The sequence below is a fragment of the Paramormyrops kingsleyae genome, chromosome 23, assembly GCF_048594095.1.
Source record: "Paramormyrops kingsleyae isolate MSU_618 chromosome 23, PKINGS_0.4, whole genome shotgun sequence".
NCBI classification, from domain to species: Eukaryota; Metazoa; Chordata; class Actinopteri; order Osteoglossiformes; family Mormyridae; genus Paramormyrops; species Paramormyrops kingsleyae.
This window is the reverse complement of record NC_132819.1, coordinates 17429871-17557116: the sequence shown is the minus strand read 5'-3', so window position 1 is coordinate 17557116 and position 127246 is coordinate 17429871. Positions and strand designations below refer to the sequence as shown.

The 127246-nt window shown below is 45.9% G+C and overlaps 3 protein-coding genes across 15 annotated transcripts; 1 reads left to right on the top strand and 2 right to left on the bottom strand.

Moving 5' to 3' along the window:
• Positions 1 to 57343: 57343 nt before the first annotated feature.
• On the bottom strand, positions 57344 to 73884 carry LOC111852245 (transcription termination factor 1, mitochondrial). 8 transcript variants are annotated; one of them, XM_072705623.1, is made up of 5 exons: positions 73796 to 73865; positions 61764 to 61970; positions 60742 to 60843; positions 59668 to 59762; positions 57344 to 58556 (listed from the first exon to the last, which is right to left on the bottom strand). In XM_072705623.1, the coding sequence occupies exon 5, from the start codon at positions 58526 to 58528 to the stop codon at positions 57413 to 57415; it is 1116 nt and encodes a 371-aa protein (XP_072561724.1). In that variant the 5' UTR covers positions 58529 to 58556; positions 59668 to 59762; positions 60742 to 60843; positions 61764 to 61970; positions 73796 to 73865; the 3' UTR covers positions 57344 to 57412. The 8 variants fall into 8 exon arrangements, with proteins under 8 accessions (XP_072561724.1, XP_072561723.1, XP_072561726.1 ...); XM_072705622.1 differs by lacking the exon at positions 60742 to 60843; XM_072705625.1 differs by lacking the exon at positions 60742 to 60843 and having other exon boundaries at positions 57344 to 58493.
• On the top strand, positions 62510 to 121329 carry akap9 (A kinase (PRKA) anchor protein 9). Of its 6 annotated transcripts, none has more exons than XM_072705618.1 (50): positions 62510 to 62650; positions 73859 to 74086; positions 77358 to 77402; positions 77950 to 78009; positions 78628 to 78798; positions 79597 to 79752; positions 79903 to 80100; positions 80183 to 82558; positions 84450 to 84648; positions 85277 to 85499; positions 88631 to 88691; positions 89122 to 89373; positions 89936 to 90157; positions 90621 to 90797; positions 92124 to 92240; positions 92579 to 92703; positions 93769 to 93983; positions 95112 to 95344; positions 98505 to 98667; positions 102863 to 103075; positions 103621 to 103659; positions 105562 to 105794; positions 105977 to 106096; positions 106849 to 107025; positions 107240 to 107344; positions 107528 to 107680; positions 107913 to 107999; positions 108272 to 109297; positions 109492 to 109638; positions 110028 to 110072; positions 110214 to 110345; positions 110490 to 110534; positions 111379 to 112011; positions 112103 to 112163; positions 112465 to 112601; positions 113070 to 113261; positions 113858 to 114028; positions 114171 to 114330; positions 114685 to 114871; positions 114964 to 115114; positions 115210 to 115821; positions 117794 to 118008; positions 118283 to 118391; positions 118626 to 118805; positions 118890 to 119090; positions 119380 to 119612; positions 119703 to 119797; positions 119887 to 119992; positions 120092 to 120222; positions 120795 to 121329. In XM_072705618.1, the coding sequence occupies exons 1-50, from the start codon at positions 62603 to 62605 to the stop codon at positions 120833 to 120835; spliced, it is 11406 nt and encodes a 3801-aa protein (XP_072561719.1). In that variant the 5' UTR covers positions 62510 to 62602; the 3' UTR covers positions 120836 to 121329. The 6 variants fall into 6 exon arrangements, with proteins under 6 accessions (XP_072561719.1, XP_072561718.1, XP_072561717.1 ...); XM_072705617.1 differs by having other exon boundaries at positions 113849 to 114028; positions 117797 to 118008; XM_072705616.1 differs by having other exon boundaries at positions 113849 to 114028.
• Positions 121330 to 121623: 294 nt separating this feature from the next.
• cyp51 (cytochrome P450, family 51) lies at positions 121624 to 126606 on the bottom strand. Its single transcript, XM_023811992.2, has 10 exons — positions 126174 to 126606; positions 125882 to 125980; positions 125544 to 125720; positions 125201 to 125327; positions 124710 to 124884; positions 124382 to 124501; positions 123593 to 123788; positions 123303 to 123398; positions 122466 to 122634; positions 121624 to 122375 (listed from the first exon to the last, which is right to left on the bottom strand). The coding sequence occupies exons 1-10, from the start codon at positions 126339 to 126341 to the stop codon at positions 122191 to 122193; spliced, it is 1512 nt and encodes a 503-aa protein (XP_023667760.1). The 5' UTR covers positions 126342 to 126606; the 3' UTR covers positions 121624 to 122190.
• Positions 126607 to 127246: the final 640 nt, after the last annotated feature.

Below are 127246 nucleotides of genomic sequence, written 5' to 3'. Positions count from 1 at the left end.
GCGGGTACCTGCTGCGGCCCCGAGCCCAAGCAACCTGCCAGGGTGACTAGGTGGCAGGTCACACCTTTGGGGGATGTGGGTTAGATCCCAGTACAGACCCCACCCTTAACCCTGGCTTCGAAACTTATTTCCTAACATTGGCTTAATTTCCACAGGCTGTGCAATAAACAAACACGAAGCTGTGTTACATCATTCAGTCTTTTTGCAGATGGAAATGCACATAAAATATGTATTTGTGCTGTTACATTAATCGATTACCACGTGTATCGCTTTTAAAGGTGAATGCGTACTTGCGTACCAGTTATGTCAATCCCTGTTCATAATGCATTATACAGGCTTATACTGACCATTATAATGCACTATGAATTATGATGCTTTAGGTAAAGTGTTATAATGAATATTGGGGGCAGCGTGTGTCTCAGTGGGCTAAGCCTGTGTACCTGTAATCGACAGTTCAAACCCAGTCTGTGCAAGGCCTTTAACCCCCAGCTCCCCCACGGGGATCAATAAAGTATTAATTAATTAATTATCAATTAATTAAAATTATTAGCTACTCATACAAACCACACCTCCACCACTACCCATCCATCCACTTATCCTGGTTTGGGTCCCAGTGCACTGGAGCCTATCCCTCGCAGCACAGGGTGCGAGGGGGGGCTACACCCTGGATGAGATGCCAGTACATCGCAAACACATACACGCAACCTACTCATTACCACATTTAATTGCTGTATATTTAAATCCACCACAGTAAACTGCCCTATAAGCAGCCCTCCTGCACTGTAACCTTACTCCAGCAGAATTCCAACCAAGTGCCAGACATCTTGTTTTGACATTCAAAGACTTTGCAACTAATGGGAAGGTAATCAGGAAAAATATCCCCTTTGTTCGTGTAACTACTGTTTGTCCCTGAACCCTTTTTCATTTGAAGGTGGGTCTTTTTCTTGCATTTAGATTTATTTATTTTTGAATGGCTCTGTTAGGTGTTTGCCTGTCATGTAGGTACAGACAGGCCCACCATATCAGGAAGGGCCCTATAGAAAAAAAAGTCATTATTAAGGGACAGATGTTTGGCAGGTCAATGTAAACAGCCCCCTATTTACATGCCCGCAAAGTATGTTATCTGGCTGTTACTTAGGCAGCAGGTGGGTAATTTTGATAATAAAACACCAGCTATGAGTTTTCAAAAATACCATATGCCATAGCCTTGCTGTATGCTTCACGCACATTAAAAAAAATCTTCCTTATACATTCTGTTACCCCCTCGTTTCTTTATAATCAAACTAACAGGGATGCCCATCTTTACCTAATACGGCCTTTGTTCATTCAGAAATATGCACGCCATTTTTAATTTAATGGTTCCCTAGAAAAAAATGTATACATTACACATGTAACCCACATTTTTGTGAAAAAAAATGTTCAGCTCAGCTCAACTACTCAACCACCAATAGGGATGAGTGAGTCAACAACTAACAACAGGGATGACTGAGTCAACACCCGACAACCAACAACAGGGATGAGTGAGCCATTAGGACCTAGAATGAATGGCATTCTGGTCCTGGGTGAGAGTCGCTCCCCCTTCACCTCTCAGAGGTGAATCTTCAGTCCTCAGCCAGTGGGGCCTCTAAACCAGACCCACGGGCCCCAGCCTCTGGTCGAGGCAGCTTTCTTCAAACTCCCCCTTCAGTCCGTCTCACCCCGCAAACTTTGCTCCCAGTAATGACACAGGATTCAGCCCCAGCAAGCTCCTTCTGTCAGTGGGAGCCGGCTTTTCTTAAACAGGCGTCAATCATAGGGATCAGGAGCTCGGGGGGGCTCTTGTTGTCCCGCACTGGCCTTTTCATGTGGCAGACGCCTCCGTCCGCAACGAGAAATGTAGTGCTGTGCTTTTCAATGGATCCGCCGTGGGGAGCTCTCAGTGGGAACATAATTACACTGCAGCCATATGGTCTCATTTATATTCTATTACAGGTTAAGCTAATAACAACCAGAAATATGCTAAATACTTAGCAGACCAGTAAGGGAGCCCCCCCCCCCCCCTCCCCAACCACCCCCATGAATTAATCGCTAATTTCCATCAGCTTCTCTATAGCTGTGAGTTCCACACACCATGAAATATAATAAATCATTTACATATTCAGTCCTTTTTTCCTGCATGGGCATTGCCCTACTTTTTCATTTTCATTTCTTTCATTTTTTTTTTCGATTCATGGGCAAATCTCGAAGAGCTGCTTCATCGTCTTCTTGTTAACTGTAGGAAAATTTTAGAGAAAATCAGGCCTTTTGTTCACCATTCGTTCTTCTCACTTCAGCCAAGCCTAGAATCACCCGTCTTTTGAAGCTGTAATTATCTTCTGTGATGTTTGGAATTCGAACGGAGAGGCAAGTGCCCATTTCTATAATGGTTTGATAGTTTGCCCTGCTGTGCAACACCGGAAACATTTCCAGCAGCTAAAAGCAGATCAAGCGTAGTGCCTCCTGCAGACTTCACTAACCTCAGGTTGTCTTTAGCTGTAGTGCATTTTAATTGAAACCCCAAATTTAGGATTTAGAGTTTTCTTTTCTTTGCCTTCATTGCTTGCTTTAACAGATTGCATGTTCACAGCTAGCTCTCAGAGATGTCACCCATTTAAAAAACTATTAAGATTTGACTTAACAAGTAGATACAGGCACTCCTGAGATGACTGACTATGTCCTATTCTGTCATGGACTTGAACGCTGCCCCTTTCAAGGATTCAAGAATTTTATACAGAAAACAAAACAGAATTTTCTCTAGAATTTTACATTGTTCATTCCAATATCTGTTTGCTAGAGTTTCTAGATTGCCTTAGACTGGCCTTGTACTGTAGTACAAATCTTTGTCTATACACATGACACTGATTATTAAACACCTAATACCTGGTACAAAAACAGAAAGACTTGTCTTTCTATTTGTTCAAGGCTGATCAACGATAAATAAACACCCGACAGAATTTTCTCGCTTAGAGCTCCTTGTTGAGTCATGAGTATTCATAGTAACCAGCTGGTCAATCCACATGATCTGACCTGACCTGAATTCTGCCTTACATGGTTTTACCCTCAATGTCCATTACCCTTAGATTCGCCATGCATGATCTGACTTTCACATGTACTTCCTTCAATTTGAAGCCTAGTTAGGCTCTTTCAATTAACTATGTGTAATATGATATATGAAACTGTCCTGCAGTCAAGAAATGGCACAGAGGAAACATACTGTTCCCATTAAGAAATCTCATGGCTGCATACTTTCATTGACTTTGCTCGGCAACATCAACTGTGTGCGTAATTTTGCGAATAATTGAATATGATACGTGTTTTCCTGTCTCTCCCCCCAAGTCTGCCTCATCCAAAGCAAATATCTTCAGGGAAGATGATCCGGTAATACCAGTTTATCTTATCTGCTGAATTTCCTCTCTTGACATATTGCACTTGTTTACGTAAATGGTTAACTTTGATTTGCTGGGCCAGAATTCCAGGAAGACCGCATCACATGTCACTCGAACCAATTTCCCTGCCCCACACCCACTCATTATAATCACAGTGAGTCAGGATGTAGTAATTGAGACATTTAAGTGCTGATTTAGTTCTATAATGAAAATTTTGCTTAATTAATTGACCCATGCTTCTGTACTTGTTGGTCTGGTAAATGCTGCTCCAGTGAAGATACAGTACCTCAGTAAAGTTGCCAGGAAATCCCTTAGAGAGGAGTCAGACAGAGTGGCGGCCGAAGACATCTTAACTGGGAGGTTGTCAGTTCATATCCAGAGGTAGAACTGCTTGAGTACATTAGAACAAGGTGCTAAACTTCAGTTCCTTCAGTAAAATATAATGGGTGACTTATTTTGTCCACCTCTGAATGCACAATTCAGTTTGATTTCAGTTTGATCTCAGTGCCTTTACTTGATGATTGTAATTAACTGTAAGGTCATTTTGATGCTTTGTACAGACCAGTGTGTGCTTGGGTCAGGGGGGCTTTGCTTTCTGTTTTGAGACCCTCAGCCAGTTCTTTCCCGCTGCTAAACATCTGAACCAGGACCCCTGCCTGTTGTCCTCCGCCTGCCTGAGGGGTGAGCCGCTCTCCTGGATCGTGTTGTGGCGGAGCTGTGAGGACGAGGCATGTCACATCTGTTCCTGCTGGGCCCTGGAGCCGGTGCTCATTTAGCCGGAGAGGAGCGAGGGAGCAACAGCGAGGTCGCCCAGTATAGCTGCTCACTTCGGCTCGTTTGCTGCAGATTAGTCTAAATGTTGTCTCCATGTGGAAAAATATCCTTTAGGATGCTGTTTTTGGGTATTACTTTGTTTGTAGCTTATTTCTTAAGAACAGTGTCACCACAATGTTAATGCAAGACTAAGACTAAAGCTCGTGGGAAATGTTCTGAAGGCAAAATAAAAAATAATTGTTTCAGAAAGATATCCAATCAGATTGTAGAGGAGGTGGGGTCCAAGACTTCTGATTGGTCAGTCCCTCTTCCTTTAGTCTCTTGGACCCACCTCCTCTAGAATCTGATTGGTTATCTCCCTGAACCAATAATTTTTCATTTATATGTAAATAAAACTCCCATGAGCAAGACTAAATACCTATGAGTGTAGCTAACCCCTTGTTTTCTCCATGTCTTTACACTTCTGGTGTTGGTACCATCAGGACTGTTGACGCCGTCTAGGCACATAATCGAGGAAGGATTCTAATTTCTCTGAAATGGACCCAAGCAATGATTCTGGGCAGCAATCTATCAGTAGGTGATTCATTAGTAGGGCTGTATGATATATCATCACGATTACATGCCGCATGTGCAATAATCACCAAGGTTTTAGGTGACGGGCGTAAACATTTGTCCAGACACTGGCTTTTTGGCGCTATAAAGATGTTCACTGACACCCACAGATTGGTAAGCAGATTAGTAGTATGTCTAAAATATTAATGAGAGGTGCATTTCCACACCCAAAGGTTAGTAATGTGTATAAATTTGGTGTATCCTTATGTTTCCTTAATAAATAATAAATGTATCGGAATTTAAATTGTAAAAAGTACCGCTACACTACCAATGTCTTTTTTTTTTACCTCGTTTATATACAATACCTCCTCTTTCAAAGCGTGTTGTGGCTGCTGAGCTGTCCTTCTCTTCACCGCCACTTCAGTGCTTGTCACTTATACCAAAACAGTAGTATGTGACGTGCTCCAAAACGCCAAATTCATGCAGATTACTAAATTTGGCGTCACAATACGCCTCTCATAAATATTTTAGGCGTACTACTAATCTGCTTACTCAATCATGGGTGCAAGTATAAGCCTAAACATCCAGACAAACGCCCATCATCTACAAGCCAGGTGTTTTGCGCATCCACATATGATCACGATCATATCACACCGTGATATTGTGCTGCTGTAAGCGATTTGGAGAAAACTGTGACTAAAATTCACTTCAAATGTGAATACTTTAAGACTTTCTTCTTGGTTTGGAAACAATTTTTAGAAATCCAGTAATTCAAAAGTAATTGCTCAGCATGAGTTATGCGGTCTATACATATAAAATATGAAACACAATGTAAGAAACCTTCTGGATCACTGCAAATATTGTTCTCTCTTTCCACCTCCGCTTTGCCCTTCATATTAATCTTTGGACTTGGCAGTTCACAACACGCCCCCCCCCCCCACCCCCGGTTCTGCCCTGTCTGTCATCAGATTATTTTCAAACTCCAAGTGACACATGACTGTGAAGAAAGACTTGTTCCTCTAGTCCTCAAATCTCCCACAGTATGGATCCAACAACTAGCCAAGGTGACCTGACTGGATCACAACCCCAACCCCCCTGCCCCCCAGTACAAAGTCGGGTATATGCAGCCATGATTTTATATAGATATTGCTAACACTTTTACAGGGGTGTCATGGTGGCTCGGTGAGCAGCGCTGTGACCTTAAAGTCCCAGGCCTTTCCTGCTCTCTTTGGTGCTTGCATGTTCCCCTTGTGCTGGGGGGGGGGGGGGTTCTTTGGTTGGGTGGGTGTGCGTCAGTTCCTATAAATTTGCTTCATTACATGTGTGTATTATGATAGGGTGCCATTGCATGTTGGGTCTTCCCTGTGTTTCCTGGGGTGGGCCTAGGCTTGCTGTGACCCTGTACTGAATTAAAGATGGATGAATTGCATGGATTGTTTATATGGTTGGCTGAGCTGTTGGGGAGGCAACTGGGTCAATTGTCCTGGGCCCTGGGTCAAGGGGAGCAAAAAGGGCCCTCTAACCTTTAAGTAATCTTCCGGAATAATTTGTCAAAAATACATATTTGTGAAAACTTCATGTAGTATTTATGAATTACATAAAAGCTTGTTCATTTTTATCTTCTTAATTTTCCCTCCCTATAATGCAAAAAAAAATGTTAGTTCCGCTGTTTCATGCTATTTCCTGCTGTTTCATGCTAGTCAAAGTCATGCTATTTCCAAATACAATGCCTTACAACAGCAGCAATGTATTTTGTATTCAAGCAGATTTTTGTTAGATATACCTGAGACATTAGAGAGGAGATAAATCTGGTTTAACAATTCACAGATCTCCAGCAGACCCAGAAAGACGCAGTGAACTGCCGGTCAGATGGGAGAATTGGCAGCCCACTAAATATTTGTGAATTATTTATATATATGATTTACATATAAATAATGTATGATGAACCTGTTTGAGGGCAATTATAAGGAACTTTTTATTAAAAATGGAGGACTGAAGTAAAGAAATAATGAATTATATCGTGATAATTATTAATATCACTTGAACTAAAAAAATCATAATAAAATAATTTACCATATTGCCCTGCCCTAGGCTGATATTTGATTTACACACAATAGTTACACACAATTGACTGTCTGTCAGTAGATATTGCAGCCTTAATAAGATATGGATAAACACTCACCTTCGATACAATAGGAAACAGTCTTTTCTAGGAATTTTTGCTACACCAGTCCTGTGTATAAGACCAGCCATAAAGTGCTTTTATACATCCAAACTTTTACAAACTCTAAACTGCTTAATATTTCTTTAACGATTAGCATCAACTTAGAAAATTTGGTTATAAACAGACTAGACGACCAATCACAATATCCCCCAAGAAGCCCCACCCAATGTGCAGTCAATGGAAAACACATATAAAGTGTATAAGTAACCTGGCATTACACATATCACATTATTGCCAAAAGACTGGAGGTAGTTATTTTGTAATCAGAAGTGCTATTAAAGCCCTAGGGGGGTAGTTTGGGAGATTCTGGAGGCCTCATAGTTGTTGACTGGAATTGTGCTGGAGCTCATTGATCACTGGTCATTTCAGTGGGTGGGCCTGAATCCAGTGATCACAACTGCACTGAAGTCTCTGCAATATCGCTCTTGGGGCTCTGATTTGATCCCCTGTATCACTGCTACCTGTGTACTTACCAAAATTTATATCCATTGGCAAGTGCCAGAATATGAAGATTCTTTTAGACAGCATTAGTTTAGAGTGACATTATTTCGTTACCTTTTACTACTGGAGTCTAACAATATATTTATTTTTTCTCTGTTTGCCCTGTAGCATTTATAATGTACAACAAGATATACCCACATTTTTTTACTTTAACTTAAAAATATGCCCGAATGACAACATCTACATGCTTCTTAATCAACCACTAATGAATTTCAAATATAAAAATCAAAGTTAGTAAACATGTTGAGTAGGTATCAAGACAACTGCATCCGTTTCTGCATAATGTTATCTAAGAACATGCATTAATGCATTTGACATGCATTAAATCCTAATCAAAAGCCATCTTATCTCAGGAGTGGAAACTTATCCATGAGATATTATCTGCAGACCTGTCACGGCTTTGCAATTCTACACCGCCTTTGAGAATTCGAGGGCCAGATGAGATGTTTTCAGGACGTGAGTTATGGTTATGATATAATCTGGCAGGGTTTACAGGGAAGACTTGGAACAAGAATAGAGGAGATGTAGGAAGTTCTGCATGATTGAGGGTCTCCGTGGTGGTGGAACCTTTTGTGTCAGCCACGTCCTGAGTTAAATTTGCTTCAGTGCACCATATGAGATTAATAGACACCATAACATCAAACGTTTCATACTGCTGCCATGACTTTGCAGTCATTGGACATATTTATACCATGTAGTTTTTATTAACTGTTAAGATGTAGAGCCATTAGTTCAGCATGTAAACACAGAACAGTTATGTTTGCTAAATTAAGTCTTAACGATAAAATAAATACATTTACATTTCTTTTATTGCCTCGAGTATTTATTTTTATAGAGACTTATATAGGTTTTATTTAGGGTTTTCATTTCCTGATTCTCAACTATTTATACAAGTACGCTGTAAAAAAAAATCACTTTGTCTGAAAAAGGTTGCTAGATAAGTTTAAACCACAAAAACCTTAGGGTGTATCCATCAATAAATGTGAAGGTATTACAGTACTTGAATACACATGCAGTGCATGTTTTAAATAGCTCAGTTAGTAATTCTTGACTGCTTGCTTGGTGTGGGCTGGTAAACCACATTCTGCAGCGAAAAACAGCTCCTAGATAAATAAGAGAGATCAAATATACATATCCGATAAAAAAAAAAACATATTCAAAACTCCATTTAATTATCGTTTGTTAATTGGTAATCATGAATATACTATTGGACGATGTATTTACGAGCTACAAAAGAAATAAATTACCTACAAGTAAGGTTTGAATTATCTTGTTTTCTCTCGTGTCACCCTGAACTCTTGTATTTATTTGTTTTGGCATATTTCACCTGGAACTAAACGTGTTTGCTTTTGGAGCCTTACTTGAAGAGGTGACAGGTACCTTGGAACAGTCAGCTTCTTCTTCTGTATCTGTTAAAGGGCACTTCTTTTGTTTACGATACTGTTTTTTTTTTTTTTTTTTGATGTTGCGTGACTCTTTTGCTTGGGTTTCAATTCCTTTACCAGTGTGAGCCGATTACACATTGGTTGTCTTGGGCACTGTGTCAAAAATAGATTATATCATTATTACATCCCCTGGAAAGTTGCTCTCTTTTCTCATTTTAGTCAGAAACCAATTAAATGGGAATGTGTAGCTGGAATTCTCAACATGCGAGATCTGTAGCCCCATAGTGTGGAGTGTCCTTCTGTGTAATGCAGTACTGGTAGCCGTCGCACACTGACATGAATGGCTTCAAAGTTCCTTTTTCTTATAAGTAAATGCATTAAAATTAGAACTAGTCTACAGATAGCATGTGAGGTCTGGAGTGACCAAGATTCTTACACCCGATGCTGACTTTAGAGAGATCATTAGTTTTGGAATAAAGCAGGGGAAGTGAAGTACTGCATTAAATCCCATCCAGAGTGGATGGATGGATGGATAAAAGTAGGAGAGTTTACAGGTGAAGCCATCTGGCTTGCAAAATGGTGTCTAGTTATGACCAATTGTAAACTACAGTGTTTAACTTCCACCCCGTTACTGATTTCCCATTGGCTGGTGATTACCAAAGCTTTGGAATTCATACAAATTTCCTAACGAGGCAATAAATTCCCAAGCATTTGGCTGAAGTTCTATAGTAGATGCACATGATATTTGCGGGAAGAGGAAGTTAACATAAAATCTAACCATGATGCTGTTTGTATTAACTACAGAATCTGTTTAGCATCCCTGCCTGAAATCTTATTGCAAAGACTTCAAAAGCCAAAATGTCTTTTATCTGCCGTAGCTGACACACAACTGGATGTGAATACCATGTCACAGGGAATGCTGCATTTAGAAAGGAGATTTAAATGCTTGTTAGCACTTCTTGATTCAATATGACAAATAATCGGACTTAAGTGACACAGCTTTTCCTGCCGTGTTCATTCTGATAGGTCAGTTTGCCATGTGAGGAAAAATTCACTGCTATACCTTTTAAAGCCAGGATTTTGGGAAGCTGATTGGGCAATGCCAGGTTCACAGCTGATTACAGACTGTTGGAGCGGCTTGCAATGATCGACCATCATGTGCTTTTAATTTGAAGTTTACAATAATCACGCTTCCTTCCTTCCTCCTCCTGTTATTAGTCAATTTGTCAAAAAGTGATTATTCAGCATCACGACATCGTCTGTTATCCGTTTTGCCAATTATACTCTTGCTGCATGTGTGTTTGATTAAAAGGGTCCCATGAGGATCCGGCCAGTTCCTTTACATTTTTGTCATCCCAAAATTTTGTCTTCTTTAGCCGTTTTATCACCATGGCGATGAAAGACCCAACAGCTGCAGGCGAGTGCAGGGGGTAACTCCCCGTGACAGGGGCTGAGGACAACATGCAGAACTGCCTGCATTTTTATTTGCAGGAGATACGTGTAATTGGTGTCATTTCCTAAATTAAAAGTGATGAAATATCATTGAAATAGACTTATCATAACGATTTCATGATGTTTTTGAGTAGCGTGTCATTACACAATAATGGATTGTGGTAGTTTATGGTGGCTGTCATGACAACCAGCAACAACTGTTATGGCTGATTTTCGCTCTACGACTAGAGGCCGTTTCTGACACCAGGTTGACCTCCAAATGGCCTAGAGATCTATCCCTCCATCCATCCATCCATCTATCATTCACCTAACCGAAGCAGGGTCACAGGCTGCATCTATAATGATGCACTATATGGAAAAAAGTATTGGGCCACCTGGCTGTTATACCTACAGGAACTTTCATGACATCCCATTCTAAATCCATACATATCAATATGGAGCTGATGCCCCCTTTGTAGCTATAACAGCTGCCGCTCTTCTGGGAAGGATTTCCACAAGATTTTGGAGTGTGTCTGTGGGAATTTTTGGCTATTCATACAGAAGAACATTTTCAAGGTCAGGCACTGATGTTGGATGTGAAGGCCTGGCTCACAATCTTCATTCTAGTTCATCCCAAAGGTGTTCAGTGGGGTTGAGGTCAGGGCTCTGTGTGGGCCAGTCAAGTTCTTCCACACCAAACTCACCAAACCATGCCTCTGTGGACCTTGTTGTGTGCACTGTTCCCAAATAGTTGGAAGCATAGAATTGCCCAAAATGTCTTGGTAAGCTGAAGCATTAAAAGTTCCCTTTCCAGGAACTAAGGGGCCTTGCCCAGTCCCTGAAAAACAATCCCATACCATTATCCCTCCTCCACCAAATTTTACAGTTGGCAAAATGCAGGTAGGCAAGTAACATTTCCCTGGCATCCATCAAACCCAGACTCGTCCATCAGACTGCCAGACAGAGAAGTGTGATTTGTCACTCCACAGAACACGTTTCCACTACTCCAGAGTTCAGTGGCACCGCGCTTTACACCACTCCATCCGACACTTGGCATTGAGCTGGGTGATGTGAGGCTTGTCTGCAGCTGTTTGGCCATGGAGGCCCATTCCATGAAGCTTCCGGCACTCGTTTTTTTGTGTGTGCTGGGGTTAATGCAAGAGGAAGTTTGGATCTCTGCAATTATTGAGTCAACAGAATGTTGGCGTCCCCCTTCGGTTGCTTTACATGGTCTGCCACTGGTGGCTGAGTTTCTGTTGTTCCTAAATATTTCCATTTTGCAATAATACCACTTACAGCCGACTGTGGAATATCTAACAGGGAAGAAATTTTACAAACTGACACATGGCAAAGGTAGCATCCTATGACAGCACCATGCCTGAATTCACTGAGCTGGTCAGAATGACCCAATCTTTCAACAAATGTTTGTAAACCTGACTGCATGGTTAGGTGCTTCATTTTACACACCTGTGGCAATGGGTCTGAATGAAACACCTGAATTCAATGATTAAGAGGAGTATCCCAGTACTTTTGTCCATATAGTGCAGCTTACCTGTGACTTTCCTAGAGATCCAAACACATATGAGATTTGAAACATGTAGCAGGAAGGAGTGCTGAAATGAAAATGTGGCAGACGAGAGAATTCAGGCAAAAGATACTGGAGCTTGTAGGCAATATACTGGTGTGTATGGGAAAGCAGCCCTAGAAATGAAATGGACAGCTGTACTTTGTGGGAGGTGCTGGTTGGGGGTGGGTGGGGGGGTTCGGGTAGGCTTTATTGTGTCCCATGTTCACATTATCCAGGAAAAATCACACCTCTACTGGCAGCGGGAGGTAAAGCACCCCACAGAAGGGTCACGTTAACCCCCCCTTCACAAATGGGACAACCTGTTAAAGACGCCTGTTTGACCTCTTAAATATCCTTATGTGTAATCAGAGACTCACTGCCTGCTGACCATTTGAGGGGAGGCAGGCACAATGCGTGTCTCCGTGAAGGGGGGCATTGCACCAGCCACATGCTTGCACAAACACTTCAGCGTCCTGATTGGACGCTTCTCCCATGCACCTTTCCTCTAACATACTTCCTGTGACATCATAATTGTGGCCCATGATTGAATAGAATTCATTTTCACAAATACTCAGCATGTATGTTCCGTGTTTGTGTTGCATTTGTGCCTGCCCTGAATTTGTACCTAAAATTAAAAAGCTGATTTGACACACTTTTAAAAATGACTGATTGGAAAGAAGTCCTTCTGCTGTTTGGCAATTTGTTTATAATCAGTCATAAACAACATTAAGGAGTGGTCCTGCTTAGGGCTTATCTAATCTGAACTCACAAGATGTAATACGTGTGAAACATCAGTATACATTTTTTCTGACTGAATATACAGTGATTTATATTTTATAAGTATCTGAGTTTATGTTATGAGAGCAAGTCTATGTAATCACTTCTGTATTTGTGAACCACTGAGGAATTTTCTCATAAAAATCTCATGATAAAAGAAAATGGGTTTTTCAAACGCTGTTAAATTGTTTAAAGCTCTTTTTAGTCGTAATTTTCTCTCACTGAAATCGAACTTTTCAAAGTTATCCAGGTGTTATTTTCACTGTAGTAACTCGAGTACAACTCACAATCACATCAAAATCATCTTAATGTGCCACAAATTAAATCAGCGAGACGGGATGTATTAACTTTATTTCTGCGATGTGTTTACTGCTTTTGATTTCCCAGTATTTAATTTGCGGTAGTGTTCTCATTAGTCTATTGCACAAGGCAGCATGAATATTAATGACTCTACTGTGTTACCCTGTTTATATATCTTGGCAAACTGGGGGCTCGAGTCAACAATGGCCTCAGGTCAGTCGATGGCTCTGCCTGCTGCCAGGATGCACCATCTGTTGTCTGTCTTGTCCCTGACTGCGTAAATTATTCCGCAGCCTCCGCGGTGTGGGAGGCTGGAGGTGAAAATGAGCGAAAGCCATCGGGCGAGAGTGTAGATAAACAGTAGCATCTCCCGATAACACTCCCAGCCATCGGAGAGCTCCTGTTCATTATCGTTAGTGCAGGTTCTCGGTTTGAGTACTTCATTCTTCTGGTATCTGCTCTTTAGAAGAGGGATACTGCCCAATTTCACAGAGCTGAACATTCTCCACAATGCATATGATGTATCCAACAGTAGCTTACAAGTAGCCATGTTTTAACCAGTTAAAATCAGATAAATAGCCACAATAACATAACAACAGTCAAAAATAATGTTAATCTAAAATCTAATGCATTGTAAGATCTAGTTCTTTCTAGGTTACACTAGAAATTACAGCTTTAAATCATATTCAGAGTTAAGGGTAAAACTGTCCGTTCTGTGATCCTTTTCTGGTTTTTTTGTTGTCTCAGTGTAAGAATCTAATGTTTTCTTTTACAAAGAAGTCAAGAAGTTCTGAAAAACCCACATGCAGATACAGCACACAGACACACACACACACAGACACACGCACACACACACAGACAAACACACACACATATACACACACACACACACACAAGTTTATATTCAAATCTTTGTGGGGACTCTCTATTCATTTTTTTGGGAAAAACCCTAATCCCATCAGTTATAACCTTAACCCCTACTCAGTCCTAACCCTAACCCATAACAAACCAAACAAAATACAAGACTTTTGGTGTTTTCGGTTTTTTGATTGCAATTACAGTTTGATACAGTTGAGTTTTCCCTTTTAGGGACTGAAAAAATGATCCCCCAATGTCAAAATAACAGGTTTTTTATTTTGTCCCCACAATGTAATATATAAACACCCCCCCCCACACACACACACACACACACACACAGATGCATGAGGGAACAGCTCAATTCGGATCTCCATACCAGATACCTTTCTGCCTCACACAGAGCATCCTAGCTAACATGTCTCTGCTGTTAAAGAAGCAATGTCACAGTGACAAGTTGTGTTGTGCTTTGATGCACATTACTACACTGTACATAAAAAAATCTAAATTATTTATTGTAAGACCAAAGAGTGTAGGTGTCCCAGGCCAGGGTGGTAAGAGATATGGTATACTTTATTTAATGGTATACTTTATTGGTTCCTAGAGGGAAAATTACATACAGCAGGTCTGGGTACACACAGCATATTTATGAACAGTACTACAGTTCTACAAAAATACTTCCAATAAAGATGATTGATTCCCATTTATTTATAATGAATCCCTATGGGTAAATTTTCTTTACGCCTCCCTCAACTTACTCTTTGTAGAGTAAGCTGTCCGCGAAGGGCAGCCACCTGTACTGGCACCCAGGGAGTTGGGGGTTAAGGGTCTTGCTCAAGGAGCCACAGACATGCTGAGGCTGGGTTTGAACCAGTGACCTTTAGATTACAGGCACACGGCTTGGCCCACTGAGCCACACACATATTGTATAAACTATAAACATTACGGGATTTACAATAATAAACATGATATAAATGAATCAAATACAGAGCTAGCTAGATAGAACACATGAGTGATGTAATACAGACAGCACGAACTGCACAAAAAACAGACACAGCTAAATGACAAATGAGGAGTTCTTAGGAGGCTAATACCCCCTTACTGTCCACCCTCTCTATTTAAAAAAATAACTCCCACTAACATTTTTTTCCTGTGCACTGCTTTTTCCTAAGGTTTTTTTAAAATATAAAACGTGCTTAGCGCTAAATTGATCTTGATGACAGTTGTTGATTTTAGGTCTAGCTTATAGATCGAAGAACAGTCATGGACGACAAAGCACTGGTTGTAAGTCATTCTGGAAAACAGCGTCTGCTAAATTGTTTGTCCATTTATGCACCACTGACTGCCCAATTGCAGCCATCAGGAAATAGCGCCGACCTGCTGGCGGGAGGCACAATGGCACCAAGTTAGTTCTCCTACTGTATGTTTCGCACCCATACCTCTGATTTCCATTGCTCCTCGCTGTTTCCTAAAACTCATCTCGCCTCCCGGGCCCAAAAAGAGTCCCTGTTCCTTCCTCCAATCCCTGACATGTGTGGTTCTGATCACCAGCCTATAAATAAAATGACTTTAATTATAGCAAAGTCTTCATCGATCCAAACTGCTCTCCCTGACTGCAGTATTAAAAAGCTCCAGGCTATTTTTCTTTAAGCGAGACAATATTCTGCAAATTTTCTAAAAAAAGACGGATGCCACAACACTAGCCCTGCAATTCCTGGCTGCCTATAAATTATGCAGAGATGTGTCTCAGAGCTGTCTTACAGCTGGCGTCTGACTTCTGCTGGGCTCATTCGGCTGGGCTTGAGTCGTGTTCCCAGTTGTCTTCATGTTGTCAGTAATACCAGGATAAGAATCTGGCCAGCGTTCTGTGCAGACACACTCCTGGATTTATCAGGCAGTAGAAAAACTCTGTTGAAGCTCCAATACTCTCTAGAGCACTATAAATATAAAATGCAATGAATATCTCTATTTATGAGATTTTCATTTTTCTTTTTTACTTTTGTTGAGACTATTGGATTTCACCCATAGGTTGAGATCTTTTTTTGCTTTGAGATATTTCAGTATTAATAAGAATGCATACTTTCATTATTTTATACTTTTTGAATTATGCTAACATATTATCATTAATTAATTAAAATTCAGTACATTGTTAGAAGGGAGGTTCAGAAAGACCCTGGTATGGCATCGCAGGGGTAACAGTTGCCATTAGCATCGTTTACACACAAAATCATTTCCTACCCCTGTCTCATATGTGTTTTGCAGCTACTTTTATGTAGCTAAATGCCTTTGTTTGCTTATTTAAGAGCCAAACAATAAGAAAGTGCGCTACCATTTGTGTGTTCCATTGCAAAAACACATGGGCATTGCCATTGTTCTACTCCTGCTGTGTCAGATGTTACAGGAAGCTGGAGGAGTTGATCTTTTCATCAACAATGTGTTATGAGATCCTAAACTTTTCTGGAGGTGCACAGGCTTTGTGTTCCTGCCCCAAACCATCCAGTATGATCCTTCATTATCTCTAAAGCATTATTTTATTTTCTGCTCCTTCATAATGCATTCATAAAACATTCATAAGCAGGGTGCAAGTACACATAATGACAACACTGTATGATAACAAGCGTTATAGTCGTAATGCTGTTAAGTAGGTTAGGATGTTTCGGTGTACTTACATGCTGCTTTGAGTGTTTATGAATGCATTATAAAGTACACTGAACGTGTCATGATTGCATTATAAAGTGCACTGAATGTGTCATGATTGCATTATAAAGTACACTGAACGTGTCATGATTGCATTATAAAGTGCACTGAACGTGTCATGATTGCATTATAAAGTGCACTGAACGTGTCATGATTGCATTATAAAGTGCACTGAACGTGTCATGATTGCATTATAAAGTGCACTGAACGTGTCATGATTGCATTATAAAGTGCACTGAACGTGTCATGATTGCATTATAAAGTGCACTGAACGTGTCATGATTGCATTATAAAGTGCACTGAATGTGTCATGATTGCATTATAAAGTGCACTGAACGTGTCATGATTGCATTATAAAGTGCACTGAATGTGTCATGATTGCATTATAAAGTGCACTGAACGTGTCATGATTGCATTATGAAGGTGCAGTTAATGTAAAGCATTACCAATTATTGACTACAGTTACCCAGAAATACTGCATTTCACCTGCCTTACTCGGCTGAAGTATTTTTTGCACATCTGCCCTCGTCACCTCACAGGATGAAAACAGGTGAATCCCCCTTCTGCAGATTGGGGCCCATCGCGGGCATAACAGAGCGAGCCGGCGTTGGTACGGCGACAGTGCGGCTCCGGGTGCAGCAGCCCGGTGATGTTTTGTGCCGCGTCGCCCATTAATGTGCTGACGATGAGTAGAGGCGCGGTGAAGCTTAGCGATGCTGTTTTTCACTAATTATCTCCGGCTGTACTGCCACACGAAGCACTGTGGTGGATGTCTATCAAGCTTCCCCTTCAGTGTCTGAACCTGTCTATGAAAAACAGCTGCCGTTTACCCAATGGCATAACAGAGAATTTGATATTCGGGGGGGGCGCACAACTTCATTATTGAAACGTAATGTTCAGTTTTTTTTGGAAGGATGAATGACGGCAAATTAAATTTGGGGGGCACACGTTCCCCATCCCCCCTAGTTCCTACACCCCCCCCCCCATTTACCATCAGAAGGCTTCTGCATCAGAAGGCTTCTGCATCATGACTGATAAACACCTCGGCACCCAGCATCAGACATCTGCAAGATGTTGATTTCTGGGCTAAATCTAAGTCGTTGAAAATTGGGCTGTGTTTAGTTTATCTGATTTGGTCCAAATTTAGCCTCAGATGTAAGTCTCTTTCAGACCACATATAGTACATCTAGCGCAGCCATGAGTCAGATTACGTTGCAGCAAGTGGGGAATATCAAAATGAAAACGTGCATTGTGTTGTATATACACGGTGGTCATACGTCCAGATTTCAGGGGGACAGTCCACTTTCCCAGCCTATGTCCATCTTTTGACCTTTGGTCCTGTTTTGACATCAGCTGCACGCAACAGCGTCCAACACCTATAAATAATGATAATGATAATGTGTTAATAATAGCAATGTTAATATCATGTGTCCTGTAAGTTCTGTTGCATTGACATTCACGTCTTTGCAACCACCAGAAATAGATGAGCTTTTCACCTTCCACTTTTCAACAAAATCTCTTTAGATGTAACTCATACAGTCATGGCCGAAATTATCGGCACCCCTGGAATTTTTCCAGAAAATGCACCATTTCTCCCAGAAAATTGTTGCAATTAGAAATGTTTTGTTATACACATGTTTATTTCCTTTATGTGCAGTGGAATTTCACACGGAATTCCAAAAATGGGCCGGACAAAATTATTGGCACCTTTTCAATATTGTGGGTAAAACGTTTTATTTCAAGCATATTATGCTCATTTGAACTCACCTGTGGCAGGAAACAGGTGCTGGCAATATTGCAATCACACCTTAAGCCAGTTAACATGGAGAAAAGTTGGCTCAACCTTTCTTTTGTGTGTCTGTGTGTGCCACACTAAGCATGGAGAACAGAAAGAAGAGCAGAGAATTGTCTGAAAATTGTGGAAAAATATCAACAATCTCTGGGCTACAAGTCCATCTCCAGAGATGTTCCTTTGTCCACTGTGCGCAACATAATCAAGAAGTTCACAACACATGGCACTGCAGCTAATCTCCCTGGACGTGGACGGAAGAGAAAAATTGATAAAAGACTGCAATGAAGGATAGTCCTAATGGTAGATAAACAACCCCAATCAACTTCTAAACAAATTCAAGCTGTTCTGCAGACTCAGGGTGCAACAGTGTCAGCTTGAACTATCCGTCGACATCTGAATGAAATGGCAGGAGACCCAGGAGAACCCCACTGCTGACACAGAAATATGAAAAAGCCAGACTGGAGATTGCCAAAATGTACTTGAGGAAGCCAAAATCCTTCTGGGAGGACGTCTTGTGGACAGATGAGACCATGATAGAGCTTTTTGGTAAAGCTCATCATTCTACTGTTTACAGAAAACGGAATGAGGCCTGCAAAGAAAAGAACACGGTACCTACAGTTAAACATGGTGGACGTTCTAAGATGTTTTGGGGATGTTTTGCCGCCTCTGGCACTGGATGCCTTGACTGTGTGAAAGGCATCATGAGATCTGAAGACTATATTTTGGGGCACAATGTAGGGCTCAGTGTTAGAAACCTGGGTCTGCGTCAGAGGTCATGGGTGTTCCAGCAGGACAATGACCCCAAACATACCTCTAAAAGCACCCAGAAATGGTTGAAGACAAAGTGCTGGAAAGTTCTGAAGTGGCGAGTAATGAGTCCAGATCTAAATCCGATTGAACACTTATGGAGAGATCTCAAAATTGCTGTTGGGAGAAGGCACCCTTCAAATCTGAGAGACCTTGAGCAGTTTACAAAAGAAGAGTGGTCGAAAATTCCAGTTGAGAGGTGTAACATGCTTGTTGATGGTTATAGGAAGCGATTGATTTCAGTAATTTTTTCCAAAGGGCGTGCAACCGAATATTAAGTTGAGGGTGCCAATTTTGTCCGGCCCAGTTTTTGTGTTTTGTGTGAAATTATGTCAAATTTGTCAGTTTTTTTGTGTTGTTCCAATGCACATAAAGGAAATAAACATGTGTATACCAAAACATTTGTAGTTGTAACAATTTTCTGAGAGAAATGGTGCATTTTCTGGAAAAATTCCAGGGGTGCCGATAATTTCGGCCAGGTATATTTGTCGGGCAGATGAATGTGTGCTATCAGGACTGCCTTTTCAATGTTGTTTCAAGTAGTTTTTGCTGGATTGGATGTATTTATGAAAGGAAAAGCTTGCATATGTACCGTATTCACACACCAAGCACCATATGTCCTTTAACTACATCGTATTTACTCATTGAGTAAATTACTAAGACATACTGTATTCATAGCAGTATTCTTTTTAAAGATGGCAACCTGCACCGATAACACTCTGCATGCATGGCAAACACGCAGCCCTACATGAGGTCTACCTGTCCAGGTGTGATGTCAGCTATTTCTGCCTCTCCACTGGAGGAACAGCACACCTTTCAGTCATCTCCAACATGCCAGAAGATCAAAAGGTGTCCTTTCACCGTCGGCATAGCTCCGCCCCCCCCCTCCGCTGGAGGTGCGTGGGTAGTGTGGTCAGGATAGGTGCAGGTTGCTGGCATTTACAAAGATAGCTGCTGTGACATTTCTATACACTTTGATGTTAATAATCCTTCACAAGCCCAGAAAGCTGTCTGTTATTTATTTATTTTTGGACAAAGACAGCAATAGGACCTCTCTGTGTCTTTCTGCATGTGGCGGTAAAGACCTTCCGATTGGACCATGGCCCAGCAGTCAGGCATAAGACGGGACAGATCCGAGTGAAATATCTGATCCTGTGATAGGATTGGCTGAGTGAGTCAAATCTGTGTCACTCTGCTGCCGAGATCTACATAAAATTACACAGCTGGGTGACTTGATCTAATACATAATACATGTATTTACATGTTTACCACGTTCTGATTTTCTTATCCACACTGTTTTGTGTATTTGCACTCAATTGCCAGGGATTAGGTACACCTGCTTATCAATATGAACAGTGAACTATGTGGCTGTAGCTGAATACATACAGCAAACAGACAGGGTCTACAGGTTCACTTACAGTTTGCCTAAGCATTAGAGTCTTCTGTGTGATGCATCATCTAACTGATTTTGAATGTGGTGTGATTGTGATTTTGAATCTGGTGTGATTGGTGTGATTATGATATTGAATATGGTGTGATTGTTGGTGCCAGACGTGGTCTAGAGTCTACAGAGAATGGTGCACTAAATAAAAAACATCCAGCTGCCGCCCACTGGGCAAAAACACCTTGTTAATGAGAGGAGAGTCAGAGGAGAACAGCCAGCCTTGTTACACTAGCAGGAAGCCCACAAGTGCAAAAATAAAAATGGTGTACTGAAAGGCTTCTTCGAATGTGCAACTTTTCTACCGTTGAAACAGTATTGAAAGAGAAAGTGGTTCCAACCCAGTACTAGCTAGGTGTCCCTAATAAAGAGAATCCTACCTGGTACTAGCTAGGTGTATCTAATCAAGTGGGTCTTATCCAGTACTAGCTAGGTGTCCCTAATAAAGAGAATCCTACCTGGTACTAGCTAGGTGTATCTAATCAAGTGGTTCCAACCCAGTACTAGCTAGGTGTCCCTAATAAAGAGAATCCTACCTGGTACTAGCTAGGTGTATCTAATCAAGTGGGTCTTATCCAGTGCTAGGTAGGTGTCCCTAATAAAGAGAATCCTACCTGGTACTAGCTAGGTGTATCTAATCAAGTGGGTCTTATCCAGTGCTAGGTAGGTGTCCCTAATAAAGAGAATCCTACCTGGTACTAGCTCAGTTTACCTAATAAAGAGGGTCCTTCCTGGTACTAGTAAGGGACACCTAAATAAAGTTTCTACTTAGAGTAAAACTGAGTGATTGTGCCCCAACAAACAGTTGACAAATACAATTTATTTCACTCACAAAAAAAGAGATCTGTGCAGAATTTGTTCCATTCTGTTTCAATGGGGATAGAGATTTTTTTTTTGAGGTTTTAGTAAATTTGGTTTTGAATGATTATAACACTGAAATGTGGCACAGTATTTCTTAGAAATGAAACGCTTAAAACACTTTAAAAATATTCTTTACATGCTTTGGCCTGACTACAGTAAACCCAACTGCAACACATTTACAGTTTGTAACATTTTTTTTATCCATAACAGAATGATATATTAAATTGTACATGAAGTTCCTTGTGTGATCACCACAGAACTGGGTCTCATTTTAAATGTGGTTGTATGTATTTGACCACATTATAAAACATCGACACCTGCTTCGTTTTTAGGACGGTAATGAAGTTACAAGATTCTCATGTTGCCGCAGCCATTATACCTGTCACTGATCGGCTGTTATGGAAATGCGAGCTCTGATTGTAGAGGAGGATTCTCGTAAGATGACCCCGAGTTGTGCCTTCATTGCTCTCTGACTTTCTCCTTCAGGGAAAACTGGAGGAAAACATACCCTTTGCCAGCTCCCGCTCTCTCATGGGGTGAAAGGTCTGTGTGTCACAGAGCTTGCAGTCAATGGATTGCTCTCCCTCACGCAGCATTAACCTGTCAGCCTTGTCACTCGCTCCGGCGGTTTGTGCCCTTTCATGTCCAGTTGCACGTTAAGCCCTTGTATCCCAGAATCCCCTTGTGATTGGAGGCCATGGGCCGTGCTTAAGCTTTCTATGGCTGGCTGTATGAGCTCGAGATGTACTTGTTGAATTGTGGCACCGACAGTGAGTTCATATTGATGCTTTCTCACCCATTTTCCATACTATGTATCCGGTGAAGGGTCCCGATGAGTCAATAGTGTTTCCTAGGAAGCAAAGCAAAGGCAGAAACATCCTGGACGGGATGCCAGTCTATCAGGGTGCAAACTCTCATGCAAACTCTCATGCTCAAACTAATGGTGATTTAAAGATGCCTGCTCACCTTTTTAAAGAAGAAACCAGAGTACCTCGGGGATGCCCAAAAAAACAGAAAACACATGTACATGCCACACTCACAGAGCTGGGAGCAGGAATTTAACCCCCAAGTCTGGACCTTCAAGGTAACTGAGGCCCATTCATTGTACTGTTCAGCACTGATGAGCATATGGAGTCTTTAGGTGACCTTTGAGTGCCAGAAAGTTCAGGTTCAGAAAGTGAAAATCCAGACCAAGGTTTTGTTTCTCCAAACCAGTTGAGTACTCTGTGACTATGACTCTTTATATTCAACTGGTTGTTTGGAAAAAAACCTTGGTCTGGATTTTTACTTTCTGGACCTGAACTTTCCACCTCTGGTGTTATGCCATCCTGGAACAGCATGGAAATTCTTTTCAGGTTAGCGAACAGGTGGTGCTTTGAGGGACACGAACAGCCCCCGCTCCCCCAAAGTTATGTTTACGAAGAGCTCAGCAGCCGATAATAAAGACAAATGGGCATTTCGCAGACAGGTAATCACACGATGAAAGCCGCCCGTCACTCGACACCCGCACAGCTTTAGCTCCCTCGGCGTCGGGGCTTGTCTAAAGCCCCACCATGCCGTGCCCCGGGTCCACTACATTCATTCTGGCTCGTGGGGAGCAGCTGTTGGCATCCGCTCCGGCTTGGGTTACAGGGTATCATTACCGGGGGGTGGGAGGGGCAAGGAGGTCCGTTGACCTCGCTGCCCTAACTGTAGCTGCCGTCCTCGTCTGTTATTTTTTGACCCTTAATGTCTGAGTTAGCATGGACCCCATGATGACCGTCAGAGCCAGTATGCCATGTCTCCTACCCCATCCATGAGTCTGTGATTACCAAGCCCCAGGGAATCCAGACCCGCATGTCCTCATGAATTCATGGTACTATTTTAACCGCACGAGAGTTCGCCGGACGCATTCAGAATGTGTAATTTTCATTTGGAATAGGCACTGCCCTGTCATTTAGTATCATTCTCTAATCATAGGTTAGCATTTGTTTTAATCTGTTACATTGGTTTTCAAAAATATTGAATTTGAGTACTTATCGTGTTCCGGAAATGCCGCGGAAGTGTGTCGCGGGAATAGGCATCCGCTACTAGAGTTTATAAAACAGAGGTTACCAAAAACAGTCATTTTCAGTCATAAAAGCTGAACGTGAATTCGGATCGCTTTCCAACTTGCATCATGACAACCACGGCTTAGGCCGGAGCGGCCACCCCCAAAAACACACAAAGACATTCCTCAGTTATATTTCAAAGGTATAAGGGGGGGGGGGGGCATTTCCTGGAGTTCTGAAGAGCCAGTGAACCGATGAATCAGGAGGACCTTCTGCGTAAAGCACGCCGTGCCTGGAGTGACGTCGTCTGCTCCGTGTGTCTGCGGTGACGGCTCTCCGGGTTTGCCTCACGCCCGAAACAGAAAAAAAAAAACAAATTAAATTAGTAGCGACAGCCTGCCAGCTCTTCGCACGCATCACAAGGGAGACGCGGATCCTCCCCATTACTCCAGAGAGGGAAAAGGAGAAACGTGAGATTTCCTTCACTGACTGTCACTTTCACAAAGGTAATCGGAAGTGATGGCTTTTGGTGCGCTGCCTTTTGATGTGTGCTTTGGATAAGTAATCACACTTAAAATATGCATTGATTGTCCCGCGGTGTATGATCTAACTTGCTATTGAACCCCTAAATATCCCCTGTCTGTCTCCATCCTCCGGAGAAGGCATCTGCTGAAGAGATCACTCTTCAGGCTTCTGTCTGAATTGTGCTCTCAGTAGGAAGAGGGCTTTGCCAGAATTAGCAGGCAGTGGCTTGTAGAAACAGTGACATCCTTTGCTGCTCTCAACCAAACTGGCGTTTGGGGCTGAAGTAAGAAGCCTGCAGTTTTTCCATTTTTTCCCAGCTTGCAAGAATTTTGTAAAAACATGAATTTATCTCGATGGCATCACATCCATGGGGTCCCATTCTTTGTGCTTCTTGTTATCTACCCCAGGCTCCTGGTGGCTCTGTACTGGATTAGATGGATGGATGGACGGATGGATGGTTGTCAAAAGATCCTGGCTGCACGTCTGCTTGCATCTACACTCTGGACTCACATTAAAGTAGCCATGATGGATGGATGTATGAATGGATGGATGGTTGGATGATTTTTTTATAATTGCTCATTATGTCGATTTATATGCTTCTTCCTCAGCGGAGATGGTGGCTTTGGGTTTTCAGCAGCCCGGCTCTTGCACCTTTCCCATAGGCCCGCGCGCTGAGCTCTGATCTCCAGGACAGCGACTCCCCTTGGGCATTGGTCATTGTCCTTGCTGTCATCACATGACACTGGAGACCCTCGATGACATGCCTCTTCAGTGCCGGAGGTGAGCGTCACGTTTTGGAAAGACGTTTACTTCAGTGGGGATCCATGTTAGTTGCCTCACAATTTGTTTAGGCAGGTAATAAAATTAGGATTTTCTGGTTTTCAGGCTTACAGATGAGAACTTGCGGAGCAGGTGGATTTTACTCTTGACAAACATCCCATACAGAAAGTGGCTCTAGATGAAACTATTGTGCTATGGTGCTGAATCTGCTCTCCGGCTGGTCTCTCAGTGGGGAAGGAGACAGCAGCTGGTTGGATATCACTGCCTCCCAATGCTGCAATCGAAGGCTTCTGTGTTGAGTGATGTGGATTGTCTTTGCAGGAAATCGTGGCCAGGAGAAGTACTTCTCTCAGTTGCTCATTGCTCATTGCTGATGAGGTGGAGATTGCAGGGAAGTGGGCCAGTCACCCCAGCCGCTGATCCCGATGGAGATCACACTTAAGCCAGGCGAATGCTTGGTGCGCGCCAACCTGTCAGCGACATGTTTGGAGGAGAACGGAAGGAAGAAACAAGAGCAGATGAGTGATGATGCGTTTGTACTGGTGATGACACACGCATAAGTCTGTAGAAAGTTTAAATCATAAATACTGGGCACCACACATCTTGCTTGCTAGGGTGACCAGATTATCCATGTTAGGGAGGACGCCTTGAGGCAGAACAGGATTTGTAAAGTTCCATTTTAATGAAAAGGACCTGGATTTCACTTAAGCACTGAGGTCTTGTTGTGTGCTTGCTGTGTACTGTTTCACTAATGTTCATGTGAAACAGCTGGATGAGCCTTTCAATGAGTGAAACATTCCAGTCAAAGCAGAAGAAGAACTAAACTATTTAGCCAAGCACTGAAGTAAAACCTGAAGTAGCTGAGAGCGTAATATGCGTGACGGTAGAGTGGAGCCCATCGAGTGCTATCCCACTGGAAATTATTCACGTTAATCAAATTTACACTCAGATTTCATTAATCTCAGACAAAGCAATATCCTGCTGCTTCAATGCCTGTTGTTTTTCATCCATCCATCCATCCAACCACATCATTCAATCCATAAGGATCAGCTCATTGCTGAGATTTTGCTGAGCACACCCCCCCCCACTCCACACACAGCAGCAGAAAATACATTTTTTCAATTCATTTATATTAAAAACATTTCACTAGCTCAGGGAGACTGGCAGGTAATTAGCTAGCTCACGAGTGTTTCACAAGAGAGTAGTGAAACATTAAAATCAGTGTTAGTAACTGTAATGTCACAGAATGCAACCAGAGGTATTTCTCCAGATTTTTTTTACTAGCTCTTTTGCGCCCCCTAGTCAAGCGACGCCCTAAGCAATCGCCTGTGTTGCCAAAAGGGCGGGCCGGCCCTTTGTCTTGCAAGGCCGATATCTGCTGATGACACCTTTTGAAAGGCAGAGGCTGCAGTGTTAGAATGTGACGCATAAATTATCGCTGCAGGCTTCCTTTGGTGGAGGTAATTTGACTTTGATCTGCAATATTGAAACAGGTCGCCTAATCTCCAGAGAGATTAGAAAGGCAGCGTTCGGAATCCTGGGTTACAAATTACCCAGTGCTGGATTAAATCGTGAGACGGATGACATTGTTAACAAATGACACGCTGCAATGATGTTGTTGTGTCTCAGTTAAAATAACCTGATAAAAGTATGCAGAATAATAATCTATGTCCCGTGACTGTTAACTTATCCGATAGTTTCCCATGAATTGTAGGATGACCTCAAGTGACCTGCAAAGGAATGGGAAACATTACAGTAAGTGCAGGTGTGAAGTGCACTGCTAAGACAGTGTGTATCAGGTTCCTAGAAGCAGGACTGAAGTCCCATAAAGCAAGGAAGAAGCCCTTCATCAGTGAGAAGCAGGGAAGAGTCAGACTGGGATTTGCAAATAATATATATTATTCACAGACACACACCCATAAATTTAGAAATGAGTGAAACAAAATGTTGTGCTGTGGTCTCTTAATTTTTTCCACGGCTGTATTTGATTTTCACTTTTCCCAGTTTCCTAGAATGTTAAGACTTTTCATATGTTGGCATTTATTTCAGTTGTATTTGTCATCGGCTGGTGTTTCCTACGTCAATAACCAAGACACGTACAATAACGGCCAAACATTAGTTCTGGAAAACACCACAAAGAAAATATTTTCCAAGTTTTACATCATTTTACACTTAGAACCCTGTAGCCCAGCATTTCACATTTTCCAGACTAATCCAAAGTTTATTTTCTTCCAGCTACATTTTTGGTTTCAAGTATGAAGTCAATATTTTGCATAACTGTCATCTTAAATTATTTATCCTCCAGCTTCAAGACATTTGATCATTGCACCACCTGCTGCCCAAGGACTTTGATAAATAAATATATTTTGGGCTATAAAAACCTGTCATAGGCAGTTAACACAGCCTTTTATATTTTGAACCTCCTCAGCAAAGCCACTACAGTTTTGGTATTTTGCCCTTTCAAAGCGGTTTGTGTTGTATGACCAGTCAAATGTCTAAATGTGTTTTTTCACAGTTTGTTTACTTCCTGGACAGCCCTGATGGGGGCGCCACATTGCACCTCACTTATTGATATTACTGCCAAATTTTAGAGCCAAATCAAATCACTATTTTCCTTGGCGGAACAGCATCTTCGCCTAATCAGCTGCACTGCCGGTAAAAAGACAAACTTAAAATTTTAAAACACTTATTCTATGAATCTGCTGGAATGGCAGATCTATCTGTATATAAATGCCTTTATTTTATTATTTAATGGTTGCTCAATGCAAATTCAGAGCAGGTTTTTAGCCCTTATCCCATCCATCCATCCATCCCCATTCTATACCTACTTGTCCTATGCAGGGATGCAGGGAGTCCAGTGTCTATTCTGGAGGCTATGGATGCAAGGCAGGGAACAACCCAGAGCACGCTCACACACCAGCACTCACACACCAGCACTCACACACCAGTCACTCACACACCAGCACTCACACACCAGTCACTCACACACCAGCGCTCACACACCAGCGCTCACACACCAGCACTCACACACCAGCGCTCACACACCAGCGCTCACACACCAGCACTCACACACCAGCACTCACACACCATTCACTCCCACATGCACACCAACAGGCAATTTAGTAACCCCAATTAGCCTCATCATGTTTTTGGACTGTGGGGGAAACCATAGTACCTAGAGGAACGTGCTGTGCAGCTGTGCTGGCTCTGCCCTTAGCCATTCCACTGAAACCACATAGATAAAACACCGACCCTTAGAAATGGCGATGGACTCCTTACAAATTATGATGCAGGCAGTTTCTGCAATTCCTAGAAAGACAGACCAAACCAAAAAACAGCTCGTTTAGTTACAATTAAAGTAAAATAAAAGTGTAAAATAAAAAGTTTTGGCTCCTGTGCAACAATACAGCTTGTTCCTGGCAGAGTTTGCGAGATTATTACGCAATAACATGTGATGAAAACCACAAGAGAATAACCTGTGACTGGTTTAGACCACAGCGCATCACGCAGGGCAAATGCCACGGAAGACATCCTTCATCGGTGTGACGCGCTGAACCTGACAGACGCCAGATGTGTTACAGATGTGCAGGTGAATGAGCGTCATAAAATCATACTTTAGCAATTCTGGAGAGCGCATAGCTGATGGGCGCCCTGATGTGGTGTGGCGCTGCCCCACTGGCCGCTTTTAATGAGACCTCAGGGCACTTGGAAAAGGGGACATTTTTATTACACTACCCAAACTGTATATGCTATATTTGTCTTTCACGCTCACGGGCATCATGGGTATTTTTCTACATGTAATTATAATAATTTACATAATAATTGGTCGGTCATAGTAATTTTGAGTGTTACTTTAGCAGACTCATTCGTTTAACCCTTTATTTTCTGGTATTTGAAGACCTTAAAAACTTAACCCTTAAGTGGCTAGGTTTTTCCTTAAACTGTAGTTTGAATACTTTTTTGATTGCATTCACAGGTTTTTTATAAAATTGAGGTTATCCAAATGATAACCTGAAAAATGTCCCCAAAAGTAAGGACGTTTCAGGTTTTATCACACTTAGGGGACATTTTGATCCCCAAATGTGATCTATGCAAACTCACACACACATATATGCACATATATGTACGTGTGTATTACTACCAATAAGCTTGATTACAAGTATTTGAATTACTTGCCTGCTTTTGCACTTGTGTAAACCTATTTTAGCCTTGCTACAACTTCAAGGAAACATGGCATTTTCTGTGCTTTGTCGTCATTCTTGTACTTAAAAAAAATCCCAATAAACAAGTTTCCTGGCCACAATGATGAACAGCTTTATGTAGGACGTCCGAAGTGCTGCTCATTTGTTCACCAAGCCAGATTTGTTGGCTTGCTTGTCTTACCCAGAATGATACACAACCACCAGCAGTAGGTTGCACAATCCCCTCTTTCCCCATATGGACAACCAATTTCCTAACTACTAATTAGTTCTGCTATAGTACATGGAGTCCTATTCCTTAAGCAGGAACAGAAACTCAATGAATAGATTCAATGAGCGGTTTCTTTTTTTTACTGTTAAAACACTTAAACATAAACATGTAAGTTTCTGAAAGACTAAGCTGCATTTCCACTATGTTTTGCTGTAACGAATAAGCATTTTTTTTCTGAAGATTTACAATATGCCTGGCAAAACTGTATACCCTTAGCTTAAAATTGTGCTATTCCAGGCCCAGATGGTCTGAGCCGGTACAGCCGCTCTGTAAGACTGCCATCAGTTAGCATCTCACCTCTCTGTTTGGGTTACAAACCACTGGGGAGGGCATTTCGTCGCAGGAAGGAGAGCACCAGACATTCCAGGAACTGCTGCTCCAAATGTGACAGATATAGTAGCGCAAACAGGCACTCTCTTGATATCAGTAAGATGGGACATGGGACACATAGGCGTGGACGCTACTAGAGATTTTAGACCCAATGAAAGCATCTTATTGGAACCCCAGCGCAGATCAGTCCAGTTATGTTCCAAATTTTTATTGGGTCCCTGTCACTCAGGGGCCCTTGAAATTGTCCTAACTTCCCCCCTTTGTGGCGCCCCTGTGTCCAGGCCCCCAGTCGAACACCGGCAGCGTTCAGTGGATTAGGGCACCACGTCCCCCCGGTGATAAACGACACGGTAATCGGTGGCAGGGGGACTTGGGGGAGGGGCAGCCCCAGGCAGCGGCGTGAACATCTCTACACTCTGCGGTTCTTCTTGTCCCTCCGTATCGCCCGCTGGAGCTGCCCTGCGGGGCCCCCATCTCCCAACTCAAGGGCAGACAGGAGGGCCGTGGCTGAACTGAAACTCTAATACCATTGGTGGTCAGATTGATGGTTCAAAATACCTACCGACCAGATCAACTGAGAACAAAGACTAACAGCTACAAATGAAGTCACTCTTTTTGTTTACACTGTAAAAAGTATGAGCTTCTATTATTACAGTACCAGCAGCACAGTGATGTAATTTTAAGTAATACAGTAATACATAACGACATTATGCACATATTCAAATTGCCACAGAGATATTCATTCCAAACTGAGAAATGATTATTGCTTGGCTGTTCCCTTCTCTGGCTGTAAATGTGTTTGCTGTAGCTGGCGTAGACCGGAGCCCGTGCTGGTAGGTTAGGCCTTTTTCCGTGCCACCCCGCTGTGTTGCTGGTCGGCATGTTCTCCGAGAAAGATAATTAAGCAATCATCTCTCCATGGGTGGCACTGGCCTCCAAATCTATAATTCATGGCCCCCAGCAATTCCACATGCGGGGGAGCTTTAGAGGGAATGTGGAGCAGCGACTCAGCTAGAAATGTGGCCTAAAAAACATTCCTGATAAACTCCGACTGTATGTTACCGTTACGGTTGGTTTTAGGAAGTCTTAGGCTGATATGGCTTCGCTCTCCAGCTATGACTGCTGCAGTGTGACAGGCTATGGAAGACAATGCACATCATTCAGCAATGCCAACTTTAAATTTTAGATGGCACTCGAACCCCAGCCCACAGCCTTAGTGTCATCATTTCATTCTTATAATTTTCTCAGTGTCCTGAAATCCATTTTCATGGATGCATGTAGCAGCGTGTGTTATGTTATAAATGTCTGATGTATATCTTATCTTGTCTATGGCTACATTTTTAATGATTTATGTGGTGGGCACCTATTGGAAGTGTTACCCTAATTACCATGGTAGAAACTGAGTTGATAGCCAGGCAGTTTGTTAGAATCACATGTGTATGGATTTTGGAAAAATTATTTCTCTCTGCCCTCGTTATCCCAATCCACATACGCAGTGGGAAGATGGATGGATGGATGGATGGATACCAGACATCTCAGTTTAGTGCTCAGTCTTAATGAATCTCAGGAATGTATGGACTTTTTAATTTTCTGTGTGCTCTTGGTGTCTGTGTGGTGACCACAGTCATGGGGGGGTGGGAGGCGGTGGATTTGTGAGGATGGAGGGATGGGGGTGGTTGGGGCGGGGGGGGGGGGGGGGCTGCTTTGGAGAGCTTCCCAGAGGGGGGAGCTCATGAATATTGAAGGGCTTGTCTGTCAGAATGAGCTCTCTCCCAGAGACACACTCCCCAGAATTCCAGGGGTCTTCACAGCGCCGTCTGATGTGCGCCTGAGGAGGACAGCCCTACAGACGGCCGCTCCTCCACAAGGGTTTGGCGGGCCGGGCCTTTCAGCATGCCTGCTCGCTCACAATGGGGGGAGGCCTTTCTTCTGCCCCTCCAGATCATCGCTACTGCCACCTGCACCCCACTGCAAAGCCCTAATGATGTGAGGGCTGACAAAAGCATCAGGGCAGGCGGGGGGAGTGGGGGGGGACAGCTCCCGATCTTTGTTAACTGCTCCAGTCATAAATTCCGAAATCCAGAGACACAACGAAAAGTGCTGGTCATGATGACTTCACTCCTGCTAGGAATTCTTAAGGTTCCAAATTCCAGAGTGTGGCTAGAATCTAACAAAACCTGCCGTGTCGTTTTCATTTAAGAGTCATATATGGTCACATATTTATTTGCTACCTCCAGTTTGTACATCTGTGTATCTTTTTAATCATCCTTTAATCTTCCATGTGAGATGCAGAAGGCCAGATTCTGGATTGACCACAGGCACGGATCATCCCAAGTTCTCACGCGGGGGTGAGAGATGATTATGATTTTTTCCTCCACTTCGAGTGTGCTCACAGCATCACGCACCTTGAGCTTGCATTTTAGACAATGAATGTTAACATCGCAGCTAAGGCTTACTAGCTATCCACTGATAGATGCTGATAGACTTGCTGTTCTCTATCCTGGCACAGTTGTAGCTCAAGAATTGCTCATCAGACTGTAGAGGAGTGAATCCAAGAAACTGAAGGAGGCAGGACCAACCAATCAAGTATCTTGGTCCCGCCTCCTCTAGTTCTTTGGACCCACCTCCTCTGCAATCCAATTGGTTATCTCTCTGAACCAATCATTTTTCGTTCTGCCCTCAGAACATTTTGCGTAGGCAAAACTCCCTCAAGCTCAAGAATTTGGTGGTGAGGAATCCTGGTGAAGTCGTAGTGAATATGCAATTATCGAGCTGGGAAATTGTTCTCGAATTGAATTAGCAGCACATTCAGTCCGCATGGCAACATCATCCAGGCACTTGGGCCAGGAAAGTTTGTGAGGGTTTCTGTTACAGCTTTAAATCTGCTCAAATGAGTGAGCACCACTCAGTAAAAAAGGAGCATCATAAAGAACATAAATCCACGGTAACAGAGTTCTAGCTAAGCTACCCTAGTCTGCCCTAGATGTTCCCTTGGGCTATTAATTACACCTAGCCAGAGAGCACCCCATAGGTCATCTTCAGCTTGTGTCAGGTACTTTCATCATCACATCTCCTCTGTTTCTCTGCCTTACTTGCTAGACGGTGCAGTGTCCCTACAGCTAGTTCCATTTCACCTTGGGTTGACCCCAGGTTACCGATAACACATAGGAGTCATCTCCACCACTGCAGCAACCAAAATCACAAAGACCTCCAACAACCTCTACTGGCCAAACCACTTTCACGCACCTTCTACTTGGTCAGCAAAGCCTTCCAGGGAGGATCTCGGGATGTTGTGAGCAGACTGAGGAGCTCCTTTTAAGGCTTCAAGATCGGTCCCCACTTCGCAGCATTGTTTACACCTGCAATTTGTCACCAAGAGACAGTTGTTTTGTGTAACTGGAGATGCGACGGTTTTTAATAAAACTGCCAGTGAACTGTCAAATTAAAATTATCTTTGAAATGTGCCATCCAGTGCAAGCGTAGATTTGTTGGTGAGATAGATGGTAGTCAAGAAGTGTCCTTTTCTGGAGATGTTACATATTGGCCAACGTGTGGCTGTGTTCCCCAGCCAGAGTCCTGCACACTAGTAGAGCTCACCAGGAGTTTAATATCACCAAATTTCTGTAGAATCTAAAGGACTTCTAAGAGTCTAAACATGAACTTCAAGTGAACTGTGAATATGCTAGGCTTACATTGTTTATCAGTAATGGATGCTTCCTTTGATCTTCTGCCTACCTTCTTGGTCCATTCTGAGAAGGAGCTATTTGTCCAAGTCCAACGTTTGCATTATGGCGCCTATCCCAGGCAGCATAGAGCACAAGGCTGGGGTACACCCAGGATGGGACGCCAGGCTTTGCAGGGCACACACACATGCACACAATTCAGCTAGTCTATGTCTGTGAACTGCAGGATGAACCCAGAGCACCCAGAGGGCATCCTTGCGACGGAAGGAGAGCAGGCAAACTCCACCGAAAGTCACAGTGGACCTCAGTTTCAAACCCCAACCCTGCAGGCAAGAGGTGATAGTGCAACCAGGCCACCATGCTGTCCGTCATATAATCAATTAAAAACTATTTCACCATTCTTAATCTTTACGTTAAGTTAAAATCTGTCCCATCACTTAACTACATTCTCCAGGAAAGTACATTCCCTCTAAAACACCCCTGCAAAACCCTTTGGAAACCGATCGCACAGCAACAGAGAACCACACTGCCTCCCCCCCCCCTTTAACTCTCAGTGTGGCAGCAAATGTTATGGTGTTGCCCAGATGCCGTGCTCCTTAAACAAATGAAACTGTTTACCTTGGATTAAAATCAATATTCCACTGCATGCAGGGGACAGACTCCATGCGAGATTAATATCAGATTTTGCTTATGAAAAACTAGACATGACAGCGAAAGGGCAGTTGAGGACGGACTATAAGTATTTTCTTCCTTACATTTGTTTAAAGGCTGTTGTTTTTGGGGGTATTGGATTGAAAAAGTGACTGCTGAAGGAACAGCCCACTTCTGAATGAAATATGCACATTGTTTTAGTGTTGGATTTGACTTAAACAGACGTAACATATACATTAAGTTGATGTAGGGTAATCAGCAGCTACGATATGGCAGAAATGATTAATAGGGAGGCTGGGAAGGACATGGGCGCATGTGAATTCAGTCGAAATTGCATTCGGGGAATTTCACGCCGGAGCCTCATGAATCTTTAAACAAACCTAGTGTGGGTGAATATGCACCAACAGCAACATACAACAAGCACTAACAAGTCGAGCCAAATTCATAGGAGACCAACTGCCTGTGCCCCTCGCTTCACGGAGGTACAGCAGCACATTCATTTATTATAAATTCATATACATCACGCTGGGCCATGTCTTTAAAACAGGCCTGGAACTCAATTTTGCAGGAGCACGTGTGAATATTTGTGTGAAACCAGAGATTCCCTCTCTTCGTCGAACAGATTTTGCTACGGCAAATCTGAACGTGTTATGTAGTTTTATGAATATTTATTTGTGTGTCCGGTTACACCGTTATATATGCATACAGCAGCTTGTCCAACTTGTAGTTTGGGCAGATGGTCTATGGTCTGTGTTTCTCTGTTGCAGCACGGGTGCCTGTAAATGTTGGCTGAAAGATATTTTTTTGTTTGTTTTAACATGATAACAATACTGTCCGTCACAAAACAAAGAAAAACTGCCATATCATTTGTGATTTTCCAAGCAGAACATATGGACTGATAATTATTATTTGCTAATATTCAACGGAACAGGCTGAGCGATTGTACATTTTGGTGAATTCACTGGTTTGTCATTCAAAGCAGTTCCACCGTAGCGAGAACAGCCTAGATATGCCTAGGACACATGGCGTATCAGGAAAAGTCCCTCAAGAGAAAGGTGAGGCCAAAATATGTGACCAGCAGGTATTAGACTCCTAGGCAAGGTCTGTGGTCCAATCCACCTGTATTACAGGGAAATTTTAAGAATCTGCCAAATGACGATATTATATACCAAGCCAGTATAGTCAGAGATACATAGATTTCAATGGTATGTCATTGTAAGGCTTTGTCTTGGGGTGGGGGGGGGGATGGAAGTAAGCAAGAGCGACTTTGATTACAGTCGCGAGTGGAGACAAGTACAAGGAGAATTAGTCCCAGCAGCAGGGAAACAGGAAAGCATTGTGTGTGGAGTGGGGGGGGGATTATGGTGTGGGGCACCATCCCGCCGGACAGGAGCCCAGACCAGTGAGCGGGAGCTAAGGGGGGAGCAGCAGGGTGGGAGAGGGGTCATGAAATTTATATGTGAAGGTACACAGGTGGGGCTCCCCCCCGACGCGCTCAGTGAAGCGACAGAGTCCGGCTGAGTGACGGCTGATGAGCAGATCGGGCAGAAGAGGAAGTCAGAAAGAGGAACATTCTTCATTAATTTTACTGTATGAATATTCCATAAGCAGAGGACTAGTAGAACTGAATTATAATGCAGATGGGGAATATTAAAACATATGGTAGTAAATTTCACACACGGATAAAAGTGCCCTCAACAAAATCAGCTGCAGGGGTTGTGAATCCTCTCTACTGTCTGTAGAAATAGTTTTATTGTTACCCATGAAGTCTGTTTGTTTATTTGCAGGCAGAGAAGAGCCCCCCTCCCCCCTGCTGTCCCTGTGGTCTCCTCCGGTCCGACTTACGGTATAAAGACAAGCTGTTTGATGAACCTCTGACTCCCAGCAGCCTTTGCTGTATGCATGTAGGTTTACGTGGAAGCCGTCCAAGGTGTAGCAGGCTTATGCTTCCTGGCACAGACCTCAGATCACTGTGACCCCACCTGGATCTGTAGATAGTTGTTCCTTGTTATAGGATTTTAACTCAAAGTTACAGTAATATTTCTCCAGCCTTTATAGCACACAGAAACACCTCCTAACACAGTATCATTCACCCTCTGCACGCTTTCTCTGAGGTATTATGTGCGCAAACACACCGTGGGCTGTATGCCGGAACCGGGTCGGGTTTAGCGGGTCGGGTTCGCGGGCGAGCCCAGGGTCAACAAAGCGCTTGGCAGGAGCGCGAGGGGCCACTCCAAGGGACCGCCGCCTTTCCCCTCCGCCGGCTCTGCCTTCTGTTCTGTTGGGCCCGATCCAGCAGAGTCGCTGGACCTCCTCCAGCCGGGACGGTCGCCGCCGTGGCCCGGTCCCCAAGCCGGCGCCGAAGGCACGGCACCGTTTGGAACGCGGACGCGGGAAAGACGTTGAGTTGCTTTGGGACCGTCAGAGTCGGCGGCGGCACCGGCGTAACAGAAGGCGCTACGTTGCTCTCCGCCTCCCAGGTGTCCCTGTTTATGGAATGGCCCCCGTTTCAGAGGTGTCATTTAAATCACCTGCGAGGATGGGAGGAGGCTGGGCCGCTACAACCCGAAGAAGAGAGTTCAAACAAAGGAGGAAGAGAGGCAAACCAAACTCTCACTGGGTTAAAAAAAAAAAAAGAAAAGAAAACGGGTCAAAAGCTGCAGCAGATGGTAACAAAGATTGTGTGGCAGGGCACCAACCGCAAGGACAACTTTGCATCTCTCCCCCCCCCCTACCATGTCACCTCCCACCCCAGCCCCATCCGTCTGTCTCCCCCGCCCCTCGAACCCCCCCTCCATGCCGGTCGGGATCGACGTTGCCCGCAGTCTCTGCACCTCGCCGTCGGCAGCGTTGTTGGGGGCCTCGGTGCTGATGCGCGGCTGCTGATGCGCGGCTGCTGATGCGCGCGCCAGTGGGAGTAATGCAACATGTATAATTGGACCCCGAGCGCAGGATTCGGCTGTCAGGCAGCTGTCAGGGAAACCCACCGCGCCCCGGAGAGTAACACTAACCGCTGCGCACACGGCACATGCCCATCTCACCTTCACAAACCGCTCCTGCTTGTTCTCCACACCCAGACGTCAATATCAAAGGCTTCTTAGGGTGGATTATTTTTAGATTTCTTACGTTTAATATGAGTGCTTATGTTTCACTGCTATTCCTTTGGCAGTTAGTGAGTAATGGCTCTTATTTGTTAATAGTACAAGGGGAGTTTTTTCATATCTGAAACACTCAGGAATTCATAAATTGCACCACCTTCACACAACTCGCTTACTACTCCATGTCCTGGTGGTTCTGAGTATGCAGGTAAGCAAGGTAAAGGTAGAAATATGGCTAGATGGATGAAGAATTAATGAGCACAGTACTATATGGTACTGCACCTCTGACTTCAGCTCAGCGAGCCGGTGTTTCCCGGTGTTTCCCGGGGTGGATGTCTGGAGCTGTAACCACAGCGCCCCGTCGGATCTGTCCATCACGCAGGCAGGGAGAGAGATGGAACCAGACCCCTAACGCTCATTTTTGTGATAACACTGGCCTGTGTAGTGGGATTTTTTTTTTCCTGTTTGTGTAGGTTTGCTGTTTTATTTTTAATCTGATCTTGCATCAGCCACAGATCTTCTGAGGCTGCGGCAAGGCGTAGGTGACCAAAAAAAAAACAGAAGCTATCTGTCAGTTTTGTCTGTTTTTCTTTGGAAACTCGTGTTTCGGGCAAAGGATCTATCAGCATCTATCGTCCAGATCTTTCCCAGTAAACACTGGAAGGTAAAAAGTCCAGGGACATCTTGTGCTTGACATGGGGTCCTTTTCCGCTTTGCTTTCTCCTGTAGATTCTGACATGAGCTCAGCTCTACATGTAGTGGTTGTACAGGAAAAGCAAACATTTTCACTCTCAGTAATGAGATTATTTAATGATGTGTGATTTGTTGAACAGGGTACTGAAATAAATTCAGTTCTTTCAAAATCTGTCCCAGTCGTACAGATTACACTGTGCTCAACTGTGCAATTGTTTTGTTTGTTTTTTTGTAGAAAGGAGAGGCCTCACTTGGGGTGTTTTGTAGAAAGGAGAGGCCGGCCTCGCCTGGGGGGTGTGTGGTCTTTTGTGGTTCACTTGTTTGTTTCTTTTTTTTTATAAACCAAGGGTTTTGTATTTTCTTTAGTTTTATCTTTGGACTTTTTAGTTGAAGGAGTGACAGTCAGCATCCTCATCCTGCACCTCCGTGCCAGGATGAAGGCCTCAATTCACGTTGATCTTCTTTTAAAGTCCCAGCTCATGGTAGCTCAGTAAACATGCGACATGGCGTGTCATGTGACCCTGTGACCCAGCAATTCTTTACAAAGCCTTGGCATTTCTCCTTAATGGAGCTGCTGTTACCTGTAATTGTTGGCACTATACAGCATATGGGAGATTGTCTCAGATTCTCTGTCACTCACCCAGGCTTTTTTCGACACATTGCATACTGTATGACCTCTGGCTTCGCAGGCCTCTGCCCCGAGTTCCTTCAGCACACACCAAAGATCTTTGCTGGCTCAAGTTTTCAAAGCCATTAAATTCATTTACAAATAAATCTCTGCTGATGTACGCTGTTATTTTCAGGCAGTCATTAAACTGAAGCTTTATTTCCTGCTTAAAATATCAATGTAAATTCCTCGGTTTTGTGGGTTAACCAAGTACTGAATATTTTTCATTTCTCAACAATGATTATGTTTTTAAACCCCTGTTTATGGTGTTTTATCTTATACATTTATAAGATGGATCGCTGCAATTTGGTCAGTAATGTTTACGTAATGCCAAAAATAAAAATCACAGGACATCTAAACTTCCTCATATACATTATCTGCCTAATTTAAATTCCCTATCTAATCCACTCTGCATACAGACATTTTGCTTCCTCCCAGTAAAATCTCTGGGCCAGAGTCCTATTTTACAAACCCAGTACGTACAGCGGGAGTGATTCTGGAGCCCTGAGGCCAGTAGGATTGCCTGAGGTTAATCTCACACTTGCAATTCGCCAGGTTCTCATCTGGCAGCCTCCAGCCCCCTGAAAATATCGCATTCATGACTTCATCCCCAGGCCGACCACAGCCGATCTTCCCTCCGCGGGTAATTGCAAGCACATGCAACCCTTGCAACAAAATCAGAACCGGGAGTCATCTTTACATACTAAAATATCTACCTTCATAAAATATTTACTATTTAAGAGGAGGTATAAGCATTTTTATCAAATCTATTATAGGTATGTTAACAGCTTGTCATTGAGGATAGATTCAAATGCTTGTCTAAATTTTCAGTATCCGACTTGTCTGCTTTTTAATGGAACTGGAAGTTATAATGGTTACAGACCATAAACAGCCACCACGGTTCACAAAGACTGTCAACCACAATCTCATTTTTGGTCACACAAAGACCTTTTGTTGGTTCTAAACAAGAATCTGAATATGATTCATTAAAACGCTGCATTCTCTACCCTCATCTCCCTTTTCTGTGGATAAATCACTGGCCAATGAACACAGGTCCATGTTTTCGCGTCTGTCTTCTGCGTGGGATGTGGCCCCCGTGTCTGGGGTACAGCCCAAAGCCGCCGGTACTCAGACCGATTCAGGCGATTCCCTTCCTCGTCATGGTGAATAGTAAGCAGTTTTTTCCCCCTGTCTTTTTCCAGTATCTCTAGCGGCATCAGGTTTATACCACAGCACAATCAGGGACATTAATTACAATGTACTTGGAGTAAATGTCTAAGAATCTCACGCTGCCTGAGGGGGCTAAACTATATTTACCGGCACACATGGGAGGCCGAGTTTTCATTACAATGAGGAAGCTGTAATCAGAGCCTGGGCTTTTCCCTCCACCTTTACACAGTTAAGCTTTTTAACCATTGTCATAAAATAACTATTATGAGTTGCAAGCGCACTTAAATTTTTTTCGGGCTCTTAATTATATCCATAGAATTTTGCGCTTGCAACCTCCCCCAGTAAACAGCGTTTACTGTCTTTTATGTGGGGGGGGGGGGAGGCAGTGGTGAAGCTATCCTGGGGCACCACATACATGGACGTTAAGAGGATTCACATTCTTTTTCCTGGGTTCTTATTGCTGTATCCATGAGCAACTGCTCTGGCTTCCCTCTGGTCAGAGGCAGACAGGAGGCTCTACTGACACGTCAGCAGCACCGTACATTGCCACAGAAGAGCCGCGGCCCACAATGCCGTGGGCTGGGCTGACAGGAGCGCTCTAATTGCCACGTCCCAGAGGCTTCCAACATAACTGCTCCAGGTGTTCACTGATTGGCCGGGGTGCTAGAGTTTGAGACATCTGCTGTCCATGCTCTGCTGTGTGGCTTCTGTGCACATAAAGCCAGGTATTTGAAAAGCACACTTTTAGTACCAGCGGTTTAAAATGTAATAAAATATTTCCTCATTCTGAATTTGCTTTTAAGTAACATAAAACGAGAAAAACCACATTATCCATCCATTGATTTACTTTGTTTGCTTATCCCGTAGGGTTATGGGGTCCGGAGCCTAGGTAATGACCCAGGATGGGGCACCATCCCATCACAGGGATAAGCAACAATTTATCAATCCATTTTACATGACTGGTTATCCAGTGTAGGGTTAAGGCGAGCCTGGAGTCGATCCCAGTAAAGGCAGAGGGCACCTTGAATGGGATGCTGGTCCATCACAGGGCACGAGGCAGGGGCCACCCTGGACTGGATGCCAGTTTATTATAGGACATGAGGCAGGGGGGCACCCTGGATGGGATGCCAGTGTGCCACTGGGCATGAGGCATGGGGCGCCTTGGATGGTGTTAAAGGGGACATAATACGTTCAGGCCTGTATTATAAAAATCACTTAAGACTTAAACGGTTACAGATATCGAACCAAAATGCTCTTGGCATCCTGACTGATGACTATCTCACCATGCCAGTGAAGTGTAACTTTGTTTTTCCACAACAGTGAATGTGCGAGATTAAAAAATTCGGTGCGCTGTAGGCTCAGATTCCGCCCAAAAAGACACACGGGGAGGGTAAAGAGAGCCGCACAACTCGGCAGCGTCGTCACCCGCAGAAGTGCAGTGAGCCCGGTGAGAGCAGTCAGCACGCTGTGGCCCGCAGAGGTAGCCCCTGGATCTGTCTGCTTTCACAGAGGTTGTCTCAGACTGTGCCCCTTGACAGAGGTGGGGCCACAGGGGCACTGCCTCCTTTCAAAGCTGATTGGACCCCTGAGTGCCCTCTTCCTGTCAATCAATAATTAAAAACATATCATTGGCTAAGGTTGACCCCTTTGTCTGAATTATGGCCCCTCATATGTCCCCCCCAACCAAAAAAATCCTATAATCATGTGTTACCTGTTATGTCGACTTTGTGGGCACCGTTTTTTCAGTCCCCAATGAAGGGAAACTCAGTTTTATAAAAAATCTGTGACTGCAGTCAAAAAAGTTAAAATGTCAGAAGTCTTGTATTTTGTTTGGTTACTTATGGTTAGGGTTAGGGCTGGGTAGGGGTTAAGGTTGTCATTGTTGGGATTTGGGTTTGGTCCACAGTTATTAATGGACGGTCCCCACAAAGATATGAATACAGACCTGGGTGTGTGTGTGTGTGTGTGTGCTAGGTCTTTTTGGGCACCCTAAGTTTGTGCCCACAAAGATAGCCACTCCTAAAAACTAAATGTTGGGAGAGCGTTCTCTCAGAATTAGCAATAAGCTAAAATGGTTTTCAGTCCACATCTGTTTTGAGTTTCGTTGGAACGGGGTTAGTAAACTTCAATGGCACAAAGACAGATCTGTGAATGTGCGCATGTGTTTATGCATGTATGGCAGCCTGTGTGTGTCTTCTCACTCCAAGGTGGCTTATTAAATGTTAATATCTCTGCGAGCGACCCCGTTTAAAGTTCTGACGGGGCTGCGATCAAAAGGGACTAGCGGCCGGTGACCTTTAGACCTCAAACAAGCGCTTTAAGCGCGGTGACGCTGAAGCGGCCGACGTCGCCCACGCCACAGGGATCCCGGTGTCAGTAGAACGCATCCGGTGATGGTGCCACACGCTAATTTGGCAGAAAATCATAAAGTGAAGCAGTGAAGCAGTGAAGTGCACAGCACCTGTAACGCTGAGCGACGCCCAAGGCGTTCACTGTGGATGTGACGTCCTTTCCCGCCACGCGCTGAAATTAAACGGGATCTTATTGATGACCGCTGCAGGAGAGGTGGAGCAGGGCTGTTTCACAGGAACCTTCCTATGTTCTATAAATATGAATTGTACCTAGAACCTCCCCTGCACCTGGGGAGCTTTGGGATTTAGCAGTGAGCGTCCCATCACCCTCTCCTCATTAACGGCGAACCGCGTCCCCTTCAACTCGCACGGCCCCCCAACACTGACAGTCTGAAAGCGTTCGACAGAGGGAGGAAGAGGCGGAGAGGGCTGAGCAGAGAAACGGCGGGGGGGGGGGGGGAGACAGAAAACTTGCCATGTCTCTGAAGGAGTCGCGTGTTTGTAATTGGCCCTCTTTAATTGCTGCCAAATGTTTTCGAAAGGCACGTCGCCGTTTTGCGCTGCGGAAGGCTTCCTGCATACTGATGAGAGCCAATTAATCGGCGGCGTGCTCGCCGAACGCCGGCGCTGTGATCCCCGCACTGCAGGCCCGCGCTAACGAGGTAACACAACGCCCCTCACACCGAGGCAGCATGGCACAGACTCACCAGCCCCCCCCCCTAGTAAAAACACCATTGTGATGTCACTGTATGAATACAAAATAAGCTGGAATTGTTATGAAGTTGGACAGTTACAGAGTCCTATGCTCACCCCCCCCCCCCCCATCCCCTAGCCCCCCATTTATGGTCGTAGTGCTGTGCTCCATCCCCTTCCTGCGGTTTTGCTGCAAGCACGCATATATTAGCATCTTATTTCTGATCCCCTATTTTCATTCCAAGATTACTTAGAGATTTCATTTAGATCCTCAGTTTAAAATGAGACTCTGTTACAGTTGCTCATGGTCATGCACTGTCACATAGCACTTACGTTCCCTTACAGTCTAAGCTAAAATGACATGAAAATAACATCAGAGAAATCAGACAAGTACAAATCATCACGAAACACAAGGACCACGTTCTCCCTCTTTAGAGTCAGTATCCGTGGCTTGGAAAAGCCTTTCTCTGTCATTTGCCCTTTTATGAATAGAGGTTGTTAGAAATATAAAAACCGGCCATGCATTTCTCTTCGTAACAATCTTTAAAATATGGATTTTCAGGTCTTATACGTGGATTTTTTTTTTTTTCCATTTTTCTGCATGGGTATTGAGGATGTTTTCAGCAGTAGCCTGGAGATAAACAAAGACACAGAGATGTTTTAATCCAATAAGCAAGATGTGAGAATGACACATTGCCTCAGTTGTGAGCATACACGTTACTGCTGCACCTGGGGTACTATTTATAAGGTTGCACTTTTTAATAAATAAAATAAGTCAGGCAGATGCAAGAAGGAGCTGCTTAGTTCCAGGTTTCACACTGGTCTGGTACATGAAAAGAAAAGGCGTTATTTTATTGATAGAAAATCCATTATCTTCTCTGGCGTGTTATACGGGAACCGCCAGCGACTGACAGAAGACTTTTGAAAGGGCTCCATTATCTCTTTTCAAATTCCAGATTTAACCACCCATCCCAATTTCCAGGTCTGCTTCGCTGACAGCCATGAATTTCCCGATCATGTGATCTGCAGGGAAGAGCCCAGACATCCCTGGCATGTGCCTGAGGTTCGGCGAAGTTTCTTTCAACCTGTAACTCCTTCCTGTCCTCTTGATATCCTGCAAAACTACTATAAATATGGTTTACTGTGCGCATATGGCAAACACGTGGCACCACTAAAAAGGCCTCGTGTAGAGGAACTTCTCCTGGTGACACCGTGAAGACGTAGAGCCATTAGGACCAACGAAGCAGATGGATGAAGAGACAAACAATTGTTGCCAAGAGACTTTTGGTTCACGTCCATCTCCTGTGAGGGCTCCAGCCTCCACGGTTTTCCTGTTTATCCCGTACACTTTCACAACACACGTCTAGGGATTACCGTTTTTAATGAGCTATTCAGCAGGCAACGATCACATCTGATCTTTCTGAACCTCTGAAGGTTGTAAGAAAATCCAGCTGGAATTTATTAACAATATAAATAATTGAATTTAATACATATTCTTCACCGTCGTTCATTGACATCCGTCACAGATGGCTCACATATTAATTCCTGTTGATGTTTTGGCAACTCATAACTACGCAGTTTTTCAATAAGCCTTTGTTTCTTTGTGAACACATCTTGTTGTCCTTACAATCAAATAAAAAACAAAGCTTTAAATGACTAAGTTGTGGTGTATTTCCAGTTAACTTTTACTTTGACGTACATCCACACCTGCCTGACATTCTCTGTTTGTTTACTTTAGAGTATAATGCTTCTTATTAGTTATGACTGTATCTGTTTATGGAAAATCAGCTTCTAAACACTGGCAATGTGTCATTTACACCCCATTCGTCTCCGATGCTCAACATGTTGATTTGTGACTCATTTAGAAAATAGTCTTTCCTTCTCAAAACCGACCATGAAGAACTTTTGGTCGTCCCAAAGCACTGCTCCTCCAGAAACAAACGATGGAGTTTGTTGCTTAGACGGTCCCGATAAGTAACAACCATCAACATACCATGCCTTCCAGAGGCCAGCCCTCTCCATTCTGTGCTCTGTCATCCCCTGCAGATCCATGGAGATGATTATTTTGAAGGCCCTGATAGGTAACAACCGTCTGCATGTCATCACTTCCAGAGACTGGCCCTTTCCATCCTGTGTTCTGTCATCACTTACAGACCCACTGCTGTGGTTTACTTAAAATGGTTTCACCTGTCATGTCCAGCCTGATTAGTGAGGGGAATGTCCTCTGTTGGGTTGCTGGTAAAGAAAAACGTTCTGTTCTCAGGAACACGGTGCACCTTCGGGAGCTCTGGGCAAGGTTTGTCACTCAAAAGTACTACGTCAGATAAGCATCACATTACAGTCATTAATAATTCAGCTCTCAGTCACATAAAGACAAGACTGTTAAGTGGTGCGACTGACATAACCACCTCATTACAATTTCTCATCCCCTTTTCCACCTTTAAAACTGTGAGGGTTATTAGTTCACAACTTCTGAGTGAGTGCGATTTTGCCCAGAAATCCAAACAGATGTTTGACCATTACCCCTTATGGGTCCTGTTCAGCATGTTCTCTCTATATCTATGTTCCTGCTGCCGTTAAGTGGACTGGTGTGTGCTTGATTGTGTTCCCTATGATGGACTGGCATTCCATCTCCTCATGGGAGTTTTACTTACACAAAAATATTCTGTGTGCAGAAGGAAAAATGATTGCTTCAGAGAGATGACCAATCAGATTGTAGAGGAGGCGGGACCAACCAATCAGATGTCTTGGACCCACCTCCTCTACAATCTGATTGGTTACCAAGGGTATCCCTTGCCTTGTATTCTGTGTTTATTGGAATAGGTCCCATCCTTATTGCAAGCCCACTACAGATATGTGGTCATTGAACAAAAAAAGTGTGAGGGATCCGCGTGGAACACTAACAGAACAGAAATGAGTGTGAAACAGCTTAACACGGCAAGCGGAGAAGCCAGCAGGGCTGGGTAGACTTTGGAAGACAGACTGCTTATGCTCCACGTCCAAGTTAGGAAAGTTTGACTCCCTGTATCTGGCAGTATTCACCAGAGGATTTATCTTGTTTGCTGGCCCGGCGCAGTGCCGCCTGCCGCCCAGCGCAGGGAAATAGCGCCTCGTCATCACGAGGTTTATGACAGAAGATAATGAAGGATTACAAAATGATTCAGCCCTTCTGTATGAAGGGGATCTGCTGTGGCAAAACTCTGGGAATAAAAGAAAGAAAGTGAAATAAAATGAGTCATAATTGGCCTTTAAATCCAAAATGTCCCCCTTCCTACCACACAGTATCACTGGATATATGCTATACTCTTATTCGTTGTTGCTTTTTACAAGTTATTCTTTTACTAAGGATTGAAAATGCATGCACAGGCTGAGGCAAATTATTACAGGGAAGTGAAGTTTCAATTGCTAAGTGAGACACTGAAGTTATACAGTCATGGAAAATTGAAGACCTTCATTATAGAAAGGAACAAATATTCACACGCACAGATCATTTAATGAAATTTTGTCGTATTAAAATGTTCTATTTTGTCCATTTTTACCTGACTTTGAATGGCCAGTTAATCCTACTATTGGTCTCCCTCAACACTTAACACATGAAACTCTTTCTTTCTTAATTATTCATTTATTTTCACCATAAAACACCGCAAACCACAGGATCACGAATGGCAGGAGATGCCCTGGACCAGATGCTGTAAGGAAACAAAAGTAACATCAGCTTAAAAAATCATTTCTTAAATTCACTTTATCTTTTACTGGAAAATTACTTCTTAGAGTTCAGTTTTTGATTAAGAAAATACATCATTTCATCCATCCATCGGTCCATCCATCCATCCATCGGTCCATCACCATTTTTTCCAGCAAAGGCCATGCTCAGAGCCATTTCAGATGTTGTAAAACTCGTTGCCCCAATCCTGCCCCAAAACCTGGTGGTTTTCAGTTATGCATTCAGAGGACAGCTGAGGTTGACATGAATCATTAATCAGGTTCCCCACTCAGTTCCTGGTTTGGTTGGTCACCATTAATGAGAGTCTACTTCACTTGGGAGAGGTTCAAATGCCGAGCATCCCCAACACCCTCAGCTCCTAGAAGAACTCGAGAAGGTCTCAGCAACCCCAAAGTGCTACCTCCACAAGGGAGGGTCGACGTAGCAGAACATCCAGGTTGCACGTGTGTGTATATCCTGGTCTGATTCTCAGACAAATATCGCCATTGATAAAGCGTGGATGTAAATTAATGGTGTTTATAAAATTAATTCAAGAAAAAGGAATAATATTTGCACTGAAGCAATAGTTTTATATAAGAGGATTCAACTTTCACTTTTTCCCTCCTAACAAAAAACACATTTGTTTTTATAAACTTCTAAACCTGTTTGTGTTTAGAATTAGTTGCATTTCCTGTCTCACACTGCAGTGTGTATCTACTGCACATTGCCATTTTTTGTGATCTCTCCAGAATGTCCCCTCGCCTGTCTCTCCGGAATGTCCCCTCGCCTGTCTCTCCGGAATGTCCCCTCGCCTGTCTCTCAGGAATGTCCCCTCGCCTGTCTCTCCGGAATGTCCCCTCGCCTGTCTCTCTGGAATGTCCCCTCGCCTGTCTCTCCGGAATGTCCCCTCGCCTGTCTCTCAGGAATGTCCCCTCGCCTGTCTCTCCGGAATGTCCCCTCGCCTGTCACTTCTTATGTTCCCAGTAATTTCACTCCATCATAATCAAGCAATTTCCCAAATATTTTCTCCGGAATTTTTCTAGGCTGAAAATTATCTCTAATATGAGCCCTTTTTTTTGGAGAACAAATCCTGCTTAACCATGGCTTACTGTCTTTTTAATACTTTTTTCTTTAATGTTGCTTTGCTGTTTTTGAAAATAAAAAAAAAACTATTTATTTCAATATGTAATTGTCAGCCAGACTGTGAAATTTATTTTCAAGGCAATTAAAAAGCTTAATTTTTAATTCCAGGATGAACAAACGATCATATTATTGGTGGATATACAAATCAAGTAGTAGAATCTGTTGGATTCTTTGAAGAATTCAACCAACTGTTGAATAAATATGTTAAATAACATACTTTTTTAAATAGCTAGTTACAGTATATACATTGATAGGTATATACCTATACTCTTTGACTCTGACTAGGAAAAGAGGTTGGAAGATTAGCCATTATTACAGAGTATAATAGACCCATGGTTTAAATTTCCCAAAGAGATTAACCCTTAATATCTTAATATTAACTCAAAGGTTAAACAGGTTAGAGAGGCTAATATTATTCATAAGATAAGTCTTTGTCCAGTGTAGTTTGAATTACCATAAACTCTGCTTGGTTTTAGACATTTTTGTCACGGATCATGAGAATATACAAAGTTGTTGGCAGACAAATGAGAGCATTTTGATGAAAATGAATAGCTTCGGGATATTAGCCCGGCTGTAGTAGTATGTAGGGTTTGGCTCAGCAGTGATGAGGTGTATCCTTTGCACTGAGAGTAAATATCCCTGGCTGCAGATCCGGCCGTGCCTCTTACACGCAGATGGTTTGTACCGGTGGTGACAGGCGACCCTGTGGGAGCGGGTGGGATGCATGTGTGCTGCATATACAGCTCTGCGGCAGCCGGGCCGGCGACGGGGGAGGGGCTGTCAGCGGGGATTCCCCCCCCCAGCTCACAGGTCATCGTTGGAGTCATGGCATCACGCTATGCAGAGGACAGGGCCACCTCTGGGCTGTGGGTCCATCTCACCTGCTCTTGTACTGTTGGAGATTTGGCACCAAACACAATCCCCCCCCCCCCCCCCCAATAGGCACACAGACTCATGTCCACAAATATTGCAACTGCCCCACCCATCTTGTCAAAATCAGCCACAAAATGATGTTTATGTATGCCTGCCGATTTAGCAGTCTGTTTCCCAAGGGAAAAAAACCTACTGTGCATACATATGGCCGCATGTCAAATGTTCCTACTTAATGTGCTGTATAATTGCAGAGCCTTTCCTTAATTATGTTATAATAGCTCGCAGGGCCCCAAGTACAGCTATGGGGCGTCTCCGAAAACAGGAAGGGGAAACACAAGAGAGGAAGGAAAAGAAGGTTGTAGACAGAGTGGGAATAAAAAACTATTTGGGGAGATTCGAGAGTCGGCTGACGACAGGAGTGAGCGAAGGGTTCGGTGACGGAAAAGGTTAGGGTCGGCCCTTAAGGGGACAATCAGTCGTTGTAAAGGGATCACCGCAAGCGACGCAAACTGCCATTTCTGCTTCTTTCTGATTCCATTTCCCATTGTAATTCTCAGACAGAAGCAGCCATGTTAAGCCGTGACAAGACGCCTCGTTGCATGATCTTCTCAGACTAATAAGGCAGGACATATGATTAGAACACTGTTGAAGCATAATTACATCTCTGAGCTGCATAATAATACGGACTGAATATAATCTATCAGACATATTGAGCATCTTTGATGTGTAGCTAATCTGTTAAACCGTTACTGTGATTTTGAGCCTAACGTGAGCAGGGTAGAAGGTATCATACAGCCAGGGCAGGATATAATCTTCTACACACTTACGAGCAAACACTTGCATTTAAACTATGAGCAATTTAGAGTCACCAACTCACCAGACCAACACATCTTTAAAGTATAGGAAGTAACATTGTCGCAACTGCAATTATTCAACAATGCACTCAGATGTCAATAACATCCATTCCTCCATATTCTATTGGGCATGTATGCAGCATGTTGACTGGCTTGAGTTGTACCGCCATCGTGCTGCATCTGGATGAGAGCAGCATGTCCAGAACATTCATGTTTTCCAAACACACCCTACATGTAATTCCTAATTGGCTGAGTAGCACTTCAGTTTCAAATTCCTCTTCTGTGGCTTCTCGTACTTCAAAGTAGCTAAATGTGGCTTTCTGTATAGACTGAAGAAGAACTTTAATTTGCTTCAATGGCTATTTAAGATCACTCTTTCCTAATGCTCATTCAAAACCAGTGAAATCAGCTGGAAGGCCTACAAACCACAGTTCCAAGGATTCCCTCACTGGTTTTTAACAAGCCAAGGGAGGTTTTTATTTAAAAAAAATAGCTGGCCGCCAACACCCATGGACCAACACCAAGATGCTACAAAAAATGCAGTAAGTGGGGCTGCGGTGAGGGATTTTGCAGTGAGAAAATAATCCCTTCATTCGAAGAACGTGGCTATGGCACTAACGGCCCTCATAGCAGCAGTGCACGGAACATGCTGGAAGCGATGAGGAGGACGCTTCGCACGACACCATCCAACACCATGTGGGCTTCTAGAAAAGCTCTCTCAACAGTGCTTTCCACCTTTGTTATGTAAAGAGTTCTTACTAACAGGACAATTAGGAACCGTAGCAGAGTTCTCTGGTTCTCTCCTGTATATCGTGATGATAAGTATGCAGCGCACTGGGCAGGTTGTAAAGCAGTGGGTTAAGTCTTTAGAGGAGCCTTGGTTAGTACAGTAACCTCAACACTATAAATGGGTACAAAAAAATCTGTTGGAGAAGTAATGTTATAAAGGCATAATATAATATAATCATATGCATGGCCTAATGCATCATATTCAGTTCACCTGAACAAAACCAGAAGCGGTTTGAGCCAACACAGCACTGTCAGATTTAATCTGTAGTCTTCCAAGGACCCCAACTGCTGAACCTACCTCAAGGCTCACAGTGAGCCTAGATGAGACTCACATCAGTACAGGCAGTTATGAAGGACGCCTATGACGAAGAGCGCCTGCTTTTCACTGCCGCTGATGAAGAGGCCTCTGTTGACCTGGCGACATGAATAAAGCCTGCTCTTCGCTGGTTTAGCTGAAGGGGTGATTTCTACAGACAGAAGATAAACATCTCTTCCATAAACCCAGATAACTGGAGAACAGGCCTATACTGGAAAAGCAGCATCTCACTCTCGCTGTTTCCCATTCTTTTATTTAGACGACAGAGAACAGAACAGCTGACAATAATTCACGCCCCAAGCTATCGTGCTGCTTACATTAATAGAAGGAGACTTAGAGAAAAAAAAACAAAATTCATACTGCATGAATTAAGTAGTATTTATACTGTATTTACCTTTAAAGATGAGTAATTTCCTGTAAAATAACACCACAGGTGTTCACATACGTCTTTCACTCGCATCTGAAGGGTCTTATGCAGCTTATACGTGTAACTGCAGTTTGCATTTTGGTCTCACGTCACATGTATGGTTCGTTTCTCTTGCCACACTGAGGTGACTCTAAATCACTCGACGCTGGCTGTCATTATCAGCGCGGTGACGTAAACCTCGCGGTTGTCCTGGCCGCTCATCCTCTAAAGCGCTTCCCCGTCAGTCATCGAGTTATTTTTTTGTACTATAAATGATCTCAGCGATGGGAGAAAATGCTTCTAGAACCCCTTCCAGTTATAACGACGGCCTTCTTGAGGAGCTCAGCCTCACTACGGCACATCAGCCTTTCAATATGCACATAATTTACTGTTTGCCCTGTTTAGCTTGAATTATTACTGAACTGTGATGCCGATGTGAACCCCAATTGCTCTCCGTAACGTTTATTATAAATGTGTGATACACTGCCTGGCCAAAAAAAGTCACCATTTGAATATAAATAAGTGAGCACTTATGAGCCAGTGATTGGATCATTATTACAGCTCAGCAATGTTATGCAGCAATAAAGTGAAGTCAGTACCTGAATCTACAGAACGGCCAGGTTATCCCATAAATAGATTTTTTCTTTCCTAATGGCATGGGCATATTCCAGGACGATAATGCCAAGATTCATAGTGCTTAAATCGTGAAAGAGTGGTTCAGGGAGCATGAGGATTCATTTTCACTCATTAACCGGCCACCATAGTGTCTTGACCTTAACCGCATTGAAAGTCTTTGAGATGTGCAGAAGAAGACTTTACGGAGTGGTACAACCAACCGATCATCAATACAAGATCCCAATGAGAAATGAATGCAACTCTGGCTGGGAAAACATATTGATAGGTTGCATAAGCACGTGGAAACAATGCATTGACGAATGTTCACCATAATCAAAGCTAAAGGCGGTGCAACGAAATATTAAAGTGTGCCACTTTTTTTTGGCCAGGCAGGGTATGCCCTTGAATTAAGCAGCAGACAAAGACACAAAATCCAAACACCATAAAAGAGGGAGCCCAAATTCAGAATGCTAAACACGCTGCATACATTGCATGCACACATTTGCAGGAATACTTACACCAAACACAGACACATACCTGTGCATGCATTTCTATAAATGCTTCAGTTCTGTAGCCAATCCCGTCCAGCCCCTCCCCCATCTTGTATCTTTTCCAATATCCAAAACCCTGCTGGGCACCTGCTAATTTTATATGATGAACCTCTGAACTCCATCCGTCTCACTCGGATCGAAAGAGAATGGCAGAGGAAACACCAGACACCCTTGAGGGAGCCTTTGATGGGAGACATCAGCTCCCCAAACCCATTATGCACTGTCTCACACCCCAGTCGGCAGGCTGCTGTCTTAATGGATTCAGGGCCGAGGAAAGGCATGGGGGGGGGAGGGGTGGGGGGACGAGACCAGGTATCTTTCTTGTGGGATAAACAACTTGGTGTTCCTCCACACACCTCCGCTCTTTGTGTCTCGCCATCCTGACTGGGAATGACATTCAGGTATCTCAGCAAATCTGTGGAGGGGGGGGCGTGCAAATGGCGTAGGATTATTTTCGACGGGAGCCCAGAGCCTAAACTGGAAAATTTCATTTCTGGTGGCAGGAGAGTTTCTCCTCCGACAGCATTGTTAAGAAGACGTCGCCGGCGAAGCTCGGCTCTTCAGCGGTAAATGTCACCAGGCCTGCATGAAAGGACCGTTTGTACGGAGAGGGAAGTGCGACACAGAGACACCGCTGCTGTCACCTGACTTCCTTGTCCTTCCTTTAATCCAGGGAGATCATTTTACACAGGAGATTGCAACCTAATGACCCGTGATGACAAATATTTGGTTCAAGGTAATTGAATTTTATGGTGTGTTACATTGTTATTTGACATCAATATAACAAACATGGTTTATCTATTTAGCCATTCGCACAAATACAGGTACATTGGGGTCACAGGACAGGGTCAACTAACATCAGGAACATCAGTGACATGCCTAAACAAAGACCAGAGACCCCTGTCACCGATGTGGGCTGCATCCCAATCCCTGGAAGTTATCCTGGGATCTGAGGGGGGGGACAAGGCAATTAACTTCTCATCTTTTCCTGGAACTGAGAGCATTTTTCTCTCAAATAAATTGCTGTGAGCTACATTGTGTCATGTGATCAATGCGTAATGAAATAACTCGTCCGATAGCAAAGCTGACAGGATGTGTCGCATGTAGGCTGTCATGCTGCCCATAGGCGTCAACAAAATGGACACCCCTCCTGCAGCGTACCTCCCCCAGGGACTGCAGCACACCAACACACAAGTCTTCCTCCGTTTGGGCAGACTCAAATCTGTCACGGCATCTGTGGACGCCCAAGAACAGAGGACATTTCATCATCACAGACCACAATGCATTGCAGTCCCTCCCTCAAACTACCCATCTGTTTTCTGTAACTGCTTGTCCTGTTCAGGATGGCAGGGGGTCCAGAGCCTAACCCAGAGGATACAGGCACAAGGCAGGGAAAAACCCAGGATGGGGCACCATCCCATTGCGGGGGTCACTCGCACCTATGGGCAATTTGGTAACTCCAACTCACCTCAGCATACAGTATATTTTGACTGTGGGGGGGTAACCCAGAGGAAACTCCACAACAACATGAGGAGGACATGCAAACTCCACACACATGAAGCCACAATGGAGATTCAACCCCAGCTCTTGGGGGGGGGGGAAGGGGCAACAATACTAACCACTGCACCACCATGCCGAACCTCCAACTATTACATCGGATTTAGATTTTATATTTTTTTTGGTGTATTGCGTTATACCACAAAATTCCAAACCACTCATTCACCAGATCCGGTGTGTTCAGCGCGTTAGTGTCTAACGGCCCTCAGTAGCTCTGGGTGGGTTGGGTGCGTTTTCTCTGGCAGCCTCTGAAAGTGAACAGTACCGTTTTTATTATTTTGTTTTGCAAGCACAATCAAGTACAAAAAACAGAAGAGAAAAACCCCACCCCTTCCATGTGTCACCTTGAAAAAACATAAAACACATTTAAACACTTGGTCTCTGCAAATATAAACATACTGGGGACCACATTCTAGTGAAGCTGTCTGACTTATGATTAAGATCCTAACTTCTCTAATGGATGAAGAACTGATAACTGACTGAGCCACATGTCCTTGGAAGGCACATTCGGAGAAGACCATAAAAGCAGAAGCATCTCTGTCTGTCAAAACCTGACCCCCGTCCCCTCCCCCCTTACTGCTGCTTAGCATACCTTCGCTTTAAATCACTTGTGAAAATCCACATTTTTAAATTTTATCCCTCGTATTGTGGAAAGTCACTGGCCCATCGGAGAGGCTATTCTGTGCTTTCACAAGGTGCTTATTCCTGACCAGCTCCCTTAACCTCTGAAATCCATTACACAGTGGAAGCCAGGCCTTTTAAAGAGAATGAATACAACAAATTAGCTTTTGAGCTTAGCCTCAGTGGGAAACACTGACTAAATATATGTGCAGGTTAGGATCTGTCCATATATAATTGACTGCCTATGTCTAAAAAATCTTGTTCCACTTGCATGAATTTAGGCTTCTTGAGTCTTGTGTCCAGGTGGATCACTATATTGCAAAGAAAATCCAGGTTTCAACCCTGGGTACAAGCAACCTGAGCCACAGAATAAGTACATCCCATAATTACAGAAAATGACAGTGGTTGGCATATAGTGCTTAGAGCCTATATGTATGTAACAGAATAGTAACATTTTTGTGAATAAGTCCAGGTACAGATCTAATAAGGACCCTATTTGGAGTGTTGATAGGAGAGCAGAAATGTGAGCTATGTTAATAAGCCATTTAGGGTTTAAAGGGCTCCACGATGAAAGTTTAATGAAATCAGCGTAAATTATCAGTGGCCTAATCCCTCTTTTTTAATATCATTTTCCACATTCAGCAATGTCATGTATTAATCCATCTGACTGAGGTCTTGGATGAGGTTACCCAGGAAATTACTTGGACATTACTGGGCAATTAATCACACCAAAAAATTTCATTTTAACTAAGAACTTGGACAAAACGTACCTTTTGAAGTGGGTAGGGGGGAATGTTCCCAGGATTACGTACAAATTCCACATATCATCACCCGAACTTGATGATAACCCCAGTGTCTTACCCCCGTTGTAAAGTTCTTCACGTTAATAATGTAGAGCTATCAGGAGAACTACAAGAAGGCAACTATCACATTAAGTCACACCGCAGGCTTAAATTCATTATAATATCATCTGTTCATAATACCGACGACAATCTCAAGCCCAACCAATCCATGAATACCTTGTAAAGAAAAAACAGCCAATATTTTTAACTTTCAAACCCACAGCAACCCCTGTAAATGGACATCTGTAACTAAAGTTTGACACCTAAGAACACTGAGAAGCAGATACTCCTGGCATCTTGATTATTTTGGTGATAGATGGTACAGAACAGAACAAAGACAGTTTTTATTCAGTTCCCTTCATATCCCTCTACACAGACGGACGGCTTAGCAAGGAAACACTTTGGATGGCAAGTTAGCATTAGCATTTTTAATGGCTATGCCCAGGGGTGTGGCTAGTAATTCTGTCCCCCCCCCCCCCCCAAACTGGTGTATACATTATTCTTTTTTTGTATTCAAGGGCCCCTGGAAAGTGTTGGGTTACCAATGCCCTTCAGATGCCCCTGGTTATGCCTCCTGCCACCCCACAATTACCCAATGCTCCTCTTCCCCTGAAAAAAAACCAGGTAGATTACCGATTTTCCTGGCACCCATTGTTACTGGCATTGGTGTTTCCTGCGGGCTCTCAGATGGGCATAGCGCTTTAAATGTAACATGGCACATGTCTGCCCTGTGCTGTACGCCATCATTGGGTCCAGTGGCAGGGTTCTGCATTCACAATAGCGTATGTCATCATCTAGATAGCAGTACATCAGCATCTCATCCTCACCTCCCCTACCGTCCAATTAGCAACAACTCTTCTTTTGCATTGATCTCAGCCTTTGAACAGAGGATTTGTTGGTTTGCAGAAAAAAAACTGAGGACCAATTATTCACCCCCCCCCCACACACACACACACACAATTAATAATAAATAAAATGAAAAGGAATGATAAGATGGCCAGGCAGGCAGGACATTTTTCTAGTCAACCTTTGAAGTAGTGATATTGACCTGACGATATAAAGCCTGTATTGATGGATGGAAGATGCATGGAAGAATACTTTCTGACAATCACCATGCAGCAGGAAAAGGTATTTATCAGAGGGTTAGGTGGCAGTTCCATGCAGCCATCTGCTAACTGCTTTTCCTGGTCGGGGCATCACAGGTTTATAATTCACATGAAAACATGGTGACGCTGGAAGTCGGGCATAAATGCAGTAGTAAAATCAGAGGATCCAAACCAGAGGCCTGAGGCAACACCTGAGTGACATCAGGAGGAAGTGGACAGTAGGGACAGGAAGTAGACATCCTTCAGCGGTCCTATCAAAGTCCTGCTATTCGCTAATCAGCCAAGAAGAAGGGGCATGACTCACGCCGAGCCGCGACCCGAAGCTGGAAGGGATTTAACCTAAATCCCTATGTGTGTAATGCCTATTGTTTTATCAAATATTGGATTAGTGTCTGAATGCAATATTTTTTCCTATTAAATTATCCTCTTTAAAATTTCAGGTAAGGACAAAAAGACTAATACACACAAAGTGTTTATGTTCCCATGCACTGCAAGACACTGAATAACACTGGTCTCTGAGCTGCATGCACACTTTGATGTATCCCAAACTGGCAGGCAAAGCATTTAGTCTCATTCCTTCAAATAGAGGCACTGCCAGGGAAAAAATGGAACAGAACAGTATTCTTTCATGGATTTAATTTCCAGTAAATCCTGTAAAATGTGAAAAATCACTTTTCTGTTTAAGGTGGGTGTAATAGACAGTACCCACTTTCAGTGTCAGTTGAGTTTCAAGATCATCCGGTTTGTATAAGCTGCAGTGAAAGAAGCTACATTATTGTTTTTAATGCATTACAGGCCAAAAAACGTGGCAGATTCTCAAGTGGGCACTGTAAAGATTAAATCCCAGACCTGAAAAATCTACGGCCTGAAAGGAGAGTTTAACAGTTTCCAAATATAGTCCGGATACTAAATGACTTGTAAAATCTACACCATATAAAACAAAGCAGGAGATATTTCAGCTGTTCTGCTAGATTTTCTGATCTGGATGAGCTGTTCCAGATGTCTGAGAAAGAGAGTTAAGGCAGCAGCCTATAAAACTTTGGGGTGAGATTTTCCCTCACTAACTCAGTCTGTAAGAATACGTGACCACTTATCGCTTGGGAAACTGCTCCCTTTCAAACACTGTAAACACTACCCTAGTGACCCAAGACTGATCCCAGGGTTCTCAAGTGCATTACTCTAGCAAGGACCACCTTATGTGAGCAAGACAGAATCGTCATGACGAGCTGGGTAAGTCGGTCGTGTGATCTCTGCTGCCACCTTCTGGTTACTCATGACAAATGCATTTTGAAAACAACTAAAAAGCTTATACATATTTTTGGAAAGTCAATCCATATCGTTATCCTTTATTTTAAAGAGAAGAAAAGTATTTAAAATAAAAATCGCGTTTTAAACTACATATCAGTCCTTATTAGCTCTGTACTGTACACAAAAAAGTTAAAGACCTCATTCCTTCAATAGTTGGAGAGTGCAATATATTTATTTAAAAAACTTAGAGATACACTATAAAAACCAATTTTATATTACCTATTGCCCAGAAAGGCGTAATAACTTAGCATCAAATCGGCGTTGACTGGAGTCTAAAATACCAATGCCATTCTTCTCAAAATCATAGGCTATCTCCTGTAGTTCTTTTAAGCGTCTCTTGAGATTGTCAATACTAAATTCCAACACCTTGGGCTTTTGTACTATCTGTTTGATATTTACACCTCCATCCTGCAGACAGTCTATTTTATTCCTCAGGTTCACCCAAGAAATGTACAGCACCGGAGGGTATTTGATGATCAGAGTTTTGACTTCGTCTTGGCTGCAGCCCTGGGAGAGCAGCTTCTGCTGTATGTCCCTGAAGTTGTTCAGGAGATACTCGTTGGAGAGGTCGAGGACCTCCGCACCTTGGCCTTGCAGCAGCTCCAGCAGCTTCGAGCTGCTCAGGCCGAGAGTCTCCTGCAGGAAGTTGACGTTGCCTTTGATGCGCTTGGTGCTTCGGATGAGGACGTACGAGTTCCTAGAGATGATAGCCCTGACAAACTGGTCCGGATCCTTCCCCCCCAAGCTCAGGCACACGTCCCTCAGCAGCTCCACCATCTGCTGGTTGAGCTCCAGGCTGTTGGAGAAGGTACGTGGAGCTGTGGTCAGCAAGCGGTACAGGTCTTTGGAGCTGAGTCCCAGAGAGCCAAGGAAGACGATGTTCTTCTTCAGGTTGCCGTTGTCACTGGAGCGGAAGAAGGATTCGGGAGAGCGGGCCAGGATGTTCACGATCTCGCCATCACTCTTGAAGACCCTCCTCCAAAGCTCCCAGCGCTGCTCCAGGTGATCCCCAGAACGTGTGATGGCCCGTGGGAAGCGGGAGATGATGCTGGCCACCATCTCGCGACTCGCGCCCTTACTCTGCAAGAAGTGCGTCAGCCCGTGCTCATTGGTGACAGACCTCTTCAGGACACCGGGCTGCCGCCGACGAACCATCCTCACATCTACCCCTAGGATTGTCAGGTTCTCCAACAAGGACTCATTCTCATGTCCTGGTCCCTGCGCCTCACTCTTAGCGGGCGTGCTGTGCAGTGCAGTGAGATGGGATGTCACACAGGTCCGCTTGCAAAATATCGGCCTTCTGGTAATATGCAGAAGAGTCAAGATACAAGTCATGATCTTTAAATGAAAATGGTCCCTAAATCTGTAGGGGGAAAAAAAAAATTAATTGCATAGTGATACATTGTTCTTGCATGAGACTGATTAAAAATGTAAGCACCACTGGTGAAAGGGTGGATCTTAACCATATTATAAGCAGAGATATGGAATATGGACGGATGGAATGGAGGGGGACTGAAACGTAACCTGGGTGGCATAGTACACAAGGCCAGGGAGAAATGCTACTCCTTTGTGGGACACACTATGGGAAATTTAGAGATGCCCAATAGTCTAACTACATGTCTTTGGAATTTGGGAGAAAACTTGAGTACCCGGAGTAAACCTATAAATCACAGACATAACATACAAACATGAAAAAAACAGAACGGGGGCAGGATTTAAAGCTCAACCTGGCAGGTTCAGGGCAATCGAACTACCCAGTGAACCATGGTGATGCACCCTGACACTTACGCAACTAGATTTAGAAATGCCGGATAGCACAGCTGATTGTCTGTGAACTGCAGGAGGAACATGTGGAGAACGTGCAGATTCCATACGCACAGCTAATCTTGGGGTTTGAACCCGCTGAGTCACCATGCCATCCTGTGAGATGTTCCACAAAGCAAGACTGCTGAGTTTTCTGGGGTAACTTAAGATTTAAGTCATGATTGTCCAATAAGAGTTTAGGTAAAGACCATTCGGACCGGACAATCATGACTTCTAGCTTAAGTTAAGCCAGCTAACTGAGAAATATTGCTTTGTGGAACGCCCCTCTGGAAATTCTGATAGCGTTTACTCCGGTGCCCCTTGGATATTTACGAAGAAATTAGACTGCATTTGATTTGTCAAAGGAAAATAAATGGTAAGTATGCCCGCATCAGAAGGAGGAACGAATCTATCTTGACTTTAGGCACCTTAACGCTTTGCTCGAATTAGGCTTTAAAGAGTAAACATTACTAGCCGAGTTCGCATGCACTGATTCCCGTTCAGAATTCCGTACCTACGCTTAGTTCTTTGTGCAAAAAATAACAATCAATAAAAACAAGCAAATGACTTTGATGAAGCACGATTACATCGAACCGTCTGCAGTATTCCACGTGACATTTCTGTAATGTTATTTAATATAAATCGGCGTTTCTTTAGAATTTCCCACTTACCATTATGTTCTGTTTCATTTCAGTTACCATCGACGCAATTTGCCTGTCCGCGTTTCTGCATGTCGCCCCCTGCCGTCTGGAGGTGTTTCTTCTGTCTGAAGATGAAACGCCAGTTATTGACCTGTTCAGCAGTCTAAGTGAAAATAGCTGCCTTTTTTATATTGATTTGAATTTATCTATTCGAATCTGTTATATCCAGCGTTTATAAAGTGCCACTGATCTCTTGGGATTCAACTAAAAGAAGTTACATCGTCTGTGAAAAGGCGTATAACGTGACAAGTTTTTTTAAAATATAGTACTTCACATTATATCGCTAGATGGAGCCGTGTGCCTATATATGCACTCCATATACGTATACTGTGCTATTTAGCTCGGTGTGTTATTTAGAAGCCAGAAATTAGAAGTTCCCCTATTCTGCTCCAGGAAGTCTATTTCAGTATTGTTTGTCATGGTGTATATTACTTAATATTTTTGTTGGTTGTTGCTATTTTGTGATATACTCTATATTTAATGCCACCTAAAGGGAACCCTTCAAGCACGATGCAGTGTCTATGACCAATGCAGCTACTCCATAATACCTTTCACAAAAAAATTACAGACAAGTCAAGATAACTCCATCCATTGATTTTCTGTATACCTTGTTTGAACTCATGATACGATGTGAATTTATATGCATGGAGTCAGCTGGTCACTGCATTCGATTTAGGAAGAACCTTGTTTCCCCCCTGTCCCATAGACAGCCTATAGATCATTGTATTCCCTCATGTATACGTAGTTAGTGGTACTGAAATGGTGCAATTTAAGTTATAAAGTTACGATAAAATGTCGGGGTTTTCAGACTCTGATTTCATTGCTATGTATTGAAACAATATTTGCCCTCTGTATTACAAAGATAATACATCATATGACTAATATAATTGACTTGTACCATAATACCATTAAGACCACCATACGATTGCAGAGTTATAGATCTGTATCATAGTAACACCCAAGTGTGGCTCTTGGCAACGAGGCTGCTGTAATTAAATTAAAGCCTTCAGTGTCGCCCACTTAGTGTTCTCAACACAACAGCACCATTGTTTATTGATGTGCTTTTTCATCCCTTGGGCTCCAAGTGTCCAGCTGCCTTCATCGCTCTGCTGTCAGCCATCCATCCAAGCTGCACAGGCTTAAGGTCTGACCAAAAATAAATATCCACTGTTTGCTTATTCTTTTTTGAAAGGCATATCATTGTTCAGATGAATTGTGTGTGCAGTTTCATCAATTTCTGTTATTATTTGAAACATTAAAAAATATGAATTATTGAATACAATTCAATACAGTGAATTAAAAATAAAATAAAAGTACACAAACATAACACATGCATTCAATATGATTTTCAAATTCCATTAACAGAACAAATGCTTAAAAACCAACCATGCAGAAGATGTATTTCAGGGAAGAATAATGGACAGGATTATGTCAATATTTATCTGGAATGTGTATTGGTTTATCTACTTTCATATAAAATCCATCTATCCATCCATCTTCTAACATCTTTTAATCCTGGTTAGGGTTGCGGGTGGGGGGGGGGGGTGAATTGGACTGGCATTAACCCTCTATGGAGTGTCAGTCCTTCACAAGACACCTAATTTCATATTATTTAATATATAAATAATATATCTATCCCTAGCAGTTCACATATAATCAACAGATAATTTCCATTCTTGTGCAAAGGAACTTCTTTGATTTAATGTAGTATTGTATGAGTTCTTCGATTTGTAAGACCTATAGCTGTAATAGAGAAGTTCATTAATTTCAGAGGTTTCTGTTTGACTGGGGATTGTTCCTTCGCTTTGAAAGTCACTTTGTTAATGTTCTACAGAATATACAGCATTTTAAATAGCCCAGGTCTGTATTAAAAGAATAAGGCCCATGGCAGAACTTTGTTATAAATTCCACTATGAATACAGTTATCGAAGAAATTAGCAGTGGAACCTAATTTAAATGACAACAAAAGGCACAGATGTACCTCGAAGGAGCCCCTGTGCTGCTCTAGCTGACATAATACTCCTTGGCTATCAATTATTTAGGACCCAAACTTTCAGGAGGTTTACCGGTAGTTCTGCAGTCCAGAGCAGGGCCGTGTGTAAGAAGGGACTGTCCATCTTTGGATGGAAACTCGTAAAGATGTCAAAAAGACGATGGGTGGAACTCAAGATCTGCCAGACAATAAGCTGTACAGCACCAGTGATGAGAAGACACCGGCCACCATCTCCTGCCGGTATGTATACCGTCCACATCCTTCTTCCAAGAGCTCAAAACTGGTGAAAGAGAAAAATGTTACCTGGCTACTTAAGGCCATCACAAAGGTAAATGTTATGATTGTCTGTCAAGGGCAACGAAACACTGCATTTGTTAATCTACTTCAATAATTAACACGCACCCCACTTTAGAGTATGTCTAATCAATGCATTCATATCTTGATTTATAATTTACACTGTAAAATATTTGATTTAAAAACAGCTCTTTGATAATGATGCTGGATATCATAATCGTTTCCATTTTAAAACTAGCCACAAATACATTTTAATCGAAATGAAAACGAACGGTTGTAATTAACCGTCTTGCAACATGCATGGGAGCAGCGTTACGCCAGCGTGCCTTAACCTGCAAGGTCTCTGGAACTACATTACCCGAGGTGTGCGTGGGCGTGGTCCCGGGGTAGTATGACGTCATCACAACTAGTCCCGTGTTTACGTGGATAACATGGCGGCTGCGTCGCGGCTGTTGTAAGGAGTGCTCCACACGTTTTTGAACGGTGTGATGAATGGAGGCGCCAAATAAAACTTCTACCTGTTTGTGTATAGTAGATTTATTATAGCAATTTGTTTTTTTTCGTCGAGTCTGCGTATGAAGCCCTTCTCTTCATATATTCGGCCCAGGAACGACGGTTATGGAAGACGAGGAGAGACAGAAGAAATTGGAGGCCGGTAAAGCGAAGGTATGAATAGTTAATGACAGATGTTGCTGGTTGTTCGGGTACATGCCATGTCCCCTTGTAGGAGAGCTTTGTTTCGGTCACCGGCGCCCGGGAATCGGCTTGCAGCCGGCTGTCAGTGGCGCGGTAGCCCGGCTGTCTCGGCAGCGCCGTGTGTGACAGCCTGCTCGCCGTGCCCCCAATCGTATCAGCTGCTGGACGCTTTCAGAAAACATTTGTCGCAAATACCAGAACATCTCCACATTACTGGAGTTTAAAGCGCCGATTCGCCGGCCCGCAGAGCGCCATCGGGCCCGGGAGGTTTACAGACTGGCAGTTAAAGTATGTAGAGAGTCCTGCGGGACAGGATCTCCGAGACCTGCCCTTCTGCTTGAGCAAACAGAGGCCGGTCGCCGGGCAGACTGCAGGATCTACCTCTGACATGTCCGCACGCTCACTAATGCCTTTGCTATTGTAGCTTCTTCACCGTTTACGTTCTCCTTTTTAGTCATGAGTTTAGCACTTGAAGTGGGGGGAAAAAACAGCTGCCAGTACTCCCCGTTTCCAGTACTCTGGAAAAAACATACTCCATGTCCATACTGCGTGCTGGGGAGTACCGGCCCTCTTCAAGCACTGCGTCAGTTACATAAAACTGTTTTTACAAGAGACCCAAACGCCCACTCCATGCCTTCGCTGGTGGCTTTAGCGTGATCGCCCTTTTCAAGCTGGCTATCCTTGAAAAACAGAATTTTAGCACTTGTTTGTGCCGGATCCCAGGTGATTTGGTGTGCCTGGTAATGAACAAGTAGATATAGCCGCTAAGGAGGCACTCAGTTCAGACACAGAAGTTTTTAATACCAGCATCAGACCTCAAACTATGGCAAAGTGCATGATACAAATGCATAAATAACGAACTCTATGAAATAACCCTGTTGTTACAAATGGAGCACCAGTCAGTTTTAAGAACCACTGCGGCCAAATCATTTACTCCAGGTGTCACAAAGGACATAGCAGGCTCGGCACGTGTTTATACTTACTGGTGAGGAATCCACTTTGTACGCACATATCAATGCCCTCTGTCAGTCACATTTTTATGTATCATCACTTTTAAATGCTATTAGACAAATCTATCTCCCAGTCCAAGCTTTGTAGGATGTTTTTATTAAGGTTAAACCAGAGACAGGAGTTTTTAACTTAAGCCAAAGTGAAGCACTTTCTTTAGCATTGTATAAATTTTTGGATAATCTCGTTATTAGGGTCTGTGTGTTTGAAGGTTTTCCCTTCTCAGGTTTTTGTTTGTTTGTTTGTTTGTTTGTTTGTTGATGATTATAAAATTTTACACGTATGGTAGACTTTGCCACGAATATAACCATAGCTGCTTACATGGTGTGAAAACTCAATGACCTACCTGCATGCACTGAGTTACATGCAAGATGGTTTGTCCATCACCTCCTCTAGGTTGCATGCTGGATGTATTACACTCATTGTTGTTATTATTATTATTATATAGTTTTTTAATTCCCCTACTATCTTCTCACATCCATTACAGGCCCAAGATGCTGGTAATACAAACAGCAGCCCTGCAGTATCATTACGGAACAATGTTATCTGAGAGACTGCATTAAAAATAGATCAGACATTTAAGTAATATCTATAAAAATAACCCAGGAGCCACAAGGAGCCAAAGCCTTTCTAGTGGTAACACAGTGTTACTTTGAGGTGCACAGGGGACCCATTTGGGGACCCAACCTCCGTAAACTTGCCCCTAAATCACTTTACAAGCTTATGGTCTCATGCACTGAACCCTGCTTTGGAATCTGGGGATTTAAACACTGGAGTGCAAGGTGACTATATTTTAATTAGAAAGCTCTATGAGTATATTATATAAAGGCATTGTATTCTTTTAGAGGAATCTGAACATTATGGTCTGAGCAGTGCTCACAGACGGGGGACCCATTGGTGTTGGTATGTCTGTCTTGCAGTTGTCCTGAAATACAAAGTTAAATTGGTATGATACAAACAATAACCCCCCCGTCTTAGTTGTTTACGTGATCACACTAGTGATAGGGGGTCCTAAGCCATGGTTTGGTTTCATTTGGAGGTTCCTGTTGTGGGAAAGGCTGCAAACCTCTGGTTTTAACCAAAAGATTTTGCCACTGATCAGTGTGACGCCTAAATTCAGAGCTCACTTTTCCATGATTGATTTCGTTTTAAGTTCGTCTCCCTCCACATCCGTTTGTTTGTCCAGTTCATGTATGTAGGCAGATGTCTGTTCTGGTAAGCTTTTCATAAAGAGTTAGTTCATTCCCTCTTTGTCTTTTTGTGGGATAATTTTGTGTGTTTAAATGTGTTATTCTCACCAGGGTTTTGAATGAAAATTCTTATTGTTGTTATTAATGCTTAACCATTTACAACGTGTTATGAATATGCAAATAAAGCAGGCAATTTTAGCCAAGTGGAGTACTGAATTTTCATAATTTTCATTATCTTTGTTCCTTAGAGAACTGAATCACCACACTCCCCAGGGAAAATTGATTTATTTGCTTATTAGCTGAACAGTGGACTTTCGTATTTTTGTTCAGTATTTTATTCCTAAGAATTTCTTATTTTGGGTGGTCAAGGTTTAATTGATGTATTCCCTACCTTTCTCTGCTGAATGCAATCTTTTTTTCTTCTTTTTTTTTTTTATAAACCCGGCAGTGGTTTTGTCTTAATCGTAACTCTGCAAAGAAGGAGTGTTTTAAAGACTATGTATCAGTCACTTTCTTATCGCAGATTAATGCAACACTCGTCCTTTTTAAGAATAAGAATAAGAATCTGAATCTTTATTCGCCAAGTAAAGTACACAGGACTGGATGCATCGCTTATCCTTTCTGAAAATGCACCACTGTTCTGTGACCTTTTTTTTTTAATTATCTTTTTAGTCTCAGTTTTCCTGATTTTTGCATTATGAGAGCTGGCTGAGCTTTAAACAATTGTTGCCGATTGCGCTAAGAGACGTCAGCTACCTGCCAAGGGCAGGGAACAGGAAATTGACCCAGAATTACATTTCAAAACAGTGTGCGCCAATCATGAGGTGTGTTTTCATATTAGACATATGTGTGTCTCTTCTTGATTCATTTGGTAGGCTAATGTGTGGAAATATGCATGAATACTGTGAATCACCCTCTTCCATTTGCTGTTTTTTTCCCTCTTGTCACCCACTCGTCTGTCTGTCCTTCGGTCCATCCATCCATCCATCCTCAGTAACTGCTCTAAACTGTGTAGGAAGTGTGAAGAATGATACTGCTCAGATAGGATGACTATGTTTTAGGACACACGCACACACACACACACACACACACACACACACACCCTGGGGCTGTGAGCCAGCCCCTGAGCTGCAGTATTTTATTCACAATTATATGATATCGTATATCTATTGTGTGATTGTCTATACAATGTGATGGACACTGATTTTAAACTTGAGGGACATTTTTTTTGGACCTCCACTTGGGGAACCTTTTATAAAAAGTCGGTGAATGTAATGCAAAAAGTAAAATAACCAACAAATTTTGTATTTACTTTGGTTACTTATGGTTAAGGTTAGGGTGAATATTTAGGTTGTCTGTTGGTATTAGGGTTATGCCCATAGAAATGAATGGACAGTCCCCTGTGTGTCTGTGTCTGTGTGTGTCTGTGTCTGTGTGTGTGTGTGTGTGTGTGTGTGTGTGTGTGTGTGTGTGTGTGTGTGTGTGCGCACCCTGCTGCAGTATTAGTATGTTGTTCAGAATGTAACCCAGTCTTGTTGCCTGAGCTGTCCCCCCATGACTTATCAGAATAAGCAACTGGAAGTTATGCACTATATGGACAAAAGAATTAGGACACACCTCTTAATCACTGAATTCAGGTGTTTCATTCAGACCCATTGCCACAGGTGTGTAAAATCCAGCACATAGCCGTGCAGTCAGGTTTACAAACATTTGTGAAGGAATGGGTCATTCTGACCAGCTCAGTGAATTCAAGCGTGGTGCTGTCACAGGATGCCACCGCCTTCAATAAGTCAGTTTCTGAAATTTCTTCCCTGCTAGATATTCCACAGTCAACTGTAAGCGGTAATATTGCAAAGTAGAAGTGTTTAGGGACAACAGAAGCTCAGCCAAGAAGTGGCAGAACGTGTAAAGTAACAGAGCGTGGTCACCGAGTGCTGAGGCGCGCAGTGCGTAAGTGTCGCCTCAGTAACTACAGAGTTCTGCACTTCCTCTGACATTAACCCCGGCACAAAAACCCATCACCTGTGCACCGGGAGCTTCATGGAATGGGCTTCCATGGCCGAGCAGCTGCAGACCAGCCTCACATCACCCAGCGCAATGCCAAGTGTCGGATGGAGTGGTGTAAAGCGCGGTGCCACTGGACTCCGGAGCAGTGGAAATGTGATCTGCAGGGTGACAAATCACTCTTCTCTGTCTGGCAGTCTGTTGGACGAGTGTGGGTTTGGCAGATGCCTTAGTGAGCATTGCCTGCCTGACTGCATTGTACCAAGTGTAAAGTTTGGTGGAGGAGGGGTTCTGGTGTGGGGTTGTTTTTCCGGGGTTGAGCTAGACCGCTTAGTTCCTGCTTAGCATAAAAGATACAAGATAACAAGATAACTTTGTCACTGTACAAGTTACAATGGGATGACCTTTCGATCTTCCTGTAGAAGCCTCAATAAAACTGTACAAACCAAAAATTAATTTAAGGACAAAATTTAATAAAACAGCAAAATACCAAGACATTTTGGACAATTGTGTGCTTCCATCTCTGTGGGAACAGTCTGGGAAAAGCCCCTATCTCTTCCAGCATGTCTGTGCCCCAGTGGAAGAACTGGACTGGCCCACACAGAGCCCTGACCTCATTTTGACCCCCATCAAATACCTTTAGGTTGAGCTAAAACGGAGATTGTGAGCCAGGCCTTCACGTCCAATATCAGTGCCTGACCTCACAAATACTCTTCTAGATAAATTGGCAAAAATTCCCACAGACACTCTCCAAAATCTTGTGGAAATCCTTCCCAGAAGAGCGGTAGCTGTTATAACTGTTATAACTGTAAAGGGGGGACCAGCTCCATAATGATATGTATGGATTTAGAATGGGATGTCATAAAAGCTCCTGTCGGTGTAATGGCCAGGTGTTACAATACTTTTGTCCATATAGTGTATGTATAAAATTAAAATAGTGGAGTAATAAAGATTATTTGTTACCATGTCACCAATATGTACGGAACCCTCTGTGTGACTGTATCAGTCACCCTGTCCCCAGCCGGGTGTGAATGGGACCCTCTGTGTGACTGTATCAGTCAGCCTGTCCCCAGCCGGGTGTGAATGGGACCCTCTGTGTGACTGTATCAGTCAGCCTGTCCCCAGCCGGGTGTGAATGGGACCCTCTATGTGACTGTGTCAGTCACCCTGTCCCCAGGGTGTGAATGGGACCCTCTGTGTGACTGTGTCAGTCACCCTGTCCCCAGGGTGTGAATGGGACCCTCTGTGTTATTGTATCAGTCAGCCTGTCCCCAGCCGGGTGTGAATGGGACCCTCTGTGTGACTGTATCAGTCACCCTGTCCCCAGGGTGTGAATGGGACCCTCTGTGTTATTGTATCATTCACCCTGTCCCCAGGTTGTGAATGGGACCCCCTGTGTTATTGTATCAGTCACCCTGTCCCCAGGGTGTGAATGGGACCCTCTGTGTTATTGTATCAGTCACCCTGTCCCCAGGGTGTGAATGGGACCCTCTGTGTGACTGTGTCAGTCACCCTGTCCCCAGGGTGTGAATGGGACCCTCTGTGTTATTGTATCAGTCACCCTGTCCCCAGCCGAGTGTGAATGGGACCCTCTGTGTTATTGTTTCAGTCACCCTGTCCCCAGCCGGGTGTGAATGGGACCCTCTGTGTTATTGTATCAGTCACCCTGTCCCCAGGGTGTGAATGGGACCCTCTGTGTTATTGTATCAGTCACCCTGTCCCCAGGGTGTGAATGGGACCCTCTGTGTGACTGTGTCAGTCACCCTGTCCCCAGGGTGTGAATGGGACCCTCTGTGTTATTGTATCAGTCACCCTGTCCCCAGGGTGTGAATGGGACCCTCTGTGTTATTGTATCATTCACCCTGTCCCCAGCCGAGTGTGAATGGGACCCTCTGTGTTATTGTTTCAGTCACCCTGTCCCCAGCCGGGTGTGAATGGGACCCTCTGTGTTATTGTATCAGTCACCCTGTCCCCAGCCGAGTGTGAATGGGACCCTCTGTGTTATTGTTTCAGTCACCCTGTCCCCAGCCGGGTGTGAATGGGACCCTCTGTGTTATTGTTTCAGTCACCCTGTCCCCAGCCGGGTGTGAATGGGACCCTCTGTGTTATTGTATCATTCACCCTGTCCCCAGGGTGTGAATGGGACCCTCTGTGTGACTGTGTCAGTCACCCTGTCCCCAGCCGGGTGTGAATGGGACCCTCTGTGTTATTGTTTCAGTCACCCTGTCCCCAGCCGGGTGTGAATGGGACCCTCTGTGTTATTGTATCATTCACCCTGTCCCCAGGGTGTGAATGGGACCCTCTGTGTGACTGTATCAGTCAGCCTGTCCCCAGCCGGGTGTGAATGGGACCCTCTGTGTTATTGTATCAGTCACCCTGTCCCCAGGGTGTGAATGGGACCCTCTGTGTGACTGTGTCAGTCACCCTGTCCCCAGGGTGTGAATGGGACCCTCTGTGTTATTGTATCAGTCACCCTGTCCCCAGCCGAGTGTGAATGGGACCCTCTGTGTTATTGTTTCAGTCACCCTGTCCCCAGCCGGGTGTGAATGGGACCCTCTGTGTTATTGTATCAGTCACCCTGTCCCCAGCCGAGTGTGAATGGGACCCTCTGTGTTATTGTTTCAGTCACCCTGTCCCCAGGGTGTGAATGGGACCCTCTGTGTGACTGTATCAGTCAGCCTGTCCCCAGCCGGGTGTGAATGGGACCCTCTGTGTTATTGTATCAGTCACCCTGTCCCCAGGGTGTGAATGGGACCCTCTGTGTGACTGTGTCAGTCACCCTGTCCCCTGGGTGTGAATGGGACCCTCTGTGTTATTGTATCAGTCACCCTGTCCCCAGCCGAGTGTGAATGGGACCCTCTGTGTTATTGTTTCAGTCACCCTGTCCCCAGCCGGGTGTGAATGGGACCCTCTGTGTTATTGTTTCAGTCACCCTGTCCCCAGCCGGGTGTGAATGGGACCCTCTGTGTTATTGTATCAGTCACCCTGTCCCCAGGGTGTGAATGGGACCCTCTGTGTGACTGTGTCAGTCACCCTGTCCCCAGGGTGTGAATGGGACCCTCTGTGTTATTGTATCAGTCACCCTGTCCCCAGCCGGGTGTGAATGGGACCCTCTGTGTTATTGTATCAGTCACCCTGTCCCCAGGGTGTGAATGGGACCCTCTGTGTTATTGTATCAGTCACCCTGTCCCCAGGGTGTGAATGGGACCCGCTGTGTGACTGTGTCTGTCACCCTGTCCCCAGGGTGTGAATGGGACCCTCTGTGTTATTGTATCAGTCACCCTGTCCCCAGCCGAGTGTGAATGGGACCCTCTGTGTTATTGTTTCAGTCACCCTGTCCCCAGCCGGGTGTGAATGGGACCCTCTGTGTTATTGTATCAGTCACCCTGTCCCCAGGGTGTGAATGGGACCCTCTGTGTGACTGTATCAGTCACCCTGTCCCCAGCCGGGTGTGAATGGGACCCTCTGTGTTATTGTATCAGTCACCCTGTCCCCAGGGTGTGAATGGGACCCTCTGTGTTATTGTATCAGTCACCCTGTCCCCAGGGTGTGAATGGGACCCTCTGTGTGACTGTGTCAGTCACCCTGTCCCCAGGGTGTGAATGGGACCCTCTGTGTTATTGTATCAGTCACCCTGCCCCCAGCCGGGTGTGAATGGGACCCTCTGTGTGACTGTATCAGTCAGCCTGTCCCCAGCCGGGTGTGAATGGGACCCTCTGTGTGACTGTATCAGTCAGCCTGTCCCCAGCCGGGTGTGAATGGGACCCTCTGTGTGACTGTATCAGTCACCCTGTCCCCAGGGTGTGAATGGGACCCTCTGTGTGACTGTATCAGTCACCCTGTCCCCAGGGTGTGAATGGGACCCTCTGTGTGACTGTATCAGTCACCCTGTCCCCAGGGTGTGAATGGGACCCTCTGTGTGACTGTATCAGTCAGCCTGTCCCCAGCCGGGTGTGAATGGGACCCTCTGTGTGACTGTATCAGTCAGCCTGTCCCCAGCCGGGTGTGAATGGGACCCTCTGTGTGACTGTATCAGTCACCCTGTCCCCGGGGTGTGAATGTGACCCTCTGTGTGACTGTATCAGTCACCCTGTCCCCAGGGTGTGAATGGGACCCTCTGTGTGACATGTCCCCAGGGTGTGAATGGGACCCTCTGTGTTATTGTATCAGTCAGCCTGTCCCCAGCCGGGTGTGAATGGGACCCTCTGTGTGACTGTATCAGTCACCCTGTCCCCAGGGTGTGAATGGGACCCTCTGTGCTATTGTATCAGTCAGCCTGTCCCCAGCCGGGTGTGAATGGGACCCTCTGTGTTATTGTATCAGTCAGCCTGTCCCCAGCCGGGTGTGAATGGGACCCTCTGTGTGACTGTATCAGTCACCCTGTCCCCAGGGTGTGAATGGGACCCTCTGTGTGACTGTATCAGTCACCCTGTCCCCAGGGTGTGAATGGGACCTTCTATGGTACTTTTTTTTTTTTTTTTTGCTGTATTGACCCCTAGTTTGAATCTTCTGTCAGTATTTTCTGACCCGGCACTGTTAGCATGCTGACTAACATGGGACTTGCCGGCTAACCTTTGGCCATTTCTTTCTGAAAAGCCACAAAACTTTAGGTTGTGGTTGACATGCCCTCAGTCTCTGATTTGTAGTTTACCTCTTGTCCCACTAGAAAGTGGCCTGTATTCAATTTTGGAAATTTGTGAGAGGAAAACTCACCCGTTTAGTGGGTTTCGGAAAATGCCCTCTAAGATGATCACATGACCACATTAAACCAACGCATTTCTGAGCTGCTCGTGGCACTAAGCCCATTCAGACCCAATTAAATTAATTTATCACACCACTGCATGGCGCACTTTGTTAAGAATTGTCACTAGTTTACTGAATGAATTCACATTGGCAGCTCGTTTGGCTTTGTATTGCATGGGTATGAGATGCCAGATGCATAGCAGGGCTTGAGAGTGATACTTCAACATTGACCATTTGCTCCCTGGGGTATCTTTTACATGGGCTGCAGGCTCATCCTGACCCTGTGCTGCCTGAGTAGGAGGTTAGTGAATGTGTGGGAGGGTGTATCTCTTACATATTAGAGCCCCCCCCCCAGGCGTTTTTGGCTACACAGGTGATACACACGCCACAGGCCTTTCAGAGGGTCGTTCGGGTCACGCTGCCATGTTTTTGGACCTACCGTGCGGCCATGTTAAGTGTTGTGTTTCTGTACGTCCTGGGTGCAGCCCAGTGGTCAGACCTGTCCCCTCACACCCGCTGGGGCTCTGAATGTGTCCTTTGGCAGCTTGGCATCTCTTCCACAGGATGGACACGACGCAGTCTCTAGTTTTCTGCATGTAATCTCGTTACGTTATGGGTGTTTATCAAGATGCGTACCTGACCGTTCTTGTGTTCCTGCATAACTGTTTGATGTCATGTTCCATTACCAAAGTACAATTCCAATACTCAAGAACAGAAATTCGGTGGATGGTAAAAGTCCCCGAATGATGTTCTCGGCCAGCCCCAGTTATCAAGGATGCATTGGTTGGATCCTCACTAACAAGAACAATCCGATGATTCATTGCATCTAAGTTTGTTCTTACGAGGCATGTCGATAATGCTCTCGCCAAGAACACAAGTACATTCTTTGCATCCTTGTCATTGAGAAACACCCTAGGTCTGTTCCAAACATGTGGGTCATAGGGTTGTATACCAATCCTAAACAAGACCTTAGTATTAGAGTTATTTCAGAGTTGTTGTTGGCACTAAATATGTTTAGGACTCACTTCCTCATCATCATCCTGGTGCACTCTTACTTTGGGTGAACTAGATCATGCGGTTATCTCATCTCAAAGTAACGTTCCTGTCATTTCCCAATGTCTTTCTCTCCCTTTAAATGCTCCTTACCCCATTGTTGGTCTTGTGGTGTCACTGCTACCTGATCAGTCATCTGGCCGCATTAGATGGCTGCAGTTCCACAAGGCCTCTGCTCAGCTGCATAAGTAAACCGGCATCCAGCCGGGTTTCTCTGCGGAGTCTTAGTGACGCGACAGGTGTCTATGTTCCGAGGCTTGGCGTCTTATGAAAAACTGAGGTCACACTTACGCCTGTAATAGAGTTTTGTTATTTAAATGGGAAGCGTTTAGTTAGCTGCTGCTATTTGAAACCCCACACAGTCTATGATTATTCTGTTACCAAAGATATGTTGGAGAAGATAGAGACTAGTAGTTCAGTAGCTGGGAAGTTTAGGGTTAGCTAGAAGTAGCCAAAACTGTATGTCTATGTTAGTGAAAGGGCTGAAGTAACCAGCTTTCGGATAAGTGGATTTTGGCGACTTTGATCCCGAAGCCACGTCACGCGTCGCTCCGACCAGCACTCGCCAAGATGGCACCTTAACCTCCGACAAAAGACGACTTATGATGGACTTGTGATTTCTCTGATTACTGCGTTTTTCTGAGCAAAGCTTCTTAAATACTCTGCGCTTACGTCAATGGGGGAGTCTTTGAGGAAGATGCAGGGGAAGCCGACACGGGACCACGCTGTCCGGGTACCCAAACAGGCATATGTAGACATTTAATAGTTTAATCCCCTTTAAAGATTAGTGCAGGCCGCAGGCTGAAGACACTGCTAGCGTATCTGACTGCCAGTGGCAGTGGGCTGTCTGCTGCACTGCCCTGTCCCGCGATGGGCGTCTGCAACGTGGCGCGGGGGTACCTCTGTTCTTTGCCCACCTTCTGAACAGAAACGTTTGTGTTTTTCCCTGCGTATCTGTCACCTGCAAATGGTTTTACCGATTTTTAAAAGAAGCCGGGAGTTCACGGGGCCTGTTTCGTTTCAAAAAGAAATTCTTAGTGAGACTTAGGTGTAGAGTGCGATGGGATTTTCTGGGCCTCGTGTAGATTTGTGTCGATTCGGGTGCATTTCAATGTACCGTGGAAAGACAGGCCCAGATTTTTATGGCTGACCACGTCTCCTCCTCTCTCGTCCCCCACAGCTGGCCGAATACAGGCAGAGAAAGGCTCAGGCGGACGGACAAAGTAGACCCCGGAGGAAGAAGAAAGGATCCAGGGCCAAGGAGGCCGATCCTACCGGAGATGAAGGAGACCCCGACCCTCCCCGCAGTGGCCAGGGTGGGACACCGGCGCCCCCGGCGGAGTTCACCATCTCAAGGACACTGCGCAGCGGGGAGACGGTCAAGCACGACCAAACGTACACAATTGAGGTAGGGGGAGCTCGACTGGCGTCAGCCACCTATGTTTAGACGTGCCACCAGGGCTAATTGGGTGCCTGTGGCTCGACAGTGCCCCCTGTCGTCTGTGCTCAACATGGCAGCGTGAGAATGTGCTCTCATGATACAGCTGCTCATACACACTGACACCTCGTGTTTAACTTTTAAAGGTTTGGCATTGATTGAAGTTAATGGCCATTTCTCACTTTATTGTAATTTCATAGTTTGCCCTTTTGATAGGTCTTCTGAGCAAACCGTGGGGGTCAAAATGAGTTTTCATCAGCAAATAAGTTACAGGGCGACATGCTGGCTGAGTGAGGTTCGAACCCCAACCCCTGCCGCGTATGGAGCATTTAGAGGCAGCAGTTGCAATAAACAGACATTACGATGACAACACCCCAGCAGGTGCCTAAAACGATAAATAATTAAGCGTATCATAAAGGTACCAGCGGGTGGAGTTGTCAGGCTAGGTTTCGGACGTTTCCAGTCAGATAAAAGTGTGATTTGGTTCTTACTAGACTTACTGTCTCTGTAAGCACAGCGCTGCCCCCACAGGTAACGGCGCGTTAGTGCTTAGCAACCGTGTTAATGAATACGACAAAGCTCACTTAAATTCCCCGGAGATGGTGTGTGGGGTTCATTTTATATGCCACTTTCAGAGTCAGTAATGCTTCCTCTTTTACATGATACTGAGTAAAATTGCGTTTAAGCATCAAACCTGAAATCTTTTTGACATTCTAAACTGATTACTTACATTACCGTAATAAATTCCTGTACAGCTCCTCCTTAAGTGAAACACACAGTTCACTATGAAACCGATTATCGAAATGATGTAGAGTAATAGTGCAGTCATTCTCCAAAATAATATAGTTTAAGGAAATATTGTAGGTAGGGGACACCTCGGACAGGGTGTGAGTCCATCACAGAGCTCGTACACGCATTACGGATGATTTAGAGATGCTAATTAGTCTCACCGCATGTTTTTTGGTGTATCTGTTTTATGAGCATGAAATGAACAGAGCATAGAAATCATGAGACAACTAGAATCGTGTATGAGATTTCTAGAACTGCTTACTGCAGTATTAGCTGAAATCACTATTCAGCATGTGCAGCCCTTTCCTGTGCCGCCTGACCAAAAATGCAGGCACCTCTTGTGTGCGAGCTCCTGTATTGTAATTATGTTATGTTTAAGATTAACGTAATAGTTTATTGTTGTCATGGCCTTGCTGGGAGCCTTGGTACCCGTGTGGCTCTTAGTAACGTCGCACTGCAGCGTTTTTTGCAGCAGGGTGCAAAGGGCCAGCTCAGGGGGGGGGGGAGGGGCAGGTCAGTCTGATTTAGGAGAACAAAGCCTGCAGGATTATGCCGTTGCCGTAGCTACCATATAAACAGTGAGAGGATACGTTAAAACAGAGCTGCACGTCGGAAGGGTCGACGACATCGTTAAGCGCCTGGAGACCGTTGTCAGCATGAAGCGTCTATTTTTTTTTTTTTAACGCAGCTTTAGCAGTTTGCCATTCGACTGAAAGCTATTTGCTTCACGTTCTTCGGTACGTACTTAAAAATGGCTCACTATGCGTTATCTGGCTCTCCGATGATAAATGGCTTGCTTTAAATAGAATGACACTGCATTTTGCTGTCCTGGTGCTTCGGGTAATATAGAGACATCGAGACACAGTGGCAGAATAAGCGCATCATATCCCGTATGTCTGATACAGCCTAGCCCCCCCCCCCCCCCCCCGCGACAGGTTCACCTAAACTCCTCATCCCCCCCCCCCCCCAGCCCGTGGTACCTTTCAAGGGTTTTGACGTCCAATGTGGGTGTGGGGCTCTGCTGAGAGCGTGCTTTTCACATGGAAGCCGGACCAACCCCCCCCTCCCCATCAGTAAATTACTCGTGAACAAGCTTGGTACTCTCATGCGGGAGGGGGAAAAAAAATCCCATAAACAATACAAGAGTTTTATTGCTTACAACGCTGCGGACAACTGTGGGATTATTAGTTGCCGTGGCAACAGACAAATGCGCTCACGCAGGTTCGGCTGCCTCTGCCTGTGTCAGGCATTCCCATGTCCTTGCAGCACAGACCACTGTATGCTTCCGCAAGACAGCAGCCTTTTCTAATGGCCCCTCCCCCACCTGGAGTTGCCACGGTTACCCCGTCCTAGCATCTGGGCAGGTTTGATGAATTTGGGTGGGGCATGTCGTTTTTGACACGGTGATGCTTTTAAGGATGCATGGAAATCAGGTAACTGGCTGTGACGTACTTCAGACCAGCCATTGCTGTTGATCTTTGGTGGACCGATAGCCCTGCACTGTGCTGTCATGGGTTCCGCACTGTTTTCCCCTTTAGTGACGATTAAATACACTCAATTTACCATTTTAAAGAGTGTGATGCAGCAGTTCCCCCAGAGCAGGGAATATCAGCATGCTTGTTTGGTCAAGGCTACCCCTTGTTAACTAGCCATTTAAAACGGCTCCTGCTCACGGTCAGATTTCCACACCAAGGCTCCTGTGGTCACTTCTGTGTTGAAAGGTTGCTGTGGAAACAGCGCTTCAAAGTGGCCCCTCTGGTTTAAAAAAAAAAAAACACTGCGTGCGTCAGAAATGTGGCTACGCATGCCTGGACCCCTTCCTCTGGGCCACGCCGTCGCGCCCGTGAAGGTCCAGGAGAATTTGCACGGTATTTTTTACGAGCCGGCATATTAGCAGTCAAACCAAATCAAAATTTAATCCCCATGAACGTTCCTAAGGTGCGAAGTGGCACTATATCGGCAGGCACTCGATTGATGAGTCTCCTTCCTTGACAATAGGGAGGGGCTCGCTTTCAACTCTCATTAATATTTCCTCTGTGAAGACTGACATGGTCATGGGATTCTCAGAGAGTCCCAAAGACTCGTTTAATGCTCTGCTAGCGTGTTTTAAAAATTAATGTTTCCTGTCGCTTGCCTGAGAGGTGAAATGTGCCATTTCAGCTCCTGAGGTTAAGCACAGAATGCCCCGAAATATTTCTTTTGAAGACTTCATGTGTGTTGCAACAAATATGATTATATGGTGAATTTTTTTTTTCTTTCAGATCTTGGGGCGCGGGGGGGGGTGGTGGTGCTGACTGGATTAATTCGGCTGGGCCGACATTGTTTTGGGCTCACATAATTAATCTTCGTCTGGTTGTAAGGGATACACCGGAAACATGATCTTAACTGATCAGACTGGAATAGGGGAGATGGATTTTCGTTAAAAATCTTCTCTGTATTTCTTTTCTTGCAGCCTGAAAGTGAGGTGTCCACTACGGCAGAGGACTGTTCTTCAGAGGTACGGACCCCAGCACACGCGAAACGCGAAGCTCTCTTTCCAAAACTGTTGTCTGCTCAGGGCTCGGAATAAGATCCTACTTTTGATGTCAGCAGAGCTGCCCTATCATAGAGAGAAAATGGAGTAAAAGGCTTACAGCTGTCACTCATTAAAATTATAAGCCAGTAGTTATGTCGTCTTGCCCTGAATGTTATTTGTTTGTAAATTAGAGAATTGTTCCTTCAGCACAGTGAGTCAGTCCATTTGTTCAGATTTTTTATTTTATTTTTTTTCTCTAATGTTCTTGTGCTTGTTCTTATTGGGCTTTTGGAACATTTTTTTTCTAATAAAGTAGATAAGCTGAACAGCAGAAACGCCAATACCACATTCCTCTTTAAATCACCGATTCGCTGGTGCTGCTGATCTTCACCCACAAAAACACCAGGGTGGTTTACTCTGAGTACTTTTCTTCTGGATCGTTCCACAGCAACCCAAAAACGGGCCTAGTATGGTGGGATGGAAGGTGATAATGTGAGCCCGTATAACAGGCAGTGTTGTGAATTAACAGGTCAATGGGTGCCACGTGGTGACAGAAAGTACAAAGGGATCTCGCAAGGATGTCACATGGGTACGGTACTGCAGTTAGCCAGCTCCTTTGGCCGGCTGAGCCTTGGCTATAACCTTGCTCTGCCTGCTACCGGCACCCCTGTCCCTTTCGCCGAGCCACCTGGCCCTCTGCAGCCTCCTCCTGTCTAATCCACTAACCGTTTTCATAAAAAAAATAAAAAATGGAGAAACTTCTGATTCTGGCAGCTTCTGGAATTTTCCCGTCTGATGCTCAGCGAAGCTGGGCCGTACACCTTTAACTGTACTGACCGCTGTCGCAACAGAGGGGCGACACTCACTGACATTTCGCAGGCGTAAATCAGTCTGGAGTTGATGATGCACGGGGTTGCCGGGTGATTGCCAACCAGTTGAGACAAAGGGCAACTCATCCGGATCTGGATGATGGTGAAAAGTTGCCCACTGCTGATGAGAGTTTTCCAAATAGATATTTGTTGCCCAATATCAATGGGAAGGTGCCTAAGCGACACTGGTCGGCAATGTTACCTGGCAGTATTGCTCAAAAAGTTGCCCTGTGTAGCATCATCTTAAGGGTTGGGAGTCGGTGGGTGCCGGGAGGTGCGGGTGAGCTCTCCGCTGTGCGCCCCGTTACGGGAATCTCGTTATGTGGCTCCCCCTGTAGGAGGAAGAGCTGCTGCTGTCCGGACCTCACTCCGAGCATGAGGGCCTGGACTCCCAGACACGGCTGCAGATGGTGGAGGATGAGCTGGCCGTGAAGAGCCAGGAGGTGGAGGAGCTGAGGAGGAAGCTCCAGGACATAAGGGCCACCTTCGGGGCAGAGGGAGTGCAGCAGGTATCAGGCCGCGTGTCGGAATCTCCTGCCGGCCAGCGACACAGAGCCCTTTACTTGTGTGAAGGCCGCTATGTCCATTCGCCATTTCCTTCCGCAACAAGTCTACATCGAGTAGTAAATAACACCTTCAGTTCACTGTACACTAATTGCCTTTAAACCTCTAGTGATCCTACAGTTCATTACTTCCTCAGGTAACATTAGTGCCACAGCTACTGTGTGTGTAAAACCTTTTGCTGGGTACAGTATGCACTGTGTAAATTGCATTTTGAGTTAGGGTGGCATGTTAAGGTCAACTTAGTGAGTACAAAGGTTACTTGAATAAACGGGGTCTCGCTCTGATAGCGTGCGTAGGGAGGGTGATCAACACGCACTTTCATTTTTCAAATCACCTGTGCAGTCGTGCCCTATTCGTACACCTGAGCTCATTGATACATTTCCGACAAACATACAGACAGCCTGAAATGCCAAAATTGGCAAAGATGGGTCCGGATAAAGGTTTGTTTTACCGCTTAGGGTCTCCGCTATATGAATTCTGACAGCGTTCTGTCAGTGGAGGTGAAAAACAGTAGACTTGCATTTTTTGCCTAGATGATGTCAGGCAAAGGAAAAATTGAGAATTAACACCTGTCTACCAACCAAAGCTTAGGAATTAACCAGTTTGAGGGCTTTTTTTCTGGCTTGTTCTCGAATAGAATGGCTTCTGTATCGTTAGGTGTTTCATTTAGTGCATATATGACAGATGATTATGGCACCAGGTCGTCGTCTCTGGAAGTCTGACTGTCACTTGTCCTCCTAAAGCTCCAGGACTTTGAGGCCGCGATTAAGGACCGTGACGGCATCATCACTCAGCTCACGGCCAACCTGCAGCAAGCTCGCAAGGAGAAGGACGAAATTATGAGGGAGTTCCTGGAGATGACGGAGCAGAGTCAGAAACTGCAGATCCAGTTCCAGCAGGTGAGTACCAGCATGTTTTTCCGTGCCGTGATCTATTTACGTTTGTCTCACTTCTCTCCGCAAACCTGCCTTATTTTTGCGGGAAGCCCCTCGACTGCCGGACTGATAGATCCGTGTGTTTCTGCCTGTGCCTTCATCTCGGTGACTAAGCTCCAAGCGGGAGAGACCTTGAGGAACACGAGTCACAGCAGCACGGCTGCGGACCTCCTCCATGCCAAGCAGCAGATCGTCACGTACCAGCAGCAGATCCACGAACGGGACGCAGAGCTGCAAGGACAGCGAGAGAGGAGTCAACAGCAGCTCCTGCGGATCAACAGGCTGCAGGATCAACTTGCACAGAATGAAACGGTGAGATGCGGCAAAGTCGCGGTGTTCTCCGCTACAGTCGTGCACTCGTGGTTAACGTCATGTCATTTCCTTTTTAATATAGCTGGTGAGGACACTAGAGGAATCGTACGCGCAGAAGCTCAACGAGAAGGACTTATTAATCACCAAGCAACGGGAGCTGATATCAGAGCAGGAGAGCTCACTCACACGGTTGAAAGAGGAGCTCACAGCCTCCCAGAAGACGTCGGGTGAGCTTAACACTCAGGTTGCCGCGAGCAATCAGGAATTGGAGAGCTACAGAAGCGAGCTGGCTGGTTCCAAGCAGAGAGAGAGGAGGTCATCGGAAGAGATCCAGCAGCTGATGGCCACAGTGGAAGACCTGCAGAAACGCTGCCATAAGGAGAGCCAGTCGGAGAGCGACATCCTGCAACGAGTGGAAGGAGACCTGGAGAAGAAGATGGAGCAGCTCAGAGCCGAGCTAGACGAGATGTACGGGCAGCAGATCGTCCAGATGAAGCAGGAGCTCCGCCTGCAGCATTCCCAGGAAATGGAGAAGCTGATGGAACGTCACAAGGTGGAGCTGGAGCGCGTGGGAGCACGGCCAGCCGTGGACCCGGAACAGGTGAGCACGCTGAACAACACGATCGGCGAGATGCAGCAGACGTTGCGCGATGCTCAGATGCAGGAAGAGGAAGCGAACCGGAAGCTAAACAGGGTGTCAGAAGAGAAGCTCAGCTTGCAGAGTCAGGTGGACGATCTGTTGAAGGACCTGCGTGCCGCAAAGGGGAGAGCCGAAAGGGCATCACAGAGCATAAGCTTCCAAGAGAAAAAGCTGAGTGAGGCCGAGAAGCTCCACGGCATCATTGGTGACCTGCGCGCTCAGCTGGCCGCCATGGCAGAAGCTACCAAGGAGCTGGAGGTCAAGCACGAATCCGAGGTGACCAACTACAAGATCAAGCTGGAGATGATGGAACGCGAGAAGGATGCCGTGCTGGACCTGATGGCCGAGTCGCAGGAGGCCGAGCTGGAGAGACTGCGGACACAGCTCCTGTTCAGCCATGAAGAGGAGCTTGTCAAGCTCAGGGAGGACCTGCAGAGGGAGAACCTGCTTAACATCGAGAACCTCAAGGACGAGCTGGCCTCGAAACACAAACAAGGGCTTGAGAAGGTGCAGAGGAGTCTGGAGGAGCAGCTCCGCATCGCGAGAAGCGAGAAGGATGGCGTGCAGAGCGAGAGAGACACACTGGTGTTAGAGATCACTGTGCTGAGGAACCAACTGAACGAGTCACTGGAAAATGACAAGTCAGAGGAGCTGACTTTGCGACTTGGGGAGCTTGAGGCGGAGATAGCAGAATTAAGGAAAGAAGGAGTGGAGAAAGGGACCTTCGAAAGGGAAATCCAGGAGCTGATATGCCGGAATGATCATCTTGAGAAGCAGGGCAAGGAAAGAGAGGCGTCCTGGCAGCAGATTCGTAAAGAGCTGGAATCAGAGAACATGGCTTTTAAGGAAGCCAACATGACCATCACACAGGAGTCCCTGCACGCACGTGAGGAAAATGAGCACCTGACCGCTGAAATTGACCAGCTGAATAAGAGGATAAACGACCTGGAACGGGAAGCAGAGGCTCAGAGGAACACTTTCTCCTTCGCCGAGAAGAACTTCGAGGTGAATTACCAGGAGCTTAAGGACGAATACGCATGCCTGGCCAGCTCCAAAGTAGAATTAGAGAAAAAGCTCCAGAAGAAGATCCTGGGCTATGAGGCCAGGCTGAGGGACCTTCATTTACAGATCTGCGAGCAACGGGGCCACGAGGAGCGAGCCGGGGAGCAGCAAGACGGCACCAGGAAGACCCGTGAGATGGATGAGGATTTCTACGACGCTGTTGAGGTACTGGAGAAGGATGCCTTCGAGCTCATGGAGAAGCTGGAGGTCGCGGAAAGGGAGAAAGACGGACTGCTGCTGCAGCTGGTGGACGTCTCCCAGCAGCTGGCTTCGAAGGAGAGTCGTGTTGAGGAGCTCGAAGTCAAGCTGGAGGCTGTCAGGGAGGAGAACCGGCGAAGTGTGGTGTGGAGGGAGCAGGAGCCCCTTCAGCAAAGGGGAGGGGAGAGCCTCTCTGGCGATCCCCCTGGCCACGCAGTGTTTCAGGAGGAGAAGGCGTTCACGCTCCAATCCTCCCTGCAGCCCGTCAAGGAGCAGAGCGCGGAGGAGCAGCGCGCTGTGCTTGAGCCCGGCGCTCCCGGGGGGGCACCTGTTGAGAGCAGCCCCGCCGCCCCAGCTCTGCCGTCAGACGGAGAGAGCCCAAGGCAGCGGGGCGCGGCGGAGGTCTCCCTGCACGTGAAACTACAAGAGAAGGAGCGGGCTCTGGCTGCCGCAGAGCAGGAGATCCGGGATTTAAAGGAGAATCTCCGCATGCTGCGCGCCTGGCGTACTGAGGATGGGCAGGAGATGGGAGAGCCGGGCTCTGCCGTTGTCAGCGAGGTAACCCTCTCTGTTTGTACACCTGCATTTGCTGCAGTCCTGCCAAACGCGCAGTGCTGCCTGTTTAGATGCATCAGACTGCCGATATTTTCTCTAATCGGCAGATGTTTTATCGCCCGGAGTAGATCAGGTACTGCGGAACGGCTTCGCTTTACTCCGTGCCATGTGGTTATTGCCATTTTAATGTGCGCATACTAATATCACTCATGAATGCGCACACTTGCCTGCTTGTGTACTTGTGCCCCCCTGCGTGCATCTCTGCCGGGGGAATAATAGACACTCCTGTTGCGTGTCTTATAGCAGCCTGTTGATAGCCCCCTCCCCCTTTGCAGGCTTGATTACAAATTGTTTGATCTCCCAAAGTACTCAGCTAATAGGAAATCTCAGCGTCGCTGATAGAAATCATGCCAGGAGCCTTCTGTGTGCTGAGGGTCATCGAGGGGCTGTAGTGAGCAGCGGGAACAGAGAATTGTTTCACCCAGCCGCTCGCTGCCTGGACTGCTACTCAGTCCAGGTGTTTAGTACTGTTAGCCGTCCTCATGCTGTTACGCAAGATACACGGCAGTTTTTATGCAAATGTGTTACTGTGCTTGCTGTCGACAGGGAATATAGCATCGTGTATTTTTGACAATATTCAGTTTAGCCTTCTTGATTTGTGCTTTGTGTGGGTAGATCTCAAGGTCAGCTTGGGAAGCTGCTTTCTGAAATAAAGAGCTGACTCTGTAGCATTGAGTGTGGTGTTTCACGTAGTCTGCTCTGTGCCCGTGTTTGAGGAGGGGTGGTCTCCTCAAGAAGCATGAACGATCAAGCTAGCGGTGTAGTTAGTAAGTCCTTTAAATATGAAAATGTGCAGCAGAAGATCCAGGTCCAGACCTGGGTAAGATTACAAGGATGGCAGATGATCTAGAAGTGAGCATCATGGAGTAATAAATAGCGACTACGCAGGAATGGTTTACTGTAGGGGATATACTTGGATCTTGGATGGCAGCGATCACAGTTCAGAAATAGTAGTTTTAAGCTTGGAGATAAAGTAGAATGTAATGAAGCTGAGCCTATACTGCTAAAGCAGAGCCCCTCCTAGGTCACCAGAGCCTCATGTCAAAAAACACGACCGAACACATTCCCATAATTACCAGCATAAAGGTTTCAAACCCGAGAAAAGGTCCTGGCAGCTTTATATCTCTGAAAGTGTGACCGAAGGACCTGGAAGGTACATGAGCCGGTCGTACAGCACCGTAACCAGGCCAATGGGCTAAGAGTTCCTTTATTAAAAACTGTGATTTACGAACATCAGGTCAGGAATGAAAGAAAGATGGAGGCCAGAGGAATGAAAGCATCTGAGGGGGAAAAACAAGGGTGACGGAGTTGTGAAATAAGCTTCTGGGTACTTTCAAGAAGCTCTTTAGATTCTTTCCCATCAGGAAATTCAGCCAACGAGTGGCTGTTACTGTACCTGTCTAAAGACCATGAATAGGTTGAATGCTGCCTTCTGGGTTTTAATGATTATATTTTAATACTGTTCTGACTTTAGGATACCCAAGTTTTCTTTCAGATCAATATAGAAATGTGTTTAAATGTATTTTCAATAATGAACATGCATCTGGTTTTAAATGTCAGCAATCAGAGTATAATTATGGTCTTTAGGCATAGATGTTCCATTTCTCCTGTTTCGATTATTAACCTGGATTATCTCGGTACAAATATGTTGAGGGCAGACTGCTCTAGTGAAGGCCCCTGGCAGGAGGTTGACTAGCACCCTTCAGGCTACAAATCTTTGTCCTTAACTACCACGCCACCTAGTGGGCAGATATTTATTTTTCGTAACCTCAGTCAGGATCTCAGCTGGTGCTCTGTTTACTTATGTACGTGTTATTCTCCATGTTGTCTCCAGGATGAGTTCAGTCTCCAGATGGAGGCCCAGCGCATCAGCCTGTCCCAGATCCACGCCGCGCAGCTGGAGCTGCTGCAGGAGAGCCTGCAGGCAGAGAGAGAGGCCGCCCTGCGCAGCCTGGAGCTGGAGCTACGCACCTCCCACTGGCGGGAGCTGGAGAGGCTGCGGGAGGCGCTGGACTTGAAAGGCGACGGCTCAGGTAAGGGGTACCCCCGGGGCGGGCGCCACGGCACAAAGCCCCACGCTCTTTTTGATCCATCATTGATGGCTGTGCCCCGTCTCCATGCCCTCCTGTGACGCTCACTGCCCCCTTCACAGACACACGTGTGTCAGAGGCTTACAAGTGGATCTGTTACTCTGTCTGTCTGGATAAACAACTAACAAATGTCAAGAAATTATTCAGGAGTGGTTCCTCTGTGACATGACTCTAATCTGTGTGTGTCCCTCTTTTAGCCAAACTGACTTTCACCAGCCAATTTCAGACCACTTCTGTTGACGGTCGTAGTAGTATAATTATAATAATTTTAAATTAAGTATTTAAGTATTTTATAAATATTAAGTATTTATAATCCCTTTTCCACGTGATGGACAGAGAGCTACTCATCTGCTAAGCTTTTTATTGTGATTTTTAAAGGGGCTGGATAATTCCTTGTTTGTCAAAACCTAATCAGTTGTTTTCATCGTTAATTACCATGAACGGTTTGAATGTACCGCCTGGGGATTAGCATAAACCTGCATTAGCGCCGGCTTTAGCATCAGCATAAGCGCGGACGTGCTCGTTAGCCACCGCATGACCCTCGCTCCGCTACTCTGGCGCCCTTCCCCAGACCCTTCGGAGTGGCCGGAGGCCTGTCTGGGACAGGTGGAGAGGCTGAAGGCGGAGCTCCAGGAGCAGCGGGCTCAGCTGGAGGAGCGGCACGGCCTGGAGATAGAGCACCTGCGCTCCTACCACCAGCAGCAGGCTAAGGAGGCGGAGGAGCGCTACGGTGCCGAGATCCTCCTGCTCCAGCACCAAGTCCAGGAGCTCGCTGGGGACAAGGTCCTGTCCAGGTATACCTGGGCACATGCCCTGCCCCGAACCTTCATGGAGGTTTTGGGCTCACCTCACTGCAGAGGAAGAGTGCTTTTCTGATGCCTATCCATCCATCCATCCATCGTCCACCCTTTATCTGAATTTGGACAGTCTAAGCAGAGATACCCAGGTCTCCCTCTCCCTACCCACCCCCTCCAGCTCCTCCAGAGGAATACCAAGGTTCTCCCAGGCCAGACAAGACACATAATCACTCCACCATGTCCTAGGTCCGCCCCAGGGTCTCCTCTTGGGTGGACAAGCCTCTTCTGATGCCTCTGTCCCATAAACACCAAATGTCTCATGCTGTCTCTCCTGCATTTGTGAACATAAAAGTTTTCAGGGTAAGAAACGACTATGGAATGTCCCAGAATCCACCTGTTCTCTGGTTTCACACCATCAATGAACAGGTGCATCCCAGGCGGGTGTAGGTTTCAGTCATGCTGGTGCCCCGGAATACGCCCAGACATGCCCGCTTCGTGGGTGTGGCTCCGAGCTCGGAGCCCCGCCAGTAGCTGCGGGGGTGTCCTGCTGCCCAGCTGCCTGGCGGTTGCCGAGGACACTGGGGCCTGTTGTTTATCTCTTATGTGTCCGTGCCAGTGTGCAAATGCAGGGGATTTTGTCCAATTAGCCGCCAGCGTGCATGAGTTTGCCAAAGCAAAATGGCCTTCCTGCTTTTAATGAGTTTATGCAGCACAGGAATCCGATCAACTTTTTCCCACCGTTTGCCCTAAATAAATGTTTTTTTGGAGAATTAATTTTTAAATTGCAGTGTATGCGCGTCTTCCCCGGGTACTCCAGTGTTGTCCTGCACTGCAGTGGGGAGACGTGCCCTGTGCTGCCTGGGGGAGGCTCCAGACCACCCTGCTTGTTGGAAGCCGGATGGATGAAAAACAAATTATTGTAAAAATCGCATGTGGGCAGTTTTTATTTAGGCAAATTGTTCGGCTGAAATGCGTAGCGCCGTCTGGCCTGTTAGACTGGCAGCCGGAAGCTTATCACGGAAAACCGGCCGCAGAAGCCAAATTAAATCCGGCATCGCTCGTTCAGCACATACTATAGAATTAGTCTGAGAATCGGATTATCGGACCAGCAGAGGCCGGTTGGGGCCCCAAGCTGGAGACATTGCCGTACGTGTTTAAGGTGTGATAATCCTCCTTTGTGGGAGAGAAATTGTTAAGGAAAGTGGAAATATTTCCACATCAGTGTGGCATTTTGAGGAAGGGAGGGCAGGCTAGATGCAGCCAGCAGAGATGAGAGGAAAGCAGATGAGAAAGTGAGGTTTTATTTCCCTTCCAGGGGGCTTTTAAACATTCATGACGGTCCTGGTCGTCTGAAAGAGAGCATGGCGGTTTGTGAGAGTGGACATGTGATAGCAGCTCTTAGGGGAAACTCGATAGGACCTGCTGTCCCGCCTGCTTATTGGGAGAGCTAAGGTGGATCACATGACCGTCTTGGTGGTTTTATGTATAGGAGTCTTCAGCAAGGTATTTACATGGAGGTCTTTGCTTAAAATAGAACAGAAAGTATTTGCAGGTTGTCAGTGTGATTTACTCCTCTTCAGCACCATTTGCTTGTAGTTTGTAATATCTTATAAAAAAGATTTTTGTTTGGTTAAATGTAGGGGTGCAGTGCATAATTACCTGCCTTGCATACTAATCCAGTGTAGGGGTGCAGTGCATATTTATCTGCCTTGCATACTAATCCAGTGTAGGGGTGGAGTGCATATTTACTTGCCTTGCATGCTAATCCAATATAGGGGTGCAGTGCATATTTACCTGCCTTGCGTACTCATCCAGTGTAGGGGTGCTGAAGCACTGGACAGGGCACAATCTGAAGGGGATGCCAGCCCATAGTAAGGCACCTACACAATTTTGGCACCTGCCAATTCACCTCACTGCATATTTTTGAACTGCGGGAGGAAACCCACACTGGAGATTGTGTGAGCTGCACACACACACAGCCAGAATTGAACCCTGGACCGTGGAGGTGGGAGACTACCGTGCTACTGACTGAGCTGCTGTACCACTCCAAGCTATAATGAAATTTGTGCACACTTTTTTAGTCTCTTTGTTTAAAATGCCAGTTTCACTTGTGACAGTTGACAGTAGTTAAATTTCCTTGCCAAAATGCAATAACGCAACACCGCAATGTTGGGCTCAAATAAAGTAAAATGCTGAGCTTTTTGTCATATTTTGGGGAGAATTTTTGGATTATGATTTGTAGTTTATGTACTCTGATATGACTATCTGTATGTTAGTCACACATACTCAGTGTTGGGGAAGTTACTCACAAAAGTAATCAATTTCAGACAGAGGTGGAAAGTTCTGGTCTGGATTTTTGCTCTCTGGACCTGAACTTTCCACCTCTGCAATGGATCACTTCCCCAGCACTGCACATGCAAGGGTAAATTCTCTTCTACTAATACTGCTGTGATATTGAGAAGCTGAAGAAGGTGAACGGGGGGGGCTGTAGGGGTTAGACTGTAGCCCAGAGATGAGGCCGAAAATTGACTTGACACCCCAGAAATTACATGTATGCATCATTAGTCTGACTCCAGTTTCTTTCAGCTGCAGTGCAATGCACATACACCGTTTTCTACACCCAAAATTGCCTGGAATCATTCAAGGAAACACCACCTTTTTCTGTGTTTTTGCTTGGCGTTACTACTTTTAGTAGGTGTGAAAATGAGAACAGCGATGCCATCTGCTGTCAAAACAGAAACATTACAAGCAACCAGCCCCTGGAAAGGTGTTGGTCTAATTATTCCTTAACAGCTAACACAGTACCTACTGTGCAGGAAGCCAGATGTTCTGTGTGGAGATGTAACAATGTAATGGATGAAAGGTGTTTAACTATGTATGTGTAATTATTTACAAATCCTTCTGAGGTTTTTTATATATATATATTATTTTTTTTATATAATTTGAGTATGTAGTACTAATTTCCAGAAGATCCCAGAAGTAGAGTTTTACAAATAGTTAAGGTGGATACATTGATTTTGACTTTATTTTTAAAGATCAGTCAGAGTGCTTTTTCATGGCTTGTGACACAGCAAAAAAGTATATTTTTCTGAAAGACCGTGACCTGTTTCTCATACCCCCCCTCCCAGAATTTCAGCAGCAATGCCGTCTTCTGGACCCGAGAAGATGGAAGAAAGCGAGGAAATCAAGGTTTGTTTTGGAATTCAAAGAAAAAGTCTTGCAGTTCCAGCACTGTCCTGTCTGAGACTAAACCCTCCTATAAACCATGTGACTCCCGCACAGTGCGGCCTGCGGCTCTTGCTGTCCTACATCCTGGCATTCATACAGCCACATTATTCACGTTATAGCTGATCTGATGCCGGAGGTGGCGAAGCACATTTATGTAGCGTATAAAACCGCATTAAAGAATATATATTATTATTCTGTTTTATTTTTTTCCATTTTATTTTATTTGAGGCGGGGCAAGCCAATGTGATTAGAGAGAGAGCAGTCCAAACCGCAATAGGGACTCTCTGCCCAATCAGAATTGGCCTTTGCTCATCTCCAAGGAGCCGGCAGCAGAAGTGGTGAATAGTCTGTAAGGTCTGGGCCCTGAATGCGGTAAATGTTTGCTGCCCAGCTGGAAGACGTTGAGATGGAGACGGAGCTGATGCAGCTGCTGAAGCCGATGGGCCTGAGCACGCAGCTGCAGGCGCTGAGGAAGGCTCTGCATGACAAGTACCTCCAGGAGGTGGCCTTCCTGCGGGAGGAGCACCGCACCGAGCTGGAGCACCTGGCCCAGGGGCCCGGGGCTGACGGGCCGGACCCCGCCTCACTTATGGAGTCACTGGAGAAGCAGCACCAGGAGAAGGTGGAGGTGGAGATAGCAAAGGTACGTCCCTCTGCAGGGGGAAAGTCCACACACACTGAGGGGTCTAAGGGGGGATTACAGGTACAGCATGGAGAGTCATTTTGTGGGATTAATGTTTCTAATTTTATTTTCATTGTAGCCCATGAGTTTCTGTTTCACGTTATTCAAGACTGAAGATCCTTTATTGTCATCTCACAGTATCGGACACATGCACAAACATTTGCGTATCATGCCCCTCATGGCACTGCAACCCAGTCCTCAGGGCACAGGTGTCAAACTCCAGTCCTGGAGGGCCGGAGACCTGCACATTTTGGGGATTTCCCTCATTTAACACATCTGATTCAGATCTTTGCACCTCCTTGTGCTAATTACCTCACATTTCTTGAGCTGAATAATTTGTGGTGGAACAGGGAAAGATCTAAGCTACACAGGGCTCCGGCCCCCCAGGACTGGAGTTTGACAGCCCTGATCTAGGGGGTCCCCAAGGACCGGGTTGAGAAACGCTGTATCAAGACGGTATGCAGAATTATTAGTGACTGTAGAGCGCTGTCGTTTATCACGATGCTGTGATCCGTCTTCGCAGGTGATTGTGCAGATGTCCGTGGAATTCGCCCAGCAGACGGAGCGTGCCAGACTGGCCAAGCGCGCCAGGGAGACCTCGTCGGGGATACAGACGCAGAGCGAGGAGCTGGACTGGCAGGATGCCCGGGATGGCGGCGAGCTGGAGGAGGTGGATGCGGCCTCCTGTCCTCTGGGGCGTCCCAGGGAGCTGCAGGAGGCCGGAGCCGGCCCGCCCATGGCGAAGGTGAATCCCGACATGAGCACAGGCTACGTCAGGCTGTAAAAAAAACGTCCAGCTGGCTTAATGGTCCTTAATGAACGTTTGGGCTACGCCTTAGTATCCCAGAGGAATTACAAACATGCGAAACTGTCACGGTGTTCAGAAGGGCAGGTCCAGTAATGCGGGTGGTATCAGTTGTTACACTGGATGTCTGAGTAGTCATGGGGCCGGGCCAGCATGCCATCATCTTCCTACTCTGTAGGAGTAAATGATGATCGAAGATTAATTAGATAAAAATCTTACAGAATTATCATTATTATTTTTTAATTAATATGTTCCAAAAAATCAGTTACTCGGATTCTGAGGCTCGACATATTTTTAGGGATGATTCTTATCTACGTGCAGTACTCTTAGCCGCATCCAATCAGCTCTCCCGTATGTAGTGACATCACCAGCTTTTACGGGGATCTCCATGTCTCCCGGGCAGGCGGCTCAGGAGGTCACGCTGAAGGCGCTGCAGCAGGAGCTCGGCCAACAGGACCTGGAGCACCAGCAGGCCCTGGAAGTACTCAGGGTGACGCACACTGAGCAGCTGGAGCTGCAGAGGGACCAGCAGCTGCAGCTGAGCGCCGAGCTGGAGCAGCTGAGAGCGCAGCTGGCACAGGTATGCGCAGAGGACAAGCAGACTTGCAGCCCTTGGTAATGACTGTACTTAACCAGGCTCTGATCCTGGGGGGGGTCTTGGTTTGTACCAAGCTGCAGATCTTAGCTCAGTCCCTTCACGGTTACAGATCAGCCATGTAAATCTGAGAGATGGTTTTTACATCCTATAGGAGTAAGCAGTGTTGGATGTGTCCATGTAAAAGTACCAATTGTACAAGTTATATGGCTATAAAGTCTACTTTTGAAACAGTTAAGAGATTGTTATTCGGGTGAGGACTTATAGTGCGTTCCATTCGCCATCGGAACTCGGTCTCCTAGTACTGAAGCCGGAAGTTAGGAAATGCGCGCTCCTGTTTCTCGGAGCAGCACAGAGGACCCCGAGTTCAGAATCCAAGATGGCTGCGCCCCTTATCAACAAAAATGAAAGTTGTAGTTTTATACTGTTTAAGCACTACTACTTATTTGTGGCTATTAAATCGGTCGCACACACTACACTGACCAACTTATCTGTGGACGTGTTGCTACGGAGCTTTATACGTGAAGCACCGCGCGTAGTGTGTTATCAACTGATATTGCTAATAATGGCTAACAATTATCCGGGCTAGAATTGGATTTCATGATTAGTCGGATTATTTGTCAGATTTAATGTATTTCGGGCTAATTTTAAGTGAACAAAGATCAAGGCCATTTAAACTGAGGTACTTTAAATCCGACAAATTGTCCGACTAAGCAAAAAATCTTGCTGTTTGATATGGGTCCCTGGTACTGCTAATTGGCTTTCCGACTTCTTGTACTGGAACGCGTTTAATTCGTATGTGATGTCATTCCGAGTTCCAACCTCCAAGGTAAATGGAACGCAGCATAACATTTTTATGTCTGACTTTATTTGACGGTCTGTCTCTCTCTCTGAACTTTGTCTGTATCTGTCTGTGTCTTTGTCTCTATCTCTCTGTGTGTCTGTATCTCGCTCTGTGTCTGTCATTCTGTCTGTCTGTCAATGTCTGTGTCTGTCATTCTGTCTCGCTGTCTTTGTGTCTCTTGCTGTCTCTCTTTGTCCATCTCTTTCTCTGTCTCTCTCCATCTGTCTCTCTCTCTCTGTCACACTCTCGCTCTCTCACTCTGTCTCTCTCTTTCTCTCTCTATGTCGCTCTCACTCTCTCTCTCTCTCTCTCTCTCTCTCCATTTCTCTCTCCGTGTCTCTCTCAATCTCTCACTCTGTCTCTCTCTGTTTCTCTCTCCATGTCGCTCTCACTCTGTCTCTCTCCATTTCTCTCTCCGTGTCTCTCTCACTCTCTCTCTCTGTCTCTCTCGCTGCTTGCTCATTCAGAGAGAAGCTGAGCTGAAAGACCTCTCCCCTGATGATGGAGTCATGGCGGCAGATGAAAGCAGAGCGCCCCCGAAACCCGTCTCCACCACGCGAAGCAGCGGCACACAGACCGAGCCGGTAACCCTCCCCCTAAACAAGTCGGCTTCTCTGCATTGGCTCTTTCTCAGTCGCCTGGCAGCCGGGGCAACCTGTAACCACGCAGGTGATTTACAGGTGTGCCTGTTGCCATGGCAGCACCAGGAGGAAAAAGTCTCTCGACTCGTGTTGCGGGTCTTACATTAATGTTTGTACTTTATTCTTTTTTAATCAATGGCGGTGCTTAGCTTGTAGTGAAACGACTATAATTTGTCTGTGAACTCGTCCGCTCGGCTATTCTACTACGGTGCAGTTCCAGCCTGTCACAGGGTACCAAAATGACAGGACTGCTGTCCCTTGTTTCACTGTTGCCCCTTAAGACTTCAGTGGAGCCTGAAGAGGGTGGAAGAGAGACCCCCCGTGGAGGCGGAGCCAAACCGACAGCCACTTTCCCGGCATCAGACGAACCCGAGCCGCCTTCCACAGACGTTATTACCACTGAAAGGTGGGTTGGTGTTCTTGAGGACTTTATGCCACGACCAGACACCGTAAACTTTCACCATTAACACACCTGCCTGTCACGTGGAAGCTTGTTTATTTATTTATAATCCGAGTTTTCACTTATACTGTCCTGTTACTTTAAGAGTAACTTCAGGTTGGCTCTGAATGGAGATTCACGGAGTTCCTTCCCGAACTGTGGGGCACTTGGTCCTCAAACAGTGGGCAGGGCAGTGCCGCGCTCAGGGCAGTGCCGCGCTCAGGGCAGTGCCGCGCTCAGGGCAGTGCCGCGCTCAGGGCAGTGCCGCGCTCAGGGCAGTGCCGCGCTCAGGGCAGTGCCGCGCTCAGGGCAGTGCATGCCGCTCAGGGCAGTGCCGCGCTCAGTTCAGTGTTGCTAGGCTAATCACCACATCCTCCTGCTGTCAGGTTTCACTCTTATATTACACATTTATGTTTTACACTGGCAGTACAAAATTTAGATTAGATTGACTTTATTGATTCATGGGGGAAATTCTTGTACACAGAGTAGCAAGTCAGAGCAGAGATAAGATATAACATATGATAAAACTTTATCTCAAGGGAAATTGTTGTGCCAAAGCATAGGTTCCACTATGCTTAAAAATAACAAAACTAAGAATACAATAAAATACAAGAATACAATAAAATTAAAACTAAAATAAGGAATCTAAGTACAATACAAGTAGAATGCAATACTAGTAAAAGGCATATCTGTATAAATGAGGATATAAATGATGAGATATGTAACTAAAGTGAGTTTGCATGTGCTAACAAACATAAAATTACTGCAGAACAGACAAGGTCCAAAGACAAGTAAATGCAGAGCAAACAAATCAAAAAGTCTGAAAAACAGAATATTATGGAACATTAATGAAATGCATAAATATTAAGAAAAAAAAGAGGACCACTGTTTGTGGACCGGGTTGGGAAACACTGAATTAGCGGGTATATGCAATTAAAACAACAGATAATGTTGGAATTTTACTATTGCAAAGATGGGAAGCTTCCTGATGTGTTATAAGCACTAAGCCCCAGGTGTTCCGTTCCTCCTCAGGAACCTGCTCCGTAAGGCCAACGCGACCTTGTGGCAAGTGCTGAGCGACGTCCTGAAGACCACCAGGGCCGCCGAGGAGACCATCGGCCGCCACGTCGAGGGCCTGCTGGAGGCGTCCAGCAGGGGGCAGCCTCGCCACAGGTCTGCATGGCAGAGAGCAGAAGCGGAGCCCATTAAGCCCCGTGGCGATGCCTTGGCGGCCGACCCCGGTGGAGGTCAGTGTGTCCCTTACGCTCCAGGGAAACCGAAGCAGCGCACAAGAGCTGCCAGTCGAGTTTGCCGATTGGCCGCATGTACGGTTCGCACTCTTGTTGTGTCGTTCCTCAGTTTGAAATTAGTAACCGACTGATTATTAGATTATCCATTTACCATTTCGGAAATCTCCCCTGTAGATGCATCTTAGAGGCCCATCGGCCAGTGACACGGTAGTGAGGTAGCGAGGCCTCTCCTTGCCTCTACTGTGGCAGCAAGGTAGATGGAGAGGCCTCTCCTGGCCTCTACTGTGGCGGCGAGGTAGATGGCGAGGCCTCTCCTGGCCTCTACTGTGGCGGCGAGGTAGATGGCGAGGCCTCTCCTGGCCTCATCTGTGGCAGCGAGGTAGATGGCGAGGCCTCTCCTGGCCTCTACTGTGGCAGCGAGGTAGATGGCGAGGCCTCTCCTGGCCTCTTCTGTGGCAGCGAGGTAGATGGCGAGGCCTCTCCTGGCCTCTACTGTGGCAGCGAGGTAGATGGCGAGGCCTCTCCTGGCCTCTACTGTGGCAGCGAGGTAGATGGCGAGGCCTCTCCTGGCCTCTACTGTGGCAGCGAGGTGCTGTTAGCTCAGGCTCCGCCCCTGGGGCTTTTAGACTCTGCGTGCGGCCCTGCATGCCAGGACATCTCCCCATCCAAGTGCAGGGCTGTGCACAAATATCACCTTGGATTATGAAACCTTAGTGATCACGCAAGCTTGCAGAAGCTTTAAGAGAGCCTTAGCGTGTTTGTTTAAGTCTTTAGCTTTGTGTGTTCCGTGGTGAGGAAGATGTCCCTCTGCCGTCCGCGCAGATCAACAACCGTTCAGTTCTCAGTAAACCATTCAAGGAACGTAGACCTACCTCTCAGCACTCCTAAACTCATCTGTTTATCCTTTGTCACCTTATTATGAATGACTTATAAATCTGTTTGCTGAAGTTATCTCCAGCCTGGTTTCTACAAATATAGTGTCCCTGTATCCTGTTTGGAGAATTGTGGGTAATATCTGGAGGGTGGAGGGTCGAACCCCATTTTGTTTGGAGTTTCCGTCTCTCCATGTGTCATGAAAAGGAGATTAAAACTATCCGATGGTTCGTTCCCCACGGCTGCCCACAGACGCCTCCTCCAATACCTTCTGCGGCAGCGAGTCCAGAGTGGGAGACGCGGGAACGTGGTCACTGGTGACGGAGTCGGACGAGGGCCTGGAGATGCCACAGCAGCTGGTCGAGGAGCTCCTGTTCAGGCCAGAGCTGCAGCTAGAGAACGAGGAGGACCTGATGAACATCAGCTCCCGGCTACAGGCCGCCGTGGAGAAGCTGCTGATAGCCATCAACAAGACCACTGACCAGGTACCTTCATCCATCTCCATCAATCCTCCTCAGCTGTTACGACAGAATGATCTTCTCATAAGTACTCATATCATATAAACCCTTAATAAAATGTGCATATGTAATCATATCTTTTTGGACCCCATCTTCTCAGATATCATGTAGTTGCTGCTCCCTCGCATGACCTGTTCACTGCCTTCAGGCACCTGATCCTGATTCAGATGCCATCAGACTGTTAGTTCAGATGTGGGACCCAGCGCTCTGCACGGGCCTGTAACCCTGACTGCAGGCTCTCTCCTGCTGGCAGGGGTGAATAGTTCAAGTCCAGAAAGTACAAATCCAGACCAAGATTTTGTTTCAACCATCCAGTTGAGTCTTGTGTGACTGTGACTCTTTATACTCAACTGGTTGGTTAAAAAAAAAAAAAACCTTGGTCTGGATTTTTATTTTCTGCACCTGAACTATCCATCTCTGCTTGCTAGGCGTTTCTGTAGTTAGGAAGTGTAAACTGGACCCTCATACATACCTTCTGTATTACGAGAAGTTATGATTTGTGTCATACTATTCTTGTATGTTTTTGCAACGGAAAGCTGGTTGAATTATGTGTTCCTGTGTTTTGTTTCTCTTACTGCTAATGAAAAGTGTTTGTCAGATCTGGTTACTTACAAACATTATTAGTGACTCATTTATCCGTGATGAAAATGGATACCACCTAAAAATGCAATAAATCAGCGGGCGGTGCGTACTTCTAGATAACCAGTCAGGCAGCACATGAAGGGATTGTTAACGGGTGTCGTAAAAATCGAGAGCGGAGATGCAAAAACGACAGTGTCCTCTGTGGCCGCTAGCCACCTGCCAGCCATGCCACATTCCCTCGCCTTCCTACTGGTAAATGATTGGTCAGTGCACTCGCCTGTCCGCCTTCCTACTGGTTAATGATTGGTCAGTGCACTCGCCTGTCCGCCTTCCTACTGGTTAATGATTGGTCAGTGCACTCGCCTGTCCACAGCGGAGCAGCAGCACTTTGGCTTTTCGGTATTTTGGCGAGAGGTTCCGTGATCTTCAGCTCTTATACCATGCGGCTGCCACCTTCTCATGTGAGAACTCCTCGCTGACAAGCCCAGAAAAAAAAAAAATTTGCACCAATTTAAAAGCTAATCTGGGTAAAATTCTCTGTGAATGTGTTTGTAAAATAGTATAATTATCTTATTAGATTTTGTGGGACACTGCATCCATGGGGGGAAACTAAGAGTTAACTTGGAAATCTTTCTGAATTATAAAGCAGTATTTTTTCACTTTTTTTTTTTTTGCTTTGGGTCCTGGTTTTGTTTGCAGTGTGAGAATTAAACCCGTGTTGTCTCTTGCAAATTAGCCTGTGGAGAGTCAGATAGGGGCCCTTTCTGGTGTTTCAGGAAGTGCAGTGCTGTCTTACCGCCTTCTGGCACTTCTGTGTCCGCTGACGTGGAAACCTTGTCGGACGAGATTGCGCGAGAAGGGTGTGTGTGCGCGCGTGCGTGTGCACCTGTGCTAGTGTGTGTAATGCGTCTGAAGTTTCCGCCTGCCGTCTAGCCCCAGGGATGTAGGCCACGCCTGTTGCCGTCCTCACCTGTCCTATATCTGTCGTGTTCCCGCCCCCAACCCGGAGTTCAGGAAGTGCTATTCCCTCTGAGTCTCCTTCGCCGGGTGACTGTGCTGCGCGTGTGAGTGCGTCTGCCTGCCTCCATATGTGCGTACGAGGAGGACTGGGAGCACTGGGATCCCCGGATCAGCTGGCGTCATTCTTCTCGGCCCCGTCGTGTCCAGAAGTAATCAGGAGGACCAGGAGTTTTCCCCTGGAGCTGTTGCTTTGGAAACATGGGATTGCTAACGAAGTTTCTCCTGGAGACGCGGCGAGTATCTCCCCCCGATGGCGTGGTTTAGTTCTGCGCTTTGTCGACTTTGCAGTTTTACGTGACACCAGGAGTCGAAGGAATCGGAATATATTTTAATTATATATATTTTTTTAGTTCTTGTTTTTTTTTTTTTATTTAATCCACAAGAATCGTTAGCCTGGCGTTAGCCTGGCGCTGGCTGCAGTGAGCATGTAAGCAGGTAGTGTTTACCTTCCCGGCTCGCCTGCGCCTGTTGCATAGAGACTGTTGCCTAGCTGCATGATGTTACCCCTCCGCACCACGTTACCCCCCCTGGTGCTTTCACGCTCGAGGATGCCGTCCGCTTGCGCTCCGGGCCCTGTCTGTGACTTGACGTGTCTCTCAGCATAGCCCGGGCCACCGCAGCATAACCGACGGCCATGAATTCTTTCCGGACTTTCTGGAATCCCGGAACGCTGGGGGACTCCTGGGTGGAGGGGCTGGACCGGGACATCTACGAGGTGGAGTCCCGTGTGCCTCTGCCCAGACCCTTTCCCTTACCCACGATCTTAAGCGAGAAGAACGCCGTGGTCGTACACACTCAGATATCGCACGTCAGTAACAGGAAGAATGGACACTTGCTCAAAGTTGTCTCTAAGATATCTTTGCCCACGCCTCCGTACACTGTAAGTGCGCCGCTGTTCGTTTGTCTTGCTTGTCCCAGTATGACATCCTTGTCTGCTGATCTTTACCCCATTTCTTGGTGTCTTCTCTTGTACCGATGTGTGCATCTCACCCATTTTGGCAAGAATGAATGAAGTGATGTTGTGTAGAACAGAAAAACCTCCTTTGCTCTTTGTAATTCTGGTCTTTGCGTGAGCTGGAGCCGTCCTGAAGGTTCGCTGTCAATGGCAGGGCGGTCATTCAGTCACCTTGGCTGCTGACCGTGACCAGCGTAACAAAGGCCACGATTAAAGTTGCAGGAGTTACAGGTGGAAGTGTGACGCTTTTCTTGCACCTCGAAGTCCTGCCCTAGATCCTGGGGCATGCAGGCCCTTGGGTGTCAGGCCTCCTGGGTGTTTCTCAGGCCTCCCCAGGCAGGCCTTCAGCGAGAAGCCTTCGCCAATGTTCCGTTTGCTTTTTGCACTCATGCTCTGTGGTCCTCCCCACCCTCCTCACCTCCCCCCTCCACTCCCCTCATCTCCCCCCTCCACTCCCCTCATCTCCCCCCTCCACCCCCCTCATCTCCCCCCTCCACCCTCCTCACCTCCCCCCTCCACCCCCCTAACCTCCCCCCTCCACCCCCCTCACCTCCCCCCTCCACCCCCTAGCTGGAGCACGCCAGGGTGGCTCAGACGGAGCTGATGCGAGAGTCCTTCAGGCGAAATGAGGAGATGCACGATCTGCTGAGGAGGCAGGAGGAGCTGCAGGAGCAGCTGGTGGAGGAGGCCAAGGTCCGGGAGCAGCTGGCCATGGAGCTCCACAGGGCCGAAGGTGAGTGGGGGGTGAGATTGGGGCACTTTGTAGGCCTTGGGAGCGCGGCTGATGGGGCTCTATGGGGTAGGGGGGGGGGGGGTGGGGGCTCTAAGACCTTTATAACAGCAGTGCTGTATGCACTCACCTGACCACCCCGGTATCGGACAGCTGGCCGATCAAGGGGGGGTGGCCAATTCACCTTTCCCCCGTCATGAACAGGAATACTGTGTCCCTTATCAGGGCAATAAGATTTTACCGTCTCATTTTCATACACATCCGGGTGTGGGCAGGAGGGCAGGTTGTAGCTCAGACTTGACGCATTATACAGCCAGTTTGTTATCTTTCAGGATAAGTGTGTGCATGTTTGCATGAAGAGGAAATTTAAAAAGTGTGCACATATTTATAAAAAAAAAACAATATGGACTAATTCTGCCACTTTTTCAACCTGTAGCTTTAAGTCACCGGGGAGCAGTGCTCATCTGCGATGAAGCTCGGATCTTCCTCCCCCAGTGAATTGCCCTCTTTCAGCCGCCCGGGTTTTGTTGCCGGGGATGTATGGCTCATGTGCGCGCGTTGCTCTTGAAGGGGCGGTACCTCGTTCCCCCGTCGCCTGGGGAGCGGAGAATGGCTGCAGGTGTGGTCGACAAGTTTGGCTGCGGGGAGCCGCCTCATTCCTCACGTCTGGAGCTCTTTGTTCCCCAAAGTCAACAGCACCTCTGCTTCTTGAGTGTTGCCCCTTGTAAATAGTCTGAATAGTATGGATCAAGCTTGGCAGAAGATCACACTTTCACAAAGGGATGTAGAGACTCTAAGACCTGAGGTGTTCATGGTGGTGTTTAGGTTTTTAACAAGTGACCTACCCTCACTGAAGGCTTGAATGCTTCTGGCCGTCTGCCTTCCAAGCTGAGGTATTTTTATGAAGGGTTTTGCTCCACCCCAGCCCCCACCTCTGCCTCGTCCAGGGCTGGGGTGATAATTCACTGGGGCAGATGTCCTGACAGGCCTGCTCTTGGGTGTGGCGTAATCCTCCACAAATATCATTATGTTTGTGCTGTTTTCGGTTTGTGTTCCGGCTTAAGGAGGATGACGGTGCGTAAATACCGTCCTCACACGTGGCAGGGTGTCCAACCCGGGGTTTGCTGACATTTAGCGCAGAGAGCATCGTGTGCAAACACTGAATACCCTCAGCTTTCTGGTTCCTGCCTGCAGAGCCTTCACACTGGGCTCTGAAATGCCCCCAGTGATATATGAATTGGCCTCCTTGTTACTTCAGAGTTCCGGAGGCAAGCCACACGTCCGTTGAAGAAGCAGGTGCACAGATTCGGCCTGCGGGGGGCAGCGATGCCCCCATCTCCTCTGCGGCCGTCGCTCCAGCTAGCGTGGACTCACACCAGCACGACTTTTAATAAGTGAATGGTGAAGCAGACGGCAGAGGATTAATTGTAATTGAACGGTTGCTTGTTTTTTATAGATCAGTCGTGATTACGAAACTGCTGTATCGCCGGTCGCATGACCTTAGCCACATATTGACCTGAATTGGTTGTGTTTATTTCCAAATCCAAGCCCGCTTGTTTGCTTCAGTTTATCACAGTAAGCGGTTTTTTGCTGTTCGACCAGTATGCCCACTTTGGCTTTTGTAGCGCCGCACAGAAACTTCCTTCACATGCGGCGCTGTTGTGTTACGGTATGTCACAGGACCATCTGGCAGAAGCTGCTTATATGATCTGTAGTCTATTTTATGACCTCCTCTGCTTGTCTTCAGTTTCTGAAGAATTTGTTGGCGGGGAATTTGAAGAGTTGAGTTGGTATTCATCTTCCCGTTCAATCAAACATACATAGGTAGAACTTTACTGGCCTGCCTTAGCCTGCCCAATGAGAATTATGGACTGGACGACCATTTGCTTCTGGTGTGATGCGAGGTATGTTAGGGCATATCTGAGGAGGTAAAAAGGGTATTACGAAGATTGAATTCATCTTAAGCAGTTAGGGTTAAGTCATTAGCAGAGATGCTAATGGAAAATATATTGCAGCCATGATGATAGTTAAAAATCCCAGTTGGGTCATCTTGAGCTCAGATGATTGTGTAACATCTTCAGAAAGATTTAAAATACTTTTTGACATATTTAAGTCATAAAACATTCATGCATATTGATTCATTGACCACACAAGGTTTCTGCCTCTGTGTTTCCAGGTGACCAGTGTAATTTTGATTCGATTTGGCGTCACTTTCTTTCTCACAACGGTGTCACATGACTGCAATTTTGGAATAATCTCCGTTCACCCCCCCCCCTCCCCCTGCCGTCCAAGTATGGTCTCTGCCCATCCCTACATAGTAACCTCTGCTTTGGAAGTCTTTGGAATCTGACCAGCAGAGATTGGCAAGGTAGCCGTGTGGGTAGAGCAGGTTTGGTACAAACCTCGGTTTTGCGTTCATGGTTTGATGCAATTTTGGTACAGCAGGGAAAAGAGAATTTGTTTTGAAATTATTATTAAAACTGCAAACACAATTGGGTGTAGAACAAAGGCAACGCATCTGTTGACAAAACCTTAAGAAACACTTATTTTCGCAATTTAAAAATAAATGTGTAAAATTGAAAAATTATATATAAACATATAACAGTCATAATGAACTACTACTCAATATGGTCACGTATCTGTAGTGATAAAATTCTCTGTATCCATGATTATTTTTAAACCTGACGTGAATTTCCTGGTAATTCCTGGTCCCAAACAACTGACCTAAGTGATGTGGGAGGATCTTTCAGCTTTCTGGCACTAGCCAAAACCAAGTCAGAGCCGCAATTAGGTTAAAGTTTTCTGTGCTGTACATCTGCGCTCTGTATTCATTTGTTTTATTGTACAAAACCAAAAATGGTGTACCAAACTGTGTACGTGTACCATTACAGCCCTAGTGTGCGGCATTTGTCAGGGCTTCGTAGTGGACAGTGGTGTAAGATGGCGGTTGTTAAGCACCTTGTAGTTTCTGTACCTGAAGTGTGTGCCAGACAGGATACAAACCAACTATGTGAACCACTGAAATATTACCCTGAGGCCAGGGTCGGTCTGCCAGCTCTTGCTGCAATAGCCCAGGCTCAGCATAATTCTGTTCAGTGTCAGTGTTAATCTCTCTGTGCTTTGGTTTATAGCAAGATTTGGCCTGTTGGGTATAATTAGCATCTGATATTCGAAGGATAGGATTGTTTGATTAGTCTAGACTAGTCGAGATCTTTCGTGCTGTCACTTGAGTGAGACCTGCCCTCTAAATGACATTGTGAGACTCTCACAAATGTTCACATTTCAGTGTCCACCTTTTTCAATGCAAAACCTTTTTTTTTGTTTTGTTTTGTTTAGCAGAAAACTACCAGCATTGTTTTGGTATCTTTTATTTCTGAAATATACTGCAGAGAATTATGGATGATTGTCATCCCTACCACAGTATGAACTGGTGCATGTATGTAGGGCTGCAAAAATGATTTTGATCATCGATTAATCATCTGATTAAGCAATCAACTAATAGAGCAGTTGTGCCAAAACACAGGGTTTAAACAAAAGTGCAAATACTTTATTTTAAATAGTCACATAGTGTAGAGAATCTCTATTTAAAGTGACAAAGTAGCATAGAAACTAAGAGCCTCTGTCCCTGCAAGATTAAATTTGCCATTTATTGTACTTTATAGCACAGTAAATGGTATTTTGACAGTTATTTTGGGGGTATTTTCAAAAGCAATACATTCGCGGATTTTGAAATCTTTACAATATTTACAGAGTTGGGGGGGCAGCTTATTTTATCGCCATGATTTCAAAATACGGTAGTACCATAGTACCACCCAAACCTAATAACAATTTTCAAACTCTTCCTATAAGTTTACCCATTTCACTACACTGCTTGTGTTTTGTGTTGTTGTAATGCATTTGCCCGCTGCTGGTCTGGTGGAATTTCATTGATTCACCAGCCGCAACCGTCTGTGTCTACAGAGAAATGCAGTATGAACTAAGGTTAACATTAACATTGCTAGGTGATGATGTCATACACAATTTGCATATGCAAAAATGCAACCAGTCGATGACAAAATTCGTTGTCCACTGTTTTTAATAGAGATTACTATCGACATTATCGATCAGTCGTCGTAGCCCTAGGTGTTTGTGAGTTAAGAATGAGCAAACGTGACCTTCCCGTTCAGAGCTTCACGTGTGGTTGTGCGCGTGCGTTCAGGCCTGATCGACGGCTACACGGACGAGCGCACCACTTCGGAGGCCCGACTGCGGGAGAAGGAGGAGCTGCAGCTGCACCTGGAACAGGAGCTGCGTGTGACGGGCAGCCGCCTGCAGGAGCTGGAACAGGAGCGGCAGCAGATGGAGCAAGAGCGGGAGCTGCTGGCCAGGCAGCAGGGGGCCATGCGTGGCGTGGCGGGGCCCCGCGAGCTCTGTACGTACGCCGCCGTTACCCTGGCAACAACTCCCATCATCTGAGAAAATCGGTTCTTGTTAAAAGTTCTCTTAAAAGTTACTCGTTTGGTATTATTAGCTTAGTTTGTTTTTATCTCCGTAATAGGCACAAATCCACAAATATGTATTTTTGACTATATAAACTTCGCAAGTTGTTTTTGAAGGTGTTTTTTTTTTTTTTTTTTATAAACACGCTGGGCTTGTTGACAATATGGCAACCTACGCAAAGAAAGTTTGGCAATTACGGAAATTCTACATTTCAGCCAGTTTCATATTTCAGGGACTTTCATAATAAACTGGTAAATGAACCGTACGCACCAGGCACGGATACTGGTAAGTTCTCCAAGGAGCTGTTGCAGGATGCAGAACCTGACTTCCACTCTGGCCTGACCTTTCCTTCACCACCACGCCTCACCCACCTTCAGGCCGAGTCCGTGACCTGTCGAACCCTCTTTTTTTTTTTTGTTTTCCTCACTCTCTCTCCTTCTTGTAATGACAGCATGTTGTGCTTTTTTATCCTCCTAGGCCTAGTTGAAGCTGCAGTTGATGCAGCCCCTGAAGCAGGTGTGTTCACGTAAAGCATGGCCAGCCTATCTGTGCACTTAATGTCTAATCTGATCGATCGCTGGACACGTGACCCAGAGACGGCCTTGCTGGAAGCTTGGAGCTTGCTTGCACTGGGCTCAGCTCACCCTCACTGATGGCTGCTTCAGCTTTAATTTAACTACCTTGTACTTGTTATGGCAGTATGTCACAAGGTCATTAAAATCTTTTCATTCTGAGCATGATTTAAAATGGGAATTGGAAAATCCATTGCCCTAATTGGCAATCATCTCTCTCCACCTCTACTGAAAGATTCAAACGTAGCCCTGACTCTTCAGCTCTCCACCTCCCTGCCTTTCAGTTCCTGTCACAGCTTTCTAATGACTTTCCAAGAAGATGATTGCTCAATTTGGGATAATCCCACCCCCCTTCCCTCCCCCCCACCCGAGGCATGGGGCATGGACTATGTGGGCTCGATTTTCATCGCCGTGCTACAAGAGTCAGAGATTAGGCTGCAGGCCACATGAGCAAACTGGGACTTGCAGGGGAAATAGTCATTGACTCCGAGTTTCATTTTTACAAATAAACATTTAGTGACAGATCATAGCGTATCTGCTGTTTTTCGAGTTTAACACTCAGCCTGTTTACAGTGGGAGAAAAATAACCAGATTCTCTCACTGATTTTTCAGAAGGTTTGTTTCTTAGTAACATCTCTTCTTGAGTGATGCATGAGGGAATACATTTATTTTGCATAGTTTGTTTTACAAGAAGCCTTCAGTTAGAATTGTCATTTTGCTTTTAAACGTTGCATAGGCTTTCTTGCCCAAGCATATATAAGCAAGCCGATTTCATCTCAGCTCCCAATATAATTGGTGTCCGTCCAATTGGTGAATTGGTGACCGTCCCCAAATACACAGACCCACTAGAAACAAATCCATTCTCCAGTGACGGATTATCCCAGGCTGGGGTACACCCCTGTTCTGTATTTCCCAGGTTGGGCTGTGGGTTACCCTAAAGCCTAAAGATTACCGAAGGGGTTAATGATAGTGGGTTTGATGGATAGACCAGTGATGCTGTAGGGCGTTTCCAAAACAATGAGCTTACATGTGAAACAGGGGACTCACTGGAAAATGGCCCACTTGAGTAATCAGCCTAATGCTTGCACTCTCCCAGTATAGCAAATTACATTACGTTAATATGATTGACCTTGTAGCCCAGCTAGCAGTTTTTTTTGTTACTCCCAAAGTCAGTGGTGCTACGCTTCAGCGACCGCCGTGCCTTTCCCCTGCAGACCCCTGCGTGGCGCGTGAGCATAAACGGCACAAGAGCGTGGAAAGTCGGGCCCTCCGCATCATCCGCGGCTGTTTCGTGCTCATTCTGTCTCTTCACTCTCTTACCCCTTTGTTTGTTTTTTTGTTTTGTTTTGTTTTGTTTTACTAATCCCAATGGGTTCTCATCGTGGAATAACAGTGTGGACTGGTGCTATGGTGGTGATAATTGAATGCGCCGGGGGGGCTCTAATTGGGATCAGGCCCTGGGAGAGGTATTTGTCCCGTTTACGACTTGGGATCAGGAAATGAGATGATGTTTTGGCTGCTTACTGCCCCGTACTGTTCAGCTACAGAAGCTCTACATACACAGGCCATTTTCACTAAAGATACTTTTAATCATAAAATCAGCTTATATTCTATAGGTATGATCTTATAGCTATAATGTAAAGTAATTAAGCAGTGACTTAAGACTGCGCTTTGTTTGCTGTATACTTATCAAAGATATGGTCTGTCGAAAACACCAGCATTTTTATGCAGCCTGCATCTGCTCTGTTCCTGAAATCCCCCCCAGTTTATAATCCAATAAACAATCTTTCGATGGTGACCCCCAGCACCCGGAGCAGAATCTAAAGGCCTGTCGACCTCATCATAGGTCTGCTGGAGGAGACTGAAAAACTAATGAAGGAGAAGGTGGAGGTGCAGCTACAGGCCGAGAAGGACAACAGTGACCTCCAGAAGCAGGTGAAGTGTCTGGAGATGGAGGTGGAGGAGCAGGTCAACAAGGCCATCGAGCTGGAGGAGGATCACCGGGCCGAGAGCAGCGACCTGAGGCAGCAGATCCAGGCCCTGGAGAAACAGCTGGAAAACAACAGGAAGTTCCTGGATGTAAGAACCACGTTTTTCTCCATGATTTTCCTTTATCCATCTATTTACTTTTTTTTAACGTGACAGGAATGAAATAAATTGCTGTCATTGTACCTGACTGAAACTTCCCCTGCAAGTTTCAAGCTAAAGCCTTCATGAATCAGTGTATTGATACATGCCCACACCCTCTCTCCGATGTACAGGAGCAGGCCGTCGACCGGGAGCACGAGCGAGATGTTTTCCAGCAGGAAATCACCAAGTTAGAAGTGCAGCTGAAGAACACCGTGAAGCAGCAGTCCAGCAATGACGAGCGAACCCGAGAGGTACAGACCCCCCTACCGAGATCACGTGACCCAACACCTTGTGGTCTACGTGGCGACTATATGAGCTGCTCATGTTATGGGATCGGGCATTTTTTAAGAGCCTGTGAGACCAGATATAGTTTAAACAATCCAGGGTGGAGAGTATGTACTGCAAATAGAGCCCAAACCAGTCTGACCAGATCTGTTGACCTGGCTCTCCACTGTCTGCCTTTGTAGTACATATTTTTAACTAAACTTTCGATATAGATAATGAACATATCTCTTAGTTATTTTGGCACTTTCAGAGATTAGAGTGGGCCATTTCCTTGTTTTGGATGGCGAGCCATGCTAAAAATACACCGGGATCCAGATTCTGGGAAACTCCGATATCCCAAGAGCAACGCTTTTAGTATAATTCAGTGGCTCCCAATCCGCTACCAGAATGTTTTCATTCCAACCCTTGCTGCGTTCGGCCTGCCATATTCATTATCAGCATATTAAGGACCATATAAGCCTGACTGAGGTAGGGTTGGAATGAAAAGATTGTGGCAGGAGGGCACCAGGAACAGAATTGAGAACCACTGGTATAATTAAAGTAGTAGCCTTGGCCAAGCCTGACATAACTATTCCGTCTGCTTCTGCCGTGAAGTAGAAGTGTTGTGATTAAGATATTTGTTTCTACTGTACGCACTCTAGCTACATGGCTGCTCCCATTCTCACCCTGTGCTCTCACAGCCTTAATGAGATGCGTGCTGTGTTATGTCATGCGGCAGGTGGATCAGCTGACCACCCAGCTGAAGGAGAAATCTGATTGGTGCAGCGAGCTGCTGCTGGGCTCCGAGCAGCTGCAGAGGGACATCCAGGAGCGGAACGAGGAGATCGAGAAGCTGGAGGGGCGCGTGCGGGAGCTGGAGCAGGCTCTGCTCGCTAGCGCAGAGTCGCCGCGGAAGGTGGGCCCCCGCCGTCCATGCAGTCTGCCCCCCCCCCCGCCCCGTTAGACGCAGGCACCGCGCCACATGAATCTTAACAACCCTTTCTGCGGCAGATCCCCCCCCTCCGAGTAAAGATGTGAGAGCGCGGTCGCACGGTGCCCGCGGCTGAGCGACAAAGGTCACGCCGGCCACATTCTCCTGGTAATGGTTTTGGTCATGTGATGTCATTCAGGGGGAGGACCAGAGGCAGATGATCCTCATGCAGAAGACTGATGACTCAAGCCTGGAGGCCCAGCTGCAGACAGAAAGGGAGGCTTTAGACAGAAAGGAGAAGGAGGTACCATTTTTTTTTATTTATTTTTTCCAAAATTAGCTTCTCACTTGTTATTTTTATTGGTGACATGTTATTAAAATAATATTCACACTTCAGCAGCATTTAGTCACTTGTGTTCTCTACTGTGGAAGACACTGCTGGCAGGTGAGGTCTTTGTCCTGATATCTGAATCTGAACCCCTTGTAGATAAGTAACCTGGAGGAGCAGTTAGAGCAGTTCAGGGAGGAGCTGGAGAACAAGAGCGAGGAGGTCCAGCAGCTTCAAATGCAACTGGAGATCCAGAGGAAGGAGCTGAAAACCCAGCAGGAGGACCTGGAGCACAAGAGTGGCCTGCTTAAGGTAAAGTATCCCCTCCCCCAGCTCCACTCTGCCACAAGGTCCCCTTCACGGTGACCTGGACGCTCGATTCTCGTCGGTGCTCAGCTTCCATCTCCGTTGTGGTTGTGAATAAAGGTCTTTGCAGCCAGTGTCATGCACTGTGTGCTCCTTTGGGCGGCTGTATTCCAGGTCCACTGGGAATTAAGATGTTTCTGTTGAGGACCAATGTATTATGATCTCCAACTTCTCTAAGGTCTTGGAAGAGAAGGACAGGCAGATAGCCCTTCTAAATCAGCAGCTCTCTATGCTTCAGAAAATGGGAACTGCACCCAATAACAAGGTAACATCATGCAAATATATGTGTGTAAACATCAACCCCTTGGTTGGCCTGTTGACGCATATATATTTTTCAGTGATGGTGAATGTTTGTTGGCCAGTCAAGTGAGCTCCTTCCTTGAATATGCTTTTTCAAGTTTGAAGTTAAATCTGACCCTTTTGTTTTAAGCAAACTAAATACGAGGAAATGTGAAGCTCACTTGTACGAGCCATGAGCATGAAATCGGCAAGAACGGAGGTCTTGATATTAATTATGATATTCGATGTCTGTTGTAGATGATTGAAGAGAAGAATGAGTTATTGAGAGAGCTGGAAGCGCAGGTTGAGTGTTTGAAGAGTGAGCAGGAGCACCTGAGAAGGAACAATGAACTTGAGGTCGATCAACTCCATGACGTCATTGAGAAGCTGCAGCAGGAGCTTTTGAAGATCGAGCACAAAAGCTCTGAGGAATATCTCCCGGACACTGAGGACCTGAGCGGTGCCACCAGGGAAGAAATCAGTTTTAGCAAGGAAGAGTTTGATGAGATGAAGCAGAAAATAGATGAGACTACTCAAGAACTGAACACACTGAAGGCGAATCACAACTCGCTGCTGGAGAAATGCAGAGGTCTAGAAGAAGAGAAGCTGGATGTGTTGAGCGCCAAGGAGAACGAAAGGTCACATGTGGAGGAGCTGGAGGAGGCGTTGCAGGAGAAGACCGCTGTGGCCGTCGTCATGCAGGCGCAGATTCAGGCCTTAGAGCAGAGCGCGAGCTCCAAAGTGGCCGATCTGACGAAACGGGTGGAGGAGCTGGAAGCCTGTGTGGAGGAGAAAGACTCTGAACTTACTGACTGTAGGTTGCGGGTGGAGCAGGCCCAGGCTGAGGCTGCTGCACTTCAGCTCAAGATCTCCAGCCTGGAAGACAAACTCAGGGACAAGATGGCCGGTCTGCTGGTGAGCCAGGCCCAGCTAACCAAAGAGCTGTGTGGTCAGACTTCTGAAGCAGTGGGTCTTCTGGAGTTTTGCCCACGTGAGGCAGGGAAAGATGCCTTTGAAGGCCCATCTTCAATCCCAGAAACCCCTGAAGAGGTCAGAGAAGGCAGACGGACACCGGTAGCGAAAGTGGTACGTCTTGCGGAGAAGCTGAAGGACCTTGAGGAATGCTTGCGTGAGATTCAGAAGGATCAGGAGCTACAGAAGCACCTCCTGTTCAGTTCAGAGGAGGAGGTAGTGGAGTATGAGAAGAGACTGGCAGTACTAATGAACCTCCTCAACCAGATGACCGCAAAATCCATCCACCGAAAATCACCACCACTAAGCACAGTACGTGCATCGCATTCCTACTAATTCAGCACATTCACGGTCATGCTACTTTGCTGGAAGTTACATTTTTTTCTGGGTCACTAATTAAATTATTCTAGTTTTCACCATGTTGTGGTCCAGTGAACTATTCCAACTGTGTATAAGGCCACTTGCTGTTTCACCATTATGATCACCATCGCACGCTCCTGTTTCAGGAGTCCAGCAGTCTCGGTGAGGAGGACCCCGCCACCGACTCGGGGCTGCTCCTGGAGATGCAGGAGGAACGACAGGAAGCTGCTGCCATCAGAGAAGAACTGAGAACGTACAGGGAGCAGAGCGAGAGGCTGGAGAAGGAGTTACAGGTACGTCACAAGATGTGTGGCACATGAAGGGAAGGGCAGAGGCCACTGCAATTATGAGGGAAAAAATGCCGCCCTACTGGTGCAGCCGGCATCTTGGGTATGTTTTTCAAGGACTAGATCGCCAGTCCTCAGGTTTCATATGGTGCCGAGAGGCGAGTCTTAAACTTTCAATATGCAAATAAAAGAATGCAATAAACCGCCTTCAGTGTGACATCTGTTAAAGCAATTAATACATTGTGCAATCAGTACATTGGTCACTGTGTTTTGGTTGTTTTGGTGTCTGATTCTAAGTCTTAATCTTAATACATTCTTGAGTTCATTAGCAATACTGAAGCATTTTATGTCTAAGTATAAAACTGATGTTCTGAATAATCACTCGTATGTTTTAGGTTAAAGAATTAACTATATCTCAGCTTCAAGAGGACCTTCAAAAGGTGAGAGACAAGCATCCCATTGTAACCTTCCCACTCAGGTTTTGGTAGTCAAATCATAGTGATATTTAACAAACCCAATGATCTGTTAAAAATATGTACATCTCGTGACACGCTGCTCTCCGTCGCCCCTCTCTGGCGCAGAAGTGCGATGGCGTGTCCAAGGAGTCAGAACTGCTCCAGGAGCTGCACGAGGTTCGCCGGGAAGCTGCTGTCACCAAAGAGGAGCTGAGTGCCTACAGAGAGCGGAGTGAGCAGCTACAGAAGGAGATGGAGGTATCCCTAGACTTCCGATAACTCTTCCTGTAGCAAACACTCCACTAGAGGGCAGCAAATCAGTTCTTACCTATGCTGTTTATCTGTATATCAGGTTCTATAATATTTAAAAATAGTGATTGCTTGAAATCTTTATTTCTTTAGGAGAGAGAGATGGCTATTGCTGGCCTCAGAGAAGATCTCCAGAGGGTAAATGGCTTCACCAGTTTCTATTTCTGCTGAAACACTTGGTGTACAAAGCATGAGGATGGTGTTCTGATATTGCAGTGCAACACCATTCGCCCTCAGGACAGACTCGGTTTGTAGGAAGCAGCAGGGTGTGGAATGTGCTCCACTGGGACGCTGCTACATGGTGACTCTACTGCCCCTAGTGGTTATGTTGAGTTGGCTGGTTCTGTTTAGGTGGTGGACTGCTTCGGGATGGCTCGAAGCAGCACACCTGCCCCCCCCCCCCCCCCCCCCCCACTCATGCAGCATTCAAAGGCACATGCACAATCAGTGACCACTCTCTCAGGCCTTAAAAATCATTCATTACCTTGTCTCCTCCCCCGTTGTACAGTGATTGCATATCCATCCATCCATCCATTTCACCAACTGGGGGGTGGGAGCAAATTTCAAAGGGGATCCAAACTCAGTCTTACTGTACGTGCCTGATCTGGAGGGGGTTTCAAACCTGTTATTTAAGTATGTGCCAGTCGAGGAGCTGGGAGACCCTCCCAGGAAGCACCGGGCACGAGGCAGGGCGACGCCCCAGACCCAGATGCCAGTCCGTCACAGAGCAGACAGACACACACGATTACACACTATGGGCAGTAGAGAGATGTCTGTTGGCTTGAGTGCATATTTTTGAGAGGAAATTACCGTAATTGGCAGTTATAGCCGTCACCTGAATGCACCTGGTCAGAGAATTTAAAGCAAAGCGTGGCTGTTTTGTTCAGTGTGTACCTCCAAACTCGGGTATGAGTTGAGAATTTCTTATTAGGTGTTCTAGTGCCTTAGTGAACTTTTTCATTTTTTTGTAACTTTCATTCAGGTGTCTGATATAGAGAGAAAGGAGGCCTCCACTGCTAAGTCAGAGCTTCTGAAGGAGCTGCAGGAGGTCCGAGAGGAAGCCGCAGCCGCCAAAGAGGAGCTGAACACCTACCGGGAGAGGAGTGACAAACTGAGAGAGGAACTTCAGCTCAGAGACGCCTCCCTGGCCAAGCTTCAAGAGGAGCTCCAGCAAGTGGGGGCCGCTTTGGCCAGGACCCAGGAGGAGCCGTCTTCCCAAAAGGAGGAGAAAGGGGGGAAACTCAAAGCCGTAGAGGAGACCCAAGCTTCCTCCCCGGAAGAGATGCCGTCCCCCGTGAGGAAGAACTCCATGTCCCAGACTGACAGGCCTTCCGTCTCAAGCGGCGGCGTCCAGACGGAGCGGCTGGTCTTTATGGATGCTGGGGCGCAGGCGGATCTGGCCACGCCAGGACCCGACGCTTCGGAGGAGATCGCGGAGGTCATCAGCGAATACGATGAGCGGATCGGGCAGATGCAGGAGCTGCACGCGGCCGAGATCATGGACATGGAAGCCAGGCACATCTCCGAGAGTGAAGCACTGAAGGCCGAGGCCCAGATGCTGCAGCAGGAGTGCCAGACTCTGAAGGTCGTCATCGAGAAGCTGAGGACCGCTGAGGTAAGCTGCCCCATGGGCTTCCGCTGTTGGCCTACTTCTGACTGTCGGCTCATTAGAACCTTACCTTACCCTCTTTATTGCTCTCTTCAAGTCTGTCTCATCTCGGCCAGAGCAGCCCGTCCTCTCACAGAGCAGAGATGAATACACCAGCGGTAAGCGGCCCTTTAAAATGTAAACTGGCCAGAGTTGGGTAATCCAGGTCCAGAGAATACAAATCCAGACCAAGATTTTGTTTGAACCTACCAGTTGAACATAAAGAGTCACAGTCACAGAGTACTCAACTGGTTGGTTCAAACAAAACAATGGTCTAGATTTTTGCTCTCTCGACCAGAACCATCCACCACTGGAGGTAGCTTCAATGCAAGAATGCATATGCCCATTGTAAGTGATCCCTGTTGGAGTGCTCTAGTATTTATCCCCTGCGTGGGAATTGTCCACACCTTCTGCCCACAGAAAGCGGCTCGGACTGGAGCCAGCACACTTGTGACGTCTCGAGCCTTAACCAGGAGTTCAGAAGCACTCCAGAAGGGGGCAGGAGGGACAATGGGACTGGGCAGGGTTCCATGGAGATCTTGCCTGACAGGATTAAGGTGCGGTGAAAACTTTACTCGTCTTCCATTCAGGTTATGTTGCAGATAGTGTCATTGCTTGTAAAATATGGCATCGTGTGGGGATCAAGTTTCAAGGAGGCCCAAGGAACACAAACTGTCTTGTGCTGTTGTTTTATTGGATAGTATAGAACCAGTGAACCTGCAGAAGTGTTTGCAGTGGACGTGCAACCCTGTGGGTGGAATCGGGTGTGTGCTGGAGTTTTAAAAAATAAGGCAGTTTGGGTGACTCATACAGACAATGTCTCACCCTGCAGTTTAGGTCCTGTGCCTCTGTCCGGTAGGTTGTGGGTTCAGATCCCGTGACTTGCAGATTTAACAGATGCTGCAGTTTTTTTTTTTTTAAACTATTTTGCTGCCATCCCCTCTATAGGAACATCGATGTGCTCGCACTGCTGGTTTATCGCATGCTGCTTTCTTCTGGTGAACTTGCGACCTGCTGTTTTACAGAGCCTGCTGAGAGAGGTGCACCAGGAGGGCATGCAGGTGCTGTCCCTGTCCGAGCTACCCCTGCTGGAGGGGGAGCAGCCGGCCACCCCGCCGAGGCCCCAAGGATGGCTGAGGGAGCGAGAGGCCCTGCTGGCGTCCATCAATTCCCTGAAGGCCCTCATTTCCAGAATGCAGGCCTCCAGAGATGAACAGGTATACAGTCAATGCCACTACAGAAAGGTCATCTCAGCTGGCGTTCATGGTGAAGCATCCACAGATGTTGATAGACAGTGCATCAGTAAGGTTAGATTGCGCTTCAATTTGACTTTTCCTTCACTCGACTTGTTTTGACCATGACATCCCACCTGAATTTATGCAATTACTAATAAGTTCGCCTGTGTTTGGGAGCTCTGGTCTTTCATACACACTGTGTGTGTGTGCATTACATTGTGGGGACCAAATGCTCTCACAATGTGATGCCACGCCAAAACATTGGAGGATGAACAAGTTGTTTTCTTAGTTATTAGTTATTGAGTACCAAAATAATTTCATCTACTCCAGTTTTTGCTCTTCCAAGTTAGTGGCAATACTTGTGGTAACCAATCAGCAAGCTATTGCTGGAGCGTCTCCTCAGTAGTACGTATTCGAACGAAAAGTACCTAGTCTGAAGTAGGTCCTAAAAAAGCTCTGGAATCATCTACGTGGAACTACAATTGGTTCTGCCGGTGTGAAAGCGCCTAAAGACATTAATGGATGGTCCCCACAAAGTCATGAATATAAGTGTATATGTGTTTCATCAGTCTGGCCAGTCAGGAGAGGGTGCCACGGACTGGCGGGCGGAGCTCCTGAGGGCAGTGCAGCAGGTCTTGGTGAGCGAGCGCGGTGTGCTCAAGAGCGCCCTCTATGCACGGCTGGAGCAGTTGGACACCAGTGACGTGGTCGTTCATCTCAACCAGCTGGAGCGCCGCCTATCGGAGCAGGTGAGGCAGCCTCAGGGTCCTCAGGACATGTCAGCGGTGCCGAGGACATGAAAAACCTCCACAGGACACTTTGAATTTGCGAGATTTTGAGAACCTCGTTCAGTCAGATTAGTCAACTCGTTAACTGTTTGCGTTGTGGCAGGAGGCCCAGCACAGGGAGGCGGTGGAGATCCTGCGGGGTGCGGAGAGACGCAGCCTGCTTATGGAGGTCCAGCAGCTCCGTTCCCAGATGCAGCTAGTCCAGCAGGAGCCTGGCCAGATAAAGATCTCTGTACTGCGGCCTGCTCAGAGTCCCAGCCCAGGTAGACATGTGCACATGTGCTCTGTACTGCTTCTGCTGGTTTTAATATGGTCAAGATATGGTGTATGAGTGAGGAGATCCTTATTCAGCAGTAGGAGTTTATGGAGACCCTCACCAACCACCAGAATGCATGCATAGCTGATGCTTCCCACCAAGTATTTATTTGTCTGGCTGGAAGTCTTACTGGAGCAGTTCAGGTTGATTATCATTATCTTAGGCATCTTGGGATTTGAACTGGCAACCTTCTGGTTGTGTTCTTAACCTCTGAGCCACCTTGCTTCTGTTATTGGCTGTACCGCTGGAAGAACTTAGCGAATCATCAAGGTAATGGAATGACACATCTGTACATGTTTAGGTGAACGGGACAGGCAAGAAGGCCAAGGGACCCCAAGTGGGGCCGGTGCATCTCAGGACCTCCGTGGGCTCCCCGCAGACAGGATGGTGCTGGACGAACTGAAGGGCGAGCTGGCCCAGACCAAACTGGAGCTGGAAACCACCTTGAAGGCACAGCACAAGTACCTGAAGGCTCTGGAGTCCCTCAGGTATGCTACCTCGCGGTGATGCGGTCCTGGCTGGGTGCCGTAGAAGGGAACAACTGAAAGAGCCTCTGCCCCGTCCGTCTCTCCCGGCGCAGGAGCGAAGTCACAGAGAAGGTGGCTGAGGTGGACAGGTTGACCGAGGCTCTGGCGAGTGAGCAGAGGAAGTCGAGGGAGCTTCAGTGGGCGTTTGAGAAAGAGAAGTGCAAGCGGGACAAAAATGAGAAGCAAGAGCAGGAGGAGCTGGAGGTGAGGCGTCGGATCGGGGAGATGAAAAGCAGCCCATGGGTCTCAGTAAATGTTGGGGCCGTGTTGGCTGATCGGCTCCGTGCTGCTGTATGTAGGACCTGAGGCTCGCTCTGGAGGAGCAGCAGAGCCGGGTAGCCCAGCTGAGCGAGAGCCTGAAGCAGCAGCAGGGGCTGACGGCCCAGCTCCAGCGGGACGTGGACACCGGCCGGGCCCAGCTGTCCCGCGTGCAGAGCCGAGCGTCCGAGCTCCGGGTGCAGCTGGAGTCGGCACGGGCCCGGGCCCTGGAGCTCGCTGGCGCCCTGGAGCGGGAACGGGAAACGCGGCAGCAGCGCGGTGCAGGGGATCCCGAGGCTGAGGAGGGAGCCCAGTCCACTGGAGCCCTCCTGGAGGCACTGCAGGTGCAGCTGGAGGAGAAGCATGGCCGGCTGGTGCACCTGGTGGAGGAGGTGGAGAGGTACAAGCTGGAGGCGTCGCAGGCCGAGTTGCAGAGGGAAGAGGATGAGCGGGCGAACAGGATCAACACTCAGCAGGAGCAGGAGGCCCAGCTGAAGGTCCTGCAGGCCAAGGTGAAGGAGCTGCAGAGGCTGGTCCTGCAGCTGCAGCAGGAGAAGAACCGTCTGGAGAACAAGGTGGAGGAGCTGCAGGCTTCTGCACGGCATGCGGAGGCTGGAGACCCCAAGGAGACACCGTGGCCCATCGCCTCGACCGTAAGTCATAATCCCTTTATCCAGGGATAGAATGTCACTGATGGACCAGGCTGTGTTTGCAGATGAGCCAACTGTTGTTCTGGAATTATTGTCCTGAAGAATGTTCTATTATACTATATAAATGTAAAGTGTTCATATGAGTTTAATCCAGTGGTCAGTACTGGAGTCTAAACTCCTATTGACATGAGGTGATCCTTAAAAATCCACTTCTGAAATTTCTTGCTCTGACCTCATAGTTTTGTTCTTTGACATCAAGAACTGTTTTTAAAAATTTACTGCACAATTTTTGAACAAATTTAGAGGTTCCTCAAACACCTTGAAAATTTGAAGATTTTAAGTTGAAAGTGTGAATCTCGCCTATGGCACACTGGTATAACCTGCTTTGTGTGGCTATGCTCAGAAGTGGAAGGTAGATGAAAGTGGAGATTGCACATGCGGCAGCTTCATTGCTGTAGCAGATGTTAAGAACAGAATCACAACATTTGTACTCAACCAGCTTCAGACATCTCAGCCTTGTGAATACTATCGTGAACTGGTGAGTTACTCCACCACGTGGTGTGAAGTTCATGGCTCCTGGTGCAATGCATCAAGCACGTTGGATGGCAAGGGCCATAAACTCCATCAAAATCTGGTTATTCCGAACTCAATTCAGCCTGACTGCTCGTGAGGAGAAGGTACTCCGAGATATATGCATTTTTATCGTACGACTGTACACCACAGCTTGGTATACCTGCCCCATTACACCATGTGCACCGAACAACGACCTGTTGTTTCTTCAGCAGCTAATTACATACGACTCGGTGAATCCAGCTCTGTCAAAGGTAGCCGGCAGCAAGATGGCGGGACACCTGTGGTACCTCAGTGAGGAACTCATTGGGCTGGCTTTCTGAGTTTTGAGTCAAAACGAGCAACGTTTAAAAACATAAATGAAAAGGAAGGAGATGATGAACCTGCAAAACGAATCCAAGTCAACCTGAAAAAGTGCACTAACATGAAAACTGAGGGCTTTGTTACCAAACAAACACTGTCATTCTCTCAGCATCTGCAACTGCCTGTTCGCTTCCTGGAGCTTGATGTAGCCTTATGGAGTGAAAACACAGATTGTCAGCATTGCTTGAATGTTGTACATAACATTTGTGTTGCAAATAACACAGCTGAACGGGCAGTTTCACTCGCTGAGGAGTTCAATGCCATACTGACAAAGAAAGTCAAAAAACAATACCTGTTGCAGGTCGTGAAATAGCATCGCAAACGATTGCCTGACTGTTCTAAACATAAGCTTTACAACAACTGACTGCAAAACTATATTGATGCGGATTACGGACTCGATGACTTGCAAGATTCTCAGCAGTATTTAATAGTTTCCAAGTTTGTTTCGTTGTCTTTAGAAATACTGTGTTCAGTTGAATGGAAACAGTTGGTGGAATGGAAAGTGAATGATGTTAAGAGCCGTAGCGCACATTTTCACTAATTTTGACAAATTGTCAGTAACTGACAATAAATTCACTATTTGTGAGCACTGCTTCATATTCATAAAAACTGTTGTACTGTTAAGTTATGTAAAAACAGGTTAAAATGATGTTTAATAGATCTATATTTCACCTTTACTTAGAATTTCAGTATTAACCATAACTTTGTTCTGCTTGAGCAACCCCTAAATAGGCACCAATATCACTCAAACTTTGCAGAAACACTTCTTTTGTTGCCCATGACAGTATTAGAGGGTGAGACCTAAGTAATCTTGCAGTTTTATTTTTGATGCATACTTAAGGACCAACCTAATGAGCAGACATGAGTTAAGTGAACATGCTGAGATCTACAGGGTTGGGAAGACATTTTCAGGAGCGTGTGTGTGGAACGTCCCTCCTGAAGCTTAGACAGACCAGGCAGCTGGGCTATGCAGGTCATCATCGTGGTCCTTTTGGAGTCTGGTTCGTGGTCTAGAACCACATATGTTCCTCATCCTCCACAGCAGGAGGACCCGTGGAAAGGGGAGAGCCAGCCCAGCGACAGGACCAGAGACTGGGTGCTCAGGCAGAAGGTGTCAGACGTGCTGACGGCGGATTCCGGCACTGGCTCTCCAGAGGCTCCAGCAGGGGGCGCTACTCCTGCAGAATCCCAGCATGTGGCCGCTATTGTGAACAGACTGCAGCTCATCGCGACCAAGATCAGGAGCATGGTGAACAGGTGCGTGGGCAAGGATGCTTTGGCAAATGACGACTGGTAACGTCACTGCCAAAATAAATCTGGGCTAAGAATAACTGTCAGTAACGTCACTTATTAACAATTAATTGCTTTTTATTGACTCTATTGTAATGCCCCAAATTAGATGACCATGAAATCAATAATACTAATCTATCATTATACTGTAGTTCCATGCTGCTAACTGTGGTGGGTATAGAGCCACCTAGTGGTACAGTAGGTCCACTGCACCAGGGTTGACAGAGCTGTTTCCTCCAAGGATGCCTGTCGACGAGGTGGACAGCAAGGCACTGGTGTGGCTCCAGGGAAGCGTTCAGAATGTGATCTCGCTGGTGCAACAACTACCTGCCATCCCTCCTGTCCCAGAGGTGAGGCTCCGCTGCATTTTCAAGGTCCTTTGAAGATGGTAGGGGAATTTATTCACCTGTAGGACAGCAGGTGGCAGGGTGGTTAAAGACCAGTTTATAATGGGAGGAGTTGAATGGGATAAAACTATAGATTTTCATACAGATAATGGTTGTACTTATTGATGATGATGATGGTAAGTCAGACTGTAGAGTGTGTCTCAGATAATGCATGTCCCGCCCTCCCGTCGAGAGCAGAGCGCGATGGCCAGTGGTCCGTCCAGCTCGCTGACAGAGCGCCTACTGAGGCAGAACGCTGAGCTCACCGGCTTCGTCAGCCGGCTCACCGAGGAGAAGAACGACCTCCGAAACTCCCTGCTGCGTCTGGAGGAGGAGCAGAGGGTGCACCGACAGAGATGCCTGGGCATGGGGGAGCAGGTATGGGCGTCGCTCATGTCAGTCCAACGGTAAACACGATGGATCTATTGGCTCTGTGTAAAACCGGCGTCCCCTCTCCCGCAGACGTCCCGGAGAGCTATGGACGACCAGGCCGCCCTGAGCGCGCTGCTGTCTTCAGAGCGTGAGGCGTGGGCGCGGGAGAGGAACCGGCTGCAGAAATCCCTGCGGCAGGCAGAGGCAGAGGTGTCCCGGCTGAGGGCCGAAATCCGCACCGATTCCCTCCGAGACGTGGCAGGCCCCGAGGCCGACACCGCCGCCCTAAAGGTCCTCGCGGCATTACACTGTCACACGTTTCATTCAGTACTATGGAACTCTTACCAACCACTGTTTTGTCTCACAGTATTTGACTTCCTTATTGGCTGCTGATTTACTGTGGTAAACTATGCTAGAAAAGGCACTGCTGGTCACATTCCCTTGCTGAGTAACTGTGACATACATACGGAAATGATATCAAAAGCACAACTTTTTTTTTTTTTGATTGCTACAATCTCACATCCTTTTCAATGCCTGAGGGTTTACCGGCTCCTCATTTTACTCTTATTTTCTTCCTCAGAGGATCTACGGAAAGTACCTCCGTGCCGAGAGTTTCCGGAAGGCTCTGATCTATCAGAAGAAATATTTGCTGCTGTTGCTGGGTGGCTTCCAGGAATGTGAGGAGGCCACTCTGTCCCTGATCGCGCGGATGGGGGGCCGGCCACTGCACTCCGGCCTGGAGGCCATATCCCAGCGTCGGAGGGGCTTCACCCGCTTCCGGTCCGCCGTGCGCGTCTCCATCGCGCTCACCAGGTAACCAAACTTAAAGTAGGGCTCGCTCCTAAACGCCCAGCAGGCCGGCTTCGCGGTGCCTCAGGCATCTCCTCATCTGTGCTCTCGCAGGATGAGGTTCCTGGTGAGAAGATGGCAGAGAGCCACCGGGTCGGGGTCCAGCTCCTCGTCCAGCGTCAACAGGAACGGCTTGGCTCAGATTGCAGGTAAAGCAGCTGGAAATCGCATAAATCTGAGGCTGAGAGAGGTTTCTCTGTCCGGGAGAGAGTAACCGAGTACCGCTGTCCTGTCTCAGGAAGCGAGGTTAGAATCGATTCCCCTTTCCTCCATGCCGGAGGGCTTGAAGTCTGCGGAGAGCGCAGGGGAACCAGCCGCGGACGCACCGGACCAGAGTCTCCCAGGTCAGGCCCCCCCATGGGCTGCCGAGATTAGCCATCCGTTCCCCCCAAAGAGGATGAAGGCCTTCACCTCCCCCCCCCCCCGGTTATCTGCACGTCTAGGTTCCACACTGTGACCGATGCCGGCACCCTGGCCTGCTCCCACCTGCAGAACTACGACCCGGACAGGGCGCTGACGGACTACATCTCCCGCCTGGAGGCCTTGCAGAGGAGACTGGGCAGCGTGCAGTCCGGTAGGCGCGATGGCGGGGAGCGTGTCGTCACCCCTGCACGTGCTCATGCCTGCACACCAGACACACTCATTATGCTGTCTGTGTGTGATCATACCGTCAGCCCAATGGTCACTGGCACCATCAATGAAGATTAGCAGTATTGATTGTATAATATATAAGACTTCGGGTTTGTTTTAAATCGGTGTTTCCCAACCCAGTCCTCAGGGAGCCTTAGATGGTCCACATTTTTGCTCCCTCCCAGCTCCCTGCACGTGGACCATCTGGGGAACCCTGAAGACCATTTTAGAGAAAATAAATATACCACTCAAAAGAGTTTGTGCTTGAAATATAGGTATACGGCTTGCACACGATGCTTGGCAGAACATTTGAATCATGATGGGTATATGTTACATAATAATTTTGGCTTGTTTTTGCAAAGTGTGCCTTGTGCTGACTGAATTGTATATAATGTAACGTGTTTGCATCTATAAGCAGTCATTTATGCCTCAGACCACGCTTGGGTTGTTATTTAATACATGCGCTTGTTTGTGTGCCCTGCAGTTAATGTCGTCTCCCCCACTGTCCACCCACAGGTTCTTCATGCGCTCAGTTGCACTTCGGGATACGCAGATGAGTCACTTCTCCACACTAAAGCTGGCATGAGAATTCAGTTGCCTTTCTTGCTGATGAGCTGCTGTGTTTCGTTCTTACCGCGTGTGTATCTGTGGGACCAAAACCATCTCGTGTGACATTGTCTTGGGCTTTTTTTTTTATCCTGCCCAGCTTCAACAAAAGAAGAATCGGCTTCTGTGTAAATTAGTCTGCGTATTTGTTGTGCATAAATACAATCAAGCTCTTAAGTGTATATTTGTGGAATGGTAATTTAAAACAATTAATTTATACTGTTTGTACTGTTTTTGTGTGGGTGAGAGAGAAGATGGGGTATGCCTGCTTTTGTGAGAAGACTACTGCAGGTTTTAATGCTTTATGCTTGTTACTATTGTAGCGGTGTGACGGACAGGACAGAAGAAATTTGTAGACATATTTTTGTAAAGGCACAGTAGGAGCTTTGAATTTTAAGGGTATTTTGTCAAAAATGAAAATAAAGATTATTATAACATTTGAAAATGTAGTTTTATATATACATTTTCTTTTTGGATTATGGACTTATCAGTCTTTTTTTGTTGTTTTGTCGTTTTTAATGTAATTATTTTATAATAATTATTAATCAATATTATTTCATTATGTCATAGCTGAATGAGTAATGCTAATTTTCAGAACAGTGTTACATTTTTGCAACAGTCATCTCCTAAAATCCTTCCTACCTACCTACCTACCTACCTACCTACCCACCCACCCACCCACCCCCAGATATACCTCACAGTTAAGTGCTTTATCCCCTTGGGCCTCACACTACCACCCTTTCCATAAGACCGGTCTTTTATTTGGCACATTTGAATCCGCCCGTTCACTGGCATACAGACACTTAAAGCATATTGTTAGACATTGCTGTGAGGTTTTCCCTGCCACTAAGAAAAGCCTGACCTTGCAGATTGCACTGACCTGACGCCCAGTGAATACCACTGCACTGGGACATGTCGCATGAAAAGCTCCTTCAGCGGTTCCCTTAATCCTAGAGAATCACATCTTCTGGTTAATGCATTTAATGCGTGAATTGGTAATTAATCATGTTTAATGTCTTGCATTCAGAAGTCTGAAGTCACGTTAAAATGACACTGGTTATTTAATGATGAGATGCATTAAAAATATTATCTTTTTGCAATGAGCAAAAGGGTAACATTTTCATGCAAATTATAATAAAAGCAGCACTCGACATAGCCTACTTATACTCTAATTTCTGCTTTTTCATTCATTTTTCCCACAGATATCTGCTCCATTTGATAAGTGTACAGGCAGAAATATTTCTTATAACCACAGTGAGATAAAGGCCACATTTCCATTGCTGAGAATCTCAGACGTGACATGAACTCAGTCTTTTTCTTGCCGCCGTTTGTATCTGATGATTGGCTGGTTGGGAGTGTGGATCATCGTTGTGTAGTTCACCGTGGGGAAGTTGCCGTTGACCAGCTCGAAGTTGTACAAACGCAACAACGTTGACCAAATGGTCTTGATCTGAACATAGGCGAAATTCTCCCCGATGCAACGATGGCGACCTGATACATTAACAAAGGAGAACGATGTCAGCCTGGCACAGATGGCCGTAACATCACGGCTGACTTTGAGATGTCATAGTAAAAGCTTACCAGCCCCAAATGGTATGTAGGCAAACTTTTCTCCAGCTGCTGGGTTCTCATGTAGGTAGCGGTCAGGATTGAACTCCATCCTGTCAGTCCAGGTGTCCTTCAGGCGATGGTTCACTGTGGGTGACACACACACCTGGTGCCCAGCAGGGATGGTGTAGCCGGCAGCTGTCTGTAAAAGCACATGCCCTGAAGCTTAAACACAACAGCGGGGCTATCAGCTGGAGCGAGTGCATTTCAGGGGTAAGTATCAATCATCAATTGATGTTCTAGCTGCTTATCCTGGTCAGGGTCACCTGCAGCCTATTCTAGCTACCACAGAACAAAGTGGTAAACCCTGGACAGGAGAAAAAGAACCCCGAGTACTCAAAACATACCTGTGCAGCACAGGGGAGAATGCGCGCACGCCGCGTGCAGCACAGGGGAGAACGCGCGCGCGCCGCGTGCAGCACAGGGGAGAACGCGCGCGCGCCGCGTGCAGCACAGGGGAGAACGCGCGCGCGCCGCGTGCAGCACAGGGGAGAACGCGCGCGCGCCGCGTGCAGCACAGGGGAGAACGCGCGCGCGCCGCGTGCAGCACAGGGGAGAACGCGCGCGCGCCGCGTGCAGCACAGGGGAGAACGCGCGCGCGCCGCGTGCAGCACAGGGGAGAACGCGCGCGCGCCGCGTGCAGCACAGGGGAGAACGCGCGCACTTGATCCACAAACACGGCACAGGCTGCACTCAAACCCCTAACCTGGAGATGTGAGGGAACAACGCTTTGCACTGAGTTACTGTGATGCCCGTAATCACTTCAGATGCAGTACATTATTCTTGAAGCGTGGCCCTGTGAGCTCATACCTGGTAGGACCTTGCCATCCTCATCATGGTCATTATTGGGGGTCTGAGGCGCAGGGTTTCTTTCAAACAGCGGTCCAGAAGAGTCAAGTCCTTCAGCTGCTCAATGGCAAGAAAACAGCCCGTTTAAATCCAGCTGACTGCTGACTTACCCAGAATCCCCAGAAATTAGATCTTTTACTCTGGGTCTATGCAGGGCCCCTCCTGGGACTCAAACTAGCAACATTCTGTAAATGAAGCACCATCAAAAAGGGGGCAAATCCAGTCTCTACAAAGTCCAGAAAGAAGCTGACCTGATCATATTGAAGAGGGGGCAGGTCGTCGCCGCACACAGTCCTCTGCTCCGCATAGCAGCGCTCCTGCAGAGCTCTGTTCCCTGCCAGAAAGAAGCCCAGCCAGGCGCTGGTGGTGGAGGACGTGTGCTGGCCTGCCAGGAGGAGCCCGATCAGCATGCCCACAATCTCGCTGTCGTTCAGGGGCCGCCCGTCCCTGAGGAAAGTAACAGGCGGTTATGCTGCAGCCAAGGGGCTGCCGTCTAGCTTAGTGGGTCAGTGCTTGTGATCAGAAGGTTGTCGGTTCAAATCCCATTGTCGGCCGACTGATTTTTGCATCAGATCCTTCAAGGCCCTTAACCCCAAATTGCTCCAGCGAGTCTGACCATGCTATCTCAATAAATGTATGTTGCTTTGCATAAAAGCAGAATGCAAAGACAAAAAGAAATGCATGTTCATGCACAGTGTCACGGCAGGGCCAGGTACATGAGCTGTTTCAGTCGCTACAGTGTAAATATATACACTGTATATTGTAAATGTATTATAATATAGTTCAAGCATTTTTTTGTTCACCAAATAATTTGAATTAGGATGTTTGTTACTTAGGAAAATAAGACTAGTATGACTACAAGAAATAGTATTTACGTAATTTACATTCACATTGACAGATATCAAATTTATTGGCCAATCATGTAAAGATCTCTAAATATTTTTAAGTATTTTTGTAGGTCTTGTAAGAGCCTCTGCATTACCCATAATTTGGGATGTAGGTACTCGGTACAATAAGTGCTACAGCAGCTATAGTCTTACTTGTAGGTAGCATCCATGAGAGTCTGCAGGATGTCATCCTCTTTCTCTAGGGACGCTCTCCTCTTCTGAATGACCCTGAAGAATATGTTCTTGATCTCGACATGTGCTTTGTCCCTTTGCCTTTTCATTAGTATCAACAGGAAACAAAGGATGAATTAATGAAGGCCTGTTTCGCAAGGAGCAGGTGTATTAATTATGTAATAAGCAGGGCGAGGCTTTATTCTTGATGACATGAGGCACAACACAATTTCACATAAAGGATTGTGTTACTGTTTATCGTGTATTCGTTTTCTTCTCTTGAGTGGTTGGTCTGAGTCTCGCGTGTCACCTGAAGCTGGGCAAGGGCAGCCAGCTGGGAAGGAGCCAAGCAGCGTGGCTGAAGCCCCCATCCAGGTCTGCGTAGAGTTGGGCCACCTTCTCATCCAGCATGGCACGGATCTCCTTCCCGTGGAGACAGTTGCTGGCCGTCAGGATGATCAGTTCCGAAAGGGCCTCAAACAGATCTAGCAGAGGTGAGGGTAAAGATTGGACCTAGGAGCTGACATCTGGTTTAGAAATACACCCCTATCATTTTACAAGATGTCATTCATGAAATAGCAATGGAAGAGTAGTTCAATATGCAATCAAGTTGCTTATTCATTTAGGGTCATGGTGATGTGGACCATACCTCAGAAAAGGTGGGTACACTTCAGTGAAGCCCAGCCCATTGCAGGACACTCATATACTAACGGCAATCAGAAGCCGTTCTCTCATCTAAACCTCGAGTGTTTTTCTTTATAACCGGGCGGTTGAAACGGGAAGTTTTTTTGGAAAACTTACTTCTCTCTCCGCTGTCTCCCCAGCGCGTAAAGTATTCCATGGTCTCTTCTTCGATTATTTTCACATGTTTTTTAAACTGTGCGATATTTAAGCCCGTCTTCAGCATTTTCTTCTGCTCCAGGAAGACCTGAAAGAACAAATATTGCACTTTTAAAGAAAGTTGGAAATATGCATGTCATGGATGAGCCGTAATGGCAATTGCTCCAAGACAAGAAAGCGGTGATCAATACATTATCTGGAAAATAAAACGTCAGAATATGATGGTGACTTTCTGTAGAAAGGGTGTCCCGAACCATTAAAATTAGTGTTTCCCCATTTACTGACACGCACATATTTTTCTTACAGGGTTTGGGACATCGTACGCCACTCCTTTCCCAAACACTGGCGTTGTGAGTCGAGAATAGACATCTTCAGCATTAAGGTCCTCATTCTTGCTGTTGAACATGAGGGTGGCTGCATCGCTGCCCACGAGGTAGGTGAAAGTCTTTCCCACCATGGTGAAACTGAACACAGGGCCATACTTACAAAAAAAAAAATATATTTCAGGAAAGGAAAGTATTGCTATTTCTGCATTATAAGTTTAACACAAGTGTTCATTCAGTATTAGTCACAATGGTTGATAGTGAATTAATAACAATACGATTTTATTATGCGTATATAGATATATAAACACACTCTTACCTTCTCATAGGCATTTTCAAGAAACTCTATAGGACTTTTTCCAAAAGCTATAGCGTGACCCAGGAAGGGAATACTGGATGGAATGACTGGAGGGCATTTCTAAAATATAAAATATGCTAAATTAAAATAAAAACATATTCTGACATATTAACAAGCAAACATTTAGATTGTGCTTCTCCAGTTCTGCAATTATGCAATAAAAACACTGATTGTTTTGCAGTATTCCTAACTACATACATAGGATGAAACAATAAATATTTTACATTGACGTGCATATTGGTTTACAACTTACCACGTCCTTGTCGCACGACTGAAACTGTTTGAATATCAGTTTGGAGAAATAACCCAGACTGAGAACGAACGCTGACGTTACAAGAACCATCGACGTTAGGTTGCTGTCCATCTTTCCGACTGTATTTTCTATTAAAGAGCTACCAGCTTCAAATATATGAATTGCCATATTCACGTCCCTCGTTGGCTTCCTACCAGGAAAGCTCTCAGCTTATAACAGAATATAGCAATTCTGGCAATGTAATAAAATTATTTTTATTCAGCCTGGCTGTTATCCTAATTTCCAAAAAAAAAAAAAAACACTTTCCAGCTACGGTATGAGTTACGGGAATTAAACCTGCAAAGCGAATCCGTCCTGCATCTTTGTCAATCATCCATTCACAGAAGGTAGAAGAATCGGTGCGCAGTTTCTGTTTACCTGAACATTCGTTTGCCCCGCCTTCTGCGCAATTTATTGGCTAATCATCAGTGTCTATCAAATAGTTCCACGTTCCGTGTTGGGAATACGGCCACCTGATTCGCTATCGCACCCTGAACTGATCTCTGACTATATGATGTCATGGCTTCTCCACTCGAACTGCCTACCACGGAGCGCATTGCATTGGCCAGATATAATACATCGGTTATCTCCATGGTATTAAAGTGTGAAAGGTACTGAATTGCAACATTCTATATCGCACAGAGCTGCAACCAGAAATTTATTTCGAGGGGGATTCAAACCCGTATTTTCACTGTATACGTGGCTCCGTACCTGATATGTGAATTAAACTTTTTCAGACTTTGCGATCTATAAGGATTCTTATATTTCAAAGGCGTACAGCGTCTTCCCCTAAAGTGGTGCTTTTCTTAAATGGACGATGTGTGAAGTGGAAAAATGTTTGTGGTCGTTATAGCCTCATGTTACGTTAATGGTTCAATCTGAATGAACGGTCATCTGTATAGCTTCCCTTTTTATGCATTAGGAGCGACCTAAAGACGCTAATTAGCCTAGGAGTGTGAGAAGGAACCGGAAAGCACCTCTTTACTCCAGTTTGCAGTTTCATTTTCGACTTCCCCGCATGCAAATAGATACTT

Coding starts and splice junctions, on each gene's coding strand:
- LOC111852245 (XM_072705624.1), bottom strand. CDS start 58,528: ATGACTTGTATCTTGACTCTTCTGCATATTACCAGAAGGCCGATATTT.
- akap9 (XM_072705616.1), top strand. CDS start 62,603: ATGGAAGACGAGGAGAGACAGAAGAAATTGGAGGCCGGTAAAGCGAAG. Junction 118,392..118,625: donor CCATCCCTCCTGTCCCAGAG/GTGAGGCTCCGC, acceptor CGTCGAGAGCAG/AGCGCGATGGCCAGTGGTCC. Junction 119,091..119,379: donor CCGACACCGCCGCCCTAAAG/GTCCTCGCGGCA, acceptor TTTCTTCCTCAG/AGGATCTACGGAAAGTACCT.
- cyp51 (XM_023811992.2), bottom strand. CDS start 126,341: ATGGCAATTCATATATTTGAAGCTGGTAGCTCTTTAATAGAAAATACA. Junction 125,328..125,543: donor CGTACGATGTCCCAAACCCT/GTAAGAAAAATA, acceptor TTGTTCTTTCAG/GTCTTCCTGGAGCAGAAGAA. Junction 123,399..123,592: donor CCCCTCTTCAATATGATCAG/GTCAGCTTCTTT, acceptor GCCATTGAGCAG/CTGAAGGACTTGACTCTTCT.